The sequence below is a fragment of the Barbus barbus genome, assembly GCF_936440315.1.
Source record: "Barbus barbus genome assembly, chromosome: 35".
In the NCBI taxonomy this organism is placed as follows: Eukaryota; Metazoa; Chordata; class Actinopteri; order Cypriniformes; family Cyprinidae; genus Barbus; species Barbus barbus.
In genome coordinates, this window is record NC_136763.1 from 15845820 (window position 1) to 15955451 (window position 109632).

Consider the following 109632-nt stretch of genomic DNA (forward strand, 5'->3'; position numbering starts at 1 on the left):
CGCGCAGCTGCAGGCCTCGCGATGTGTGGCTCGACCAGTGTGTGTGTGTGTGTGTGTGATTGTGTGATCGCTTTGTGCCAAGGGCAGGGGAGGGCGCAGACTGAGCGGCGCCGCACACCTGGGGAAGTTCAGGTTAAATCGCTCCACATTCCTCGGCACACAGCTGATTGAAACATTAACAAACAGTAATCCGCAAGCCCAGGCTGCAGATGGGTCGGGAACACGGCCAAGGTACTCTCACTCCCTCTGTATAGTTTCCCACATACTACAACGAGAGCTTCTTTTAATAAGAACTTCGCGCTTTTAAACAGAGCGCCACACTACAGCCAGCTTTTCCACTACAGCATCAAATAAAGCTCAACAGCAGACAAAGGGAACACGCTGTTTTCTGGGCTTGTGTTAAATAGCTACTTAAAATTAAGTAAGGCAATTTTATGTTAATTCAGAGACGTTTAGCCTAAGCATGTTTGTGAAACTTCTCTCAGACAGACTTGACGGAAAAGTGATTGATAACCTGTAAGCTAAATCAAGTATATTCTTATGCTCATTGTTGTCATTGGATGCTACGTACGCTCTATTAATAATGAGGTAGATGAAGGCAATCCTCTTTCAAGGATTAAGTTAATTTTGTAGCTGTGAAGTTGGATATTTTAGCTTCTAGCGCCGCTCTGTGGCCATGCCACGCTACATTATTATTACATTAAGATTCAAGAGTTTTATTTGTCACATACACAATTATACAGAGTATAACCAGCAGTGAAGTGTAGGTAAATAGCTACTTAAATTACTACATTATTATAAAGACTTTACATTGATTTATCACTAACAATATTTTCTGTGCCTTAACCTACACAGAAATCTTTTTAGGTATTTAGGTTTTAATTAAATTCTTATTTGGTCACGTTTGAACACTTGAGGTAGACTAAATGTGACTTATTTAAATGTGAAATTTTGAAGCAGAAAAACAGAAATGGCTTTTTCTTACTCAAACAGTCTTTGTTTTATTTACGACCTACAACAATCTTTGTTTTATGAACAAAAAAATGTACTAAAAAAAGTGTAGGTCTACAAACCGTCATAAACAACTTGATATACACTCGCCTAAAGGATTATTAGGAACACCTGTTAAATTTCTCATTAATGCAATTATCTAATCAACCAATCACATGGCAGTTGCTTCAATGCATTTAGGGGTGTGGTCCTGGTCAAGACAATCTCCTGAACTCCAAACTGAATGTCAGAATGGGAAAGAAAGGTGATTTAAGCAATTTTGAGCGTGGCATGGTTGTTGGTGCCAGACAGGCCGGTCTGAGTATTTCACAATCTGCTCAGTTACTGGGATTTTCACGCACAACCATTTCTAGGGTTTACAAAGAATGGTGTGAAAAGGGAAAAACATCCAGTATGCGGCAGTCCTGTGGGCGAAAATGCCTTGTTGATGCTAGAGGTCAGAGGAGAATGGGCCAACTGATTCAAGCTGATAGAAGAGCAACTTTGACTGAAATAACCACTCGTTACAACCGAGGCATGCAGCAAAGCATTTGTGAAGCCACAACACGCACAACCTTGAGGCGAATGGGCTACAACAGCAGAAGACCCCACCGGGTACCACTCATCTCCACTACAAATAGGAAAAAGAGGCTACAATTTGCACGAGCTCACCAAAATTGGACGGTTGAAGACTGGAAAAATGTTGCCTGGACTGATGAATCTCGATTTCTGTTGAGACATTCAGATGGTAGAGTCAGAATTTGGCGTAAACAGAATGAGAACATGGATCCATCATGCCTTGTTACCACTGTGCAGGCTGGTGGTGGTGGTGTAATGGTGTGGGGGATGTTTTCTTGGCACACTTTAGGCCCCTTAGTGCCAATTGGGCATCGTTTAAATGCCACGGCCTACCTGAACATTGTTTCTGACCATGTCCATCCCTTTATGACCACCATGTACCCATCCTCTGATGGCTACTTCCAGCAGGATAATGCACCATGTCACAAAGCTCGAATCATTTCAAATTGGTTTCTTGAACATGACAATGAGTTCACTGTACTAAAATGGCCTCCACAGTCACCAGATCTCAACCCAATAGAGCATCTTTGGGATGTGGTGGAACGGGAGCTTCGTGCCCTGGATGTGCATCCCACAAATCTCCATCAACTGCAAGATGCTATCCTATCAATATGGGCCAACATTTCTAAAGAATGCTTTCAGCACCTTGTTGAATCAATGCCACGTAGAATTAAAGCCACGTAGAATTAAAGCAGTTCTGAAGGCGAAAGGGCGTCAAACACAGTATTAGTATGGTGTTCCTAATAATCCTTTAGGTGAGTGTATGTAGAGAGGAATATGATTTGAGCTTGTCAAATAGTGAAGAGTGCTTCAAGTGTTCAGCGTTGCACTATATTCTGATATATTTTTAACAACATGGTCAGCTTTAGCCAAGATTATTATATTTAACTAGAACTAAAACCATAAAAAATAAAATAAAAAAAGTTGCTTAGGCTACTTTCATTTCAGTTAGTTCCTAAGACTGCATTTCACATTTCCGTTTAGTTTAACTTGAAATAACACAAACTAAAATATAAAAACAGACAGTAAAAACAATAATAAAAATGAAATCAACAAAATTACTTTAAAAAAAAAAAGGAAAACAAAAACAATTCAATATATTTAAAAATTCTAATAGTATCTCTGTAATACTTAAATAACACTGGTCTGTACACGCACGTTTACAGAGTTATCTAACTCTAACTGCCCAAAATAAATAGGTACACACACACAGAGACAAAGATATTGATGAGATAATTGATGAGATATTGATGAGATGAGATAATTTCATTTACAGAATAGATCTGTAAATGAAATTAGAGATTAATTTACAGATCTATTCTGTTTTATGTATTATACAATCGTTTGTTCCTTATTCATGTAATGGACAATGCTTTGGCAATACTGTGCAAGTCATGCCAATAAAGCTCATTTGAATTTGAAATTTGAGAGAGAGAGAGAGAGAGAGAGAGAGAGAGAGAGAGACAGACACAGACTATGGCATCCATGTCACGTTTAAATAGAACTTTTATTTACAACAATATCAACATCAAGCAAAATAATTAAGCGTATTGTAATTTACATCCTGTAAAATGTGAGCTTATCTTCCATGTTCACACCCCTCAGTCACCCAGTTCTGAAAACACACCAGAGTAACCTCAATTTCCCGGAATTATCTTTTCAAAATATACTCTGTCACAATCAACAGTATCCTAGCGAAATGAACACATATGATAGTGTTGCTTTCCTGAAAAGACTGATGTATTATTAGATTCCCACATCTGGGAATCAGCACTATTTGAAGTCACTGATGGTAAAGACTGGACTAATGAAGCGGCTGAGGATCACTGCACTACAGAGATACATGGATGAGCGCCTTTGTCGCCTAATTACTTGTACTTTTAAAAAGCACATCTGAGAGGCTCTTAAAAGTGGTTTAAGAAACGTTTTAAAACGAGGTGTGTAGCTACAAGTTATAAGTCTTGGCAGTTCTGTAGATAATTCATTATCATCAAAATCTTACAAAACTTAATCTGAAGAGCGAATAAACCGCATGATAGAGAAACCCTCCAAAAGCACAGACAATACTGCTAAAATATTAACTGGCCTCAAAAATAAACAGGTATACTTGGTTTTTTATGTATACAGTATATAGTACAAAATCATAATATGTTGTAATATGTCCATATGATATGTACCTTTTACTCTGCGCATTTGCACGAAAACATATAAATGGATACATTTCTGTAATCAAACTTGAGAAAACAGGAAAAAAGACTGAAAAAATATCTTTGGATTGTGCAGGTTTCTTAAAGGTTGATTTCTGAAGAACAAACAGTACGATCCAGTGAGAAAGTGAGTTATTTTTCTTATTAAGAGCTAGCTTAAAAAGCAACAACAAACATAATCTTTGCGTATCATCTGAAAACTTGCACCATTTTTTCCGGTCAGGAGAACAAATGGAGATGAAAATAAAATTATGAAACAGTCACTGCATAACATTTCCATGATGTCATAAAAAGTGCCATCCAAACATAATGGCGGTCACTGTTGGGGAAAAACAAAAAGAAAGAAAAAGAGGCTGTGCTGGAAAAGATAAAAAATAAAATATTTTCTCCCTTTGACAAAAGTAAAAATAGATGTAAAACCCAGAGCAGTATTGACCTAAAATATAGTTAAGATGGACCTAACCGGGCCCAAACTCTGTGCAAAAAAAGTATGTAGTAAAAGCATGTATGATACATATGTAGCATACAGTATTTACAATACCAATCTTATTCACACAAAAAAAGAAAAGAAAAAATCCTGTCTTAATACTGCAGTACCATTTGCTTTTAGTTGACACCACTTTGAGCCGTGGCATTGAGAGGAGGATTATTGCTTTGATATGCGTAAGTGATGAAGTTCTTATGTTTACAATTTCCAAGGTTTTCATTAAAATGACGCTTGTCCGAAACAAATTCAAAATAGACAATATGCACATAATCATTCTATAAGGCTAGAAAAGCAAGAGATATATTGCAACTATCCTTTTCCATACTAGCCTTAAAATAAAGTGCTCCCCCACACTGTCGAGTTGTACCACAACCGTTCCTACTCTGATCCCCCTGCAGTACAGCCACATGGGACAGGAGAGAGCCTGCTGCACTCGCTACTGGGCATATTCAGAAGAAGCCCACAGAGAAGGCTTGAGTCTCTCTCTCTCTTTCCCTTTCCATGTCTTTTCTCTCTCTCAGTCAAGTTTTCACTGGAGATTTCCAGTGATTTATCCCCTACGAGGTGGATTTTATAGCTTCGTGTTGACATTTCCTCACTGGACTGATGTGTGAGTCCGAGTTTGAATCCAGCTTTGACAGAGATGGTTCATCGCCTCAGCAGTACTTCTGTAAAACACATATTATATGTGCACAGGTAAGTAAAAGTTACATATTGCATCTTTTAATGCAGTTAAAGAAGAGTTCCCCCGAAAATGTCCTCACCCTCAAATTTTTTTTCTTCATCAAATTCAAGAAATTTAGCATGACTTGCTCAACAATGGATCCTCTGCAGTGAATGGGTACCGTCAGAATGAAAGTCCAATAAAAACATCACTATAATCCACAAGTAATCCACAGTACTCCAGTCCATCAATTAAGGTCTTGTAAAGTGAAAAGCTGTGTGTGTGCTTGTAAGAAACAAATCTAAATCTGCATTTTATCTTTAAACGGTCACTTCTGGCCAAAATAGCAGTCTGTATAATAACACTTCCTCCAATAAAAAGTCCAACCCCTTTTATCCTCTCATACCAAAATCCAATGTTTTTGCTTGTAAATAGTGTTTGGTCTGTGCACATTTCTCTCTTGATTCAGATAAGTTTTTTTTACTGGAGAAAGCAATATTATGGCTAGAGGATGCTCCATTTTTTTGTCAGGAACTATGGTTTGAAGTAAAAATGTCTTGATGAATTTGTTTATTACAAACATGCAGCGATTCCCTTCCCAAGATGTTAATTGATGGACTGGAGTCGTGTGGATTAGTTATGGATTATTGTTATGTTTTTATCAGCTGTTTGAACTCTCATTCTATTGGCACCCATTCACTGTAGAGGATCCATTGATGAGCAAGTGATGTAATGCTAAATTTCAGCAATCGCTTTTGATGAAGAAACAAGCTCATCTACATCTTGGATTTCAGAAAACTGAATTCCTTTAAGCAAATGTAACTAAATCAATGCAGTCTGTACCTGATCGGGTCCCATTGGCATGCGTCCCATACCCATGGCGTTCATGCCCATCTGGCCCTGCATTGGGGGCATCTGCCCTGCACTGTTGCCATTTACACCTCCTTGCATGGAACCGTTCATCATTATTCCCCCATATTGTCCCGGCGCACCCTGCTGGGGATATTGCTGCTGCTGCGAGTATGAACTAGGAAACATAAAACAGGAGAATGATCAAATTAAATTAAATACACCTAATATAAAGATGAACTCTATTAAAGGCCATGTACTAAAGACTATTGTGACTGACAGGTTCATTTTACTTGACAGGTTGATTTTACTTACTACCTGACACTGTTCCACACAAGCCTAATTATAGTATTATTTCTATACTTTAAAAACATTAGTATTTACTATTGATATTATTATTATTTTGAATTACCTTTCATTTTTATATCTTTTATTATTAGATATTTTATATGTAGATTTAGCTTTAATATATTTTTATTTCAGATATAGTTAACAATAAAAACACAGCTTTTGACTGTTTTCTAGCTGGTTAAATTTGATTTTATAAGTGACCATAATTTGAAAAGCTTATTTATAGTCAATAGTGTACAGTATTAAAACAATAATAAAAAAATATTCATATTAAATGAAGAGTTTGTTTGTAAAATCAGATAACAAATAAAAATCATGTTTTTTACTATGTTATGTTTTATTGTGTTAGTTAGCTGTATTTATTAGTTATTTTTTTAACCTAATCAAAATATTAATATCAACTGCAGTTTGATTGAGATTAATTGGAATGCACAATGAGAAAACATGATTTTTGAAAATTGTTAAAAACTGAGTTATCTGTTTTTGAAAATTAACTCTTCAAATATTATTTTAAAGAATATTAAATATGCTTTGTACAACTGAATATTCTTTACTTGTACATTTATTTGTATATTGTATATATTTTATATATTTGTAACTTTTTTTCAAGACCTGAAGGCAAAACTTTCCAGGGTGCTATAGAAGGTTTTATGACTTACTTATTCATGGGCATAGGCCCCTGTCCCCAGCCTTTCATCTCTGCAGACTGGTACATGGGATTGCTCTGAGGGTGCTGTTGCATCATGGGATTCTGAGGGCCACCCATACGGCCAGACATCATATTATTAGGGGGGCTGCTGCCTGTTCCCACAAATGTAGGATCCCCCTGCTGGCCCATACCTGTAATCACAACCCAGAGACATTTATAAAAAGAAAGCAACAAGAAAGTGCATAGCGTGTTAATCAGCAATCAATATACCCAAGCAAATTGATATTCTACTCCAATGATTTTATCCACCACGTTTCATAACTTGTTATTTTACAGTACATTTTTCAAACTACAAGATCCCAATATGATAACTATCCTACCATAGCTGCCTCCATAGTTAAAGGGCTGCTGGCCAGGCTGGGTCATTGGCGGGCCTCCCATAGGGTTGTCCATTCCTGTGGGAGCTGTGACATTAGGAGGGGGACTAAAGCCTCCGGCTGCAACCTGCTGCTGTTGCTGCTGTTGCATCATCATCATCATCCTCTGTCTTCTCATCTGTAGAAAGGAAGAAAACAATGGTTAAACATTTTACGTAAGACACTGGTTATGATCAGTCTTACATAAAATCTTATACTTCAGTTAAACTACATACATTGTAAATGGGGGTTAAGTATCATATAGGCAAATCCACATCACTGACAGCCACACAAATGCATATTTTGAAAATGATCTATTTATACCTCAGTTTGAAGATTCATCATTTCTCTGCTGCGCTGGGCCATCATCTGTGCATTCAGGAAACCAGGCTGAAAGATAAAGGAGGGATGATATTAGAGAGAGAAAATTAACACGAATAAGACTTCAGATATCATCAAGAGATAAAAAAAAAAGGTACCTGGCCGCCCATGCCTGGCTGCATGCTAGATCTCATGCCAGGGTTTCCTGCAGGGTTATTATCTGGCCTCATCCCCATGCCCTGCCTGCTCTGGTTCAAAAACTGTAGCAAAGGAACATTCAAATGTTATGAGATATGCTAAATTCTAAAGTTTTCCTTTAGTGATTTAATAAAGTATTTGTGTTGAATATAGATCTATTGTTCATTTAGAACCTAAAATGTATGTCTAACAATATCATTGAATCAGAAGATATCTAAAACCAGCAACGGCAACATTTAATCACTGTTTTGGATGTTCTGTTCTGGAAGTATATTAATGTGAAATGCCTTTAAAAAAAAATAAAAAAGCACTGCTCTTAATAAAATCACAGTTTTTTCTGCAATTCCTAAATATGTTTGAAACTGCATTTGAATTTATACCACTGAAACTGTGGAGCCAAATTTGTAAAGTGAAATATTACACGCAAACATTACCCGTTTGGTATTTAAAATTAAAAATAATATTTTGGAAATAAACTTTGGAAGGCAAATATTTATTACAAAATTTTGTAAACATTCAAACATTCACTGCTTAAAAATACAACCGTTCAACTGCAGTCCTCAAAATGCAAACTCTCTCAATACAATACATACATACATACATACATACATTTGTGTTAATTTAATACACATAAAAAAAAAAAAAAAAAAAAGCAACAAGACCTGTCTAATCAATTTCACAATTTTTTATACATTTCACTATTAACTGTTATTAATTAATATTCACAGCCCTACATTACTCAAAATAACATAGCCAAATAGATTCTGGGACACTAGAATTTCTAAAATATGCATCAGCTGCAACATCAGGTTATTCGATTACACTTCTACACTGATCACTCATATTTGTGTCTTTTACAGAAATTATAAGTTGAGTGTTATTGGCGCGCAGCTGCTTACCTGCTGTCCCTGGAGTCTCTGCTGAAGCTGGTATCTGGTCGGATTCCCCATCCGAGGCCTTGTCAGATTAGCGCGAGGATGCATAGCGCCCATACCGCCCATTCCGGGGAAGCCACCCTGCTGGTTCATCTGACTCATCATGGGGTTAAACCCTGGTCCAGACTGCCCCAGCATGGGACCAGGGTTGGGACCACGGCCATATCCACCCTGCATTCCCATGGAAGGGGGGCCCGGGTAGCCCTGCCCATACATGCCCTTGGGGTCCATAGCCATAGAGGAGTCAGGTCCCGGACAAGGTCCAGAGAAGGGGTCTGTCGGAGGGGGTTGGTCTGAACTATGACCCTGAAGAGAGAAAAGACCACAACGGTGGTTTTCAGTGAATGTGACTGGGCAGCAGCTCTAACATATTTAACACCACAGCACTGAGAGTCGTGATTTATAAACTGAATGCATCTCTTCCATGAAGCGGACTGGCTGGGTACCTGGTTGATGAGATCTGGTATACCGAGGGCACGGTCGAGCTCCTCCAGAGCAATGACGTCAGTGTTGTTGAGTAGAGAGTCCAGCTGGTCCAGCAGAGCTCGCTCATCACTCTGACCCTCAGTAGTAGACGGAGGGACCAGAAGGTCATCCAGAGAGTTATTAAAAGGCAGCCTGATGTATAAAAAGCAGACAAAAAGGATGTTACTGACTTGTGTGTAAAATCATCAAAATATCCTTAAAACAAGATAATTAAAACAAGTGTGTGCATCTGAGAAGTAAGGTGAAATTTAAGTAAATTTTTGGTTTTAAAAGTAAATCAAACAAACGTTTGTATAAAAAAAGGATTTTTTTTTAGAATAGATCATTTTATCAAAAATATGGTCTTACATCAGTTAATATATATATATATATATATATATATATATAAAAATACATGTATATATGTGTGTGTTTTCCTTTTTGAATAATATTTTAAAAGAAATATCTAATTAATGTGAATAATCTTACAGTAATAATGTAATTGTTGTTTTAATTGTCAAGTGCTGTCAATCGATTACATTTTTAATTAAATCGCATGTTTTTTCTGAAATTAATCGCGATTAATCCCACCTAACATTAAACTTTTTAAATATACTTTTATATTGCAATAATTTCACATTTAATTTTCAAATTAATGTAGAAACAACATAAAGACAGTATATTTTTAATATTTGTTGATGGCATCTTTTTTTATGACTGAAGGCCAGTATCACTGATACCAATACTACTGATGCCTCTAGAAAATTTAAATTTTTTTCCTAATATTTAACCATTGACTACTGTAGCCATTCAACTTTACAGTATAATTGAGAGCTATCAATTTTACAATTTTTTTTTTATAAAATAACTTCTAATTTAGGTGAACTTTAAACAATTTTTACATAAAACCATTATAACAAATAAAGTTATCAAACACTAAATTCTAAATTAAATATAGATGAATCCTTAAAGCTATAAAAGTTATTGATTTTCTCTTTTTTTTTCTTGTGTTCTTTGATGAACAGACATCACACAGCAGCTGGGTTAATAGGTTATTTTGGGTGCTGTTTCTTTAAGAGCTGCAGCTGCTGAACATGACGCGGATCTCACGCATCGTATTTTCTCTCAACTCTCTTTCCCTATCCCTTTTCTGACCCACTTCAGGTCTTAAAGTCTCTATTAATGAGCTGATGAGTTGAATCAGGTGTGTTAGATGAGGAGACAGTGCTGGGCTGCTCAGGACAGTTTTGAAAACCCTTTCAGAGCCATGTTCTTAAATGTGACTCATATATAACATAAAACATGTTTTTTATTTATATATTTATTTAAGAGAGAGCGAGAGAGATCTAGTGTAGCCTCATTTATGTTACCTGTTTGCATTCTGTGCTCCCTCCATTCCCATCCCACTGTCTGGCCATGAAGGGGACTGTGGTGGAGGTGCCTGCCCACTGAACGAATTCATAGCCATTCCTACATCATAAGGCCCTGCAAAAACATCATAATGCAGTTTTTGAATTGATTTTTGAATTGAATTAATTGGATGTTTTATCTGTCATAATACGCCCACTGCTGGTACTGAGTTAACAGAACTTACCCATCTCCATCAACTGCTGCTGCAACATGGATCTGGTTGCCGGAACGCTGTTTGATCGGTTAACCATGGGTCCTCCCATCATGCTCTTAGGATTGTGGTTGATGCCTGTGCGACCCATGCCAGGGTGTCCGACAGGGCTGCCGGAACCAGACATTCCCCAATCTCCTGGACCTGCCATAGGGGGCCGATTGGGCATTCCCATTGGCCTGTTTGGACCTCCTGGGAAAAGCATGTTTGGAATGTTAAAATTCAGCTAAAAAAATGTATGCATGTACAGTTGTAGCTACATAAATTTAAAGCTGAATATATGAGACACTCACCCATGCCTATCTGGGTGTCAGTATGCTCCTGTTTGACAAGAGAGGAAGGGGCGCTCCTCCTACCAGTCATGCCTGACCCGCTCAGGGGTTTACCATCAACAGACACAGCCCTCTGGAAGGGCACACGTTGACCAGAGCCCATACCAACACCCTCCCGGTCTGAAATACACAGTAATTCATACAAATTGCATTAACAATAAAAACAAAGGACAGGTTTTGTTGGTCATCCTCATGGTCATCAGCAGTTACCTGCATAATATATGCCCAATATATTTTCTATTAATCTTTACATTAAATTTTCAACATCCCCTTCGTGACTTTGAGGCCCTCAAGGTGTTGTTACAAGGGATGAATCAATCCGATACTCAGTATCGGTATCGACTCCAATACGGTCATTTTCTGCCGAATCAGGTATCGGTCAGACGAGACTGATCCAAATCCAATATTGTGCGTATACTATTCTGTGTTACTGTTAAGCCCCAAGAAAGCACAAAAACACTATAAAGCACCATAAAGTCAAAGTCCAAGTGTTCTGAAGCCGTTCCATTGTTTAATGTGAGGTAACGTTAGGCTACAGACGAATATTTAAATCGTTAAATTCAAGTTCATGTAAACTCTTCTCTCCGCTACAGCTGTCTGTCATCCTCCATTCAGCATTCAAACTGCGTGTCACGTTCGGTTACGACAGTCAAAACAATGAAACTCTCTCCAAGAGCCCACAGTAACTGAAATTACATCATTGTGTACGGGATGCGCATAAGCACTTTGTGCTGCTCTGTATTAGAGCTTTTCGTATTATAATACCTATGATAGGACAGAAAAAGGAAGGCTATTAATAATCTAATTTATAACACAGTAATGGAGGCAGCAACATATGATAGATAGGACTCCTATCTATCATATGTTGCTGCCTATATTACTGCGCCATTTAAAAGAAATGCCTTTTAATTTCATAGTTTATATTTACATATAAATAAATTACTTTCATTAATGTATTTTACAACAATACAAAGAGCAATGCGTAACATTTTACCAGGTTTAGTCCTACAGTTATTGACTTTTATTTGTTCCCCACTAAATAAAGTTATTTCACTAAATGTTTCGATTTTATAAAATGGTGCATTCATGATGTTTCTAGAATAACTTTTGCTTCTAAATTATCCACTAACAGTTTATAATAGTATTTTTGTCTTAGATTATGATTATATATTTTTGTTTTGTTATTTTTCTTTAAAATGAAGTTGTCTATATTTAGTAAATTACGTTTAACACACAAAAGAGTGGTGATCAGGTCAACACACAGAAGTATAGAAATTCTACATGGATTTTAAAAAAACCTGCTGGTATCGGATCGGAATCAGCCGATACAATTTTCTGGATCGGCTCTGAAAGAAAATGGTATTGTTACATCCCTAGTTGTTACTCACCATGTGCGGTGCTGTTAGGTCCATTGCCTTGCTTATTGCCCCCTTCCTTTCCTCCAGTTCTAGAATCAGCAAACATTCCAGAACCAGAATTCCTCAGCCCTCCGAGAATACTCTCCAAATTATCCAGCTGGAAAAATAAAACAAAGGATTCATGTTAGAATGATCGATAAGTAATTGCAAATTTGCATGAGAGTTCTGCATATCAACAGAACAATTTAATAACTGCCGTTTGTTTTTCAAAATGTGCAAAGATAGTTTCAAGTTGTTTATAAAACTATAGCTGAGATTTTTAAGCAATAACTTAAGGCTTTTTTCAGTATAATAAACTATAATAACACGTTGAAAAGTAATTTTAATACAATATGTATTTATTTGACCAAAAAAACAGATATATTTACAAATATTACAATTTAACAAAAACATTATTAAAATTTAAAATGATTGTTTTCTATTTTAACATACTTCAAAATGTAATGTATTCCTTTAATGGATCTTTGGATTTTTTCTTTGATGAAAGTTTATTTGAAATAGAAATCTTTTGTAGCATCATACAAGTCTTTACATTTATTTATTTAGTTAAAAAAATCTATTTATATTTGTTACTAAATTAATCCCAAAATATTAGACTGATGTGATCTTGAGAAGTAGAAGAAATATGAACCCAACATGACAAGTACTTAAGCAGTATGAAATCAACCATAAATACCTCATCGGGAGGTTCGATCTTGACTTTGCCCTCATGGCTGTTAGAATTTGAGGTTGTGACCCCTGACCCCTGACCTCCAGTGACCCCTCTGCCTTCCAGCTCCTCCAGCTTTGGCTTGACCTCGGCTGCATTGGGCTCTTTGGAGTCATCCTTATTGAGGAGGTAGTGAAGGAGGGCTTGTGGTTTTTTTCCTTCTTTCGGGCTGTGCTGCTCCTGCTTGAGATCTAGATTCCTCCCCTCAGCGCCTGGGAGCTCCGAACCAAGAGAGGCCTTACCAGTGGCCTCGGCTGTGATGCGAGCCACCTCGTCGGGTGTGTTTCCATTTTGAAGAAGTTTGTGGAGTATCTTGTGTTTCTCCTGTAAGGTGTGAGAGCTGTGGTGGCCACCGGGACAAGCCGTGGACGACACTCCTCCCGAGCCCTGCTGATTTACGTTATTCCCCGATGATGAACCAGATGAGGAGGACACTCCCGTCGATGAAGGACTCATCATGCCACTTCCTGCCTCCTTCGAGTCAGGACCCAATGGAGTGGAGGCACGACCTGGGACAGGTCCACCAGACCCAATCCCAATCTCTTCAGTTGGGGATGTGAGTAACTGAAGTAACTTCTTATGGCCCTTTCCATCAGGGACTCTCCGGTTGGCTTCGGCCGCAGTGGAACCGTCCTTGCTGGACTGACTGTCCGGTTTATCCGTGGTCTCCGATGAAGAAGCCTGTTGCTGCTCCAACCCTGTGCTGTGAGCACTTGACGGGCTCTTGGAATCCCCAGCACTGGGTTTGCTGTTGCCGGTCTGGCCTTGCTGACTAGACTGGGTCGAGTTGATGCTGGGAGAGCTGTCGGATTTGTGGGCAGGTGAGTTGAGAGCTGAAGGTAGAGAAGAGCCAACGCCTTCACTGATGGCCTGGAGAGCATTCAAAGAACTATTGGAGAATGTGTTGCCAACTGATGGACCAGAAGATCCACCACTGCCACCCATTCCCACAGGACCCATGGGAGAGTGCATGCCTGTGAAATCAAGAAAATATAGCTAAATCTTGAGCTTAGAGACAACACAACTAATATATTTCTTTAGGCCATTAGAATCTTTGCACATTTTCTTTGATGGTTGAAAGGAAAGATCTGCAGGTTTGATTTAAATACAACAAAATTTGTTAAAATAGCCACCTTATTATTAATGTAAGAGCAAGGCACCCGGTGTCATTTACTACCAGTTATTTTAGCTATGCTGCCTGATTTTGCAAACTATTTATCACATAATTTCAATCAATATCGTAATTATAGACACATTGGTTTGTGCAATAGTTTTGCCATATACTCCCATCCTGTCCTAGCTTTTACTATTCTGAACGATGAATAAAACCTTGTATAAGGGGCACTTCTCGTGTTTATTGCCATCTTATGGTAAATAGCTGGATGTACTCCTCAGTTGTAAGTTGCTTTGGATAAAAGCATCTGCCAAATGATGTAAATGTAAATGTTCTAGGTATATTGGCTAATGAATAGTCTCACATTCACAGAAAAAGTTAACTTTAACTAAAAAGGACAACTGCTTAACCACCGTGACAAATCCCTATTGTTATCAGGTAGGAGAATTATGTAATTAGCTAAAATATTTAATAAATTAATACACAAGGTGCCTGGGCTGTTTAGAACTGTGACTATGACAAGTGACATGTTTGAATTCTGTGGAACTGAATGGAGCAGTCTATGGAATTCTGTTTGATTCCGCAGGCCTAATCTTACATCCATCTAATCCAAAATGCAAAAACAGGACACTTACCTCCAGGTGAGAAAGGACTTGCACCCATTTTAGGACTCACTCGTATCCGTGGTGACCCCATGAGATTCTGCTGAGCAGGGTTCATACCAGGGCTTCCTTGGGAGGGACTTGTCATGCCAATTCCATAGCCACCACTGTGAAATTGACTCTGCTGGTGCTGATTCATGCCAGGATGGCCCATCTGATTCATGGAATTCATCGGATTCATTTGATTCATCTGATTCATTTGATTCATCTGATTCATTGAATTCATCTGGTTCATTTGATTCATCTGGTTCATTTGATTCATCTGATGCATCGGGTTCATTTGATTCATCCTGTTGCCTGGGCCGTACATAGCTCCTCCTCTGGGTCCCATGTGACCTTGCTCATTCATGCCGTAGCCTCGGGTATTGCCCATGCCTATCTGGGCATTCGGATTGGTATTGCCCATAACCGATCGCATTACACCACCCTGATTGGGTCGGTATCCATTTTGCTCCCTGTGTGAAAGAGATTGAAATATAAGTGAAGGCGAGGAGAACACAGAGGCATTTTCATGTAAAATTAGAGTAATGTATAACTGTTGACTTGGAGAGGAACACACCTCTGCAGAAGATGAGTAGAGAGGAAAGTGAGCGGGTCATTGGTGACAGCGTTTCGGCAGAGCTCACTGCGTGTTTGTGCTGTTACTGGAGTGCCATCTGACAAAGAGAACCGATAGGGTGGAGTCTCCGCTCTTCCATGAACATATGCTGAAAAGAATAATAATAGTACAAACAACATTAATAAAACATGCATTCAATCTGTCAAACCCATTTCACACCGCATGCAAAAGCAGCCTGTTTTTATTTCTGCCATATTAACAAGTTACAGAATTCACACTTTTGTCTTTCAACATCATTTCTAAAGTACATTAAGTAATTTACTTTATTTACACAATTAACTAAAGAAAAGATTAAAGCCGAGAAATACTGAATAGATCCATGAAGGTGTGTTACCACAGACCTTCATGATAGTGTCTCTTGTAGGACCAGGGCTGACCCTCACTGCGATGCAGGAACATCTGCATACACCTGCGCACTAAATCCTCCCAGCCAGGACGCATGGTGGTGTGCAACAGGCTATGCTGCTCGATCTCGATCAGTTTACCTGGGGTCAAACATACACACTCAGATGTGGTACTACACCTGACTCAAATATAATTCTGCGTCATTTATTTCCCCCATCGGTTTCAAAGTTTTGTTTTTCTGTTTAAACATTTTCAATATGATTTGGTAATACATATGTATTGAAGTTATATAAAATGTTGTAGTTAATATTTGGAATTCAAGTCATTTTAATTAATAGTTCAATTACTGTCATGATGAATTTTCGTCTTGTCTTCATAGAGAAAAATCAAAAGAAAATCAGTAGTTTCATTGATGAGCTTAACATCGAGTTAATCTTGTAATCAATTTTACCTGACAGTTCGTGTCTAGTACTGAATCGTTCTGTCCTTTCCACTGCCGTCACTCTCCGTGCTACACAAATCATACAAGACTGCAGATCTGAAAGACAGAAAGAAGAAAAACACCCTTAATACTTCGACTTAGACACTTTAAAACTAATTCACAAGCAGCACTAGAAACAAAGTATATCGACTTCAATCTGTATAAAAGTATTGAAAAGATCAATTCTAAATTTACTACAAACCTTCCCCTTCCTCCATCATTGCTTTAGGCTGTGTGAGAGCGAAACATTGCATGGTCTCATAGCGAGGCCCACCGACGCCTTCTTCACCATGGCCAAACTTCACCAGCATGCGACAGTTAAACGTGTGACTCTTCTGACGGGAGGCATCACCGCCCCATGACACACTGTTGGGACCTTCAAATACATACACAATGCATGATAAGGAGACATCATGAACGTAGTCGTATCTATATGCTTATGTTTTTGTGAACAGATAAAGAGCAACATTCACTTAAAAGATATACATTGACATATATACCATTGTTTTTGGGCAGGTTTTTATGCAGTTCGTCTCGGTCTTCCTCATGCAGTATGTTGTAGATGCTGGTGTTGATCAGCTCCTCTTGTTTATACTGCAAGTACTGAGTCACATTATCTGACACAAACACAATGCTGCCTTCACGACTCACCACAAACAAGAACCCATCCAGAGCCTGACAGAGAGAGAATGATTCAGAATTATTATACAACACTTTATATCATAATTGGTAAGAATGCTAGTATGAGAAGTGAGCAAATGAGCTTCTGGTGACCTTTAGGTCTTTAATCTTACCTGCAGCAACAGAGGGCCCAGATGGTCCTTGTCGATGACCCCTTGACCGGTAGAGGACACATCCGCCTTCTGGACATCATCATTGCCACATGAGCCTTTACCTGTGAAGCGTGTGAATATAGACCACATTAGAAACATTTTAGAAAAATAAACAGCTGTAAAGAGTTTTTTTTTTTTTTTGTGCAATACAATTTTTGAAAGGTTGTGTTAATGCATATTTGTCTCACCATATTATTAGCAAGGGAACAGCAGAAAAATGGGTCTGCTTACTTTGATATGTAGATTTGTAGTTTCATTCCCGTAAGACACTATTAACCAATGGAATGTCAAATAAGGAAGAATGAACAACAATGCCTATTCATCGTTTCACCGTGTGAACTCCGGGTTATAGTCCAAATGAAAAAAGGCATGCATAGGCCTGTCTCGCGCAACAAACTTGTGCAGACTACAGTTCTGAATGCGATATATAATTGTGAGAAAAATTAACACAGGAATATAATTGTAGAAAATATACCTCAAATCTGATAGTTAAGTTAGCTTTTTCTACCTGGAAAATGATTTACCGCTTTTAGTCAAATTAGATTTGCTAAGTTTTGCTGCTGGGTTATCCACTCATTCGCATTCATTTACATCCACAGATGTATTCATATTTGCACCGCAACTAAAAAGAGATTTTTTTTAATATCTAAAACTACATTTTCTAATAGCAAAAACTAGTGAAGGTGTTACACAATTACAAATTTTCACTCTAGTGAATATTTGTAGTATCACAATTTTCCACCTGCCACCAGGTGGCACCGTTTTCATAAAACCGAGGAAATTCATCTGTGTCCCTACACTGTGGGTTTAGTAAATATTTTCACAGACTGATATGTAAAAGAGCAGTTCGAGCAGATGTGTACCTTGCTCTTTGATCTGTCGTATCTGGCGCACGGTCTCTTTAAGGATGGCACATTTGTCTGGTTTGACATTGAAGCTGTCAATGTCACTAAGGTTGGCCGAAATCAGTTCGGCCAGCTCCTCGATATACTTGCTCTCCTGTTCCCTCCTGCGCTTATCACATCTGTAGATTAAAAACACACATGCAATTTTAGGAAAGAAAAACATTAAAATACTTAAAACACTGCTTGTTATCGCACCCTAAAAGGTCTCACCCTTGTCCTGGTGTGTCACATGTGGAGAGTTTGCGTTTTCGGTCCGAGCACAACGGCTCAAGTGAGTTCTCACCCACTCCGCTCATGTTTAAAACATATCAGCACCTAAGAAACATGCAAAGTTTAGATTAGGGGCAGAAAACACACAACCAAAGGCATATTATGATCTCTAAAAGAAAGGAAAACTAAAGAAGCACCACAAGTGCACTACAAACAAATAATGAGTTGACTTTGGCACTTCTAAACAATGCACTTGAATGCACTTCATCTCTTTTCAAACGGTTTTAGTTAAAAACTGCAAGTGTGTGTACGTGTCTATGGCTTATTTTTAAGTGTTCCCACATACAACTGAATGCGCGGAATGTTCCAGGCCTCAGCAGCGGTGCTGCGTGTGTGTTTGTGTAACAGTGTGTCTGAGAAGAGACACTGATTGTGATGGAGTGAAACGGGGCCCCAGGGGAAATGGGTCAACCCTCAGTGTGTGTTTGTGTTTGTGTTTGTGTGTGTGCGTGTGTGTGTGTGTATTTCTGTAGCAGGGACTGGGTCAATTATCTCAATACATGAAGCCATACGCTGCACAACATATAAATGAAATGTATAATTGATCTAATTAAAAAGCAGACTAATGAATCTGAATTACTAACCCTAATAAGAATTAAAGACAATCTGGTCACAAAACATTCCCTTCAAAATGTATGTCAGAAAGTGATAGTGATATATTGTCCTTCCTCAACACGTCTCATGATGACACACAATCACACCATTTCTTCCTACTTTTACCATCATTGCTCCACCCACTTCACCAACGACAACACTTCCTCCTCTTTGGTGATACTTCTCACTTTTCTGCCTCTCTGTGATCATGTCCCTTTTTGTTATTAGAACTGGACTTTCTGATATGTCTGTCTTCCTTCCAAGTTATGCATGCAAAAACAGTGTGGCCCAAAATATTAATCACACTTAAAATGTATGAATGTCATTGCATTAGATACAAAATATCAAACCATTAGATACAAAATATCAAACCATTTGGCATTTATTTGAAAAGTGAAGTATGATTTCTGTGCCACCGGTAGGGCTGGATAAAAATATTGATTTTAAAATTGCTTCTTTTGAATGGTCCCAAGATTGACTTCAATTTCACACAAGCCAATTCTCAAAATTAATGAATCTTATGAGCCGGCTCTTATTAGTGAATCAAAATACAAATTGCTCGACCAGCGTATTCTGATTCTTAAACTGAATGACTCTCATGAGCCAGTTCTTGCTAATGAGTGAATAATAAAAAAAAAATAAAAATAAAAAAACCCAGCCAGTCTGAACATAGTCTGATTCTTGAAATGAACAGAAGCCGGTTCTTTTTAATGAATCAAAAAACAAACAGCCTGACCAGTGCAACAGAACACTTTCTCAGTGTGGAAAGGCCTTTATAGTGCTATTGGTGTCTGAAGAAATTTTGCATACTCAAAGCCTACGGTGACTACACCTTTTTGAGAAATGTATCTATAGTAAATGCAATAAACTACACACATTCACTAGAAAATCACCTGAAGTAATAACAAAAATGACTCAGAAATGTCAAGTTAGTTCTGTTTGGTTTAATATTTTTATCAATAGACTGCATTGAACAGAATAGATCCAGATACTATTAGAGAGTCGCTGTATATAAATGCACACGTCTTTCCGTCTCCATTCTTTTTATTCTCTCTGGCTTCTGCTGCTGTTATCAGTCTCTTGTCACTCTGGTCATAGACCCTCTGCTGTATGCGTGCATGTGAGCAAGTGTGTTTGTTTAGAGCCCTGACCTTGCCCCATGCCTGACCCCTCCCAGAGTTCAGCGGAAATCTCAGAGCACAGACCATCGGCTTGCAGTCTTTTCCCCTTCCCTCACTGAACACACACAAGCAAACAGCCTTTTCCTCTCACTTAAAGGGACAGTTCACCCAAACATGAAAACAGTGTCATTTACTCACCCACATGCTAAAAAATATTTTGTACAGTTATTTGCATATTCTTTTATCATTTGTGTCCAACCATTTAAAGCATGTGTAAACAACATTCTCATATTTCAAAGTTTATGAAGACATTGTCTATATGAATTGAGCTGTTTAATCCAAGTCTTCAAAATTTATACACTTTCTTATAACAAACTTGGTTTCATTTAGGATTTAATTAGCATAAACACTGATCAATGCACATAGCGCATCAAATAAGGTAAAGAGAAGCACAAACAAGCTTGCGTGACACCACGAGCCAGTGAGGTTGGTCCTCACATGTCAGGCAAGCACATTTGATCTTCCGTTTACCATAGAGTCTTATGGATTACTTTTGGATGTCTTTATGTACTTTCTGAAGCATGAAAATGACTTTAAAAAGATGGACAAATATTTGAGAAAGAATGTTAAGAATGCATTTATTTTTGTTCCAAAGATGAAGGAAAGTCATAGGGTTGGAACAACATAAGGGTAAATGATGACAATTTCTATTTCAGGGTGAACTATCCCTTTAAGGAAAACACAGTTTGCTCTTGGTCACCTAAAAACTCTCCGTATGAGCTCATCATTCCTGAGTTTGACTGAGAGACATTACACAACTGTGCCCATACTGCACTGCCTGTGCTGACACGTACAGCTGTCGGTCACAAACCTATAAAACACACCAGAAAAGTACTGCAGAACTGACTGCATCGTCTCTATTTTTGCATCTCTTGCCCCCTTTCTATCTGCTTGAACTTCGCAGTGGAGTTAAATAAATGATAGGCATACAGCTATTCATGACTGTTAAGGTCAAGGAACCATTCAGAGCTAAAGTCACTTCTTTAAAGAGACAGTGCACCCAAAATTGAAAATTCTGTCTTTATGTATTTACCTTTTTGTCATTCCAAATATTTTTCCTTCATGGAACAAATATATTTGAAATGTATGTTGGGGCTGTCATATTCAGGGTCCTTTTTGTCATTTTTGGAGTCTATCACAAAAGCGGCCAATGGCTTGCATATTCTAATCTTCTAAAGACATTTGTGACCCTGGAGCACAAAACCAGTCTTAAGTCGCTGGGGTATATTTGTAGCAATAGCCAAAAATACATTGTCTGGGTCAGAATTATCAATTTTTCTTTTATGCCAAAAATCATAAGGATATTAAGTAAAGTTCCATGAAGATATTTTATAAATTTCTTACCGTAAATATAACAAAACTTCAGTTTTGATTAGTAATATGCATTGCTAAGAACTCCATTTGGACAACTTTAAAGGCGATTTTCTCACTATTTTGATTTTTTTGCACCCTCAGATTCCAGATTTTCAAATAGTTGTATCTCAGCCAAATATTGTCCTATCCTAACAAACCATACATCAATGGAAAGATTATTTATTCAGCTTTCAGATTGTGTATAAATCTCAATTTCGAAAAATTCATACTTAAGACTGGTTTTGTGGTCCAGGGTCACATTTAATTGCTTTATATAGAAGTGATGCAACGAAGTGCCTTATTTAAGCAACGATAAGGGGTTGTGCCTCTCCGTGTGAATGAGTTGCATGGACCTTTTTGAAGATACTTTTATGGCATTTTTATGTAATGTTAAAACTCGACCACCCCAGTCCCTATTTGTTTCTATTATATTAAATGCAGAGGTCATTTACCGGTCATGCTGGCTTGGAATGACATTCCTACTGGAAAAAATAAAATAATTCAAAAAATAAAAAAACAGTCCTAAGATAGTTTTCTGGCCCAAATTGGTCTGCTTGCTGGCCCATTAGGACCAGTAAACTATCTTGGGCTAGTTTACCAGGGTTTGTTTGGCAAGAATGAGAAAGTAAATGAGAGAACTTCTCATTTTAACTTTTCCTTTAATACTACATTCAAAGTGTATAGTTCCACCCTCATCAATACTCTGAGTGCACCTGCACACTGTGGGTTTGCAGAACTAGAAGCCACATCAACATTCTGCTCAAGAGAGCATAAAAGAGCAAGGGTGAGGAGGAGATGAACGCCCACGAGTGAACGCAAAATACTGAGAGGAAAAGAGCAAGAGCGAGAAAGGATGAGCCAAGGATGAGCACTTCACATACGCCTTTAAGCAGGAGATGTGGAGCCCACGGCAGAATCAAGGACACAATCAAGAGTGAAAATTCAGCCTGTATGTTGCTCTAATGTTCCCGATCTAACAGTCAAGATAGCAGGTGGGGTTTGAAGGACATTACGACTTCATTCTACAGTGATGCAATTCCACATCTTTCAGAAGTTCAATAGGTGAACATCTGATAAAAACATACAAAAGCCCCACTCATTATTGCCGAGTTCTTGCAAAGACTTCTTACAGAACGCACCATTTGAGCATCTCCAAGCGAAGATCCACTTCCAGTCTTTCTCAGAATAATGGCTATTTTAATGGGAAAATTATCGAGAATATCCGAATCAGGAAGCAGCAAAAGCAGGCATCCTGTTTGCGCCTTCCCACACACACAAAGTTCTGCGCCACCACTTGCTCTTCCTGGAAAAAGCCTGCTGGCTCTTTGCAATCATATTTACATATTCAACTTCATGGGTTGAACCGGTTCTTCTGTTCTCTCTTCGAAGCTAATCTGTCTGTCTGTCTCTTTCTGTGGGGACTTTATCTTTCACCACCACCCATTATCTCTCTCTCTCTCTCGCTCACGTAATAAAAACGTATTTCGTCTAACTTTATTTCATAAAATTATGATTAGCCTTATTCTACAACTTTTTATACTTAACTCTATAAAAATCCAATTGATTGGATTAATCAGAGATGATTTAGCAAATTTTGCTATCAGCTACCTAGGATTATTTACATAATGAATAAATGCTATAGCATTTAATTCACATATAAATATGTGTTTTGTAGATCAGTATCTTGTTATAAAGCCTGGATGACATGGCAAAAATTAAATAAATGTATTATCTATATATATATATATTTTTTTTTTTGTGTGTGTGTGTGTGTGTTATATGAATAATGTATATATTACATATATTATACATAAAATCATTAAATACACGCACACACAATATTTACATAAAATACTTGCATGAAAATGTTTAATTTATGTAGAAAAATAGCAAAAAAACTTGTTCTCTTAAACACACAAATGAAGAAAAGACAAAAAAGTAATTACATTTTTGAAAAATTTTATCTAATAATACATAATAATAAACTACATTTAAGCAAAGAGAATTATTCTTCACAAACTCATTTTAATACATGAAAAATGTCTCACTGAGACAAACAGTTCAGACATTTGCACTGATTCACTGAAGCAGACAGTTTGAACTGAACTTCCCAACACTACCAACATTTCTGCATCTTAGTTTCAAATCAGATGTGATATTAAACTGTCACGAGACAGAAGCATATTAAATGTACTGCATTATTCACAATGATTTAAACATTCAGTACATCGCCCAGCCATAACTAATAAGTGGATTACTGTAAACACAATCTTTGTTTGCTATTCAGTTGTAAAATTCCTGTTATAAAATTCAGCACCAGTGAATTCAATGGCTTTTTGTAAACACAAATGTATCTGTTTTATGGATACTAATACACAGGCTGGAGGGGAAAGAATAATTTATTAATGAAAATTAAAGAGATGAAAAAAATAGAGATTTACTGACTGCAAATTCTACAGATATAGGCTACAAAACCACAACCACCCTCCCCAATTGCTGCTGTCTCCTCTCCCTGTTTCCCTGACGACCAGTAGGGTAACGTCTTAATATCCCATCATGCCTTGACCCCATACAGAGGGAACCTGCATTATTGATAGGGCTGCCTCCTGTCGCCACATCCACACAACACGCAGTCCACCTCAACACCTTCTTATCATCAGTCAAATTCAATGGGCCATTCAAAACTATCACACCGAGTTAAAGGGACAAATACATTATTGAAAAGAAACAGACTTATAATTATGTCAGCGGCACCTGCGACTACCAGTCCTCCATGTGCAATAAAAGGCCTATCAAGCCATTTAGCAAATCACACTTCAAGCATGCATTAAGATTAAAGATGTTAACTTATTTTCTATACCTCATAAAAACTCCATTTGGCATTTTATGTAAACTGAAGGGGTTTTAAAACAAACTGCCACTTAAAGTGAAGGAAACGCAATACATCAGCCATGAACTGACTGTCAAAGGACACCCAACGTTACACATTACACATTTTCTCTCATTGAATACCCAGTTATACAGGGAAATGTGTCACATTAAAGAAGTAAAATAGATTTGTCAGTGCTGTTTCATGTGCACTCACTAGAAATGCTCTTTCATGTTCACACTCTTTAAAAAGACCTAAACGTGTACAAGAAAAACACAGTTCCCTTTTCATTCATACTATACTATTTTTGTGTGAGAACAAGTATTATTTACTTTATACTTATAATAATAAGAACAATAACGATAATGATAATAATAATAATTATTATTATTATTAATTGTAGTAGTAGCAGTAATAACAACAACAACAACAACATTTTAATATTTTATTACTAAGAAAATAATAACAACATTATTGTGTTTATTATTAATATTATTATTAATAATAATAATAATAATAGCACGTATTGTAATATTGTATTACTACTAAAAAATGTATAATAACGTTATTATTATTATCCATTACATAACATAACATTGCAGTTTTTCAGCTAATTACACATTTACTGAACCAGTTCACTTTGCATTCATATTACATCTAGAGCGGAATTTTTTGTCTACTTCAGTTTCAATTCAATACATCATATTTTATAACAGGTAATTTTCAACAACATGTATTATTATTATTATTATGCAGTAATTATGAATTAGACCTATTTCGGTTTTACTTGCACTGACTTAAGGTACTCATTGTTATATTATATAGATAACTATAAATATTACATCTGATACAATATTGAAATAATAATAAAAAATAATATTTTACATAACATTATTATTGTTGCTGTTGTTTTTGTTTGCATGAATGCTGTTAACTGGAGCCTTTTCGTGAGGGTCAGGCAAGTACCACATATGACTGCACATGTATCTGCCCAGTCATGCTTTCATTGAGAATAGGGTGCATACAGTCACAATGGTAACGCACATCAGACCATGACAGTATGTAAACTGTGCATATGAATGCAATGCATCTTTACAAATAGATGAATGAAGCATAAAGGAAGGAAGAGATGAAGGAATATATTAAGAGAGACATGAAGAATGACTCTAAAGCAGGAGCCATTCAGACCCAAAATAGCCACCCCATTCTGGCAGAGCCTGAAATAAAGCATGAAATCTGAGCTCAGTGAAACACTCACTAAATAACAAACACATTCACAACAAAACCTCAGCAGACAATACGGCACGCACACACACTCTGCCTTTTCAAAACGAGGATGAAAACACTGTGGAAATGAACTGTGGCAATATCTATTCAGACACGCTGCAAGAGGAGGATGAGGTGGCACATGTTACTGGCTTCCGCTCTCTTTCTCTGTGATAGACCCCGCATGACCACTCTGGACGGCTCCATTCTGCAGCAGAGACGAGCAAGACAGCAAGTGCAAGAGATGAGCCGAGGTAGAACAAAAAGAGAAGGAGGGTGGGAGTGAGAAGGAAAAAGAAAACAGCACAGGAACAAGGGACAGAGAGTGGTTATGATAGGAGGAGGAGGGCGAGAAAAACCAAGAGAGAGAACAATAGCGAACAGCCCAGACACACAGACATGTGTCAAGCATGTGTGTACATGTACAGACATCCAAAAGCTTTTCACAGCAACAATCGCTGCATTATCTGCGCTCAAGCGTACTGACACACAATTGACTTCACCAAACCTGGACATACTCACTGTCCAGCGCTGAAAAAAAACACCAAAGATGTCTGAGGTCTGGTGTAGTAGGTGTTGAAATCGTCAAGTAAAGATCACAATCAAAGCATAATTTCCACTAAACTATTTCCAACAATCTATTTTAATTTGTGTAGCAATATAGATGTAGAGGGAGTGGCCATACTGTGATTAAACATTATGTTAAATACTGTGATTTTAAAAGGTTAGTTCACCCAAAAATGAAAATTCTGTCATTAATTGCTCACCCTCATGTTGTTCTAAACCCATAAGACCTTCGTTCATCTTCGGAACACAAATTAAGATATTTTTGAGGAAATCTGAGAGCTCTCTGACCTTCCATAGACAGCAATGCAACTGCAATGTTCCCAGGTCCAGAAATATAGTAAAATGGTCCATGTGACATCAGGGGTTCAACCGTAATTTTAAGAAGCTACGAGAATACGTTTTGTGTGCAAAGAAAACAATAATAACAATTTATTCAACAATTCTTCTCTCCGAGTTTACGTCTTCCGCCATTTTGGAGAGTGCCCCAGAACGGAATCAGCATTGTTGACGTTCAGTGGACAGCGCGCGCATGCTGAACGTTAACAACACTGATTGCATTGATTAGGTTCTGGGGCACTCTCCAAAATGGCGGAAGACGTTAACTCGGAGAGAAGAATTGTATTAGCATTATAACTAGAACAAATTTGCTTAATCTCTAAATAGCTTTTTGGATTTTTGTTAACATTATTCAACTGTCTGTCTGCAAAATGTCAGCAGAAAAGTTTTTACACTTTGATTACAAGATTACAAAAACTTTTTTTTTTTTTAAACATTAACCAATGACCAGGACCATGAACATTTGATAAATAACAAAATCACAAATAAAATAACAAATCACTTCTGAAAATGGCAATTATAACAGAATTTCCGGGTTATTGGTGGGGTATGGTATAATTGATCGCGTTCATTATCGAAGGTAATTTATCTGCGATAATAAACACGATATTGCGTAGCTTGTCAGTGATCTAGGGCTCTGTGTATTAAATGGTGTTGGAGATTTAGCGTTAATCACGGAACATAACATTTTTCTTAAATATATACATGCATGTGTTTGCATTTACAAGCATAATAAATATACACAGAATACTCATTATGAAAAATGACAAAGTTTTAAAATAAATGTCGTTTATTTTTTAAATAAATGTTTCTATTCAATGAGTCCTGAAAAATGCATCACTGTTTCCACAAAAATATTAGACAGCACAACTGCTTTTAACATTGGTGATGATGTTTCCAAGCATCAATTTAACATATAGGAATGATTGGAATGAAGGATCATGTGACACTGAAGACTGGAGTAATGATGCTGAAAATTCAGTTTTCCATCACAGGTTTAAATATATTCACATAGAAAAGAGTTACTTTAAATTGTGTGTGTGTGGTATATAGTACAGCATGTATGAACACCACATTAAAGCCACGTGTGCTTAGACAATAAGCAGAAGATCACAGGCAGATCAGAGCGCATGTCCTTCACTGTGAAGCACACTAGACGGTTATATTTATTGAATTAAATCACAGCCTTTTGAGGTTTAATACCACCATATCACACCAGGCCATAATCGCAATTTCGATTTTAATCCGATTAATTGTGCAGCCCTAGTGTGTATGTGGTGTTGCTTATGGGTGCGCCACAGGCCCACTTTGTGATTCATAACAATAAATCCGTTAATCCAACTGTGTTACTGTAACAGACCACCAGATAATAAGTCATTCCTGCTGTGCAAAACAGACACATACACACATTACACGTCTTTAAGTACTAGATTAGGGAGGAGACGAATCGTTCGCCTTCCCTCTCGTTAAAGAAACTAGCACACGCAACCCCGTACCAACAATGCAGAGCAAAAACTGTCGAGTTCAGGAAAAATGCAACAAACGCTGGCAGAATCACCTCCGCAGGAAAGAGAGAGAGAGAGAGAGAGAGAGAGAGAGAGCGAAAACAAGCAAGCATGGGGGTAAAAAAAAAAAAAAAAATGTATTTGAACACCAAGTCCATACTATGCAAATTCATTCATTAATCTATGACAGAGAGGCTTTCAGCAGCCTGACGGGGGGGGGGGGAAGCATGGAAAGAAAGAAAAAGAGCAAAAGTGAGGGAGAAAAGGTGAACGGGGTGGAAGGGTAACATGTGCCTGGTAATCCAGCCTCGGTTTTACCCCAGTGAGCTAATGTAGCATCGACTCTTTCAAACACATAAAAACACAGCACTCGGAGGGCAAATGGAAAAAGCAGAGGGTGGGCCTCATTTTCCTCGTTAAAAAGCCCATTTAAAGAGCACAGCTCCAGTCTGGAAAACAACCACAGATTTTTGAACCCAGAAGGAAGGGAGAAAAGAGAGCGAAAGAAACTTGTGCAGCCTAAAACTCCACTGCATTTCTCTCTTCTTTTTTTTTCCCATAAGTGCTTTTTTATTTTTTCTTGAACTCGTGTTGACTGCTCTGTGCCGCTGAACAACTTATTCATTCCAGACTGTGACTGTGTCGATTCCTTTTTCCAGTCTCCACTCTTTCTCCCTCCCTTCCTCTCCGAGTAAACAGAGGAAGAGCGTAGGCTCCAATCCAAACTGGTTCTGGGCGCTCCTGCGCAGCTCCGGCAGGGTCAAAAGTTTACAGTGGTTTTCATTTCACCTTTCCTCAGCCAATAGCTGCACTGCAGCTCAACTCTGACCTCTACAAAAGGATTCTACTGGCAGGAGGATCGCTGCTCTCTTTCGCTCTCCTGTCTGTCCCTGAGCGCTTTCTTTTACTACTCCGTTTCTTTCTCACCGCTTGGATTTGTTTTGAAATTGGTAGAACGTGGGATTTCAAACAATGTTAAAAGCAGGACGACTCAGCAGAGCTAAAGCAGAGGTTTTACTGCTCAAGAGAAAGTAATGTTATAAACCTGAATTTGAAAACTACTTTACAAGTATTTTCTTTGTGGCGTTTATACAGAACACATTACAAACGTGTCTAGAAGAATCTAGTAAAAATGAACCAAGATCTATCCAGATGTTGAAAGAATAATTTCAAAATCAGAATTCATCTTTTTTTTAAAGTCTCATTCTCAAATGAAGGGCATGCCAAAAACAAAAAACAAAAAATTAAACATACAACCTTACTATGTATAAATAAAAAGGCTTCAGAATCTTTAAAAGGGATGAAAAAATGCTTACTATATTTTTTGTTGACGTCAATGGCCAACCTCAAATGCCAAACCAAACCTAAATGGTAATTTGTTTAAATTAAGCTGTTACTTATTTCTCTACAATTTATGGTTTTTGGTCTACATGTCACCCATTTGCATATGGCACTGTAATAGTTTTAATATTATTATTTTTTTATAATTTCATAATTAAACCACTGAAATATAAATAAATGAAACAAATGATGCATGTACATATCAGATTATTAAATAGCTAATTGTAATTTTTTTGCATCAAATTTTTGACCAGTTCATAGCAATTTTCATACTGTATTATTAATAGGCCTTGTCTGTGTCTTTCTTTCATAAACAGCTCGGACGACAAAGCCAACGCTTTTTTCTCCTCCATCATCCTAATTCACAAATCAAATTATGCAGTTTTCATAGTAAAGGGAGCTAAGTGCCCCATGCTGACCTCAGCCTGTGACCCCTTCTGTTCTCCAGGTTCTCTTTCCTCTCCCTCACCACATGCTGCCCCAACACGGGCTAAACACCAGCTCGACGTAGGCTAACACTATTAAAAGCATGTTTAAATGACTTATGAGCACTAAGACAAGAGAGGTCGAGCACCCAGGGAGTACGAGAGAAAGACTGAGGGCTGGGGAACGCTCCAAAGTGCATCCAATATTGCAGATAAAAATCAACTAATCGAGTTTGAACTGCCAATACGTTCGATGAAGCCCAGTCGTTCAAAGGCTTCTCTGAATATTTCAAGGTTACACTCTTAGTCACCTTGGCAGAAAACCGTTGGCTGACTGGCAAGTCACTGTTATTTCTTGAAAACGAATTGAGCTTCAAACAATGGAAGGTCTGGAATCAGTCAAACAGTAACAGCTACACGAAACGTTTGATCGGGACATCACCTTTTTTCTTTTACAATGTCAAAAGAGAAGGAAAACAGTAAATAAATGTGTCGCTCTCAAAAAGTGAGGCACGTGATGGAAAACAAGTCTTTTACACAGCCATCAAATGTCAACCAAGTCAAATTCTCCAAGATATCAGTGCAAAAACCACACTTTTGCTTTGACCTTCCTCCCCTGAACTACACCAAAGAAAACTAAACCTATAAATAAACCTAGAAACTTCCTGTAACAGCGTATTCTACATGTAGAACTGCTAAAGCAAAGCGGCAGCTAGCTTTCGGCGCTCTACAGAGCAGAATGAGCAGGGTTAAAGGCCAGTTGCTTTTGTTGGCTTGTTCTTTTCTTAAAGATAACCTCTGACCTGCTCTGGGGTCAGCAGTGTGCTCTCGCCACTATTGATGGTGTCTGACTGGGTGCTGAGAGAATGTGAGAGATTGGTCACTACGCACTGATCCTGAACACTGTTTGGCCAGATGCTGATTGGAGACAAGCTCAGGTGATGAGTCAAACTGTCAGGAAGCATTGTGACACTTTCCTTAGGCAAAAAAGACACATCAGGCTTTTAACGTGCTCCAATTTCTAAGCGTCTGACAGAACTAATAAATCATTGCGGATCAATTTACTCTACAAGGCAGAGATTTGTACATTTCAATCGATCAAGAGTGATTTTTTAAAAATCTAAATCCTGTTAAAGGGAGAATTCACCAAAAAAAAAAAAATTATGTCATCATTTATTCACCCTTATGTTGTTACAAACCTGTATGACGGAGTTACTTATGAAACAAAAAGGAGATTAGGCCTTTTTGATAAATGTTTTTTTTTTTGTCCATAAAATGAAAGCCAACATACTTCCAAATATCTTTGTGATCTACAAAAGAAAAAAAGTTTATTTTTAGGGGAATTCTCCCATATTTAATTACACTAAATCCAGAAACATGAATGCAAAATGTGTAGCATTTCCAATGCATCAAAAGTTGTCGATGAGAGACTTTTTTTTTTTTTAGGATTTATTTTTGGCATTTTCACTTGCATTTTATTATGATAGGCCAGATCAGAACTGACAGAAAGCGAAGTGGGAGAGAGAGATATATAGGGACAGGATCAGGAAAGGTCCTCATGCAACGGTGCTATATGACGGCGCGCTGCCCACAAGGCTATTGGTGCCAACATGGTGAGACATTTTTTGCTTAAAATAAAATGCAATACTGTGATTATTCGCAGAGCAATTTTTATACACTATTATTGCATTCATTAATATGTTGCATTATTTTTCAGTTTTATATTTTCATTTCTCATTTTAATTTTAGTTTATGTTTTTGTCATTTTGTTCTGTGCTTCTGTCATTTTTTTAGATTTCTAGTTAGCTTTAATTTAATTCTATTTCAGTTTAGGTTTTAAGTCGTTTTGGTAGGTCAGCTTAAATTTTCAGTTAGTTTTTGTTTCTTTCAGTTTTATTTCAATAAGCAAAAATACATTTTTAGTTTATTTAACAATAACAACATTGTATCAAAGCTGATTGTGCTGTTTGTGTTGAAGTTAGCAATTCAACAACAACAAAAAAAGTATGTTTGTTTGTTTTACATAGAAATTTTGGTTTCAAAATCATTATGATGGCACACTGGTCAATGGCTTCTGTTTCTTTCCCATGCTCTCTCCAAACATCTGTTCTGGCTCTGTGCAAGAATGGTAAGCAAGGACAAAAAGAGTGGATTGCTTTAGCACTGCAAATACACATACACGCATCCTCTGTATTTATGCGAGCCAATTCCACTCACTTAACTGTAAGGGGTTGCAAAGTTCCAAAAAGGGATAGTTCACCCAAAAAGGAAAATTCTGTCATTAATTACCCACATGTGATTCAAAACCAATAAGACCTTCAATCATCTTCTGAACACAAATGAAGATATTTTGCTGAAATTCAATGAAATCCTCTATGATCTTACATAGACAGCAACGCAACTACCACGTCCAAGGCCCAGAGAGGTAATAGTAGTATATTTTTATTTAATGCCATGTCAGCATCTTAGGCTATTTTCATAGCAAAAACAATTAAAAAACAAATTCAATTCAATAACAAATAGGCCTAAAAACCAGCTAACAAACAAACAAACAAACAAACACAAGTTATATTACACCAGATTTTTTTACCCCAGAAAAGTAGTAAGGACATTGTTCAACCATAATTAGGGATGTAACGAGCCGGTCAAAAATCGATACAAATGTGTGATGATTTAAATCGGTTGAGATGCTACACAAATCGCGATACAATTAGGGGTAGGAGCTTATATGTATGTCTGAGGGGAACTTGCTGTCTTTAGAAAAGTTTAGATGGTATTTTTTCTTTTCATCTTGACTCTGTATAATGCATATTAAAGTTCATAAGTGCAGCGGTGCTTTGTTTACAGCGGAAACCAAGGCAAGAGAATGAATCTGCATCTCAATCAGCTCATCTGCTGTTTCGGTTTCATGCAGATATTTTTTATGTCTAGTTTCACAAAACTGAAGTCAGACTATTCTGTTTTTGCTTCAGATTTTGAAATTATACAACCTAATTTAGATTAAAAACCGCTCATGTTGCATGTATGCAATATCTTTGTTTGGATCATGATTAAAATGCAGTAGTTGCCTCTCATTTTAAATGGAAAGAGCACAGACAATGCCTTATTTTGTTTACATGAAGAGATTTCTTTTAATTGTGTTATTTATTTGATTTACGGTTTGTTTTAAAATTTCAATTTAGTTTTGTTATTTACATTTAGTTTTTTAGCAGGCGCTTTTATCCAAAGCACCTTACAAATGAGGACAATAAAAGTAATCAAAATCAACAAAAAAGCTATATTAGCATAGTGTTATATTTCAGTTTCACAAAGACACAGTATTTTGTGCAGTATTTTGTCCTGTCTAAATGCAGTGTTTCCCCTACAATGTATTAAGCAGCGGCGCAGCTGGATTTTCAGCGCCGCTGAAAAATCTTCACATGATCAGTAATATCACGACATTCACATCATTCACTTACATACCTAAAAACACAAACATGGCGACCGGCGGCGCTGCTAATGCGATGGCTCTGAATCCACTTGTTGACAAGACAGGAGGAAAGAGCCACAAATGGAAATTATTTTGATTAGGCTAATGTCACGTTGCCATAAGGGGCCGTTCATATTCACGTTCATATGCAAATATTTCAAATGTGGGTGCGCGGAAAGCGACGCGGCACTCTCGTTTTGCGCTCCTCTGTTCATGGTTGCATAGCAACGACAGACGCCACGGGAGAGCGAGCAAGCGCTTGTGGAAAGGAGAAAGCGAACTTGGTACCGAAAACCGTGAATTTTCACTGGTATTGAAAATACCATTAATTTTTCAGATGGGTGAAATCCTGTGGCATACCAATCTCCAGTGTGAACTGTGAGCGTGACTTTTCCACACTGAATAGGGTGATTTTAATCAGATCCATTATTCATTCATTAAGACATATTGACATGATTTCTGTATACCTACAGCTCCAGGCACACTGAAATCTCTTCATTCAGATACCTGGTACATACCTTTTTTCACAAAAAAAATAACCCAACATCCGATCAATAAAAACTCACCTGATATGACACCCTACATTAGGGCTGTGCAATTAATCGCATGCGATTCTCATGCGCATCTCGTCAGTAAAGCCGGTTCCGTGATTGGCGGTAAATCTCCATCACCTGTTTTCAAATGGAGCGGTAGTTAATACACAGAGCCGTAGTTCACTGACAAGCTACGCGATATCGCGTTCATTATCGCAGATGAATAGCATTCGATTATGAACGCGATATCGCGTAGCTTGTCAGTAGAACAATGTGAGGGTGAGTAATTTTTATTTTTGGGTGAACTAGCCTTTAAGCACTGTTTGAAATCCCACAATGTGTTGTAGCATGTGCATTAAATGATAGACTCACACAAATGTCTTAAAGCCGGTGGTGCTTCCCTTCAAATGTTATATCAAATGTTGTGCAGCAGTCACAACAAGCGCCATTGGGACACTTCCTGTAAAATGTTTGCCATTTGTCGTCCCCTTTAGAGTCTGTACTCCACACTAAAGACAATAGATTGGATTAGTCCACCCACTGAATTGCTTGTGAAGAAAATGACAAATGTCAAGATGCGAAATGAACGTAATAAATCATCCAAACTGTGTCAGTCTGCATTCTTGGCATCAGGGTTCTGTATCATCATTTGCAAACCACAAAGGGTGAAAGGTAAAACAGCTCATGACAGTTTGATATGATATATATAGTGGTTGGACTTTGGCATTGTGTGTGCACACATGATTACATTTTAATTAAAGTTTAGTAATGACAAAAGGCCAACGCAATAGCTAGCCGCTCTATTAATAGTGCATTGCATAGATGGACCTCCTAGAGGGAAGAGGACGCCCATCATCTTTTCCAGAGCGAGGAGAGCTGTCCCCGCCCACGAATGGCCTCGTCACCTTAACAACAGACCACAAACATGAGTGAAGCCATGGCGACAGGCAGACAGACAGCAGAGAGACCAGGATGTAATCTGTTTTACCACACGGTCTTGGACTCTAACCAGTAGAATGACATGCATTTCAAACCCGAAAGCCATAAGACCCTCCCACATCCTGTGGCACAAGCATCTAAATCCAGAATCTTAATATGGATCGACATGGAAATCTTTAATGCATTCAATGCAAATATGCACTGGCGAACCGCAGAACGCAGATTGTGGTGTCCGTTCAGTCTGTCACGCTCTGTGATGAGCGACACATGTGTCTCAAGTGTGTGACCGGTCCCGACAGCACACGACGGCTGCGACAGTGGCTAATTAAAACATAAATGATGTGATTAAAGGGACAGAGCGTTGCTTTTCCCCACCTGGTGCAACATTTTTTGTTGAGGCTGACGCATGAGGTGCATCTGCTCTCCTGCAGAGCTGCGATGACACCGTGTACCCGTTTTCTCACCGAGCTTGTATTTTACCTTTGATTTAATCACTGCAATCCTAAAATCCAATTCAGCATTGTCCCTTCAACATCATCAGATTATCGGCCTGAGACAGAGAGATTATGGACTCGGTGACGCTCCTCAGGAACAAAAGAATAAGGTGAAGCCTATGGAAATACACAGTGCAAAAGAGGGGTGCATCAACCTTGGATTCAAATAGGCTTTGCGGTATGAAGGTAGACATATGAATTACACCATGCAAAAACTATAGTCAAAATTTCAAATAGTGTTGCAAATCATGTCTTGTCCAGTGTACTTATTTATAGTCTACTAATTTATTTTAGATCTGACCTTTTTTTGTTTGACCACATTAATCAGAAAATAATCATTACCACATGATTACGTAACATTTTGGAGTTGAATTTTCAGCAAAAAATATGAAATTGCGACAAACCAGTGTTTAAAAGTTTGGGGTCGGTAAGAATGTTTTTGTAATGCTCACTAGGTTACATTTATTTGATCAAAAACACATTAATAGCCGTAATATTGTGGAATTTTAGGGCTCCTACAATTTAAAATAGCTGTTTTTTGTTTTAGAATATTTTTAAAATGTAATTTAATCTTGTGATGACAAAGCTAAATTTGTAGCAGCCAGTCTTCAGTGTCACCTTCAGAAATCATTCTAATATGCTGAGTTTGCTGTTAAAGAAACATTTTGTATTATTATTAATGTTGAAACATTTGTAGTGCTCAATATTTTTGTGGAAGCTATGATACTTTTTTTGATGAAAAGAAAAAGCATTTATTTGAAATAGGAATTCTTTGTAACTTTATAAATGTCTTAAAGTCACGTTTGATCAATTTAGTGCTTTAAAACAGTAGTGTATTCTGTTACTGATCATGCAGCTCATCAACAGGTACAACATGAGAGGAGCTCAACCTTGGAAGCAAGAGGTCAAAAGGTGAGGACAGGCTACTTTACGCAAGAAGAGTTAAGCATTCAGATATAAAGGGGAAAGTGGGAGTAGAAAGAAGTGGAAAAGAACAGTTGATGTTTATAAATCACTTTCAAATGTCAACAGCAATACTGAAAAACTGAACTTGTGCATGAGACTAAATTTGGCCCCATGACCCACAACTGTACTGAAACAAAACTCTCACTTGGAGTAATGCAGGGTTAAAGGCATCGTTCACCCAGAAATGAAGGTTCTTGATAAACTTTCTTTAATGGAGTATAAAAAAATAAGTTTTTAATAGTAATAGAAATAGATTGACCGATATATCGATTTACCAATATTTTTCTGCTATTTAAGCATTTTTCCATAATCGGATATCAATTTTGTAATATCGGATTCACCGATAAATGCCGCCATCTTGTGGGTGTTTTGAGAATTGCGCGCAGGACCACCATTGCAGCGCGTCTGAGGGGAGACGAGACAACAACGGCGTGCAGGTACTCGATTTGCTGTAGTTAGTAAACTTTATTTAACATAATAGCCATTAATGCACAAATTAGATACATTACATAAATGCCTGTTATGTAGTTTATGCAGCTTGGTTCTGAGAAATAGAGCGCAACTCATGGAATCATGTAAACTCATGGAATCATGTAAAATAATCCGTCAAGTCCTGTCCCAATAAAGACGTAACTTTGCTCGAATTAAATAATAATACGCAGCCATGAATGAGCACGTTGTAAATAAAAGCGCTGAATTGAATTCTCTCTCCATTGTATTTTTGCTCATCATTAGTCTCGTGAAGCCGCTTCACATTGCTATTCACTCAGCGGTAGGGCTGAACGATTAATTGCATTTGCGATAATATCGCGATATGAAAAAACAAGATTTTTCAATTCTGTCATGTGACACGCGAGAGTAAAGAGGTGTGTTCGACGTGAAGATCGATCGGTGAATGACATCAAAGTACGGCGAGAGAAAGCATAATATATTAATATAATATTAAGACCCCTTCACACGGGACGCGGCAGTCGCGAGTTCAGGAAATGCTCCAGCACGGCCTCCGCATGTAAATTTTAACAAGATTCACTTGTTTAAAACACCCTAAATTGGTTGTAAATTGTTGTAAATATGTTGTAAATTGTTGTAAATATGAAGATTAAATTTAACATGAAAGACTGCAAATTTTTAACACTTAAAAAAAAAAAAAGCTGACTGAAAAGAGGAAAAACCAAAGTGAAGTATGTTCTTCCACTCAGTCATTTATTTACTTTATAACAGTAAATAAACATTGGTTCTGTAATCGGGCACATAAACATGCAAATAATTGTTATCGGTTATAAAAAAAAAAAAATCTATATCGGTCGATCATTAGTAATAGACAGATACATTTGCCTATATTTAGCTATTTTAAAGGGATAGTTTACCCAAAAATGAAAGATTTGCTATCATTAACCTACTTGCTCTGTGGAACACAAAAAGTCAAATAACACTGGCCTCAACTAACTTTCATTGTATTTGAAAAAAGAAAAAAGAAGAAAAAAAAAAAAAAAAAAAAAAAAAAGTTCCACAGAAGAAAGACAGTCATTGTCAGCTACTAATTCTGAAGAATTTCAGAACTGACACATTGTAATCAATCACGAGACAAGCAAGAACGAATGATGCTTGGTGTCATTGACATCAAACCTGAAAACTTGATGTACGGCTTTGACAACAGCAAAGAACCCCTTAGACCAGCAATACTTAATGCTGGGACTTGCAACACCCCGCTCTGCATATATTGCATGTCTCTCGTTTAACACACCTGATCCAAACAACCAACTGTGTTCCAATTGAGATGGTCCCTACACAGTGTGCACACAGGAAATCGGCTAAAGTTTACTTCACTTAAGAACACATATTTGCGCTTCACCACATATACACTCCTTCCGAACTGGAATCATGGCAGAAAAATCCTGATGTCCACTTCGCAGGGCACTTACGGTCAAATGGAACAAACCTCTGAATCGATAAGAAAAATGGTTTAGTAGTTTTGTTTTCTTTGCACACAAAAAGTATTCTCGTAGCTTCGTAAAATTATGGTTGAACCACTGATGTCACATGGACTATTTTAACAACGTTCTTACTACCTTTCTGGGCCTTGAACATGGTAGTTGTGTTGCTGTCTATGGAGGATCAGAAAGCTCTTGGATTTCATTAAAAATATCTTAACCTGTTAACGTTCACCAGAGCGACGTTGCACTGAACGCTCTTTGTTTGCATGTGTCATTGTTTTCTAATAGAATAAATGAAACGGGACAAAGTTAATCTTGACAAACTAGATATCATTCTGAGGGTCTAAGCCTTAAGCATCGACGACAGATCGCTGTTTTTCGATGGAAAGCTTATAAGGAATGAGTGGCACAAATTTGCTACATTTGTGTAAGCAGTACACATCCAAACACGCAGAGTAAAAAAGCAGTACGTACCTTTATCATTGTAATAACGAGCCACAAACGCGTCCACTGCTGAAATCCCAGTTTAATTAGAGAGGTAAGGGTCCACAGAACAACATCCCAGCGAGCACTTTTAGTCCAACGAAACAATAACGTTGTAATAAGGATGAATATTCCTTTGTTTACATTTAATTTCTTCAGAGAGTTATTGTTCGCGTCCGTTATGGAATAAATTACGCTCAAAAACAGCGTCTTGGTGGTAAAAAACAACACGGTGTTGCAGCATACAGTTTTACAAACAGAATGAGACCGTCCACGGAAAAAAAAGTCTCAGAAAAGCTGAATATAGTTTATTTGAATTTGGCGCTCCCTCCTGCCGGCAGTGACGCAACTGTCATCTGAGCGGGGCGTAACTTAGCGATCTGCTTTATCCATAAAAAACTGTTTTTTTTTTCTTCTACATTTTTTATGTGTGTGTGTGTGTATTGTGTGGGGAATGTGGCCGTATCTGCATGATTATAAGCTGTATGGACGGACATCAGCGTGTTTATTAGCGACTCTATGACGGCTATCATTGAGATTCAATGATCAGCTATTATTGATTATATGGCCCATCTGTTTGATTATCATCTGAATGGAAGCACATCAGCGTGTGATTACTGACTCTATGACCATGTCTGGCAATATCACTTCACGTCTGGCAATCAGAATACTTCAGTATACATACTATATATATGTTTTCTATTTTTTTTTTCTTTTTTATTACTCAAATAATAATTTTTGTATTTTTTAGTGCTCAAATAAATCTGTCTATTATTTTATAATTGAACATGTATAATGACTAAAATAGTTAGTATAATTCTGAAATCCATTTGGTGGTTATTTTTCCTCAAACAGGGGGGTGGGAGGACTATAAATAGTTTCAGAAAAAATATTGCAGGAATCTCATTTTTCATGGCATCTTCTTCAAATTTGAAATATGAACTCATGAGACACATGGCTTTCGATCCATTACTTTTCTGGATTGCTCCAGGACTTATTTCATGTATTTGTATATGAAATAAAAAAACATTCAGTGTGGAAAAATATTTTTCAAGGCACGTCAGTGCCTATAACTTTTTATCTTTTTGAGCATTATCAACTCTGGATGATGGATAGTAACGCCCAGAGTGTCTTCTTTCCAAAGATACCTAATTTGTTTGTGTAAGCACACTTTGTGACAAACTGTTACCATTTTAATTTAGGTAGGTTATTTTCACCTGCGAGGCCCCAAATGGGGGTGAAGGTTAACAGGTTAATTTGTGTTCCGAAGATGAACTAAGGTCTTAAAAGTTTGGTTGGACATGACGGTGAGTGATTAATGACACAATTTTCATTTTTGGATGAACTAACCCTTTAAGAACCACTGCCTCAGGTTTGGAACGACATGAGGGTGAATAAACAATGACAGCACATTCATTTTTCAGTGAACTAATCCTTTAATTGTAGAGTAAATATTCTACAGTAATGCAGTTCAGTTGTAAAAGTTTTCCAACACTACAGTGGGGTTTTGTAAGTGTGGAATTCTGAGTAACTCTCCACAAACCTCTCATCAAATTGGGGGGTGGGGATGCTGGCAAAATGAAAACAAGGTGGCCGCTAAGCAGTTGAGAAGTTCATCCAAAGTTGAGTTTTTCTCTTTCCATCTACTTCTTTCTCTCTCTCTCTCTCTCTCCCCCCGTTCTTCCTCTAGGCTCGACTGCCGGAGAACGCATCTGGTAACGTTTACCTTGTGACTTAAAACTTTTCTCTACTATTATACAACAGGGCTCTAAACACAACACAAACACACAGAGTCTTGCTAACTTTTTACAATGGTAACAAGACCAGACAAGGGCCTTACCCTCCCGTGGGCTTATTCAGGTGAACCCGTTTTACAAGCATTCTTCAGTAGAGGGTGAGAAAGCCAAAAAAAGAGTGGACAAAAACCCAAGAGAGTGTGCACTTTTCACTCTTTAAACCTCGTTAGCCATTTTCCCCCCTCTTTCTCTCCACTTTTAACAGGAAAACAACTCCGGATCGTGGAGAAATGTGTACTGGGCTGGAAAATGCAACAAATTAAGTACAACAGCATTGAGAAAATGAAAAACCAAACACAATATTTTCCTCCACGAGCCTTTTCACAGTCTCAAGTGAAAGTCTTCATGCACAGAAAGTGTTTGCATGTATTTCCAAGTTTCACTTTCAGACACCCACAGCACTGCAGAGAGCTTCCTTCCGCATATGTGTGCATATCGTGCACACACCATCGCAAGGCACATCCAGCTCGTCGTCACCGCTCGAATGACCTTGAGTCAGTTATGCAGGAGTGTCGTCATGGCAACACAGCTTTACACAAGCAGCCACAGCTGGATGCAACTTGATGCAACACATTCCTCTTAAATTCGACTTGTGCTATAGGACACTGAAGGGAGCTGTAAAATATAGCGGCGACGCTCGCATGCAGATGCCATGCAGAGACTCTTAATTATGACTCGCAACTTTCCAAATGATTCGCACAGAATTTTCCAACCTTCACAGTTGAGCTCTTGATTGGGTGTCTTAAAAAGTGAAGGGAGAAAGTTGCTGTTTATGAACCTGGTAAATAGAAAGAAAAACTGGAAGTTCATTCCATGACAAACAACCTGGCATTCATTCGAAGCGCTGAAGGTGTACAAAAGTGGATGAGTGAAAGGAATTCAATTTATTACTCACTCTGGACTTCACTGACAAAGACTAACTTTACTTTTTTCTCTGGTTCGCAGAATGGAAAGTTACAAGGATCTACAAATTAGTGTTATAAATCATGGCACAAGCTCCAGATCAGAAATATTTATGTTTGAAAATGTTTTCGTTGAAGATCTGAATGGTGCAATAAATCTTTAATATCCTGTAAGCTCCAAACGTTTTTTTATTCATTTTGCACACATGAGTCACGGAGATGCGAGTCAACCTCGCCACATGTATTAAAGGTTAGCAGGGCTAAAATACCAGCCTGCACCAACACCTTTAACTACTCCAAGTAAAAAGCCATCACAAGTAGCAGGTATCACATTTCAATTAGTGCAACAATCAAGCTTTTGTTTCAACCCACTGCCACCAACACAAGCGCCTCAGAGCAATACTATACACCCCTCACCATTAATCTTACATTTGAAACAAACACACAGATACATGATATAACTGGACCATTTTCCCTGCTCTGAAAATAACCGTCACCCACAACCACACTGTTTTCCTTCTTTCGCTCTCACGTCGCACTCAGAGAACGGCAGGGTTTCAACTTCTTCAATTATTGTGGACTGACAAATGCAAAATGAGTGGGGACGATCAGATTAGTGTCAGAAAGGTGAAGAGAAGCACATTAGTCATTCTGCTGTTTCGCTAGCCTCAACCTCCTGCAATCCAAGAGGAAACGTGCAAAAAGGAACATTTATAATAGACAAGACATTAAGGAATATTTTACCCAAAAGTGAAAACAACTTTATTTAACATTATTTCTGTCTTGCATGGAGCGTCATATGTGAATTCTGGATAAATATCCTGGTCACTCTTTTCAAAATAATGGAAGTAAATGGGGACTGGGGTGGTCAAGCTCCAAATTTTATGAAAGTAAATAAATAAAATCATAAAAAGTATCAGAAAAGTGGGTCATAAGACTTAGGTGCAAGTCTTCTGAAGTCACATGATAGTTTTGTGTGATAAACAGACCAAGACTAAAGTCATCTCTGAATAAATGGTTCTTTTGAGTCAGATCATTTCACTAAAAATGGCTGATCCAGCTCACAAAAATGGAAAGTCACGAGTTCAAATCACTGACTGGTATTGTTAATGTTAATTAAAAATAAAAATATTCAATTGACAAAAGCACATAGTACTACAATTAAATGAAAATACAAAAAAAGTCAAAATATTCATAAATACTATATTATTATTATTATATAAATAATACTAAAATAACATTGTCATGGACTCATGATGCATCAGTTAACGGCCACTAGATGGCAAAATTATAAAACTGAATAATGACTAAAATAACTTAAATTTGGGTCTGTTCATCACACAATGCTTCACAAATCAAACAGTCGATTTTTATGATACTTCATGGTGCATTTGCCACCAGTTCTCTTGATTTAGCCTCATTCTATTAAAAAGAGCAGTCAGGATGTTGCTAAGAATATTAAAGACAATATAATAATAATGACAGTTTTCATATTTTTGGGATTAATTATTCCTTTAACCACAACAATGGACACTAAAATAAGACAAAACATACAATGTTTAAATGTTCAAATCAAAACTCGGATGGTCCTTCAAAAATCAGGGGAAATCTTTCGCACAAGCATTTTTTTTTTCTTCCCCTGAGAGCGTCCGAGTTAATGAGTTATAGAACCCGAGCTAACAAATGGACGAGGACAGAGAATCTATGCATCCTTTAATTCTTAACCCCATCTGCAGTCAAAGCATTCAACACAAGATTGATTCATAGTTAATGCAGCCTGACGCTCGGAGTGTGAGAGAGAGGGAGCTGGGGAGAAAGGAACAGATAAAGGGGGAAGGGGGGCTCAGCCTGCGACCAGTGTGAAGAAGAGTTCAGAGGGTCTTTTCCCACACGCAGTCAGGGCATGTGTGGGTCCAGTAGCGTGTGAGCGCCAACATACACCGCTTTGCATAAAGCATGTCCTGTTCTCATGCGTTCAGCTACAGAAATGCTTTAAAAGTGAACGCTTGTATTAAACTATTTTTATACACCAAATAAGTGCACTACAGGCTAAAGAGGCTGCAGCTTTGAAATGTAATAACATAATTATTAGGAAGATTCATACTGCACTGTGGAGGCAATAAAAGCAAATCGGTCGTGGTTCTAAAAATATGTTATTAAACAGTCAGAATGCAAGCATGTTATATACCTGTACCTTCAGTATCCAAAGAACAAGTTAAATATATTTCAAAGCGTCTATATATGTCAGCATGAGTGCATGTGGATTTTGGGGAAACGCTGGTCCTACAAATGTGGTTCTGCAGGGAATATTTTCAAAACAGTGGGATGTGGTCAAACTCTCCTAGCTCAGAAACTGCTGCATTTGGATCACTACATAACACCAATCGCTGTGAATTCAGAGGAACTTCCTCAAACTTTCCAGCAGCACTGCAGTGCACCGAATACCTCAGGCTAAGTCATTGCAATTACCAAAAATAGTGTCTCTGATAAGAATCGTTCAAGCTCCTGCATTCACAAAGTGCACGTTTAAAAGACGCCTGTCATGTCCAACAACACTGTATGGGCAGAGATTTTCACTGGGGTTTGAGACACAGCCATAATTGCAGCATCTAATACGGTCGGTATGACCTACATCACAGTTTATCGTGACAAATATGCAATATGACAAAAAAAATCATTTATAATATCCTCCTGCCTTGTGAATCACTAAAATGGTCAACACTGATTTGGACTGTTTTCTCAGCTTATTAATACACCACAGTTTGGTAGGTAGCAAAGCAAATCTGAATCTGTCTGATTTTTGATCATTTAATCTCCACCCTCTTTGTCATTAACCAGGAAACTATCTTGTTGTTTGGGTCATTTGAACTTCATCATATTGAACTGAGAGCAAAAGTTACAAAACATCCGCATAATAAAACATCTCATAACACATCTGAGCAGATCGTTTGAGGTCAGTAAGTTGTACATTAAAAGTCAGAATGAAAAAGTTGGAAGAATGAATAAAAATAAGCATTTGTGATAGTGACAGATAATGGGTTAAGATTATGTTATGCTTAAGCAAACTAACTTTAGACCATGTAAACTCTCAGGTGATCCAAAAAAACTGGTAAACAAACTTGCTTCTGATCAAAGAATTAAAACATGCAAAAACTCCATATTGTATTAATCTCATTATTATATAAACCAGCAACGGAAATAGTGCAGCAGCTACAAAAATAACTTAATCATTTAGGGTTGTTGTGTATCTCAAAAGATTCAAATCTTCACTAAATGTTCATTAACTTAGGAAAACAGTGTTAAAACTGTGTCTACTTAATGGCAAAATGTTAATAAGATCGCATAAGAATTAAAGAAATTAAATCCTCAAACGGATCTTGTTATGAAAAGTAAACAAACATGCTGGAGAATGTTGTCTCTGGCAACACTGTGTTACTACGATTATTGTCTCAAAGGCAGAATAACTAGGTGGCAAGATCCCCACCGTGGACAAAAATGTACTTCTGAACAACCGGCATCGCGTAACATTGCTTCACGAACACAACAATTGCTTAAATGTATCCATTTACGATCGCGATGAAGTCATTCGTTTCACTTACCGGTGTAAATGTATCCAGTGAAACACTCCAGTTTCTTTAAGCCACTTCTACGCATCCGCCATCTTCAGCATTAGCTATGTTTGTTTAAATGGGAAACACTCCCAAAGCTTAAAGAAGCCTGCCCGAACCACGCGCGCTGGGAATTCTGGGTAATGCAGTTTCACCTTCCGGCCGATCCGCACATTCTACACAGAGCTAGAGAGGAAAGAAACTACAAGTACATGAACCCCGGCAGATCGAAAAATAGACATCCAGTAGGAGATCGGCAGTAGTAGCAATATCGTAAAAATATATAGTGCATTTATTTTTAGCTCATCCAAGGGCCACATAGAGATAACAGCCACGTATCCCTAATGAGTAGGCTAACGTACGCCTTTATTTACATAAGCTGAGTGTGACGAATTCGCTGTATTCGCGAGAGACCGAATTATTTATTTTGTAGCACACCTTTTCATTCATAATATGTCAAATCAAATCACTTTATTGATACTACAACATGTGCATAAGTCTCACGTGGTCCAATAACATTGCAGCCAATGTACAAGAACACACTGCACAGTTTACACATAATACACAGTCGAGATTTATGTAATATACACACAAAGTTATACGAATAAGTTGCAGAAGTCTGTAAATAGTAAATAACAATAAATTAAAATAATAAACAATAAATATTTTCGAAACTGCTGCATGTGCAAGAGGAAAGCCTACAAAATAAAGGCTGTAATGTGCAATATGACACAGCAAACTTTGACAGCATAGCATTACTGTAAATTATCAAAGGCATGTGTTTCTATGACTGATATGCATAATAGAATATGCATAATTTATATATTTAGATCTTTATGAAAATATAAATAATCAAAAATGTATTTTAGGACACACTCGTATTCTTGTGGTCTGCAGAGGCTGTAAGCGTCTGCCCTCTGAAGACCAGAGCTGGAAGATAGCAATGAACTCGTCTCCATGGTGATCTCTGAGGTATACCAGTGTAGAATTTCAACTGTTGGAGAAGGAGACAGCGCTAAAGAGGGAGGGATGGAGGGAGGGAGTGGAGGAAAAAGAGAGGGGAGGTAGGAACAGTGGGAGGAAGGGGGAGGGGAGAACGGAGAGAGAGAGAGAGAGAGAGAGACAGACTGAGAGAGAGAGAGAGAGAGAGTTGTAATTAGCTCAATGCTTGCTGTTTCCTGTCATGACAGTTCCCTGCTATTAACCCTTGGTCTCATCAGGCCAAAAAAATGTAGATGTGAATCTGAAGCATTAAGCAATAATCATTGAGGAAAAACTCATTTAGCTATAGAAAATATTTTCAAATTCCATTTGTGAACTTGTATGCATGTGCAAAGTTGAAGCAGAGTTGTACTTTTTAAATCTTAATTTTTGAAGCATAATAACATGCTATATGAAATAAAACATTTCAATTATGAGCATATTTGACCACAAAACTGAGAGTACCCAAATAACTTTCTTCAGAAACCCAGAAAGAGGCCCATAGACCTGTTGTCGTTCCCTCCCCCAATTCACAGCACAATCTGACTTCCCCCTTCCGAGAGTGTGAGATGGCTTACCCCCCAACCCCCTCACTCTGTCTGTCCCCTTTGAAAGGACAGGAGATAGCCGTTTTAAACGACAGGAGATAGCCCCCAATCATCTAGATCTATAGATTCTCTACCTGCAAACATGCAGTCATGAACCTCTCGTTCGCCCATCCCCTCTTCAGATGAATATTTACTCATATTTATTAATTCCGCAGTATTTACTTGGTTAAATCACCTCTTCAGGAATGTATGAATGAAGAGTGAGTAAAAAAGCACAATAATTACATGTTTAATTCAAGGGTAGGGAATTGTTTCACTGTGCTTGAATCTCTTTAAAGGGATTGTTCATCTGAAAATAAACATTCTGTCATCATTTACTCACTGGCACATTGCTCCAAGCCTGTGTACTTTTTCTTTCTTTCTGTGAAATATAGAAAAAGCCATTTTGAAAAATGGCTCATTGTTGCTGGGTTTTTTTTGCCCATACAATAGAAGTCAGTGGGTACTGAAGCAGTTTGGCTACCAAAATTCTTCAAAATATCTTTTGTGTTCTGCAAAAAAAAAGGAAAAAGAAAGTCATACAGATTTAGAATGACATGAGAGTGAGTAAATGATGACAGATATTTCATTTTTGGGTGAAATATCCCTTTAAGGCAACCGGATGTTTATAAAAGAGAGAAACGATATGCTATATATATATATATATATATATATATATATATATATATATATATATATATATATATATATATATATTACCTCTAGATATCTCTAGAGCTCTTCCAGGCTGTCAATATTTAAAAAAAAAAATACATACAGTATATTTATATATACAGTTTTTATAACTAACCTGAATTTTAAATCTGTGACTCATGTGAATATCTTAAGATACTGTAGATATGGAGCTGAATGAAATCAGTGTGCCTATGGAAAAACTCTCCAGATCATCAATATTTCTTTGGCTTGAGATCTTGCATGCTGTGTGTCTGTGTCAGTATGTGTTTTGATTTATTAATGCAGCAGGGAATCTCAGACAGCTGTCCTCAGCATAGATGACAACACGAGGAGCAAAAAGCTGAATAGCCTCCTCTAGTGGACATACTGTGACAGGACTTACCAGGTCTCTGAACGGTATTGAATTCAATGTATGTTTTTAGTAGACGAAGGACTATGTTATGCATTCTATTTAATGGTTCTGAATAATATAATTACAAGGGCTTTTGATTTGGTTAGCACCATTCATCAGAATATCTTCGTTTGTGTTCCACTGAAGACAGAAAGAGGTTTGGAATGACGTGAGTGTGAGTAAACCATGACAGAATTTTCATTTTTTGACGAACTATCCCTTTAAGAATTAGTCATTGGACAGCCCATGTTGATTTACTGCTAATATTAATTTCCCCCCAATTTTCATACAGTTTTGTCTAAGGAATTGGGCTAGTACACCCAATACACACACCATAGCAACAACCCACAAAAAACCTGGCAACCTGGTATTGCGTTAGTGAGATTTGCATGGGCAAGAAAATGTAAAAATCAAAATGTGTAATTTGGATAATCTAGTCATGTTTGCATACTCATTGTAAAACCAGGAGTTTCCCTTAATTAAATGTGTACGTGTTGTTGGTTCATTTTAGATGTTAAAACACAAAGTCTGGTTTTGTAAGGAAACAACAAGCATGGGGTGTGTTTTGGCAGCTGACTCACAGCAAGGTACTTCAGAACCTGTCTAACTAGAGTGGGTTTTAGATAAGCTGTGCCCAAGCCCTACCCCCTCAGATCTGTTGGAAACACATGGTCATGGCATTTTGAGTAAAAGTTAAGGATTGCATACACTACACGACTTTTCAAATCTGAACAGCTTTTAAAACACTAGGTGTCATACATTTACCCAACTGTAGTGGACATCATTCACTAAACGACTGAGGATCACACACTACCAGACTGTACAGTCATTCAGACAACCAGAACACAACAAAATTACACAGAAACATGTATTGTTAGGAGACACATGACAAATGAAAACAATATTTTTTAAAAAACAGGCTCAAAATATCAAACACGTTTGATATCCTCCTCTGACTGAACAGGGTTAAAATGAAAATACAAATGATGGAAGATGAAAAGATCCTGAAGATGAAAAATCAGAGTCTGATCTTAAAGCGTTGCTGGTTCCAATTGACTTGTATTTTTCCCATACTATGGAAATCATTGGGCACCAGCAATTGTTTAGTTGCCAAAATATTGTCTTTTATGTTCCACAAAAGAAAGAAACTCATACAGGTTTGGAACAACTTGAAAGTGATTAAATGATAACAGAATTTAAATTTTTGGGGGAACTGTCCCTTTAAGGCTCTCTCTTTACTGTTCAAGTATAAATCACTCTTAACACTAATGTACTTGAAGAAACAACTAGATAACCAACCCAAGCTGTTATGAAGAAATGATTTGTAGAATCAATGATGTGGTAAGAATCAGTGAATAATTAAAAGGTAATGAAGTAGTGAATGATTAGCAAATGTATCCAAATATATGTATTAAGGCTGAAAACCATAGATGAACTTAATATTTATCATTTAAGTTTGATTTTCCTCTCAGAAGAGAGTTTAATTTTAGCACTCAAGGCCTTGTCTGTGTATAGTGACACCTTTTTACTACTTCAGTAATTATTTATTTTAATTTAACGTAAAACGCCTTTAACAAGAGGTTGACTGTAAGTAATTTAGCTCAGTTTTAGCTGTACACATAAAGGCCTAGCTCCTTTTTCAGTTCACAATCCTGCCACAGCCTGTCTGTACTGAACAAAAGACATTTACTCAGGAAACCCTTCAGCCAATCAGAGGCTGCCTTTCATCCTGGCTGTACAAACCGGCCAATCACAGAAGTGCTTTCATAGCTGTTATCAGAATGTTGGCTTGGGTGGCTTGGAGAGCAGAGACTGCTGTGTAGAGAGAGAGAGAGGGCTGTCCTCCATGTTTTAATAAGCATTGACATTACCCACTGTTTTAAGCCATGCATCCACAGAGGTAAGAGATTTTTCATTGCTTATATGCTTTCTACACTACCTGTTCATGCTAATGGTTGAATTGTGTCATGCAGAAATACAGGATTTTCTGAGAGACAGGGGACAAAAACCTGTCCCAACACCAAAGAGCTGGATCCTGGCAGGCAGAGGCAACTCAGAAATCACACTCACACTGTGTTTTAGTCTCCAGGCTCGCATGGCTGACCTGTGCTAACACTGTGACCAAAATGGCCTCTCCTGGTCTCTCTCCTAGTAATGTTTCTCTAAAGCAGGAGAGGAGCACAGTCGTGTCAGTTTGTGTCACAGGCCAGACCTCTCAAAATGGAAGGCCCTGAGGAGCAGACAGTACAGACTGTAAGAGGAAGCGCACATGTAGAATGGCAGAAAGATCGAGCAGCAGTTTTGGCTCAGGTTGCAAGTTAAGGGAACACTTTTCAATGGCTGACATAATGCTGAATGTCCATTTTGCTCAGGTTATAGGCCTAATTTGCAAAAGCACACAGCAGAATGCTTCTGCTGAAAGAGTTATTGGATTTGAAATAGAAGAGACTTTCTTTTCTATTAACAGATGCATATAGACGGTGAAGTAGTCTTGTGTTTGCCTTTCTTGGTTAAATATCTACAGGCTTCTGTCTGTTGACTCAGGTTGTAAAGACTCTGTACAGGTCAGGCATTTTATCAAAACTTAGTTGTGGTATGAGCTGGCAGCCATTTCAGACAGACTTCCGCTTTCGGCTGTGCAACCACAAAGACTGTTTTTGTGTCTGTGAATGCAAGCATTTTTTCTTAATGTGGCATACTTGATGTCACATTTGTTGCCAGTATTTCAAATATTTCTCTTGGATGGCAAGTCATTGGATACTGTATTAACTACAGCAGGGATCTGTTCAGAAGGTCAAAGCAGTGGACTAGTGGTGGTTTTCCACAACCATAATGTCAAACCGAGGCGTTTTTTGTTGTTCTTGTTCTTAACTTGCTATAGCAGTCATTGTCAGCAAAATAACCTGCGCGTTTGACAGTTTGTCTGTTAATGCAAGTGATTAAACCTGATTGTTTATGGGCTTCACCTGTCTGACTGACAGTATCAGGCACTTGTGAGTTCATGATATCTGTTTGAGATTATATTTCTGGAAATGTGATTTATTATTTAACTGCTGAGATTTCAGGGTGATGGTTCAGTTTGTTTAAAAAAAGCAGAGGATTAAGTACAACAGGGAGATATAAGAAAACAAATAATTTGAATTATTAAGGTAATAATTATAGGTAATAATTTAAAATCATCATTATTATTTGTAGACAAATCAAAGTTACCATGATAAAAAATGTATTTCCAAAATATGAAATGATTCATTTTTGTTTTATTGTTTAAAACAATTTAAAAGTATTTTACTCCAATAAATGTCATGTGGAACCATATTTTTTTACACCTTGAATAAAATTGCGTACACATTTTAATCATCATTGTGAAAAAGTTGTAATCTAGTTTTTCAAGGTAAAAAAAAATACATATATTTAATAAAGGCTTTTTTGAAGAATTTGTTTTTAATATGATGATTGTTTTTATTACTAATTAATTATTTTTAATTATTATTTTAATGAGGCTTTTTTTTTTCTTCCATTTTTACATTTTTTAGTGGATTCAGACCGGACAATGAGCATCCTTGACCCTATTACAAAATCACTGAGCAATTGAAATTATTTTTAGTGGGTACATGAGCTAATTTTGGCAGCCGGCTGAGTGTAAGTCAGTCTTGAGCCGCTAAATGACAGCACATAAGAGTATTCCCAAGACCTACAATTTACCACGACTCCGGTTACATTTTCCAGCCCTTTCTTTGTCTCTTGGTGTTTACAAGGCCCTTGCTGCATTCCTGCGAGCTGCTCATTTGTCAAATCTCCGTTCAGCTCCTACTTAACAAAATGGTCGCCCTTCACCGTGACTGCAAGAAGGGGAGGAGTATAAAACCATCTGATATGTTTGTCCAAACATCTAAATCCTGTGTTTATTCACACTGGTAGTTTTCATGGTAGAATACGAGCGTTTTCCCCGTGAATGGCAGCAGCAGCCCTCCCTGCATTGCAGCAGTGTTTCAGAGCAGAGAGAGGGGAGCAGGGAGAGCCTGTGTGGCACACACAGCGCCAGCCGCCCAATCACGCGCCTCCGTGTGGCTCTCAAACCAATCGGCAGCACACAGCTGAGGTTAAAGATTGACAATCGCTCTGAGAGCAGCAGGGAGAGCAAGGCCCTTCTGGAAAATTCTGCACCTATCTTTGTCTCATCCCTCACTGCCTTGATATCTGAAAAAAAAACACATTTAAAAGGCTCAGCCTGAAGAATCTGTGTACTGTGCCTGTAAAGAAAAAGGTATGCTGTTATTATATCTCCGTTTTTAGATGGACAGTCATACAGTGCTAGTGTGACTGTGTGTTTTTGGGGAGGAAGCTTGTTTAAGGGTAAGGTTATAGGTGTATCTGTGATTGTATTTTGCCATTTTTAACTCATGTGTTCGGGTTGTTGTTTGCGTAAGAGGAACTGGATTCTGCTACGGGTGGGGAGTGGATGGTACATGTAGGTTGGACGTGAGAAGGCCAAGATGGCAAGTGCTCAAGCTCTACAGATGTTTGCCTTGTGCATGCTGTCAACACCCCTCCTCCCCATCTGCATTCTCTGAAGGTTGGGGGTGCGGGATGGAGCAAGATATCACTGCCACATCAGGGCAAGCGCATTAGATAGACCTGGTAAATGTCAATAACAGTGTGATTCTCTGATCATCTTGAGGTTTGTTCATGGAGGATGTTCTCTGTTCCTCTGTTCATGAACAAGACATGGTGGGGGTGTGTGCGATAATAACCCAGGCATCAGGAGAGAAAAAGAGCCTTTTTAAAACCGCTCAGGCTGCAAAATGATGGAAAACGTTGTGTCGCTTGGAAGGTTTCAAGTCCAAGTGCCGCATCGAAATTTAAATTTCCACAGAGGTGCACCATTGGCATCAAACAATGCTCAATCTGATGAGTTATGGGCCATCGGTCTGATGTGCATATCATATTCAGATGGCATTTGTGTGTTTATTGACATTTCAAATAGAAAGTTCTCTCTTGGCAGTGAGAGGAAACCATCTTGGCACTACTTCAGGCAGTAATAAACTGCAAAATATTATTTTCTTACTCAGTATTTTTGTATTGTTTCAGTACAAACATTCTTGAATTTAGATATTTACTTGAAGCAAAATTATATTTTGTTTTCTAAAATAAAAATATCGAAATGAAGTGAGACTTTGCTTAAAACAAAAGAAATATCTGCCTGTAGAGTAAGAAAACTAATCTTGTTTTTCCTTTGAATTATCAAGTTAATTGTTCTTACCCCATAGGCAGATATTTGTTTTCTTGTTTTAATCATAGACTGAAAATACTTTTCATTTGTTTTTAAGAAAAGAAGACTTAATATCTTAGGTCATTTTGATTCTCAAGTAAATGTATCTGGTTTTTAAATGTTTTTGCAGTGTATAATTAAACTGGGTTACCTGTTGTGTTCTTGGCTTGTTTACTGAAATGAAAATTATTTGCCTTTTTTGTACATATTTACATAAAATTTGATGTTTTTATGCCATGTCACTTGTTAACGAAACCATCAGGATAAAAATGGTGAAGTTATGTTAGATTTCATTGTCCAGTGTTGCCAAACACATTCCCTCTAAAGGTAAAAAACTAAAATTCAAGCCTAATTTTAGTAAAGCAATTTCTTTTACCAAAAAGAATGGCATGAGAAATACAGGTGCCATTATGGCAAAACAGCAGGTATACAAAATGGACATTTATATATCATTGATTTTGATTTTTTTTTTCATTGTGGCAGTTTGGTTGAAGGAGGAGGGAAGGAGTCAGATGCAATTGAAGGGATGGAAATCGCAACACGATCCAAGGGTGAGACTTGTCCTTTGTGTGAGAGTGCCACATTTATTTCCCAATTCAAGAGTCAAAACAGCGCAAAAATGTCAGCTGAGTTAATCATTCATATTTGTTTATGCTTTGTGGTCGGATTAAATTTTTTCAGTATGGTTTAGTTTATATGTGCAGTTATAACTACGTTCATGTCAGTAATTTGTACCATTACTGTGCAGTCTCTGATCAAGGGTCAGCAGAAAGGACCGTCCCTAAGCGCAAGGTTTCCAGCTCTCCTCACTCCTCAAATGGACACTCGCCTTCAGAATCCTCCTCTAGTCCTGTAAAAAAGAAGAAGAAACCAGGAGCTGTTAATAACAGTAAAGACCAGGTGCAACTTTCACTCTTTATACAAGCCCTTGTTCGGTCCGGCATGTACGTCATTCACTAATTTCAGCGTCCATCTGTTGTTTTTTGTTGTTGTTGTTTTTTGGGTGCCTCCTTCGTGGTGATACACTGTAAGATGTTATGATATTCATCAAAATATAGATGCACTATTTATGATTTAGTTCATTCAGGGTCGCTGGTTTTTCACATTTTCACCTGATTTGCTAAACCTGTAAAGAAGGCTACCTTATATTTGGCCACTTTAAGATTTGTGTGCACTTTTGGCAAATGTTACAAAATCTGCCAACAGCCTTGTCAATTAATAATGCAATTTTCTGCAAATGTTTTGTTCAATTTATTTCATGTTAATATAACATTTTCATCCACTTGGATTAAACTGTTTTAACATCAACTAATAAACATAATGTGATGCATAATTATTCTCACAATTAACAGATTTATGCAGATTGTAAAAATCTAATACTTAATTTTCCTGTTTTTTATCCCAAGCATACTTGCTTAACATTTAACATTTTGCTGATGTTTTAGCAACAAGAAAATTAATAATTTTGCTGTTTTAATTTAAGGTATTAAATTAAGTACATTATCTTTAGCAATTTAGCAAAACATCAAGTTTGTACTTTGTTTTTAAGAATTAACTTAAATAGAGTTATCATTTGAATAACAGCTATATTTAAGGACTGATGTCCTCAAAATGAAATAATTAAATCAATGAATATTAAATCGAAAAGTCTGTTTAACCAGGCTGTTATAGTTGCAAGAGTTTATCAATGTATTAATGCATTCCTGTGTTCTTGTTTTATTTGTGACTTGTTGGTATACGTGTTTTGATAGATGTGGCCATTGCATCACACCTTAAGCATCGTCACATCCACTGTTTTTCAGCGTCTCACACCATGAGTGTTTGCTTAACAGCAACCATATGCAAACAGACCATCCTTATTATCAAGCCCTGGTATAGGTTATTGATAAATCCTCGAGCTGACCACTACTGCTGTTGGAGGAGATCCAAACAAAAGATTTTAGCTTCTATAAAAGTGTCATCTTTCGAGAGTGAAATTAATTTTCGCAAACAACCTAAGGTCCATGCCTTAATATAATGAGCCCAGCCAAACAAACACTGTCATGCAAGCTAAGCAGAAATGTGTATCCAGGAACAGCCTATGATGCAGCTGCAATGAATTATTAGTCCTAAGCTTGTTTCCTTCTCTAACAAGGATGCATTTACTTTCATGTTTCAGGTTGAATGCCATTAATTCAATGCTCATTAGTCTACATTTGCCCTCTTCTGTCCTTCCATGCCACTTCCTGATCGATAGCCGTTGTGCCTGTTGGTTTTGTCTTATCTTTAATACCCATGTTTTGAAACCCCAACCCTCTGTTTCTCTCGCCCACATTCCAGTCAGAACTAAGACATGGTCCCTTTTACTATGTGAAGCAGCCCGCACTCACCACAGACCCTGTTGATGTTGTACCGCAGGACGGGCGGAATGACTTCTACTGTTGGGTGTGCCACCGCGAGGGCCAGGTGCTCTGCTGTGAGCTCTGCCCGCGCGTCTACCACGCTAAGTGCCTCAAACTGGCTGCAGAGCCCGAAGGAGACTGGTTCTGCCCTGAATGTGAGGTACTGGTGCATGCGGCTCTACTTTGTATAAAAACTATCTTCACAATGCAGATTGTTAGTAATTTGTAAATATTTTATTTAGGGCAAGATACTACAGGCAAAAATGTTGTTTAATTTATTAACTTTCTCTATTTTTGTCAGGATTTCAAATACTATACATATCCCCCCCCCCCCCCCCCCCCCCCCCCCATGACTTTGGTAGCACTAACATACACCAAACTTCACTTCCTGTTCCTTCTTTATTCTTCTGAAGGTTTTTTTTTAGAGAGGTTTGTTCTCTCCCCAAATTTATCACTACCAAAACACAGTAATAATAATTTAATTAGAAGGGTTGTATTGAGATTGTAAATATATATTTTTGCTATTATAAAAAATGTTCAGAGGTAAATCCATAATTACATTTTTAACAATATTTCAGTTGTAATTTATGAAATTTGTTGTATTTTGAATCCATTTTTTCTTTGTAAAAGGCAAAAAGTTGATCATGCTGATTTCAAAGGAAAGGATTCATTAGTTTGAATACACATTGAACCAAAAACTATCATAACATCTTAGTTGATAATTCAGTATACTTTATTTTTGACAAAACATCCCATGTTTCGGTAGTGACTGCACATTTTCGGTAGTGACAGTAAAGCTTTAGTAGAAACCATATAACATTACAGAATTTTTACTTGCATACTAAAACACTACTAAAATACAAAAAAAGTTAGGTAAAATTTGGTAATGACGTTTTTAAACAGGGTGTCCGCGTGTCCTTAAAAAGTCTTAATGTCTTAAATTCAGATTCGATGGGTCTTAAATATTTTTGGTCACATTACCGTTAAAATATCTTTAGTCTGACGAACCTAATGACTGTTAACGTTAACGCTAGTACAATACAGATCGAACTACCTTCTTTGTGAATATAATGTTCTCAATAATAATAAATATAAGTCCAGCTACAGCTAGCTGACCACCAGCCTTCTAGCTAGTTTAAAATGTTTTTGGCTTTTTTTATTTTCCTGACCGGACAAACATTCGGATTAAAACGTTAGTGACAAAAAAATAGCCAGCGAAGCTTCGAAAGGAAAGAATGATTCTTCTGATTTTAATACATTCAACGTAACCAGCGATTGTTAATGGAATGGTATCAAGGTCGGGCTGCCTATCTCTTTGTGAGAGACTTCAAAACAAATGAGCATAACAGCACACATAAAGAAACACGCTGAGGTAAAAAATCTAAATATGTAGTTTACTTATAACATGATATAGTTCAGTAACATACTACCAAGGGAGCTATTTCGATGAATATTCTCACGATTGCAAATGTTACATTGATTTTAGTTCAATAAGTGAAAGTGACGTGACATACGGCCAAGTATGGTACCCATACTCGGAATTTGTTCTCTGCAATTAACCCATCCAAAGCGCACACACACAGCAGTGAACACACACCCGGAGCAGTGGGCAGCCATTTATGCTGCGGGGCCTAGGGAGCAGTGGGGGGTTGGGAGCATGTGGTAGTTTTGTGGGGATATTTTGTGTGGAATATTGTCTGCTGAAATGAAAAGTTATACTGTAGTGAAAAATATAATTCATGACAGCGATTAATTTTTTTCTTTTTACATTAAATATTACATATACGTATGCAATATAATGTGTATTTTCATTACAGGTTTAGGTCTTAAATTTCATGACTTAAACATGCATGTTTTGGTAGTGACATGAAAAATGCAGGACACTTTTTTTTTTTTTTTTTACATAGTTTTATAATTTACAAAGAAAATATTAAATAAATACTTTTTTCTGAATTTGTTTTTAAATTTATTGGTTAGAGTTCAGGACAGCCACTTCCCAATTGAAAGTACCCAATAAATGATGATTTTATATATATATATATATATATATATATATATATATATATATATATATATATATATATATATATATATATATATATATATTAGTAACCTTAATTTTAAATATTATTGTGGGTTTCAATAAACATCTAAGGTTTGAATGCTTAAATGCTTTTAATGGAAGTTTTGTATATACTTAAACACAACATTTTAGAAAACGTTTAATACAATTTTTTTTGCAATTCCTAATGTAATCAATCAACTGGGGAAGTATGGTCATATCAGCTAAATTTACTTTTTTCTTTTTTTTTTTCTTTATACTTAAGATTTGCTTGACGATTTTCCACCCTTTCTGACTTTTAGCATTATTGATTTTGCTTCTGTAATTTTAAAACTTCTATACTGTATCGCTTTTTGTATTTTAAACATAAGCTGTAACTGGCGGCATATGATGCCAATGATATCTGAATGATTCATTTTTGCAGCTTAAAAAAATGATATAGATGATATAGAAACATGGCTTTAATATTTGCATTAAAATAAAGCTTCAAGTATTTCTCACTTTTGTTTACAGAAAATAACAGTTGCAGAGTGCATAGAGACTCAGAGTAAAGCTATGACAATGCTCACATTGGACCAGCTGTCTTTCCTGCTGAAGTTTGCTCTCCAGAAGATGAAGCAGCCTGGGGTAAATTTCATTAGTTTCCATGGCTCTGCAGATCTATGATTTAGTCCATGATATTAGAGAGTTGTGCCTATATCTAGCACAAAAACAATGCAACTATCTGGCATTGTATTGCTTTACCACTTTTTTTAACATTGTACACTTCATGAAATGAGAGCCTTACATTTAAGCCCCTTTCCTCATAGAACAAGCACAGACGCATTCTGCTCACCTGCAAAGCTTCATGAATATCTCAGTGGTGCTCTTTAGGATTGCTTTCACACTAGAGCTTTTCACATCAAAATTTGGTTTGTTTGGTTGGGTTAAAAGTGTTTTTTAAATGGTGTGCCAACACAAGTGTCATTCTGTGCGTGCAATATGCTATTCAAATTACTGTAAGAAACGGGAAGCACTGCTTGCCAAAAATTAATGGTAAAAAATACTGTGACAGTGATTCAGGCATTACAATGTGTTTTTAATTTTTAACTTTAATACAAAAATATTTCTTTTATTTTCTTCAGACGGAGCCGTTTCAGAAGCCGGTGTCCCTGGAACAGCATCCTGATTATGCAGAGTATATATTTCATCCCATGGATCTCTGCACTTTAGAAAAGGTGAAAGTCAAGCATTTGATCCTGAAAAATCGACACACTCAGTTCTTACGAGTGTATAATATCTGGCATCTTATAAAAGTGTTTTATTAGTGTGTTCACTTTTTGTTCTTATTCAGAATATTAAAAAGAAAATGTACGGCTCCACTGAGGCTTTCCTGGCTGATGTGAAGTGGATTTTGCACAACTGCATCATTTATAATGGAGGTCGGTTGCTAACGGTTCAACAGTATTGTCAAATTTGTTTCTGCTGAATGATTGTTTTGTTAAAACTCTTTGCGTTTGTTTTTCTCATAGGCAACCATAAACTTACAGCAACGGCTAAAGTTATTATAAAGATCTGTGAACATGAAGTATGTACTATAAATTATAAAAACTATAAGCCAAAATACGCAAACGCTTTATTCAGTGCCAATTTGTAAAAAAAAACAATAATTTTTCAGATGAATGAGATCGAGGTCTGTCCAGAGTGCTATCTCTCTGCATGCCAGAAAAGGGACAACTGGTTTTGTGAACCATGTGTGAGTGTATTAGACTAAAAAAATGAAATTCCTTCTTCACATAGTAACTAGTGTGAGTTAACCATCTGTTCATGCAATTTTTGTGTGCATCACATTATCAGAGCAACCCCCACCCTCTGGTCTGGGCCAAGCTGAAGGGATTCCCATTTTGGCCTGCTAAAGCTCTTCGAGACAAAGATGGACAAGTGGATGCACGGTTCTTTGGGCAGCATGACAGGTGAGGACAGCTGAACTGGGTCCTTCTAACCATCCACAAAATGTCAAGCAATAAATCAGTTTGCTCCATCTTAATCTGAGTTTTTACCAGAAGTGACAGTCAGCAGTGTTGCACCAAAGGATTTTGACAGGACATTTGCAGGTTGACAGTTTCTTTGATTGCTTGGATAAAAAAAAAACTTAAAACATTTTTTAATATCATAGTATTAAAAAAAGTTATTCCACATTCTGCCCAGTGTTCTGAAGTCTATAAGTGTATTAAATATCATAATTATTACTGCATAAATACTACATATGTACATAATATTTATGTAATATTAATCCTGTAATATAAAAATTTTATATAGATGTATGAATGTTACTGTGCTAGCAATTAAAGGTTTAAATATGAATGCTATATTATTTAAAAAAAAAATACATAATTTTATAAAAGTAAGAAACTTTTAAAATGAATATCCTGTTACTTTTACAGTACAGTTCCATTACATGTGTTACAAGCGTGATTTCAATGAAGTATTAATAATTTAATTTAAAAAGTTGAATTTAAGTTGAATTTTAATTTAAGTTTAAACTTTAAATAAGAACAAGTACTTCATCAAAATGAATATTTTAATTATTGTATTAACATTTAAGTAAATTTTGTATTTTTGTTTACATAAAACAATGTTACTGAGCTTCTATTTGCACAGACTCCACTAATAATATCTGTTATTGATTATTTTCATAATGGATTTTTTTGCTCCAATTTTAATTAGATTTTGCAGTCCTACTTTTCTGAGTGTAACTGTGAATGTAACTACTAGCAATTAAAGGTTTAAATACGAATGCTACGTTATTACAAAAATTACATATTTTTTCTGTAAAAGTAAAACTTCTTAAATTAATATTCTATTACTGTTACAGTAAAGTTTGATTGCATGTTACGTGCAGGCTTTCAATGAAGTATTAACAATTTAAACTATAAATAAGACCAAGTACTTATCAAAACTTAAGTATCAAAATGTATATTTTAATAATTTTATTGACATTTAACCCTATTGTGCTGCCTTTTTAATTTGAATTTTTTAATTTTTTTAATTTTTGTGTTTACATAAACATGTTACTGAGTATGTGCGCAGACCCAACTAATACTTTTTTTTTCTTTTCTTTTTTTTGCAATTTTATCAATTAGATGTTGCAGCCCTACATTTCTCCACAATATGTTTTGATTTGCTGTGAATGATATTGCGATGCTTTTTGAGTCTAGGTGAAGACAGAAACTTTACATGACATTTCACAATTTATAGAAAATACTTGGGGTCAAGCATGACTTCATTTTATCCTAACTTATTTGTTTTTATTTAAAGGGCCTGGGTTCCTATTAACAACTGCTACCTCATGTCCAAAGAGATCCCCTTCTCTGTGAAGAAGACCAAGAGCATCTTCAACAGTGCCATGCAGGAGATGGAAGTATATGTAGAGAACATCCGGAAAAAATTCGGAGTCTTCAATTATGCTCCATTCCGTACACCTTACACACCAGACAACCAGTTCCAGATGCTCCTGGATCCCGCAAACCCAAGCGCGGGCTCCGTCAAACCTGAAAAACAGGAGAAGATCAAGTTCAGCTTTGATGTAACAGCATCTCCTAAGTTGCTCGTGGGAAAGAGCATGGTGTCCAGTGGAAACGTAGGGAGTGGAACAGGAAGGCGAATCTCAATGACGGACATGCCTCGTTCACCGATGAGCACTAACTCCTCTGCCCATACGGGATCTGATGGAGAACAGGAGACTGCAGAGAAAGGTCATGCGAGAGCGGCTCTCCCACATTACAACACTGGAGAGGAGTCAGTGGACTGCACTGGTATTTAGAACATTAAAACACACTGCTGCTTTGTGTAGCGTATGAACTGTTCACATGTTAAACATATTAAAAAGAGCTATGTAGTAGAAACTGACGCAACCTGCCAAAAAACATCATCTGCTATAGTTTTAGATTCTGTAAAAAAAATGGGCTAACACAAATTCTCAATATCAACTAGTTGCTTATTAGCATGCCTATTATTAACAAATTGGCTGTTTATTTGTACTAATAAAGCACATATTCTACATGACCATATTGTACATCCCTAATCCTATCCAATACCTAAACTTAACAATTATCTTACTAACTATTAAATAGCAGCAAATTTGGAGTTTGAGGCAAAAGTTGAATAGTGAGAATTGTATCTTAAAATAAAGTGTGACCAAAAATACATTTCATAATAATATTTAAACAGTGGTATGTATTATTAAAGCTAATTTCTGCTATTACAGCATCGCCTGCCCCTCCTAGAGCAGGCCTCACAGGAAACACCTTAGAGAGCCCTAAACCTTTCCACTCACCGGCTCCCAGCACCCCTGTTAAACAGGAGAAGACCCCCACTACCGGCAGCATCCTCAACCTCAACCTCGGTAAACTTCCTTCAGTTGATTAATCCATTGATTATTTCTTTGATTAATTGTTTTATTTGATGATAGCCAAAAGTGTGGCGTCAATAAGATTTTTAATATTTTTCAAGTGCTGCATTTATTTGATAGAAAGCACAGTTTTTATGGAAATATTGTGAATGAACAGTTTCTATTTTAATATAATTTTAAATATAATTTATTTCTGTCATGGCAAAGCTTGGACTTTTCAGCATCATTACTTCTGGTCTTCTAATATGCTGATTTTCTGCTCAGGAACCATTACTTATTATTATCAGTGTTGAAATCAGTACAGTCACAGCACAATATTTGTGCAGGATTCTTTGATAAGTTCAAAAGAATAGCATTTATTTGAAATATATAAGACATTAAAGTCTCTAATGTGGATAATTAATTGGAATAGTTATTCCACAAAAAGCCTTTCTACGTCTTTCTAGAAATTATTTATATATGACATCTTGTAGCTCAAAAAAGGATGACATGAATTTAAAATGTAAAACTTCAGTATTACTTAATTCAGTCCGTATGCTTTTAGATATGCTCATAATGGGCTAGTGAGAGCCTTGTGATCTTTTTCAGATCGTAGTAAGGCAGAGATGGACTTGAAGGAGCTGAGTGAAAGTGTCCAGCAACAACAGCAGCAGGGGGCTCAGCCCTCCCTCACCTCCACTAAGAGACAGATCAGGACCTGTTTCCAGCTCAACCTGGATAAGACCATCGAGAGCTGCAAAGCACAGCTGGGTCAGTTCAGATTGAAATCTGTCAAGGTTATGTCATCAGCCATTTTGACAGTTTAAATTGACGTACAATCGCAATTGCAACAGCTTCCAGTGTTCTGCTGCCATTCACAAACCATTCTATTAAAACTCTCCTGATGTATTTTCTTATGTTTCTTAAGAAGTAGTTTTTGTTTTGTTTGTCCAATGTGGTATTGTGACAAAACATAAATCATTTATGACTAATTTCACCTTCTGCAATATCTAATAGTTTTTAGAATTCTAAATATAATGAAACTGCCCCCCCACCAAAAAAAACTAAACATTTTCAGATTCTTTTTTGAACTTTTCAAATATAAAATTATTGATAGAGAATGTGCAGCCATTGTATTACTTTCCTGAAGGTTAAACATTTACTCTGTCTCACAGGTATAGACGAAATATCTGAGGATGTGTATAAAGGAGTAGAGCACAGTGATTCAGAGGAATCCGACAAGTCTGACTCCAGCGACAGTGAATATGGCAGCGATGATGAACCGAAATCTAAGAGCGGCCAAGACGACAAAAACACAGTTGATGATAAAAATGAGAAAGAGCCACCCAAGAAAAAGTCTAAACCATTGGTGGCTACTGGTGTGGACAAAGACAACAGCACAGAGTCTGCTGCAACAGCCATTATAGAAACCAAAGGAGAAACCAGCCAAAAAACAAGCACCTCCGAGCCTTTAGCTAAAGACAAACCAGTTATAGATTCTGAGAAAGAACCTCCTGAGAAACTGAAAGCTGCTCCTGCACCCCCAGAATCCAGAGAGGAACCCAAGGGCTCTGAAGAGGCCGTGCAGCCAGCATCTGTGGATGTAGACATGGACTCGGACTCTGAAAGGGAGCTGGTCATCGACCTGGGAGAAGAGCAAGCAGGGAAGGAGAGGAAGAGGAACAGGAAAGATTCAGGCGCTGTCACCGCACTCAAAGAGCCTACAGCCTCCAAATCTGAAGGTCAGATTTCCTTAATGAATCAGTGTAAGAATCAAGTCTGGGTAACACTTCTTGCAACATCAGCCAGTTGCTATTAGACCAGCAGCATCAAGTAAGTTTTACAGTGTTGGCCAAAATTATTAGAACACTTGGCATATTTAAGAGGTTTCAGCTGTTTTTGTTGAATTGGCCATTACAGAACCCATAAAACGAAATATTGCCGGAACTAAGGAATCTGCTGGAACATTGAAAATGATGGACTGGCCCCCTCAAAGTCTGGACCTCAACCCCATCGAGCAAATTTGGGGCGAGTTGGAAAATAAACTGGACAGATCTATTGTATATTCAAAGGAAAGCCTTTGGCTTGAGTTTCAGAAGGCATGGGATAACATTAGTGTTGAAGTTCTCAGGAAATATATCGACACTATGCCAGAGAGATGTGCTGATGTAATTGCTGCAAAACAAAACTGATAAAAACAGTACTACTCACTTCATCTGATATTTATTGTGCTCAGAGCAACCATCTGCATGTTTCATGAACATTATGAATTGAAATCATGTTTTGGAGGCAAAAAAGCTCTATTTTCTGATGTCAGGTGTTCTAATAATTTTGGCTACCACTGTATGTAAACAATAAAAGTGAACAAGTGTGCAAAACAGTAAAAATCTCAGCCAGTCACATGAGAGTTAAAGGTGCACTCAGTAATTCTATTTATAAAGCAATTAAAATTATATATATATATATATATATATATATATATATATATATATATATATATATATATATATATATATATATATATATATATATCTTGCATCTATAAAGTAACCCAGATCCACGTAAAATAAAACTGCTTTTATTAGTTTTGTTTTTACGTGGATCCGAGTTCCTGCTGATCGCTACATGATCACATGACTTGCCGAATGCTACTTCTGTTGCTACTAAGTAACCCCATTATTATCAGACATTTTCACTTACAGAATAAATGATGAGTGACTGCAAATTTATACAATGGCATGGTAAGCGAAAACGTTTTAACTTGCCTGATGTTGTCAATCGCTCTCTCGTTTCATACAAACACAACTGCGCCATCTTGCGTCTCAGTTAATGATTGTGATGAAATAAAAAATCACCTCAGAAGAGTTTTTATTATTATTACCGTCATATTGTAGTCTTGTTTATATTTCAGTAGGTTTGTACGTTGGAGTAGACGTTTTTATCTTAAATATTTCATGCCCATAACTGACATTTGTATTAACATTGTGCATTTTTTTGGTCATTTTATTGTGTTTTTGACATTTTATCAGTATTTTTGATATCTGTTAATAATGTTAATTTTGTTGTGTATTAAAACAAGAAGTGTTACTTTGGCAACTATCTTTAAAAAAATAAAAAGTTTATTTCAAGTAAAAAAAAAATGTTTTTATGGTTTTTGGTTAACTATAATAACCATGTTACATGCTCTCATTTTCTTTGATTGCAGGTAAAGCCACTCCAATTTCAAGCAGTCTAACCCAGCCTCAAAACTCAACGGTCCTCTCCTCCTCCCCGACTGTTAAGGACCCATCTCAGTCCCCTTTGGCCGTACCGCTTAACATAATACCCCTCACAGCAGCTCCGACCAGCACCACTCTAACCTCCCCCACCCTCCCCATCACCACTCCCTCCACCGCAAACAGTTCCTCACCCATCTCCACCAGCACAGTAAAGAAGCAGCGGCCCTTACTGCCCCGAGAGACTGTTCCTGTGGTGCAGCAGGCCGTCGTGTGGAACCCCACCACCAAGTTTCAGACGTCCTCTCAAAAGTGGCACATGCAGAAGGTGCACAGGCAGCAGCAGGGCCAAACGCAACCAGCCACACAGGCGCAGGTGTTAACACAGGTGCAGCGCACCCAACAACCGCAGCAGCAAGCGCAGGTCTCCTCATCCTCGACGGGACAGCAGCCTTCATCCAGCACCAGATACCAAACACGACAGTCTGTGAAAAGTATGCAGTCGATTTTAATTAATACTATAAATGTCATATGTACATTTACCGGTCAAAACTATGGAATAATTACGATATTTTTGTAAATGTTTTAGATAGAGGTCTCTTATAGTTGCATTTATTTGATTTAAAAATACAAAAAACGGTATTCAACGTTATAAAAGTAAGACCTATTATTAAGAATTGAGCACCAAATCAGCATATTAGAATGATTTCTGAAGGACGCATGGAGTAATGGCTGCTGAAAATTCAGCTCTGCGTCACAGGAATGAATGGCATTTTAAAATTTTAAATATTTAAAAAAGTTAATTGAAATTGCAATAATATTTCACAATGTTACTGTTTTACTGTGTTTTTAATCAAGTAAATGCTGCTCTGCTGAGCATAAGAGACACCTTTCAAAAACATTAAAACATACTAATTGTTCCAAACTTTGTAATAATGTTGTTGGTTGTGTTTATCCAGCAGTACAACAGAAAGACTCTGCACACACCACCTCCACCTCTGCTGTCACACTGGTGACCAGTACACCCGTATCAGCCCCCATGATGGCAGGACACACCGTCAGCTCTTCCTCTTCTTCATCAACATCCACAACTGGAGACTTCCAGATCCCCACCACATCTGCAGATGTAGCAGCTGATATAGCAAAGTACACTAACAAAGTGAGATCGCTAAGGAAATGGCGGTTGCAAACCATATGTTTAGCTGAAAACCATTTTAATGGTTCTGTTAGTGTAATTATTGATGTGTTTGACAAACTGTTTTTAAACTATTAACAGATCATGGATGCAATTAAAGGGACGATGACTGAGATATATAAGGACCTTACCAAAAGCACGTCGGGAACCACAATAGCGGAGGTTTGTATTTGTCAAGTAAATCTGGAGAAGTGCAAAGCACTGTGGGTAAATTATTTAACAACTTGAATATATAAATAAAACAGCCGTTTTTATCCTGTTACAGATTAGACGGTTGCGAATTGAAATTGAAAAACTGCAGTGGCTGCATCAACAAGAATTATCAGAGATGAAGCACAATTTAGGTATGTGATTAGGTATCTGATAATATAGTAGTCAACATTTGAAGTGGACCAAAAAAGTTAATCAAAGAACGTGTTTTAGGACAACTTTGATGAAAGGTTTTGATCCACTTCAGATGCTGACTGTCTGTGAATTTTAAAGTGCAAGAAAAAATGCTATTTAAATACAAAGTCTGCATGTCTTGTGTGTGAATGACATGCAGTTTTCTTTACTACACATACTCAAGCACACATGACGTCAAGCACGTTATAGCACTTAAATTTTGGAAAATCTAAAACAAATTTCATAGGGCCCTAACAATTACATTTTTGTTATAGTTGTAATAAAATATTGTACATATTTTTCAATTAATTAGACATGCTTTTGTTTACTAAAATAAAATGTAATTTAACCATTAAAATTAAAAGTTAAAGTTTTAAACAGAAAACAAAATAATAATAATAATAATTTGAGAGAAAAATTAAATAGAATTTGGGGAAATATAAAACAGATTCTCTAGGGCCATACTGATATCGTACCAGAATACTGTGCATCAATAATCCATCCTGACTGCATATTTGTTTCCCCATTTGTTAAATGTGATGTACTCAGAGCTAACCATGGCAGAGATGAGGCAGAGTCTTGAGCAGGAGCGAGAGCGAATCGTGACGGAGGTCAAGAAACAGATGGAGGTGGAAAAACAGCAGGCTGTAGATGAAACTAAAAAGAAGCAATGGTGTGCAAACTGCAGAAAGGAGGCCATTTTCTACTGCTGCTGGAACACCAGCTACTGCGACTATCCCTGCCAACAAGCACACTGGCCCGAGCACATGAAATCATGCACACAGTCTGGTAAGACATAGAATCAGACTATATATATATAGTCCAAGGCTGCATTTAGTTTTATATTTAGTCTTCAGTGTCACATGATCCTTCAGAAATCATTCTAATATGCTGATTTGGTGCTCAAAAAAAATGTATTATTACCAATGTTGAAAGCAGTTGTGCTGCTTCCTGTTTTTGTGGAAACCATAATATATTTTGGTATTCTAGAAGTCTTTTGTAACATCAATTTCATGCATGCTTGCTGAATAAAAGTAGTTCTTTCAAAAAAAAGAAAAAAACTTTGAATGCTGGTGTATTTATGTAGTGTATGAAATGACTTTGTGCATTCCAGCAACATCATCACAGCAAGAACAAGAGTCAGAAGGTGGCACAGATGTTACTCCCAAAGCCCCTGGACAGCCAAACAACTCGCCTAGAGAGACTGTATCTGCTACACCTGCAGACAAAGACAGTGAAGTGGATAAAGCCAAGGACAGTGTCGCTGTCACTATGTCCTAGCTCACATGTTCAAAACATACACTACATCAGCACTTATGTCTGTACAGCTGTACATAGATGTTGTCAAATTCTTCACTACGAAAATTTTTAACAAACCTTTGTCTTGCCTGATTGTGCTTTTGTTTTGTTTGTTGTTTCTGTGTATGACTGTCTGAATGTTTCAAATATAAGACACAAAAACCACCCAAACATTTCCTTCTGTAGGTTTGAGAGGGTTGTCTGCTTCTTTGTTGGGTTCGATTCTAAACACAAAAGGCCAGTTTAATTATTTTATTTTTTAAAGTCGTCTTGTACGTGGGCTCTGATAACTTCTAAATTTATTTTTTTAATGTTGCCAAAATATATTTATAATATTCCGAAAGCCTCATCTGCTGGTAATCTTTCAAAGATGAGTCTTTTTTTTTGTTTTCAGTTCCAAAAGCTAGTACAGAATGTAGTTATTTTTAATTTTAGTTTTTTAAGAAGAGTATTGTGTTGTATTCATATATTATTCATGCTATTTCATCAAAAGAACATTTGGTTATATAAAACTTATAAGACTACATTATATGTTGATATTCGCAAAATATGACTACTTTATCACTATCTTGTTCGATTGTGTGTCTCCATGGAAAAGAGATGGTTAAAACATGTTGTAAAACTGTATTATCACTAGATAAGAGTGAGTATTATTAATCTGAGCTTCTGTTTATTTGATTTCCTGTATCTTAAATGCCTTTGGATTGTTCTGTTTCGCCTGCTGTTCACTTCTGTGATCTGTTGATGTTGAAGTTTGTAACATCAGTAGGATCTCATGGGTCTCTTTTTAAGTTTACCTTAGAAGTTGAAAGGTTGTGTTAGATCATTGATGAATGATAGTAGATTGTGTCATGTTTATATTGTTGGTGTCAAATAATTGTTACGATGAGTAATTTAGATTTACTTTTTTTATATATTTTTTTTAAAGTACCCAAATTTATTTTATTTGAATATTGGCTAAATTAATTTTTTTAATTACTTTTTAATATTAACAGGACTGTAGCTTCACACCAGTACAGGTGATTAAGGAAGTACTTGTTTAATGCTGTTTTTGTTAGTTATAATTTTGCATATATCATTCATACGATGCTGTATTCTCAATGTTTGAAGGACAGATTCTTAAGAACCCATAAGATACTGTATCTATGAACCACAAACAGAAACATTCCTGTATGTTATGCACTTAATAGTGCATACATATGTTATTTCAAACCATATACAGAAAAGGAAAGCGGTTGAGAGTGGCTGTCAGTCTAACGAAGAACAGATCGATGTTTACATATTGTATATAAATAAAGATTCGGTGGTCTAAATTGTAATTTAATAGTTTTTGTATGGTGCAAGTGAATTAAAGAGAACACCTGGTATTGGAGCATTGGAGTCATTCTTTGATTGACTATATATATATATATATATATATATAACTACTTTGTTTGGACCTTCAAATGTGTTTTAAATTGGAAGTATTCATAAAATCTGAAATGTTATATGCTACATATACTTCTGGGTTGTGTTAAAGTGTTATTCTAAAAAGAAGTGATTTGTTTTTGCCACAGAATGATTGTGGTGACTTGTGTTTTATTTTTGTGGACATCTCTGTTTGCTGCCAAATCTTGTATTGTTGGCTGAATCTGAAGGAAGGCAACCAGGCAAGTCAGAATCCAATGTTTGTGTAACATATTTTCTAATAATATGCGCTCATTGGCTACGTGTCTGTCAAAAATGAGATCCTGATGTGTAAAAATGAAAAATGCATCACTGAAACTTCAATGCATCCAATCTAGAAATTCTGTTTTTTTTTTTAAATAAATAAAATATTTTTAATTTATCAATTGTTTTACTACTATTACTAATAACGATAAAATATGTAAATCCCGTCAAATCCAGACCCCCTATTTATTATTAAATCGTATAAGAAGAATATAATTAAATTGTACCAGGGGTATTGCATGCATGGCTTTTACCAAGCAGCACTTCTGCATGTCAGATATTCTCGGATGGTGCATTTTCACCCCCAAGACACTGCGTCGCTGTTTTACGACATGTTCTCATGCACTACAAGCAAAAGCAAATACTGCATTCGCCACCATCATCAACAAGAACAGAAAATGGAGGCCATACCGTTGCACTGACCGTAGGCCTAACGATCTTAATGCTAACAAGTGAGTATGCATTTCCAGCTGTATTGACCACTAACGCATGCAATTTCGCCGTTCGTCTGTGCTGAATAAATACAGGGATGCAGATACGGTTTGGCAGATTTACAGCAGAGCACCTCGCGCTCCAGTAATGGCGCCACGAGACTCCATATTTATTTGAAATGATAAGCAAAGATTATTCCTGATGGAGTCTAACAACCCAGGACATACTAACATTAGGAAACCGCACAGGTTTTGTCTCTAAATTAAATAAAGCCGAATCTCTGTTATAGGAGTTTAACTTATGTCTCCCATGTGTATGGTAACGTTAGTCGCGTTTTTTTAAAGCTACAGTTTGATCGTATGTTATTCTCTAAACTGTATACGATTGCATTCCGTCTTTATTAAATGTGATTGGCACTTTTTTATATGCAATGCCGTTTTGATTTGTAATGTGTCGACAAAGTGGGTGTGTGCGGTCCTCTGGTTTTGATTTAAGCGTGTGTATTGTTTTCCTCTTTTGAATGTAATTTATCATAATGTGGAGTACTTTTCTTAATGTTTATGTATTTTTCTGCAAGCTATATAAAGCTAATCAGTGCTGAGAAGGATATGTTTAAATTCTATGTCTGTTGAGGAAGCTGCACTGGTTTAAAATATTAAAAAATGTCTCAGCATATTTTGCATGAATGTTAATTCTCTCTGTTACTTCGGCATTAAATAATACATTTATTACGTGTAGCTAACCGCTTCTCACGTGGCAGCCCTCCGTGACCGAACCCCACCAGTGCTCTTACTAACTTAACTTACATACAATTCGCAAACAAATCCCTTTGAATCGGTTCAAAAAACTACTCAACACTGGGACACATTAAATCCCATAAACATACAATAAACACTCTTATCAATAACGCAATAATCAGCAGCGGATATGCCAGGACGTAAGAACCACGTGATGCGTCAAGAAGAACCACTGTATCGGATGTAACGTAATTGATTCATCGGCTGTTCGTAAGAGCCGCTTCGCTGAAATGAGCTAGATTTAGCACCAGTAGTACATACTGCAGAGCTCGTTTACAATTGTGTTCCGTTTTATTTCTGCGTAACGTTACACCGTGAGACCTCATGAGTGAGTCTAGGAGCAAAATAGGATCTCTTGTGCAAGCGAGACTGGAGGTCGCACGCTAGCGATTAGCTAAAGCTAACTGGCAAGTAACAGCTAAACACTTTTAATCCTGGAAGCTGTTGTTTTTATCATTTTGCGCCGCCTTTGAATTACGCGAATGTATATTTTACAGCAGTTTGGGGAGTTCTTCGTGTCAGTTTTGTTGGGGTGTAACGTTATGTGTGTTACTATGACACTCAATATTGTGTGTTTGTTTTATTTTAAAATGTAGCGTGCAGGAAGGCATTAAATATAAATACACCGGAATCCTTTTGAGAGTGGATTATATTTCCTTAAATTACACAAAACGAGGGTGAATTCGTGGATTTCATAACTGGGCCTTAAGCACGTTTTGTAATGTAACAATTATACGTATTTTTGCTTAGTTTGTTGTAGTTTGTGTTAATATTATTGGATAGCAATTGTGTTGTACATGACGCCCAGTATGTGAAATGATTTTACAGTAATTGTGTGTAAGAGGGATTATAGCAGTTACAGCATGTGCTCGTTTGTATATATGACTAAAAGTGCATTAATTTTGCAAAAGTGTTGGACTGGCTGTCGACTTGAAGGCGTTTGGGTGTAATGCAGTGATTGAACAATATTTTTAGTGGTTGTTTATTAAGCTAATAGAGCCAAATCAAATAAATTACATTTAATCCTTTAAAGAACATTAATTTGCTCGTAGTATTCAGGTAAACGGGCTATTTGTTTAAATGTATTAACTTTAGGGGTTTTTATAGACATACTAATTTGTAATTTTCATGTCACTTTTAAGCCATCTATTTATCAAAAATATACAACATTTTGTGACATACAATGTCTCCGTTCTGTTGATCTTGGGTGACAGTTTTAGTACATGGTGCTTTTGTTTTTTTTGTTGTTGTTTTTTTGTATGTAACTTGATACACTTCCAACTATTTGAAAATGAAGGAACATTAATTATATACAGAAAGCTATATATGAAGTCTGAAAGTACAGAAAGTTATATATCCTGATGTTGACGTAACCGTCCTAACCTCAGAGTTTACATCTTAATCCATTTTTTATTGTTTTTGTGTGTATATGTGTTGTTTATAGATCAGTATCTTAAATAGAAGAGTTCCAGTCATCGTCTTCATAGCACACAGGTACAGCATTTCACTACTGTTACCGGTATTATGAGACTCTGCATGGTTTTTGACAACTGAAGTCACACTGTAACTGTTTATTTTTGTGAAAATTGTTGGCAGTATGTGTGTCCTGGTAACTTGAACCTTATAAATGTAACTTATGACACATTATCGCCTTTGCCAAATGCATGTTGGCGCCTGCAGGTGTTGTCTTAAGCAGGTCTGGTTTTCTCTAGATTGCATTGTTTAAGATTTGTACAACCTTTATTTATGTTTAATAATTTTGTTGTTGTTTTTTTAAGAAAAATGTACTGAAACCAAACTTATTTTACACAATATTTGCACAATTCACGTAAAACAATTTCTTGTTTATTGTCCTCTGATGTGAGTGTAATTTGGAATTTATATGTGGAAATATAAGATTCAGGCAGCAGCATTCTCTGAATTATACAGATTGAATTTAACAACAAAGATGATATGGTTAGTCTATTTGTTAGTTTTAGTTGCTAGAGGAAATAGAAAGCCCCAAAATATATGGTGTTAAGTAATATAGGCTAGTTTTGAGGAGTCCAGTGTGCATCTTGTGCACAAGAAATGTGTAGCCATGTAATAATTCAGTTATATTCTAAACTGTATAATGTAAGGATGTGTGGAAGATTATCTAAACTGAGTATTTTGATTTGACACACCCCTCTGGATGCAATAGATCAGGGATAGAGCACTTTTAAGCATCTGAATCATCCACTAAATGCTTGATAGACCCTTAAGAAAAAAGACACACTGACACCTTCTGCTGGGAAGCCACATGACTTCAGCTGAGAATACTTGTAGTAATATTTTGGAGTTGTGCTCTCCATTAAATCTGTCTTCTTTCTTAATTATAGATATTCTTTTGAAAAATATTGTCCCTCTGCTATGGAGGAGAGTGTGAGCCCTGAGCTGGCTCAAGCCCCTGAGCCTGAGCCCAGCCAGGATCCTGTGGATACCAGCTCACAAGGTACCCACGGCCCACTCCACCACATGCACTCCTGTACAAGAGAGCCGTGGGATTTACTCCAATCTGGGTTTCAGATTGAGAAATTACTGAAACAGGATGTAATCACTGAGATTTAAGAGTCTTGTAATCTATTCTGGGCATGCGCTGGAAAATATTAAATGGCTTTTTAAACTTTTTTTTTTTTTTTTTTTTTTTTTTTTTTTTTATGTGGTGTCACCATATCAATTAAATTTCATCCATGTTTTCATTGATTTATCAGCTTGAAAGCACATATCACAGTTTTAATTGTCACCCAAATCGCAAAGCTGCAGCATGCTGATAATTAAACATTTATTGTTGAATTGAACTATAATTTTGCTATGTCTCACACACAGAACCAACATCTGTCTCCGAAGAAGGCAAAGATCAAAAAGACCAAGGTGATGTTAGTGAAGACAAAGTAGCGGACCCTGACAAATCCGCAAAGCCCTCACGTGAGTTTAAGAAGACTTGGGGCTTTCGTCGGACCACCATTGCTAAAAGGGAAATCCCTGGAGAAATGGCAGCGGAGACCCCAGAGGGCAAGGGCGCCCCAGTGCGTCGCAGTGGCCGGCAAGCAAAACGCACAGACAAACTGGAAGAGTTTCTGGTCACTGTGAAGCGAGGAAGAGGAACGGGCAGGAGAAGTTGTCCCTCAAGACTTGAGGGAGGGGATCCTCCATCCCAGACCCCAACCGATGCTGAAACGGCCTCTGAAGCCAGCTTTGATGGAAATGCAGATGCTAAAATAGAGGAACAGAAAGTGCCCTCACCAGAGAAAAAGAAAAGGGGTCGGGGAAGGACCAGGAGGGCAGTGAAGCCTAAAGCTTGTTCGGTGAGTGACGATGGCAGCTCTGAAAACGAAGAAAAGGCTGCCGATGAGGTAACGACAGAGACTCAAGAAAATATTGAGACTGCAGGTAGTGCTGGAGATGGAAAGGATGTGGAAGCAAAAGAAGAACAAGTGAAGGATGTAGTGATGAAAGACGAGGAAGGTGAGGAGGAGTGTGATAAGAACAAAGAGAAGACCTCAGACGAGTCCATAAATAGACGTCCTACTAGAGCAGTCAGTAAAGACTCCCAAAGAGACACTAAACCCAAAGTAGGAGTGAGGCTCCGCAACAAGAAGAAAGATGATGATGATGATGATGACGAAGAGTCCTCGTCCAGTGAGTCTGACAGTGATGGTTATGACCCTAATGCACTTTACTGCATCTGCAGGCAGAAACACAACAAAAGGTATGTGTCTTTGGAGGTGCACAAGATGTTGTTAGCTGATATGTTATTTGATGAATACTGGGAGAATTAAATTATTGATGCTTGTAGATTCAGTATAAAGAATGCGTATGATGCAAAGTATAAATAATTAATAGAATGTTTTATTTAATACTAATGTAGTTTTTTAAATATTACATAGTTTATACGCAAACAGTAATTGTGATCCATTATATAATACTATGAAACAACATTTTTAATATACTGGTATAAATGTTATGTAATAAATGCATTATTACTATTATAATGTATTTAGCACTTACATAAGTTATTATACAGACCATTAAAATGTTAAAGCGAGTTTATAGATGTTTAATTTCAGTAAAGTATGTTTTAAAAGTAAGAGTTCTTCTATGAGTGTCATGAGCAGAAGAGTGAAAACACTAAGGAACTAAACTGAAGTGTTCTTATACCCTGTAAGTCTGTGCACATGTGTCTCCTGGAGTATTTTAAATCAAATCATGAGACTTAAGTGTTTTATTGACTTAAGGCCCAGGTGGAATCTAAATATATTGTGTGCTAGAACAGTGTTTCTTAATGTGTTTTTTTTTTCCCTGCCACGTTTTGATGAGTAAAAAAATCCCACGGCACTCCACTAAGCACTGAAATATAGCAAAAAAGAAAGGGGGTTGGTGGGGGGGGGGATTTCTTTTTTTATATATTTTTTTCTTATAGAACAAATTTTTTTCTTTTATTTTTTTTGTAAATAAACACTGCGCTGTCAGAGTTGGTATTGTAGCTTTATATATGATCAGGCACTTGCACTTAACATTTTATGAAAATCATCGAATGTCAGAGGTATGTGTTTTGTCTGTCATTAGAGTGACTGCATCTGATGCACTAAGTGCAATGCATTAAATTTTCATCAATTTACAGATCATAACATTTATTGTAGCTATATGGGAGCTTAGAATTTGTTGTTTAATACATTTGGCCAAAATCTCATGATATAAAAGATGAACCGCAATGCACAGGATATTTAAAACCTGGACAACAAGGGTCTTAAGTTGCACGGGTATATTTGTAGCAATAGCCAACAATAAATTGTGTGGGTCAAAATTGTAGATTTTTCTTTTATGCAAAAAAATCATTAGGATATTAAGTAAAGATCATGTTCCATGAAGATATTTTGTAAATGTATCACAACGTAATTTTTGATTAGTAATATGCGTTGCTAAGGACTTCATTTGGACAACTTTAAAGGCAATTTTTCTTTTTTTTTTTTTTTTTTTTTTTGCACCCTCAGATTCCAGATTTTCAAATATTGTCCCATCCTTACCATACATCAATGGAAAGATTGTTTATTCAGCTTTCAGATGATGTATACATTTCAGATGACTAGTTTTGTGGTCCAGGGTCACACATTGGCTACAACTAGACTGCATATGATAACTCTTCTCCACTCTTCAAGCACAAAAATTAGCCTTTATAGATATCGTGTTTGTTGAGTAAAGAAATCGCTGTACTTATTCAAACATCAGTTATTTATTTACCCTTGCATTGCAAACGAGTTACAAGGTTTTAACTGACAGTTTGAGGATCCAGTGGAGTCACAAGCTTTTTGAATGCTTTTCTTTGGTTAAATATTTGTAGACACTGGAATGACCAATAGCACTGATTTAAAAATAATAATAGTAAAATAAAATAGAGATAGGAAGTTGTGATAATATTTCACGGCATACCTGACAACCTGTCTGGGAAACACTGCTAGAAATTGGTTTGCATGCTGAAAACAATTTGGCCTTGTGAAAGTTATTATCAGACACGTAATTAATTAATTAATTGCAGTGTTACATTATGAAACCATATATGGTATGATCAAAATGCACGAATCTCACTTTAGATTCACAGAATGCAGTATGCATATGACTGTGTGTATTTGAGTGTGTAAGTGTAATCCAGAAGGATACAGTTTTTTTTTAAAGCTGTATCATGTTGCTGTATGATTATTTTAAGATCTGTGCCATATTACATTGTATTTGGGCTCAATTTAAACTGAATCATATGCAGGAAGTAACTGCCATTTTCTAAAAATCATGAATCATAATTCTGAATATGACAACAGAGACAACATTTATTTTATTAATTGCTTGTGCATCTGTGAGTTTTCAAAAAGTAGATATAGCTCAATGTGTGAGTGAAGCACATGCGTGTGCCATTCTATTATACAAACAATTCCAATGATCTATATTTTTTTAATTGCATTGTTTTACTGATTTCTGGAATGACTGTATTTCATAATCTATCAGCAGTGAGCATTCAGATTCTAAGATCACAGGATTTCAGTAATTAGCTAGAAAGTGTTTTAAGCCCAAAATGAAAGTCAAAATGTGCAATTGAGTATTTTGACAAAAAATTATTGGTGTCGATTACATAATGCCCTATTGGTACATTCCTAATCTTTGTCATAATTGTTAATTCAACACTTGGTTAATGTTGCTCTGTCCTCATGAGGCACGATACAAGAAACATGGCAAGTGTTTGTTCAAAGCAGAAATTGTCCATTGCTTGCTTTTTATTCTTGTCAACAGAAGTTCTATCATATCTCTTGTGGGTTTAATGATTATTGAGGGTGTTTGGTCATTATTTAAATCCTTGTGCATAGGTTTATGATCTGCTGCGATCGCTGTGAGGAGTGGTTTCATGGCGACTGCGTTGGCATCTCTGAGGCACGTGGCCGACTGATGGAAAGAAACGGAGAGGACTATGTCTGTCCCAACTGCTACACACAAAAGGGACCGTTTTACAAGGCTGGTTCTTCCACAGCAGCTGCGGAGAATGGCAAACGGCCAGTAGCTGGCTTTCGTAAAAGTGAGACCGGTCTTGCTACACCATCTAGCACTGCTGCAGCCATCACTGCAGCTTCTGATGACCTGGGTATCAAGGGCAGGATCGAGAAGGCTACCAATCCTAGTGGGAAAAAGAAAATAAAGATTTTCCAGCCGGTATGTCTCAGTATGAAACACAAGTTTGAATGTTGCGCCCTTGTTTACATGTATATTCATGGGATTGAAGAAATCATCCTGTTGGTTTTGGATACAGTTTTGATGCTTTGTGCATGAAATTTGTTAGCTTTTCTTACAGGAATTTACAGTCTGTTGCATTGCTGGAAAGCTTAATTTATGTGTGTTTATATTTTTTTATATATATATATATATATATATATATATATATATATATATATATATATATATATATATATATATATATATATATATATAATCTTTCAAAATGTTATGGTCATTAATTAGCATCTAATCATATCTGGGTGTTTTTGCAATGTTACATTGTACAGGAAAATTATGATTTTCGGTTTTGACCACTAATAGTTCGATTAATGTTACGCAAACATCAGAAGTAAATGTCATTTTTGCTGTAGTAATATCTGAGAACCATGCTTTTTTTAGTGCCATTACAAAGCATATAATAATGGGTTTATTGGGTTTAATTTCATTATTGAGCTTTTTTTTTTTTTTTTTAATTGTACATTTTTTGGGGTACTGCATTTTTCCTTAAGCAAAATTCCCAAAACATCACTATTCACAGTCATTGATTTTTCAGCAGATGACAACCTTGGGAAGTCAGAGACTATTTGAATTGGCATACTAGCATGCTACTCTTTTTAATGCTGCAGAATGTATTATGTATACTGTGGACTTGTGAAATTTCTGTATTTGCAGAATACCCAGATACACTACTAGAGTGAACGAAGTGTGCGGTATAGAACAGAGCTTTTGAATACTGGATTCCACAATGCAGTGCCATGCCTTTTATTAGTGCCATGGATGACCTTGGAATTAATATTAGCCACAAACTTCTTACACTCATTATTTGATCAGACCACAAAATTAAAACTTTTTTTTTCACACAAAATTGGATTAAAAATATTTTTTAACTTGATGAGGTCATGTGACGACATTCATATTACTGTTTTGATACTGCAAAAATGCTACTGTTTTACTTGCTATTTGAAAAAAAATCAGGCACTTCACGATCTGATTCCGATTTTGGGAGTCACGATCCGTTTCAAATGATTCTTGATCTTCAATTTTTCCCCAATTAATTCTTCTGCTGTGCAAATACAAATTTACAACTTTATCTTAACCAAAATGGCAGTTTTTGTTTATAGTTGGAATCTCTTTGTGTCAGTACTGCCATCTTAAAAGTAGGGGTGTGAATCTTGGTTTCACGATTCAATTCAATTATCAACTCAATATCACGATGTCACATTCTCAGCTTTCAAATTTTACTGCACATGGCTACATTTTCATATAAATTTTAAATCAAATTTATTTTGTGCAAAATTAACTTTTTTTTATTATTATATATAAGCAGGCTACTTTGTTTAAAACAATTACTTATTTAAAATAAGTGTTCAAGTATCCGAAACTTTACAGACAATAGTTATGGGTTTTTCTTTTTTCCTCAGCATTATTGGCGTTTGATTATTACTGATGAGATCATAGACAGTAGCAGCTTTAACAGGCTGCATTCAGACTAATGCACAGATCGATTTCGAAATGAAAACATCTGACTGTGTGTACATCAATTTCGTATAAAAGTATTCGAAAATGCAAGTGCATTTAACCGCAGCCGCAATCCAGCTTCAGGACAAACACAAAGCACATGTGAAAGTCTGTCGGTGCGTGAGTTTCGTGCATCTATTAGTACTGCATTCCAAACGGCATAAATGAAAGCATATCTAAAGTAAAACACGGTGGGTGGAAGCACACACTGTCAAGCAATTTGCACGTGTCTCAGTGCAAATTCTGTGCAGTGAAGCCCGCCGCGTCGCTAGGGGGAAAAACAAGCTCAGAATCGATTCTGAAATATTCTGAATCATTGAAGAGAGAATCGCGATGCATCTGAGAATTTTACATTTTTTTTCTCCCACCCGTAGTACATAAGGTGTAAATCTGTTGCTGTAATCTTGTGGCCACAGAGGTTTGACATCCCTGAGTTTCAGCAGGTGTCGGCAGTTGAAGGATCTTCCCTCCCAAAGTGCATTGGCCCTGGCTGTGAGAGAGATGCCCTCCCTGACTCCGTCTACTGTGGGAACGACTGCATACTCAAACACGCCGCTGCCGCCATGAAGACCTTCACCACAGATGGAAAAGACTCCAAACAGAAAGAGAGAGGCAGGCCCAAAGCACAGAAAAAGACCACAAATAAAACACCAAATAAGGTATTATTCGTAGACGACCAATAATAATCATATCTTCATTTTATTATGGGCTTTATTGGTGGTAATTTGATTGCTGTATATTTATTTAAAAAAATATAGAATTAATTTTGAGTTTGTGTATATATGGCTAAATTACTGTTTTGTGAGGATACGCTTAAAGTGGTGTTTAGGTGTTAGTAGTTCAGTAGTTGCTAATTCAGGTGCTCTCTAAATCAAGAAGATGGGTATTGTATCAGCTCTTTCTCTATAATGCTAGGATATTTAAATCTATACATGCTAACGATGGTTTCTGTTCTTGACTACAGAGGAGGTCTGGCACGGAAAGGAGGTCATCTAACCAAGGGAGTGAGGAGGAGTCAGAATCTGGGACTGAGGAAGATGATGACGAGGATGAAGACAAGCATGCAGAGGAGCATCCACCACCACCAGCCATGTCATCCTGGTCCAGTGACCATAATTACATTGCAGTAACGCCTGAAAAGACTTCACCCATATCAGCATCTGTTTTAAACAAAACGTGTATGTATCTCTCTGAGGGTTTACACATTTTATTGACCTGTCTTTACCAATGATGAACTGTCAAAAACAGCAGATTGAAATTGTTGCAGTCTAGGAGATTCACAGATTTTAAAAAAGCAGCTCTTTTCTGGTGAAATTGGATTGAAATTTTTTGAAATTGTGCTTTTAAAGGGATATTAGTGCTGGAAAATGTAAGCACAGCTATAATTATGAATTTTCTAAGTTGGACACCCTGTGCTGCATCTTAAAATATTTTGTCAGTGTTTTTATGCAACACTGGAAGGTGATAATATTTGGAAAGTATCTGTATCAGGCTATTCAGCTCCAGAACAGGTAAGTTTAAAAAAATAGCAAAGGGTAAGTATTTAAGATCTAAAATGCATAATAGACTGTTTTACAGTCTATGACTAAGTATTTAATCTATTTAATCCAAGTGAATTTAGTTTTGCACCAAATAAGTGATAAAGAAAAATGTAGATTCTATGGATCTGAGCTCAAACTGTAGTGCCTTGCCGTGGTATGCTTTTGTAAAGCTTTCTGACCGACAAAGTATGTATGCGTGTGATTTTGAGTCTCTCAATGTATGGAATGCCATTGCCACTTATCTCCAATCCCTGCCATCATCGGGGCAAAAACTTCATCCAAAAAGATGTACTGACCTCACACCAGAACAGGTAGGTTTGGTGTCTTTTTCTCCTGCCCTCCTTCCCTAACTAAGAATAGAACATCTTTGATCATTTGGACGTTTGATTACGTTGCTGTTACATAGTAATGAAAACATAACTTTAACTATAACTAACAGCTTTTAGTCCTTTGACTTAAATGCACTGCATTTATAAATCCTCCTCTGACAAAGTGGCATTCAAAATAAAGTGAAATTGCGGATAATGCTCTTCTGGCCCTGTGTGAGAAGTCTTTTTATTGGATGACAATATGGGATGGCACGGCCTCTGCCTGTTTTTGGTTTTTGTCAGCCATCTGCTAAATGTCTCAGCATGATTTGCGAAAAGAAGCCTACAGTCGTTGGAGCCGGCCTGAGAGAAGAACTGTGGCATGTCAGAAAAGTCCGAGAGCCCAGAAAGTGAGCTGAAGTAATGAGGGATCGTATGAAGAACAGCTGAGGACACCCTATCACCCCACAGCAGACAACAACAGAATTCACACGCCTCATAACTGCAGCACACGGAAATGTCAAGCTGTATTTATACATATACACAGAATGTAGACCAAAGCTGATACGCTTGTTTTATTTAATATTTACATATGAACAAATTACATATTGAGAGCGTAGTGTACTTGTGGAAAACAGAGTGCAGCTGATTTGATGCAGAGATTTTAGAGCACGAGTTTTTTGCCTTAGTAGGAATGGTAGACTTTTGTAGAGGGCAAGTTTTGTTTATCCTATGCAAAAACGACAAAAGAAGAAAAAGGATAGCTTAAGTACTTTTAATGTGGGACATTCTTTTGATACTACAAAATGAAGTAGAAAATCAAAATTAATGCCAATCATTTTTGTCTTGGTCCCAGCAGCATTTTTCATGGTTTTTAGTCTTTTAAATGTGGCACTAGTGTACATAAGGTTGCCTAGGATTGATTGTGTTGTGGTGATCAAGATATGGAGAAATTTGGCTGATATGGGTAACGCTTGAATGGGGTTACATTGATGCTCGGTGGTACACTGTATACCTGCTCTTGAAAGTGCTTTTTAGGATGTATTTCTACAATAGAAAGTGATGTTTAATTGTTGTACAGTTATTATATAATTAAATATATCTGTGTTCATGTTGAACATTGAAATGTCCCCCCCCCCCCCCTCCCTGTAGCTGGTAAGATAATCATTTATAAAGTCCTTGATTTCCATGAATTATTACATCAAGATATTTGTTTCATGTACTTGATGTGCTTTGTTGTAATGCATTATAATGCATTTTAATTGATATACATTTTTCAGACTTTTCCTCAAAGAGCTTTAATTGAGTTAGAGGTGTATATCCTGACAATATAATTAAAACAAGGCAGAAGTGAATTAAAATTGGCAATAAGATCAAGTCTTAATAACTGAAGGGATTTTGCTATGAACCCTTCAAATTCTGATTATACATATAATTATTTTATTAATAGCCGCTCTGTGCTCTGGTTAGTCTAATTAGTTGATTCTAATAATTTGCTTAAAGAATATAATTAAAATATATATTTATATATACATACAAACTCCCACACACACAAATACAGCTGACTGGTTTGTGAATCAACTGCCCTTAAATACTGACTTGAATATAATTGTAAGATTTTTTTTAAATAAAGCTTGCAAGTTAAACATTTTCTTTGTATGCAGCAATTCTTTAACCGGTAAAGGTGGTCATCATGTTAAGTAACTTGAGAAAGCTATTACAGTGTTAAGGCAAGGCACTACAATTGAGCATACTATATATACATTTTATTTTTTTGTGGATTGACAAATACAAAGCTGTGAAATTGTGATGTTTTTATTTTTTTATTCTTTAGGTTTGCCATTTCATTTCTTTGTTCATGAATCAATTTATACCATCTGTTTTCCAGCAGCTGTCCAAAAAGACAAAGAAAAGGAGGACAATGAAGAAGTCAAGCCAGAGAAGGAAACTGCGTCCGCTGACAAGAAACCACCTGCTTCAAATGTTCTCCCCAAAGGTGGGAAGAAGTCTCCTGGCTCCAAGGGGACAAAGGCAGCTGCTGCTACCACCTCGCCTCTTCCCAAAGGCAAACCAAGTGCAGCACCTTTGAGCAGCGGAAGAGAGTTAAGAAAACAGCCTATACTCATACAAGCCAAACCAAAAAAGCCTGGACCTCCCATCCCGCCAATTCCGGTTTTATCACCTCCAGGCCCACCGGGATCTCGCCACCATGCGTCTGGAGCTCTCCGTGTAGGCAAGAGCACCTTTACAATCCCAAAAAAGCAGCCACAGGCGGTGCAAAAGGACTCTGCAGAGCCTGGTCCCTCTCCAAACTCTAGAACCCCACCATCACCAGTGTCATCTACCCAGCACTCAGCACCTAAACCAACCCAACCCGCTGCACCTGCTGCTCCTCCACAGCCACCACCTAACAACCAGATGAGATCCAACATCAGACGATCACTGACTGATATCCTATATAAAAGGTTAGAGATGTTTCAGAGGCATAACATTTACTTCGGTCTGCTAATTTTTTTTCTCATGAACCAATTTAGTATTTGTTAATATCAAACTTTATGGCTAAAATAAACATTCAGATTAACTGATTTTTTTTTGGTTCTGTTTATGAAATATCAAATTGCATATTTAAATACATTTTGCATTTTTACTTCTGACTCATGCAGTTGAAATATAAAATTTTTAATCAAGTTGCAAAAATATGATTTTAAATTCATCTTTGTGCTACAGGGTCAGTGACAGTGATGATCTTTCCATGTCTGAGAGCGAAGCGGGAAAGTTGGCGGTCAGCATTGAGAAGGAGATGTTTAACATTTATATGAACACTGATAACAAGTACAAGAACAAGTACAGGTCTCTTATGTTCAATCTAAAGGACCCCAAAAACAAGGTTAGTCACTTTATTTGTATGTTTATGTTTCTACTGAAATCTCCATAGATCTTTTAGTATTTTTGGAGAGAGTTGTATTATTTTACTTATCTGTGTGGCAGGGCCTTTTCTATCGTGTGGTTGGTGGCGAGATCAGTCCTTTCAGGCTGGTGAGACTTAGTCCAGAAGAACTTCTTTCCAAGGAGATGTCAGACTGGAGAAAATCAGAGGTCTCTGAGGTAAAACAAGTTGGAATTTGTTTGTCTAAACTGTCACTGCACTTTTTGCTTAAATGATGTACTTATTCCTGAAGAGTCTGGATGTGAGTGGGAGATCCCAGTCAGGACAGCCCAAAAGTGGATCCAGACAGGAGGGTGCTCCCCCAGATGTGGACATGGAGGAGGCTCCTCCTCCTATGTCTGATGGAGATGTATGTATGCCTGCCACTTCCAAATCTTCCCACTTGGCTTCTGCTGCTGTAAGTGCTGGCTTTCTTGCTTTCTGCATGTCTAATCTTACACACACCTTTGTATCTGTACTGCTCTCAATTCAATTTCTAAAGCAACTTTGCTGAATGCACTATTTGTTTTTATACATGCCACCTTTTTTATTTTAATTTTCCCTTTCTTTTACATGGGTGCATATAAACATGTATGACTAAATGGATGAGAATAGCATTCTAAAATTATTAAAAGATTGTTTATTGATCCTTTCCTTCTATGTTTGTCCTTTTTTGAGCAGGACTCCCAGGAGGACACGCGGCCTACTTCTGCACCACAAGCCACCGTTTCTACTGGGAAAGGCAGTTCAATGCCAGATATCTTCAGTAGTATGCTAAAAGACACTACAGCAGAGCACAGGGCTCATCTCTTTGACCTGAACTGCAAGATCTGCACAGGTGGGACTATATTACCACAATAAAAAGCCACATACCCTTAAGACCTACTGAAAAGTGGCTCTTACAAGTCGTATTTATACAGATGATCTTTTTAATAACTAACATTTAAATAACATGTTGCTTATTTTTCAGGCCAGAAGTGGGCAGATGATGAGCCACCATCTAAAAAAAACAAAATGTCTGTGCCTAAAAAGCCAGAGCAATCTTTTAAGCCTAAATCAGAGCCAAGACCATGCAAATCCCCTGCTGATCTCCCTCAGGTTTCCTCTCTTTCTGGTCTTGAGACGCCCATGTCTGATTCTACATCTGTGGTGGAAGATCCAAGCGGTGTATTTCCAGCGGTTCGGGCCTCAGTCCCTGCTGTTGTACCTGCAGTCTCTTCCGTTACAATAACTCGAAGGGATCCTCGTACTGCTGGCCACCGCTCATCTGTGCCTCAGATAGTTCCTGATGCTGTTGTTCCTGTTGTGCCAGCAAATATTCCTATCTCTGTTGAACCTGTGGTTGTAGAAGCAAAGGGACCTTTGCCTATGCCCCCTCCTGCCCCAGTGTCTATACCCAGGCCTGTGATCCCGAAACCAGCCTCTTATGGGTCCGGTACTACCAGGTGCAGGAATATATGTAATATTTTTTTAATGTAAAATGTCTTTCATTTTGCTTTGTTGCCAGTTTTAAATGTAGTAATATTTGTAATTGCATTGTTTTTCATAATCAGTGTGTCAGAGCCCCCTCCTGAGGGTGAAACCGCTTTGTTCTTGTCTGGACAAGAGATGATGTGGAAAGGATTCATAAATATGCACTCTGTTGCCAAGTTTGTCACAAAAGCCTACTTGGTGTCAGGATCATTTGAGCATATTAAGGAGGTTTGTTTTCGAAGGATTTACTTTAAAGATCTTAATATTATATGGTAGGGTTCATGTTACGGTTTCATTTTAACAACTCTTGTTGTTTTTTTGTTTTTTTTTTGCGTTTTTTTGCAGGACTTGCCTGACACTATTCATATTGGTGGTAGAATATCACCACACACTGTATGGGATTATGTGGGAAAGTTGAAGACTTTACTTTCAAAAGTATGGAAAGAAAAAACATTTAATATTCACTAGAATTAAATTCAAAAAAGTTAATTTAAACTGTACTTCATTTGAGTGCTGTTTTCTGATGCTGAGTGTTTTTTCAGGAACTCAGCCTCATTCGTTTCCATCCAGCAACTGAAGAGGAGGTGGCGGCGTATGTGTCTCTGTTTTCTTATTTCAGTAGCCGTAAGCGGTTTGGAGTTGTGGCAAACAGCAACAAACGCATTAAAGACCTTTACCTCATCCCTCTGAGCTCAAAAGACCCTCTTCCTGCGAAACTTCTGCCATTTGATGGACCAGGTAAGCATATACAAGGATATTAAAAAATCTCTTTAAAGAATCATCTGTTTTCCTCTGACTTTTAATGGAAAGCAATTTTTGATGTTAACACCAGGTAAGCATGATTGAAGTCATGTTTTTATTTAACTCTTTATTCTGTGAATTGAAAGCTTGTTCCACAATTTACAAAAAGAAAAACAAACCATGGCCATATCAAATGTGCTGCAATACAGTACGAGTTTGTTCAAGAGAAAGTTGTTTGTATACTTATTCTTTGCTTGTCTTATTTTTGTTGTCATGTATTTTAAGACTTTCTAATAAAATGTATCATGAATCCAAGTTTGATGTCCTAGATATTTGTGTCCTAGCCTTATTTTTTCAGGTTCATATTTCATTGTAAGAACAAGTGTTTAAAATGGAGTTTCTCAATGTGTACCTAAAAATGTAATATATAACTTTTGCCACGTTGCTGAATATTAAATTTAAAAATGCCCATTTATGCTGTCTGCTGTCGGACAAGCAGTAATATCATGGCAACCATGGTAAGTTATATGTTAGACGTCATCTTGTCTTATAAAAACAATAAGGAAGTCATCCGATGTGCCCAAGGATTGACTGACTTGTGTTTGTCAACAAGTTAAGACAAATTAATGCATAAAATTTGCATGATTGAAATTATCATTATTGGCATACGTTTGCTAGAGGAACATGAGTAGTGTTATCATTAATTAAATACAGCTATAACTTTTATATAATTAAGAGGTTTTATGGTGTATAAGGGAACATTAATACATAAATTATCTAGCCTTTTGTGGTAAAATGTGTGTAGTTAAGTTTTTAATAACCAGTTTGTTGTATTTTGTATTGTGTGGAACAAGCTCTTCTAATTGTATATTTCCTGCCTATTAACATCTACCTAAAATATGTTATAGTATGTCGGTGTTATATTAGATGAATCTGTGGATCATAATGATGGGTCTATAGAGGACTTATTTGTGAAATTATGTTTCATATTTATTTTGCAGGTCTAGAACCAGCTCGTCCCAATCTCCTTCTGGGGTTGTTAATTTGCCAGAAGGACAAGAAGCGTCCTGGAGCCCCTCTAGAGAATGAGGAAAAACGATCCAAAACTCTCAGAGATGATGAGACAGGCCTTCCAAAACCATCCACTAATAGTAAATCTGAAATAAAACAGGACAAAGTTCTTCGATCTAGTCTGGATGCCATAAGCACAACTCCCCCAGGCACCCCTCCACCCCTCACTGCCTCAGAGTCTTCAAGTTCTGTCTCATCTGTGTTTTCAATACTGTCCTCTGTGAAAGCACCTGGTGTCAACACTAGCACAGGCAGTAATTCTCCATCCTCCAATGTCTCAGCAGGATCTACAGCTTCTTCCACACCACTTCAGACTATCCTTAAAACACTTTTTGGTAAGAAGCAAGATTCTGATGTCTCGTTATCACCTTCAGATCAAAGTGCTGTGGACGTCTCTGTGCCTTCTGTATCCCTGTTAGGTCCAATTGTACAGCAGTTTTCAATAACCAAGGGTAAAGAGGTAGAAGTACAGGATGACAGACCATATGATCCTGAGGAAGAATATGACCCATCTGTTGACTATAGTACAGAAAATACCCATGATACAACAAAAGTAACTGCTGCAGTAAAGCAAGCAGAGGTCAACTCCGTTGTGGATGATGTGGCTTATGACCCTGAGGATGACTCTCTTTTTGATGATGTTGATCCAAGTGCTAAGAAATTAACTGAGCATCAAAAGGTGCTTGAAGAAAAACAGACTGAGGAACAGAAGCACGAGGACCCAGTGATACCAGAAACTTTGATTTCTCAGCCTGTTACTTCTCTGTTGGCCAACAGTCAACTGCTGCAGCTTGGTAAAAAGGTTGAAGAGTTGGTGGCAAAGAGTTCAGCTGCTCCAATTATTAACCAGAGAAGAGACCCAAGGCAGAGTAGAGACCCTAGACAGGCAGCTGCAAGTAGAAGACAGATGTCTGATTCCACAGAAGCAGAGGAAGAATCTCCTCTTACATCAGACAAACCATCTCCACAACAAGGTACAGCGACAGAGACATCACCAACACGAGCATGCACAGTTGCATACACACAAACTGCACAGTTGGACACTACCGAGGATACATCAGTAGAGGAACCTTCTGCAGCCACAGATATTCCCCTATTGCAAGTCACTGCCACCCTAGATTCAGTGCAGCCTGCCATTCAGCAGCCAGAAGCATCCAAGTCTGAAGAGGGGGATGAGAGTGAAGAAGGAAGCAAGACTGAAAAGGTGCCTTTTATGGATGCAAAGAGCACAGAGGTTTCAATTCCGTTACTAGGGGAAAAGATTGACCCAGAATTAGTTGAAAGCTACATGGAAAAAGAACCTGAAGAGGAACTCGAAATGAAGGACAACCCCATTGAATCTGAGATCAAAAGTTTTGAGGAGGTTTGGCCTAATTCTGCCAGTATTTTAAAAGCTGATAAAGTTTCATCCATTGGGAAGCCTATTGAGACTACTGCAACCACATATTATAACATTTCAACAATCAGTACTTCATCTACTTCTTTACACTCAGGAGTGCCACAAGATGTCATCCAAGACAGCTCATCTTATATGGATTCTCACAGTTCCCATATACAGCACATACCAACAACAAACCCTGCTAACATTCCAGCTCCAATGTCTTTTCCTCCTCCTATTGGCCCTCCACCTATTCTTGGTCCACCTCCCATCCAAGGCCCACCACCACCCATGCATCTCCCTCCTCCAATGTCAGGACCACCGCCCATACAGATTCCCCCAATGCAAGGTCCACCTCCTCCCCTTGGGGATAGTGATCATTCTCAGTATCCACCACATGGATCGTATCCGCCTTTCCAGAATCAGTGGGGTAGCAGTTCTCAGTTTGATGCTGCACCAAGAGGTCCACCACCTCCTAATTTTACACCAAGAGGACTACCTCCATTCCAGCCAATGGGTCAGAGAGGTCCCCCTCCTCAGATATTTGACAATTCCATTAATTCAATGCCCCCTCAGCATATCGGACCAAGAGGCCCACCTCCAGGGCCTCCACCACCCGGGCCACCTCTCAGCTTTGATGGACAAAGGTTTAATGGGCCTCCACTCCCTTTTAACTTCTCTGCACCCAGGGGTCCCCCTCCACCATTTTCTGGTCCCCCTCCAAATCACTTTGATAACAGAGCACCACCACCATCCCACTTCCCTGGTCCAAGAGGTCCACCTCCACTTCATAACATTGGGGATCATGGCCCTCCATCTAGTATGTCAAGAGGGCCTGGTGATCACTTTGAAGACGGTGGAAGCTCTTATCATCAGGGATTAGAGAAGCCCCAGATACCTTCACAAGGGCCTCCTTTTAGGGTACCACTGCCAAACCACTTTGATGGACGAAGGGGACCCCCTGGACCCTCAAGTGAAATGTCGGGACAGCGATTTCCACCTCCAAACCAATTCCGTGGTTCACCTCAACACAGGGGATCATTTGAGGAACCACGGGGAACTTCATCTCAAGACTTTGAGAGGCACCGGGGACCATCGGTGCAGCAGTTTGGTGGCCCAAGAGGTCCACCGTCAGGACATTATGATAAGGAACCTGTTGGTCAGCCAACACGATTTAACTACAATGATGACACCCCAGGTGATGGTCGAGATGTTAGACCTGTTCGTGGACCTCTGCTTCCAACACCTCCTGAAGGTCCCATCCCAATACCGGGCCGTATAGGTGGACACAGCCCAGACACCCACCGTGATGACCACTGGAGACAGCACTCCCCTGAAATGAGGAGACAAAGCTGTTCCTCCAGAGATAGTTCAGAGCCACATAACCGTCCAAGTAGATTTGATGGTGGTTCACGTGACAGAGATGCCTCCTCAAGGTTGTCTGAAGAGAGACAGCGGGATTTGTCTGAAGATAGGAGAAGAGGCAGAGATCGAGAAGGTGATCATGGTGGGCGATCATGGGTTTGGAACAGGGAGCACGACCGGGGCAGAGAAAGGGATCGTGAAAGAGACCGGAGCAGGGAAAGAGATAGGGAGCGGGGCCGTAGCAGGGAAAAGGAGAGAGAACACAGTAGAGAGAGGGATCGCAGTAGAGGCAGAGAGTCTGACCGATACAGAGATGGAGATGGAGACAAGAGGAGAGACCGGGATCGAGACCGAGACCGCGGCAGGGAGAGAGATCAAGAGCGAAAAGACCATGACCGAGACAGAGCAAAGAACAGAGACAGAGAAAGAGACCGTGACAGAGATCGAGACAGCAGGGACAAGAGAAGAGAACGCTCAAGGAGTCGTGAACGAGAACGTGGAAAAGATCGTGACAGAAGAGATCGTGACAGAGAACGTGACAAAGACAGAGGCAAGGAGAAAGACAGAGACAGACGGGACAGAAGCAGGAGCAAGGAAAAGAAAAATGACAGAAAAGAAAGATCTGACAGCTCAAGGGCAAAGTCTACAGAATCTGAAAACCCATCATGAAGGTCATTCATCTTGCCTGTTGACTTTTTTTTTCTTTCTAAATCTGCATGGGTTTGAACATTGCGCTTAAGTCTCTTTTGTACTCTTTTCTTGCTGAATATTTTATGCTTTTTACTTATAAGTCCTTGATGATAACATCTTCAGGTGTACTTGTGTGGTGATAATTTTGTCAGCACAACATACTCACTCCCTGTACTTCTATTTTAAAGAAAAATATGGAAAACTTCACTAAGAATAAAACAAGACTGTAAATATGTGTATTTGTGTATATACAGGTACGTTTTTAACTACTTTTTTTCTAAATAGAGAAGTCATAAGCCATATAGCTTTAAAATTATGTTTAAAGGAAAAAATGTCTTCAGAAGAAGGTCTTTGTATGGTAAAAGCTTAACCAGCATTTAATGAAGACTATTGGAAATGATTGACCTGAAGCCACTCCTTATGTTCATTACATTTGTTCAATTAAATTCTCTGTGATAATACATTTCTTTGTGTTTCCTTTTAAGTTTTTGGGGGGTTAAAAATAGTTTGTAACATTTTATACATGACCAAGTAAACTTTCATGCAGGTTAAATTGTATGTATTAAAACTTGCTGTTTAAATCGTTCTAAAATGTAAGCATGTCAGGCATGGCACATTTAAAGTCATTTTATTCATGGTATTTAATAACAATCAATTGCAGTACATTTCACTAGTATAAAATTATTTGAAACTTTGTACTTAATTTCTAATAGTTTCCTCTATCCAAAGCAATCCAAGTAAAGTAACTCATCACTAACTTTTAATTATTTTATAATATATAAAATAATTAATCGTTTCCTACTTTGAATAATAAGCTAGGCCTACCTGACATTAGAATTATACATTTTAATATGTTGGAATGAGTTACACGGATGACTGGACGGTGTATTTACTAATTTTAAATTATTTCTTGTGTTGATCTGTGCTTGCTGGGACAGTTTAGGCTAATTAAGAACTATTGCATGCGGGACCAGGGGTGTCATCTTAAACATTTCACAAGTTTAAGGGTTGAATGCTGTTTAAAAAAAATCTTTGTAAGATCTGATGAACACAATGATAGGCTCATTACACAGTGAACCATCAGCTGCTGCGAAATATGAGGCATAAAATACAGTGTCATGCAATTGTACGGTGGGAGTATCTTAAATTAAATTATAATCATTTAGTTTTGATGAGGATCATGAAAATTAAATGAGTAATGTTTACGCCAGGATGTGAAATGTGGCAGGATGATTGACAAGTCAGATTACGGGGACGGCACGTAAAAATGGTTTCTGCTTTTTTTTTTTTTTAAGCAGCTTGACATGACTTCGTAATATGTACGAAAGATTACATACTCATTTGCTACAAACTCAAATGTAGGTAATTTTCACACATTTTTAGAACTTAAAGACAGAACATAACCACAACTTTACTGTAGGCCTAGTCGGTTGCAGGGTCATTCTTCAATTGGGGTGGCAAATGAGAGGCAGAATTTGTAAAAATATTTTTTTTTCTAATAAAATGTATTGCTATACTATATCCAATAAAATAGAAGCTTAAGAACATTTTCTCCCAGTTTCACAGACAAGGTTTAAACCCAGTCCTAGACTAAAATGTAAGTCTGAGCTGTTTCAACTGAAATAAACTTGCACTGACTGATCTTAGAATATATTTGTGCCTTTGTGTTGTCTCAAGATGCACCCCAGTAATTTTTTTCTAAGCATGTTTATAAAAATTACTTGAGGCCCGGTTTCACAAACGGGGCTTAGCTTAAGCAAGGACTAGGCTTTAGTTAAATTAGGATATTTAAGCAACTTTTACAAAAAATGCCTTGGAAGAAAGCATTAAGGTGTGCATCTTGAACAATGACACTGACGTATTTTAAGATATGTCAGAGCAAGATATTTTCAGTTGAGACCGCTCAAACAAGCATTTTAGTCTGGGACTATCTTAAGCCTTTTCTGTGAAACCTGGGGTAAATGTCCTAATTGAACTATGGCCTAATCCTGGTTTAGTCTAAGCCCCATCTGTGAAACCGGGCCATTGATTATTAAATAATTTCAATCAAACACTGGTGACACCAATTATGTCTATGGTGTTACCAATATATGAAGTCAAATTTTGGTTTGTTCTAAAATTAGCAGGGGTATGCAACTTTAGGTAATAATAAATAAATTTAATGATTCAGTTTAATTTATTTAAATTTCAGTTTTTAAAATAATGTTTATTTGTTCATCTTGGTCCCTATTTCTACCAAAGGACGATATTTTTTTTATTATTATTAAAATTTGGATATACGGGGGGGGGGAATAATGGTCTGTGGTACTGTTATAGTCTTTATTCTAAACGATTAAAACACTTTACAGTCTAAAAACCTTAAATTATAAGATTAAATGGCTCTGAAGGAAAGAAATTTCAGATATATTTTGAAGTTACCTCTCAGATCAACCAGCACCTGCAATGACCTTTACACACAGGAAGTAGTCCAAATAGCATTCCCCCTTTTCTTAAAGGGGTGACATCCATTGTTGTAACACCACAGACATTAACTTTTTTTTCTGAAATATAAAAAAATATTAATTTTTTAACAAATTGTAAATGTTAAATAAAATCTATATTCACAATATAACCACTTTATTTGTGTTAAAAATTTTATATTGTTACAATTACATTCCATGATACCTCTCTGAGGTATGGCGGGAACATGCATATTTTGTTACAAATGCAATCTCTCATACTCAAATATGTATTTTAAAACAAAAATGTAACTATTAACAGTGCACTAATTGTGCTTACCCCACAGAATACAAACATTTTATGATTTATTGGTATTTAAAGTTTATTTCAACTGTTGTAAAGTGGAGAGACACACCACTTGCCACCACAAATGAAGAATGACCCTGCAGGTGATGTTTGAGGGAAGGACATTGATTCTATGGATCATCTGATTGGACAAAAATCTGTAGTCCAGTCGTCAAAAGCATATTTGTTCATAAGAGTACGCCAGCATGATGATGGATTGAAAGATAGGCCTAATTGTTATCATTCTCATTTAGCTCGATTGCAGTTGCTCGGCTGATGCAGGACCTCTCTTAAGTACATGATTTGGATTTATGGGACCACAGAACTTTTCGAGCCATGTTGCCCGTGCTGTTCATCTGTGTGTTACATACACTTAAAAATAAAGGTGTTTAAAAGGTTCTTCACAGCGATGCCATAGAAGAACCGTTCTTTAAAGAACCATCTTTTTCTTACCTCTTTATAATCTGAACCTTCTTTCGCCACAAAGAACTTATTGGGAAACAGTATTATTAACTTATTGTGGCTTCTGGCCACGTACACACTACAAGTTTCAGGAGTGACAACCACATTTAAATGCGTCCCGTAAATGAGTCCCGTAATTTAGCATTTGGGTGTTTTAGTTTTTGTTTGTGCTTGTCGTTGTTTGTTGTAATGCATATATTTTGAGACAAAGATCTTAACAATTTTCACCTTTGTTTAAGGTAATTAAAGCAACCGTTTTTAAATAACGATATGTAAAAGTATTGTATTTGGGGTACAAAAGCTAAAGGCACAGTAATTAACATGATCATTAACTTGTCCATTTTTTGACATGACATGGATAGATTCAGATGGTAGGCTAAATATCATATATTGGGTGTCCATATGAGAGATTAAAAACATGATATTAATCATAGCATATAATAAAATATCATTTGTTGTTACTACTGTATTCATTTATTATGGGATCTCCTTCAACGCTTTCAGAGTCTTTACTTTTTAAAATTATTTTGTTTCTGTATTTTAAAATATATTTTTTATATTAACATTTTAATGACAGTATATTTATTGAACAAAACTTAATTATTTTATAATTACAGACAATAGTACAAACTTTGCTAAAGTGATTGTTTTGAACAAGTATTAACTTAAGATATTATTTAATATATATATAGTGGGTACGGAAAGTATTCAGACCCCCTTACATTTTTCACTCTTTGTTATATTGCAGCCATTTGCTAAAATCATTTAAGTTCATTTTTTTTCCTCATTAATGTACACACAGCACCCCATATTGACAAAAACACAGAATTGTTGACATTTTTGCAGATTTATTAAAAAAAAAAAAAAAAAAAAACACATGGTCCTAAGTATTCAGACCCTTTGCTCAGTATTTAGTAGAAGCACCCTTTTGATCTAATACAACCATGAGTCTTTTTGGGAAAGATGCAACAAGTTTTTCACAGCTGGATTTGGGGATCCTCTGCCATCCCTTCTTGCAGATCCTCTCCAGTTCTGTCAGGTTGGATGGTAAACGTTGGTGGACAGCCATTTTTAGGTCTCTCCAGAGATGCTCAATTGGGTTTAAGTCAGGGCTCTGGCTGGGCCATTCAAGAACAGTCACGGAGTTGTTGTAAGCCACTCCTTCGTTATTTTAGGTGTGTGCTTAGGGTCATTGTCTTGTTGGAAGGTAAACCTTCGGCCCAGTCTGAGGTCCTGAGCACTCTGGAGAAGGTTTTCGTCCAGGATATCCCTGTACTTGGCCGCAATCATATTTCCTTCGATTGCAACCAGTCGTCCTGTCCCTGCAGCTGAAAAACACCCCCACAGCATGATGCTGCCACCACCATGCTTCACTGTTGGGACTGTATTGGACAGGTGATGAGCAGTGCCTGGTTTTCTCCACACATACCGCTTAGAATTAAGGCCAAAAAGTTCTATCTTGGTCTCATCAGACCAGAGAATCTGATTTCTCACCATCTTGTAGTCCTTCAGGTGTTTTTTTGTGTCTTGCACTGAGGAGAAAATAAAGCCCCGACTGGTGGAGGGCTGCAGTGATGGTTGACTTTCTACAACTTTCTCCCATCTCCCGACTGCATCTCTGGAGGTCAGCCACAGTGATCTTTGGGTTCTTCTTTACCTCTCTCACCAAGGCTCTTCTCCCCCGATAGCTCAGTTTGGCCGGACGGCCAGCTCTAAGAAGGTTTCTGGTCGTCCCAAACGTCATCCATTTAAGGATTATGGAGGCCACTGTGCTCTTAGGAACTTTAAGTGCAGCAGAATTTTTTTGTAACCTTGGCCAGATCTGTGCCTTGCCACAGTTCTGTCTCTGAGCTCTTCAGGAAGTTTCTTTGACCTCATGATTCTCATTTGCTTTGACATGCACTGTGAGCTGTAAGGTCTTATATAGACAGGTGTGTGGCTTTCCTAATCAAGTCCAGTCAGTATAATCAAACACAGCTGGACTCAAATGAAGGTGTAGAACCATCTCAAGGATGATCAGAAGAAATGGACAGCACCTGAGTTAAATATATGAGTGTCACAGCAAAGGGTCTGAATACTTAGGACCATGTGATATTTCAGTTTTTCTTTTTGAATAAATCTGCAAAAATGTCAACAATTCTGTGTTTTTCTGTCAATATTGGGTGCTGTGTGTACATTAATGAGGAAAAAAATTAACTTAAATGATTTTAGCAAATGGCTGCAATATAACAAAGAGTGAACAATTTAAGGGGGTCTGAATACTTTCCGTACCCACTGTATATATATATATATATATATATATATATGAAGTTTTTGTATCAATACTGTGAGCCTTTTACCCCATGTGTGGGGTAAAAGGCCCCCCTTGCCAATTTATAAACTTTTTAAACAAAATAAATGACTTGTATGATGTATTTTCACACAAAATCTGTTGCTCCATTAATGTTCAATACAAGCATGTATATTTTTTTCTGCAATTATGCATTTTAGGTGCAGGAAATAGCACATTTTTTCTTAAGGTGTGCATTTAGCCCTGTTGTACCCTATAAAACACACATATGTTATGCATCTAAATGTAATTAAATGTCAAATCATTTAGCCTACATTTAACAACTAATTATAATATTAATAATAATGTATAAATTATTATTGATAAAGAAACAATTGCTGTTTGTTGAATGGTTACTTAATCTTTCTTAAGTGAAAAAGAAATAAAATATTTCCAGTGACTTCAATCAATTATATAAAATCAATAAATTATTTTAATAGAGAAAACATATAGGACACTTGCATGACTTGCATGAATATTTATTTATAATACATATTTTATTTATTTGGTTTATGTATTTATTTTCATTCATCATATTAGATTTCATATACTTTACACTGCAAATAATAAAAGATAGACAGTTCTTTGTCATTGCAATAGCTCATCAGTAGATGGTGGTAAATGCTCAGAGAGAAAACAGTGGAAAGAATGAAACCTCTCCATCCCAGTGGAAAAATTATTTCTATAATTTTATGAAAAAAAAAAGGATGCAACTGATTTATCACTTTGAGAAGATGAATCTTTAATCTCTGATGTAAATGTAAATAAATGCAAGAATAAAATTCAGTAATTATGTAATTAAAGTAGTCTTTTTTGCCAATGTCATCCTATGTATTTTGATTAATAACTGTATATCATTGTAACAGGATATTTTTGGCCTGGTGGCACAAATATATGGCTTGTGATATCTATCAATCCTGCCCTTTTTGAGGTCCTTCAGAGTGATACCCTCAATGTCATTTCAGTGTGGTTCAGACATCTTATCATTCATCACAGCCAGACTGTGTAAAGAGCAAGCAAAAGGCCCATAGAATCCAGAATAAAATTTTCTTTTTACTGAACCTCTCCATCATTCTGTTGAGCTGTAAGCTTTTGTGGTTTGTCTCACATCGAAACCTACACATACTCAGTGTGTGACCTTTATCTGTGTGCCTGTGATGTTAATTGTACTAGAAACCCAGCAAAATATATCAAACACAATTGAAGTGTGCAGTGACATGCAGTGACATCCATTAGATTGTAGTTTACATTTGTTCATCATCCTATGTGTTAATACACAACAGAATGGCATTAGTGATGTTCCCAGACATGATACATTTTTGAAAATGCCACAGAGTGCTTGTGTATGTTAATGAAGGTGTCTTTGGTTTTTGTTATAGTTTGTGTCAATGTATTGTTGTTGATTATTGCACAGGCTTCTCATTAATGATCTGGATGGCTTTGAAGAGGTTCAGGAGAAGTTACTACCACCACGCTTGATCCTAGAGTTGCAGTGAAAAGAAGTTTTTGTATGAGTTCTGGGATTATTAATGATTTTTCTGGCCTTAGTTTAGCTCCTGCACCAGTGTTGAGAATAAAGATGATATTCAACTCCAGAGAAAGCAGCTTAAACCAGCCTAAACTGGTTTTCTGGCCTTAAATCTTCTCCAAGCATGGTCAAGCTGGTCTTTGGCTGGTTTTCAAGTAGTTTTGAGCACTTTTCAAATGGTCATGCTGAGAGACCAGGTGGCTGCCCAGTTAAAATCCAGCTTGGACAGGCTGGGAGAACAGAAAACCAGCTTAGTGTGGTTTAAGCAGGTTTTTTTTTATACATGGTAATAAAAGGATCCTCAGTGTCTTTTCCTACATTCTTAAAAATAAATGTTCCAAAAGAGGTTTTTACAGTGACGCCTTAGAAGAACCATTTTTTTCCACACTGTAAGGAACATTTTAATAATCCAATAAACCTTTGGTGGAATGCAAAGATCAATGGATGTTAAATGTTTTTCATGGAACCATAAATGCCAATGAAGTACCTTTATTTTTAAGAGTGTATAGTCCAAGTGTGATGGGGTAGAGTTAGGTCCTGTCCCAAATGACATCCTCAACTCTTGCAGTCCACAAAACAGCACACCTGACATATATTTGCCATATCTGCCTATGGCCATTTTCTCACATGCAAAGTTGTGAACTAGTGAATCAAATGTAGATTAATTTAGATTATTTTACTGAATGCAGAAATGTTTTGATTCACTTGTGATTTTGAGTTGAAAGTTAAATTGTTGATTTGTGGGATCCAGGCCCCCATAGAACATAGGCACACAGGAGTATCTGCTATACAAATAATAATAGTAGCATGTTTGAAATGATCTGACAGCTTTATAACCCACGGACACTGCAGAGATGCTGATAGGACAGGGAGATGGGAAAGAGGGAGAGAGAGGGGGAAGAGGGACAGAGCACTGAATGATTGATTATTCTCTTATACCTTTGTGGTTTGATTAAAGAGTCCATGATTTATCTTCACCACTCACAACATCATTACACCATGTACAGTATCTCTCTCTCTGTGTGTGTGTGTGTGTGTGAGAGAGACAGTGTGAGTGTGAGTGCAATCTCAAGGTATATTGAATCGCATGCTAAAAATATCACAAACAAAGGCCTGCCAAGGTGTTTGCATAAATGTCTGTCGTCTCGATAAATATTCTCTCTTCTACTGACACTTAATATTAAAATGGGAATCATCCCCTGTCGCGCTACCGCACATATTAGGTTATTTAATACTTGATGGATGTGTTTACTTTAAGCAGATGTTGCCTAGAGTGTAATCATTTAGCAACCATCAGTTGTGTGTCTGGTCCACATGCGTAGGCTTTTCCTTCGGCTCAGTTTTATAATTTCTGAGAAGACAGCTGTAGTCTGCATGGGACCATGGACATGAAATTGTGTTGTTTTAAATTACAGTGTTAACTAGATTAGGGGTTTCAAACTGGGGTCCATGGAAAATTAGATAAAAATTAGATCCATTTAAAAGTGAATAAAAGTAATTGTATAATTATTATTATGGGCTCTTATAATTAAAGTCTTGTTTTGGTTTTAGGACAACTTTGATTAAAGGTTTTGATCCACTTCAAATGTTGACTACTGTACTGTTTTGCCAGAAGTGTTGGGAATAAACAGGTTTGACTACTTTAGTAATTTACATGAGTACAAATCTTTATATATATATATATATATATATATATAAAGCACAACTGTTTCCAACATTGATAATAAATCAGCAATGATTTCTGAAGGATCATATAACACTGAAGACAGGTGTGTGTGTGTGTGTGTGTGTGTGTGTGTGTGTGTGCTCGTGCGTGTGTGTCTGTATACATGTATGCATGTTACTCAGGTAGTAGTTAGAAAAAGATAAACCGTCCATGTAATATTTAATTTAAATACTATTAATTTGTATTTTAATTATATAATATATAATGCAATGCACTTTTGTTTTAGTATAATGACAGTATCAAAATAAATTAATTAAAAAAAAATTTATCTCAAAGTATAAATGTTTCTTTGTACATGAAACTATATTTATGCCTTTATTTTTTAGTAGGGGGATCCCTTCAAGGTTCAGAAGTGGGTGTCTTTGATCTCAATTTGGTCTAGCTTTGGTCTACATTTCTACAAGTCGTGGCCTAATGGTTAGAGAGTCGGACTCGTAATCCAAAGGTTGCGGGTTCGAGTCTCGGGCCGGCAGGGATTGTAGGTGGGGGGAGTGAATGTCCAGCACTCTCTCCACCCTCAATACCACGACTGAGGTGCACCGAACCCCCAACTGCTCCGGGTGTGTGTTCACGGTGTGTGTGTGTTCACTGCTGTGAGTGTGCACGTTGGATGGGTTAAATGCAGAGCACGAATTCCGAGTATGGGTCACCATACTTGGCAGTATGTCACTTCACTTATAATCTTTTATTTTTTGATTGGAGAAAAAAAAACTTTTTTCTTTTAGAACTGTTCACTGCAAAGCATATAAGATGTCTGCATCGTGTGAAGGTCTATGCTAAAGGTCTGTTACTGGCATGCGAGCAAGGTTCCTGGTTGGAGGGGTGGGTTGTGGATGCTGGTTTGCACTTTGTGCTTCCTGTCTCTGATGGGCCAGGCCCTTCGGCACTTCCTGCTTAGAGGGGTGGAGGGCGTACTGTGACCTTGCCTCATGTTTTTCCCGCTGGGTTGTCCCATCAAACCATTCTAAGATGGAGACACTGCAGTACTCTGGCTAGTGGGGAAAGGAAACATTAAGTAATGGAGAAACAGAAGATGTTAAGTGAGGTTTTATTGTGTTTATGGTATGGAAGCCTGCTTATAAAAAATTCAAAACAGTTTTAGGGCTGCATGATTTGGGGGGGAAAATTGTGTATCATTTACCAATATGACTATAATTTATATGTAAAAAAAAATCATTATTAATAAGCATTATTATGAATAAATTATTATTATTTGCTATTGTTATTATTTATTCAAAATATTTCATTAAAAAAAAGAATATTACGGCCACTATTTCACTGTAAAATAAAAATGAGTATTTAAAAAATATGATGATAATAATAATTTTTACAGTCTAACTGTAAAATTCAAGTACTAATATTTATGGCTCAGTGAGTCTTAATTTTTCAAATGTTAAACCAAAATAAAAGTTTTTATTTTGGCAGAAAAACGCAGGGAGCCCTTAAAGCTTCCCTTTTGTTGACAGCAGCCAGTTACATTGCAATCCTTATTTCTATGAATCCTGCAGGAATGCTACATAAAATACTTTAGCTCTCTAGGATCTAGATTTTAAGAATAAAATTGTTGTCATTCTTGTAGTAGGCCCTTTCACCAAAGGAGGGAATTTACACCCTTCGCTATTTCAGCTCTCATTTATTCCTACCTCTGCTTCCTGTTTCCTGTCTCCCTCAGTCTACTTCCTCTCCCACCTCACCTGCGTGCACGCCAGAAGATGTTATGATGAACCACCGAGGAATTAGAAAGGAAAAAATGAAGTAACATAGTAAATGTACTCACCCTTAGGCCATCCAAGATGTAGATGAGTTTGTGTCTTCATTGAACAGATTTGGAGAAATAACAACTTAAAACAGCAGATAATCACAATAATCCACAAATAATACACACACAACTCCAGTCCATCAATGAACTCAATCAAAAGTGAAAAACTGTGTGTTTGTAAGAAGCAAATGCATCATGAAGGCATTTTAACTTTCCATCCTTAATTCATAATAACGCCTTTTCCAGTGAAAACATCATAACACCATAAGCTGTTATTCTCTCATCAAAATCCACATATTTGTTTAGAAATTTTTTGGTGCTTGATCTGTCATATGTCTCTCCTGATTCAGACGAGACAAATTTTTGACTGGAGAAAGCAATATTATGGTTAGAGGAAGCAAAGATTTGTAGTTAAAATGTCTTAACCCAGGTGAAAAAAGGTACACTTCCATAATGTACTTGACTGCACTAGTGTATGAAAGATGGGTTCAAGTGAAGTGGTAACTAAATACATTTTTTAAATACAGAGATAGTATGTTAAAAGCGCATATTAGTTCATATGCATTCATAGTGTCCCAAAATAACACAGTTGAGTACACTTAGATGATCTTAAGTTTATCTTAATAAGTACTAAAGCATATTCTTGTATATTAAGTCCAAAATTAGTGCGCGAAAATCGAGCATTATACTATGGAAGTGCACTTTTTTCCACCTGCATGGGAATGATGAATTTGTTTATTACAAACCCACAGCTTTTCACTTCACAAGATATTAATTGATAGACTGAAGTCGTGTGCATTACTTGTGGATGTTTTAATCAGTTTGGACTCTTATTCTGACGGCACCCATTCACTACAGAGGATCCATTGCAAGTGATCTATTGCTAAATTTCTCCAAATCTGTTCCAATGAAGAAGCAAACGAATCTTGGATGGCCTGAGGGTGAGGACATTTTCAGCAAATTTTTATTTTGGGGAGAACTATTCCTTTAATTTGGCTGTAGAACTAACTGCATCATTTTTAAGCAACTAAATCAGAAGGTCTTTCGTGAACCATAAATGAAAGCATACATAAGCATGTTGATCGGACTCGAGTATTTTGACAAATCACACAACACAATACCAGGAGATGTGCTCCAGCACACAGAGCTCAGAAAGGAATGTGGTGTGCTTTCAGAGATCCAGCACACTGCCTGTTGTGAGGGATCCCACCCACAGGTTAATCCCTCCGGGAGTCTTTAAGCCAAAATGTAATTCTCTCCTCTTCTTTCCCCATGCGCCATGCACATGCTAGGGTGTGGAGCTCAGGGAAGTAGGGTATATCCTTCCTCCCAGTTGAGGACATGTTGAATGGGGGAGGGTGATTTTGGGTTCTGAGCCACTGATTGAAATGGGGATATGAAGTGAAGTGACATACTGCCAAGTATGGTGACCCATACTCGGAATTCGTGCTCTGCATTTAACCCCTCCAACGTGCACACACACAGCAGTGAACACACACACACCGTGAACACACACACAGAGCAGTGGGCAGCCATTTATGCTGCGGCGCCCGGGGACCAGTTGGGGGGTCGGTGCCTTGCTCAAGGGCACCTCAGTCGTGGTATTGAGGGTGGAGAGAGCGCTGGACATTCACTCCCCCCACCTACAATCCCTGCCGGCCCGAGACTCGAACCCGCAACCTTTGGATTACGAGTCCGACTCTCTAACCATTAGGCCACGACTTCCCATATTGAGCCCTTTCTATTTTATACTTCCAAAATGTTTTATTTAGATACAAGCATTATGGGTAGATTTTATATTTATTGGTGTGTTAAAGGTTTATTGTCATTCTGCTACATGTGTGGACATATAGTGGAATGAAATGTCGTGTCTTGCAGGACCACGGTGCTACATAGTTAAACATAAGATAAACATACAACAATGCAAGTATAATAAAAAAAACAATAGAGCATCTGACTATACATATGCTATAAATACAATAACTACTATACCTAGTTGCCTAGACAAACTGAGACTGTACAAGAACTTTACATAAATACTGTACAGGAAATTATGCAAAAGAGATATTTATACATGAAAATGTGAAATAAAAAAAATGAACTCATGAACTTATGAACTTATTCGTATATATGAAAATGCATTGTCTCATTGAGGATGTAGTTATTAAAGAAAAAATCTGTGAAGCAGTGTTTTTGATTTTATGTAGGCCTATTTAACTTACATTTATAGTAAAACCTGTATTTCATTAGCTGCTACAATGCTAATATACTAACCTTCTGAAGTACTACAATTCTAATTATAATACATCCTTAAAAGTTTTGGAGTTATTGTTTAGAAGCATGAGTGTCACTGAGATAAATATGCATCTCAGAAACAAGGTCTTTGAGAATGCTGTGTGATAGATTCTCCTGCATTTTTTTTTTTAAATCTTCTGACACAAGGTCAAGCCAATGTGTTTGATTTGCAACGGTTTGATGACATACGTTTATACACGTGGGAAACCTATTCTAACTATGATTAGCATAGTAAAGAGAGATCATTAGTTTGGCCCCTTGAGAGCTCAAAGCAAATCTAGAGCCAGTGTGCAGGATTTCCTCAGTGGTTTGCTACATATTTATTAAAGCACAGCTGTGAGGACCTTTGATTAAAATCAGTCCCATCCATGGCACACACTTCATTTGAACCATTTTTCCCAAGCATAGGTGTTTCTCAACATCAATCAATGAAGTGATGGATGGTAGCTGGTGTATTTAGGGAAAATAATGCATGGGCACACATTAGAGCGAGAGTTCTCATGACTGAACCATGTCGCCGTGTGTCCCTGTCATGCTGCATTGCCCAGAGTAATTGCCAACTCTGACGTGCGTATGCTTGCAGCAATAACAGCCCTAAATGCCCAGGAAATTAAATGCTCCACAGAGGTAATAAGGAGAGTAAATCCAAGGGCTCGTCGCTACTGAGTGGGTGGGTTGAGAAAATTATATTTAATTTTACCTCAGGCAAAAAAGAAAGCACTTATGCAGACGTGTGTTATTGATTCAGTGGTTTGTGTGTTATTTAACACTTTGTGATGTAAGGTGTTGTTATCTGTGCACCTGCGTAATGTTTGTTCCAATAAATGAAATGCGAATATAGGATGACATATAATTGGCATTTTCAGAAGTGATTGTTATTTTATGAGTCAAAATGAAATCAAATTTGCCTATAAATGCATGTTCATGGTCCTGGTCATTTGTTAATGTTTAAAAAAATATATATGTTTTTGAAATCTTGTAATCAAAATGCAATAACTTTTCTGCTGACATTGCGAATAGACTGTTGAATAATGTTAACAAAAAGCCAAATAGCTATTTAGACAGTGTTTAAGCAAATTTGTTCCAGTTACAATACCAAAAGCCACATTTTTTTACCCACTTAATCATTCAGTTCCCGATAAAATCAATTTTTTGATAAATCGAAAGGTGTCACGTTTACAGAAGTAAAATGGATTTAAACTGCAATTAACTTTGAACTATGAGAGAAACATCTCTGACAGTGTTTCATGATTATAGGTATCTTTAATGATGTCAAAAGGAATATCATTCTTGGGTTGTATGTTATTTTATTTTGGACTATTTTATTTTAGACCAAAAGCCAGAATAACAACTCAAACATTGTTTTAACAAATGTACATCTGTACTCTATTCAGGTATTTTTCCATTCATCTCTATTTTTCTGTGATCTAATCAATTCAAATCCCACAGTATTGACAGAAATGCTTTAGAGAGCATCAAGTGTCTTATCACAGAACAGTTTCCTGTCATGAAATGATGCTGCCAAAAAGGAGCCTTCACACTCCATTTGCAGGCATCATAACAGGACACCACAGTTATCTTTCGTCTGTCTCTGCTATCATTTCGGTGTCATGACTGATGACGTTCAACACCGAAGGAGACAGAAGGCCTTTGGCTTTCTCTGTGAACACCACGACCCACTAAATCATCACAGCCGTGGATAGAGCTCATATGAGTCTGGGATAGTGTGGGTGTTGAGTGCCGAGTTGTGAATACTACATTTGCTGCTGTCAATTTTATGATCACTGTATGAAACTATAAAAACAGCAGTGGCCAGTGTTAGTAGCTATTGTAAAAGAATGCTGTAAAGTTGATCTCTGTAATATTTAGAAATATTACACTTTGAACTATAATCATAGATCACTGTCAGGGCTGACAATTATTTGTAAATCCATAATTGCTTGCTAGATTGGACCCTCATGAGGTTATGTTTTTTTTTTCTTTCAGCAAATGGCCAGGGAAAAGAAAAGAAAGCCTTGTTCATCCACCACTAAATATTATATGGGCCACTTTATTTTAGCATTATGCATACATTTTTTAAAGCTATTTATTTTAAATAAATGCGTCTATTGTTTTATTTATTTATATATTTATTATTATTATTATTATTATATTTTTTGCCATAGGGCACATGTCTACACCCAGTTTAACCACAAAAACTCTAATAATTTCCTTTTTACAACTTTCTACCAATAAACATAAACATTAAATACATACAGTTTCAAGTAAAAAAACAAGTGAAGTGAAGTGAAGTGACATACGGCCAAGTTTGGTGACCCATACTCGGAATTCATGTTCTGCATTTAACCCATCCAACGTGCACACACACAGCAGTGAACACACACACACACACAGCAGCGAACATACACCCGGAGCAGTGGGCAGCCATTTTATGCTGCAGCGCCCGGGGAGCAGTTGGAGGTTCGGTGCCTTGCTCAAGGGCACCTCAGTCGTGGTATTGAGGGTGGAGAGAGCGCGGGACATTCACTCCCCCCACCTACAATACCTGCCGGCCCGAGACTCGAACCCGCAACCTTTGGATTACGAGTCCGACTCTCTAACCATTAGGCCACTACTTCCCCAAATACAAAACAAAATACATTAAAAATATTTTTCATTAAGATTGATGCTTATAAAAAAAATTACCTTTCCGTACTTATGAGTTGAAATATGTTTGGGCACATGCTTATATTAATGCTTATGTAATATAGATAATCTCGTTATATTATTTCACTCCATGTTTTATATTCTGTTTAAGTCTGATTAAGTATGGCTTTGTTTAAGGTGTGTATTTTTCACTGTATCTGGTGCGTGTTCAGATATGTGTGTGTGTGTGTGTGTGTGTTTGTGTGTTTGTTTGTTTTTTTTGGGGGGGGGGGGTTGTATACAGTTTGTGGGATTTTGTTTTGTTTTGTGAGAAAAACTGACATAAATAAAATATTAATATATATATATATATATATTTTTTAATTATGAATGCAACTATTAAAGTACATAAAAATAAAATATATTAAAACTGTAAATAACAAATAATTCTACATTTTATTTGGTCACACATTTTTTTTGGTCACACATTTTTTTGCTAGTTCAACAAACTTGACCTGTGGGCCGTTTTATTAGATTTAGACTAAACTCTGCAGGAGAGAGCTTTTTTTTTTTTTTTTTTGTAAAAAAAACAATTTTCTCTGTTATTATTATGTTTGCTTTGACATTTAAACAGTTCAAACAGACAAAAATCATGTGTTTGCAGTGAGAGTGATAAATGTCAGACATATTAATCCTTCTGTAAACTGCTGGTGTCACAGCGGATTGCCATTTCAAACACAAATGAATAAATTATGAAAACAGAGTTAAAGATTCCAGATATTTTGTGCAACAGAGGAAAATTAGCCATCTAGTTATGAGCAGACGCACATATAAAAATGCAGCATTTATGAGAAAACTACTTAAATTATATGGCTTTTGATGTACAGAGTGGCTGCATGGGTAATGCAATATTCAGCTCAAACATCTTAAAGACGCTTACAGTGGGTAACATCATAAGCTGGATGGCCAGATATGCTCATTAATCCCTTTAATCATTATATCATTATCCCCATCAGACATCCTCAGCATATAGCGTGGAACTGAAAATGCTGAATTTTGAGCTCGCATGTGGTGATGGCTTAACACAGTCATGACATTTTAATCATGTTTTTTTTTTTCATGTCAAGGTCAAATACAGGTCAGTGTTTGAATCAGAGCAAATCCGTCTGTGCAAATCCCAATTTTATCCAATCTTTCCTTTGAATAACACAAATATTTTACTTTTCCTCAAATGTGTGTCACTGTATGGAATAGCAGTCATGTAACCATAATCCTGTAATATCCTGTAATTCTCCGCTGAACAGTGCTTTTCAATAATGCACCACAAACAATATCCACAGATCTGCTAAACATACAACTTTAAGGGTCTGGTGATGATAGTTTGTGTGCAAATCAGTGCGGTTGTAGTACACATTTACTGCATTTTCATTACTGACTGACTTCTTGCTTTTAATAATAGGTTGAAGATCTATTTGACATATCCTTGCAGTTATAGTGGGGAAATTGATCAAAATGTGCTGCTATAAGGAAAACCTTTTAAGCAAGGTCTTCTGATCATTGCAGGTCCAGAAAGCATGTTTACGGTTATAAAAGAATTGAGTAAAGGTTCAGAGTGTGCTTAGAATAAGGATGAAGTTAGTTTACAGCAGATCGATCTGTAGGAGCCATATATTAGTTTACTCATCATCTTTATGTTTGTTTTCTTCTTAGCTTTCATGAGGATGAATACGTTTAGTCACATAATCAATACTTTAGTGCTTTAATGACAAATCTTGATACGTTTTAGCTGTTAGTGATCTAATAAAAATATAGTACAAAACATTATTATATTATATTATTCGTATTTTAGTATATTTAGTATTAGTAATTTTTTTGTTATTTTAATTTAGAAAATAAAATCATGGTAAATGGCAAAGCAACAATTATACACATATTATAATGTATTACTATAAAATATATGTACATAAATATAATGCATAATATATTATATGGTAATGATGTGCATATTAAATTAAATTGAGCATTTTTATTTATTTTTTTTAAATAATGTTAATGGTAAAGGGCAACTAAATTTATTTTGTATTATTATATTTTATTATATAATATTTTATATTATATTACATTATGTTTTTAAGCTTAACACAGTTCAATTAGAGGAAAATACAATTGAAATGAGTAATGTTTAAATGGTGTACATTTTAAATTAAGGTTAGAAAAAAGGTAATTGTTTAGTAAATGTCAATAATATTATTATATTACAAATGCTCTCATATCCCACAGTAAGGCCATTCTTCATTCAGCAGGTAATTAAAATCACGCAATCTGTCTGAGACATCTCCACGTACTGCGACACAGCAAGAAAGCCATTCATTTCCCTTTTGTGCTCTCCACAGTGTAATGAAGAGACATTGTTGATACATTAAAGGAAAAAACCCTTTTCCATATGTACTCATGATGCTGGAGTGCGTGTTCTGAAGATCTGTCTTCATTTCCCCGGTTTTGACCCCAAGCCCAACCCCAAGATCACGAAGTGGCGTAGTGAAAGATGCATTTGGGTGCTAATGTACTGCCGTGGTCTTCCTTTCCATCACTGAAGGGGAAGATATTGCCAAATGTGAAAAAAGAGTTTGAAATGCAGTGTTTTATGTGGCAGCATAAACACAAGCTGGAAGTGAGAATGGAGGTTCAATATCAGCTCAATGGACAGTATGCCCTGAGGATGGTTTGTGTGCTTTTATGGGTTCTTCTCCCCTTCAGCAATAGAAAGAAAACATTATGAGACTCATAAAATCATGCTGTTGTTATATATTGTGAGAACCCCTACAGTGTTTTAACCAGCCTGAACAGGCTTGCAAGCTGTTCTAAGAATTGGAAATAAAACATGACGAGTTCGTCAAGTAAAGGCCCTCAGAATATGAGAAGCGTGCATTTATTGTAGTTTGGTTAGTTGGTTAGTTTTAAGAGTGACTTCCTTTTGAACATATCGTTTTGTTTATCTATGGTTGTTCTTTTCATTGCTTTACTTTCCTGTATTTAAAGATAATTTATATTTTCTAGATTTTGATCATTGCTTCCCTTTTTGCCTGAATTTGATCATTTTGTTTTGTTTTATTTATTTTATTTGTACTGTATAGTAATTGTACTGGTTGCTCATTTCCAAACAGCTGTTTACTTCTGCAACCAAATCGAATCAGTGAGTTGTACTCAAGAGCTGAATCAGTCCTATTGATTGACTCACGGTTTGAACTGAATCAACTTATCAATTTAGGATAATACTTTAACAACATTGCACTTCTTTTTTGGGCTCTCCTTAGTTCGGTGAATACCAAGATTTTCAGTTTGCTTCTCACACAGTTATAATATGACTAACGATAATATGATATGTCATTTGGACTGCTTTTATGGTGCTTTTACTCTTGAAAGTTTAATTCCCCATTTATTGTAATCAGTATTATTTTACGAATATTAAAATACTATTACAGTTTATATACTATTTATATACTAATTACTATTAATATTTTAAATTAGCTTTAATTTAATATATTTTGTTATTATTATTATTATTATTATTATTGTTGTTGTTAATAAAT

At 37.0% G+C, this 109632-nt stretch overlaps 3 protein-coding genes across 20 annotated transcripts; 2 read left to right on the forward strand and 1 right to left on the reverse strand.

Annotated features, from left to right (window-relative positions):
- Positions 1 to 3051: 3051 nt before the first annotated feature.
- LOC306855399 (nuclear receptor coactivator 3-like) lies at positions 3052 to 45058 on the reverse strand. Of its 2 annotated transcripts, none has more exons than XM_079394100.1 (23): positions 44973 to 45058; positions 18361 to 18465; positions 18109 to 18269; positions 17207 to 17307; positions 16913 to 17087; positions 16615 to 16788; positions 16383 to 16469; positions 15928 to 16071; positions 15527 to 15674; positions 14941 to 15422; positions 13159 to 14165; positions 12453 to 12579; positions 11026 to 11184; positions 10706 to 10924; positions 10482 to 10596; positions 9093 to 9264; positions 8611 to 8952; positions 7672 to 7773; positions 7517 to 7582; positions 7157 to 7331; positions 6787 to 6967; positions 5771 to 5954; positions 3052 to 4931 (listed from the first exon to the last, which is right to left on the reverse strand). In XM_079394100.1, exons 2-23 carry the CDS (start codon positions 18444 to 18446, stop codon positions 4920 to 4922), a joined length of 4419 nt encoding a protein of 1472 aa, XP_079250226.1. In that variant the 5' UTR covers positions 18447 to 18465; positions 44973 to 45058; the 3' UTR covers positions 3052 to 4919. The 2 variants fall into 2 exon arrangements, with proteins under 2 accessions (XP_079250226.1, XP_079250227.1); XM_079394101.1 differs by lacking the exon at positions 44973 to 45058 and adding an exon at positions 35279 to 35301.
- A 4369-nt stretch (positions 45059 to 49427) lies between these two features.
- On the forward strand, positions 49428 to 69181 carry LOC306855403 (MYND-type zinc finger-containing chromatin reader ZMYND8-like). Of its 3 annotated transcripts, none has more exons than XM_079394108.1 (20): positions 49428 to 49536; positions 53389 to 53456; positions 53654 to 53805; positions 55225 to 55446; positions 57862 to 57975; positions 58473 to 58565; positions 58682 to 58769; positions 58860 to 58915; positions 59006 to 59083; positions 59185 to 59300; positions 60646 to 61142; positions 61595 to 61732; positions 62327 to 62488; positions 62893 to 63459; positions 64923 to 65426; positions 65892 to 66091; positions 66209 to 66289; positions 66393 to 66471; positions 67061 to 67300; positions 67626 to 69181. In XM_079394108.1, the coding sequence occupies exons 1-20, from the start codon at positions 49523 to 49525 to the stop codon at positions 67790 to 67792; spliced, it is 3636 nt and encodes a 1211-aa protein (XP_079250234.1). In that variant the 5' UTR covers positions 49428 to 49522; the 3' UTR covers positions 67793 to 69181. The 3 variants fall into 3 exon arrangements, with proteins under 3 accessions (XP_079250234.1, XP_079250235.1, XP_079250236.1); XM_079394109.1 differs by having other exon boundaries at positions 65895 to 66091; positions 67626 to 69175; XM_079394110.1 differs by lacking the exon at positions 49428 to 49536 and adding an exon at positions 50419 to 51900.
- A 671-nt stretch (positions 69182 to 69852) lies between these two features.
- LOC306854961 (death-inducer obliterator 1-like) lies at positions 69853 to 90996 on the forward strand. Of its 15 annotated transcripts, none has more exons than XM_079393283.1 (17): positions 69865 to 69972; positions 72194 to 72243; positions 73110 to 73222; positions 73597 to 74479; positions 77121 to 77460; positions 79482 to 79700; positions 80006 to 80219; positions 82779 to 83355; positions 83618 to 83777; positions 83879 to 83995; positions 84070 to 84234; positions 84498 to 84654; positions 84787 to 85261; positions 85370 to 85517; positions 85635 to 85724; positions 85832 to 86027; positions 87032 to 90996. In XM_079393283.1, the coding sequence occupies exons 3-17, from the start codon at positions 73141 to 73143 to the stop codon at positions 90511 to 90513; spliced, it is 7305 nt and encodes a 2434-aa protein (XP_079249409.1). In that variant the 5' UTR covers positions 69865 to 69972; positions 72194 to 72243; positions 73110 to 73140; the 3' UTR covers positions 90514 to 90996. The 15 variants fall into 15 exon arrangements, with proteins under 15 accessions (XP_079249413.1, XP_079249409.1, XP_079249421.1 ...); XM_079393295.1 differs by having other exon boundaries at positions 84070 to 84186; XM_079393293.1 differs by having other exon boundaries at positions 83879 to 83986.
- Positions 90997 to 109632: the final 18636 nt, after the last annotated feature.

Bases quoted from the DNA above. Each gene is read 5' to 3' on its own strand.
- LOC306855403 (XM_079394108.1), top strand. The intron at 59,084-59,184 runs GTGAGTGTATTA...TCACATTATCAG, and splicing joins ACTGGTTTTGTGAACCATGT to AGCAACCCCCACCCTCTGGT. The intron at 66,092-66,208 runs GTGAGATCGCTA...AACTATTAACAG, and splicing joins TAGCAAAGTACACTAACAAA to ATCATGGATGCAATTAAAGG.
- LOC306854961 (XM_079393283.1), top strand. From the start codon at position 73,141: ATGGAGGAGAGTGTGAGCCCTGAGCTGGCTCAAGCCCCTGAGCCTGAG. The intron at 83,356-83,617 runs GTTAGAGATGTT...TTTGTGCTACAG, and splicing joins ACTGATATCCTATATAAAAG to GGTCAGTGACAGTGATGATC. The intron at 85,518-85,634 runs GTTTGTTTTCGA...GTTTTTTTGCAG, and splicing joins CATTTGAGCATATTAAGGAG to GACTTGCCTGACACTATTCA.
- LOC306855399 (XM_079394100.1), bottom strand. From the start codon at position 18,446: ATGAGCGGAGTGGGTGAGAACTCACTTGAGCCGTTGTGCTCGGACCGA. The intron at 16,470-16,614 runs GTTTGTAGTAAA...TCTGTCTTTCAG, and splicing joins AATGATGGAGGAAGGGGAAG to ATCTGCAGTCTTGTATGATT. The intron at 8,953-9,092 runs GTACCCAGCCAG...TTCTCTCTTCAG, and splicing joins TACCAGATCTCATCAACCAG to GGTCATAGTTCAGACCAACC.